The sequence below is a fragment of the Lotus japonicus genome, chromosome 1 (genome assembly GCF_012489685.1).
Source record: "Lotus japonicus ecotype B-129 chromosome 1, LjGifu_v1.2".
In the NCBI taxonomy this organism is placed as follows: domain Eukaryota; kingdom Viridiplantae; phylum Streptophyta; class Magnoliopsida; order Fabales; family Fabaceae; genus Lotus; species Lotus japonicus.
In genome coordinates this window covers 116,389,484-116,506,741 of record NC_080041.1, presented here as the reverse complement: position 1 = coordinate 116,506,741, position 117,258 = coordinate 116,389,484, and the positions used below count along the sequence as shown (strand labels likewise).

General features: G+C 35.1%; 12 protein-coding genes and 2 pseudogenes across 13 annotated transcripts; 10 read left to right on the top strand and 4 right to left on the bottom strand.

Moving 5' to 3' along the window:
- Nucleotides 1-813: 813 nt before the first annotated feature.
- Nucleotides 814-2,463, bottom strand: LOC130729643 (F-box protein CPR1-like). Its single transcript, XM_057581453.1, has one exon. The coding sequence runs from the start codon at nucleotides 2,336-2,338 to the stop codon at nucleotides 1,064-1,066; it is 1,275 nt and encodes a 424-aa protein (XP_057437436.1). The 5' UTR covers nucleotides 2,339-2,463; the 3' UTR covers nucleotides 814-1,063.
- Nucleotides 2,464-14,617: 12,154 nt separating this feature from the next.
- Nucleotides 14,618-16,209, top strand: LOC130729639 (F-box/kelch-repeat protein At3g23880-like). Its single transcript, XM_057581449.1, has one exon. The coding sequence runs from the start codon at nucleotides 14,663-14,665 to the stop codon at nucleotides 16,019-16,021; it is 1,359 nt and encodes a 452-aa protein (XP_057437432.1). The 5' UTR covers nucleotides 14,618-14,662; the 3' UTR covers nucleotides 16,022-16,209.
- Nucleotides 16,210-23,046: 6,837 nt separating this feature from the next.
- LOC130720988 (uncharacterized) lies at nucleotides 23,047-24,994 on the top strand. The gene is made up of 5 exons (XM_057571715.1): nucleotides 23,047-23,177; nucleotides 23,752-23,940; nucleotides 23,983-24,373; nucleotides 24,479-24,574; nucleotides 24,632-24,994. Exons 1-5 carry the CDS (start codon nucleotides 23,047-23,049, stop codon nucleotides 24,992-24,994), a joined length of 1,170 nt encoding a protein of 389 aa, XP_057427698.1.
- Nucleotides 24,995-25,723: 729 nt separating this feature from the next.
- LOC130729645 (putative F-box protein At3g16210) lies at nucleotides 25,724-28,921 on the top strand. 2 transcript variants are annotated; one of them, XM_057581455.1, is made up of 3 exons: nucleotides 25,724-26,977; nucleotides 27,117-27,802; nucleotides 28,559-28,921. In XM_057581455.1, the coding sequence occupies exons 1-2, from the start codon at nucleotides 25,908-25,910 to the stop codon at nucleotides 27,118-27,120; spliced, it is 1,074 nt and encodes a 357-aa protein (XP_057437438.1). In that variant the 5' UTR covers nucleotides 25,724-25,907; the 3' UTR covers nucleotides 27,121-27,802; nucleotides 28,559-28,921. The 2 variants fall into 2 exon arrangements, with proteins under 2 accessions (XP_057437438.1, XP_057437437.1); XM_057581454.1 differs by having other exon boundaries at nucleotides 25,726-27,802.
- A 1,610-nt stretch (nucleotides 28,922-30,531) lies between these two features.
- On the top strand, nucleotides 30,532-31,886 carry LOC130729644 (putative F-box protein At3g24700; annotated as a pseudogene).
- A 10,351-nt stretch (nucleotides 31,887-42,237) lies between these two features.
- On the bottom strand, nucleotides 42,238-44,231 carry LOC130729638 (glycosyltransferase family 92 protein RCOM_0530710-like; annotated as a pseudogene).
- Nucleotides 44,232-55,067: 10,836 nt separating this feature from the next.
- On the top strand, nucleotides 55,068-56,808 carry LOC130729637 (myb-related protein 315-like). Its single transcript, XM_057581448.1, has 3 exons — nucleotides 55,068-55,449; nucleotides 55,549-55,678; nucleotides 56,016-56,808. Exons 1-3 carry the CDS (start codon nucleotides 55,317-55,319, stop codon nucleotides 56,581-56,583), a joined length of 831 nt encoding a protein of 276 aa, XP_057437431.1. The 5' UTR covers nucleotides 55,068-55,316; the 3' UTR covers nucleotides 56,584-56,808.
- An 8,517-nt stretch (nucleotides 56,809-65,325) lies between these two features.
- Nucleotides 65,326-67,560, top strand: LOC130729636 (succinate dehydrogenase [ubiquinone] iron-sulfur subunit 2, mitochondrial-like). Its single transcript, XM_057581447.1, has 2 exons — nucleotides 65,326-66,023; nucleotides 67,149-67,560. Exons 1-2 carry the CDS (start codon nucleotides 65,347-65,349, stop codon nucleotides 67,318-67,320), a joined length of 849 nt encoding a protein of 282 aa, XP_057437430.1. The 5' UTR covers nucleotides 65,326-65,346; the 3' UTR covers nucleotides 67,321-67,560.
- A 2,299-nt stretch (nucleotides 67,561-69,859) lies between these two features.
- On the bottom strand, nucleotides 69,860-73,947 carry LOC130729635 (uncharacterized). The gene is made up of 4 exons (XM_057581446.1): nucleotides 73,449-73,947; nucleotides 71,587-71,761; nucleotides 70,627-70,904; nucleotides 69,860-70,458 (listed from the first exon to the last, which is right to left on the bottom strand). The coding sequence occupies exons 1-4, from the start codon at nucleotides 73,854-73,856 to the stop codon at nucleotides 70,351-70,353; spliced, it is 969 nt and encodes a 322-aa protein (XP_057437429.1). The 5' UTR covers nucleotides 73,857-73,947; the 3' UTR covers nucleotides 69,860-70,350.
- Nucleotides 73,948-81,780: 7,833 nt separating this feature from the next.
- On the bottom strand, nucleotides 81,781-83,241 carry LOC130720982 (uncharacterized). The gene has a single exon (XM_057571702.1). The coding sequence runs from the start codon at nucleotides 83,239-83,241 to the stop codon at nucleotides 81,781-81,783; it is 1,461 nt and encodes a 486-aa protein (XP_057427685.1).
- A 5,493-nt stretch (nucleotides 83,242-88,734) lies between these two features.
- LOC130732499 (cystinosin homolog) lies at nucleotides 88,735-91,329 on the top strand. The gene is made up of 8 exons (XM_057584535.1): nucleotides 88,735-88,999; nucleotides 89,100-89,232; nucleotides 89,733-89,822; nucleotides 89,918-90,042; nucleotides 90,142-90,184; nucleotides 90,475-90,592; nucleotides 90,688-90,737; nucleotides 90,928-91,329. The coding sequence occupies exons 1-8, from the start codon at nucleotides 88,878-88,880 to the stop codon at nucleotides 91,060-91,062; spliced, it is 816 nt and encodes a 271-aa protein (XP_057440518.1). The 5' UTR covers nucleotides 88,735-88,877; the 3' UTR covers nucleotides 91,063-91,329.
- Nucleotides 91,330-96,774: 5,445 nt separating this feature from the next.
- LOC130732498 (cystinosin homolog) lies at nucleotides 96,775-99,369 on the top strand. Its single transcript, XM_057584533.1, has 8 exons — nucleotides 96,775-97,007; nucleotides 97,135-97,267; nucleotides 97,706-97,795; nucleotides 97,895-98,019; nucleotides 98,121-98,163; nucleotides 98,629-98,746; nucleotides 98,842-98,891; nucleotides 99,127-99,369. The coding sequence occupies exons 1-8, from the start codon at nucleotides 96,886-96,888 to the stop codon at nucleotides 99,259-99,261; spliced, it is 816 nt and encodes a 271-aa protein (XP_057440516.1). The 5' UTR covers nucleotides 96,775-96,885; the 3' UTR covers nucleotides 99,262-99,369.
- A 3,219-nt stretch (nucleotides 99,370-102,588) lies between these two features.
- Nucleotides 102,589-105,202, top strand: LOC130732497 (cystinosin homolog). Its single transcript, XM_057584532.1, has 8 exons — nucleotides 102,589-102,820; nucleotides 102,948-103,080; nucleotides 103,523-103,612; nucleotides 103,712-103,836; nucleotides 103,935-103,977; nucleotides 104,451-104,568; nucleotides 104,661-104,710; nucleotides 104,897-105,202. Exons 1-8 carry the CDS (start codon nucleotides 102,699-102,701, stop codon nucleotides 105,029-105,031), a joined length of 816 nt encoding a protein of 271 aa, XP_057440515.1. The 5' UTR covers nucleotides 102,589-102,698; the 3' UTR covers nucleotides 105,032-105,202.
- Nucleotides 105,203-108,673: 3,471 nt separating this feature from the next.
- On the top strand, nucleotides 108,674-112,072 carry LOC130729634 (cystinosin homolog). Its single transcript, XM_057581445.1, has 8 exons — nucleotides 108,674-108,939; nucleotides 109,015-109,147; nucleotides 109,543-109,632; nucleotides 109,731-109,855; nucleotides 110,510-110,552; nucleotides 111,027-111,144; nucleotides 111,236-111,285; nucleotides 111,622-112,072. Exons 1-8 carry the CDS (start codon nucleotides 108,821-108,823, stop codon nucleotides 111,775-111,777), a joined length of 834 nt encoding a protein of 277 aa, XP_057437428.1. The 5' UTR covers nucleotides 108,674-108,820; the 3' UTR covers nucleotides 111,778-112,072.
- The last annotated feature ends 5,186 nt before the right edge of the window (nucleotides 112,073-117,258 follow it).

The following is a 117,258-nucleotide window of genomic DNA, read 5'->3' as shown; positions in this document are numbered from 1 at the left end:
CAAATGGTCACACAGAGAAAAATATATCAGGTATCAACTGATCATTTTAATAAAATAAAAAATTCACCAATAATATAAGCCCACGGTTTGATTGGTCATCACTAAGCGGAAACGAAAGGTAACAGCTTGGTCTCATGTGACATAGTTTGATTGGTCGTCATTTATTTGATTGGTTATCACTTGTATACATTAACCTGTATTGGGTTGAAGTACCCCTTGTACTTCACTTCAATATATTCATCTTGCTTATAAAAAAAAGAACTTGTATACATTAACCGTGCATATCTTAGTCTAATACACGCTTAAAAATGACGGACCAAAATAGTCCTCCTCGTCAATTGATATAGTACATAATTGATTCCAAGAAGTAATAAACTAGAGTCAACTATTCTGATGTACTCTTTACGTTTCTAATTAACTGTCCACTTAGAGATAATTTTTTTGTTTCATAATCCCTCCGTTCCTTATTATAAGTCACATTTTTAAAAAAATTGTTCCTAAATATAAGTCACTTTCTAATATCTATGAACCATTAAATATTTTTTTACAAATTCACCATCATATTTAATATGAAAGAGATGATGAACTTTTACAATATTAACTTGATGAGAGAAAATCATAAGAAAGTAAATAAGGGTAATTTAGGAAAGTTAATCATTTTCTTTACAAATTTATTATTAGTAACTACTTTTATTAATCTAAGAGAATTAGTTATTTGTGACTTATATATAGGAACATAGGGAGTAATTATTGTCCACTTATAATTCAAATGAAGCATTAATCGGTGTTTTTCTATATAATGCCCCTATAATTAAAATAAATGATGAGAGATAATAATACATTTTAAAAAGTTAACAAAATTTATTGCATTCTTAATATGTGTGCGTCTTCACTATGTGTACAATTATATTGAAACGAAGGGAGTATGAAAACCTATTAGTAGAGCTAGCTAGATGTTCACTACACAAACATTGTTACCTTGTGTAGAGCTAGCTCCATTAATATTTAGATGTTCCCTATTCAAACATAATTATCTCACTACTTGTGGTAAAAAATAAACCTATTAAGTATTAACCAATGCATCATAACATATTTTCAAGAATGTCTTCATCTTCTGTGACAAACTAACCATGAACTTCCTTCTCTGATTTGGCAAAGCCAAAGTGTCTAAAACCGAGGTACACGAAACAAACTGGCTGCTAAACTCATTTCCCCTGTGCAATGAAATGAGGCTTTCCATATATCTCGTGGCTCTTAACCCCTCACACCTTCCATAAACCCGAAGATCTTTTATTTGTTGCAAGCTAGGAATTAGTCCTTCATTGTCATCGTTCCAAACAAAATGGTGGCTACCATAAAACCCCACAACCTTGTAAATCACTTCCTTGTGTCGAACCGAGTATTGCTTCATCCAAGAACCTTCATCCCCATGATCTTTCATCACCCACACGTCGTAGTGTTTCACATCTCTTATTACAGGGTGGACAATGACACCAATGGTACTAGATTCATTAAAGGGTGCCAGAGTTTTGAAAGCTTCCTCTGAAGAAGCACAAACTCTGGGTACTTTGATTTTTCTGAAGACTTCAGTGACCATGTCAAATGCTAGAACGACATTCTCTTTTACACCATAGTCATCAATAAAACCCCACCAGTGACAACAATTGTTCACATAAGTATAGACCCTAGAAGAACCCCAAATTTCGAAGGGAAGTGGGAGAGCACTATTAGCATCAAGTTTTTTCCAAGAGTTGGAATTGAGGCTGTATAACTCAGCTGTCCAATACCCAATTTGTCTTTCATCTGTTTTCTGTAACCAGATGTCCTTGATCATAACAACTTTATAGTCATTGGTTTTGGGGTCAAACCCAAACCCGCCATATTCTGTGATAGAGTAAGTGTTTTGTGAAGCAATGGCCAAATGGGATTGAGGCAGAGCCTTAAACTGTCTCAGAGAAGGGTTCATCATGACATTTGGATTGCCTTCTAAGAAGTATATGCCATTGCAAGGACCCATGATTTCTGTCCAGTATTTGTACTCAGAATTATATTCAGAGGGGGGTTTTAGAAGTTCAGAGGCATACTTTTTGGGATGATTGACATTAGAAGAAAGCAAAGAAATGCAAGTTTTGAGGCTTGAAAGAAAGGGTCTTCTAATGACAAAAAGATTCTCATGATGGCGAATGAGATCGTTGTAGAAAGCATAATAATTGGTAATAAAATACGGATTGGTTATGAGATCGAACCAGGATTTGCAAATGGACTTGCATTTCATCAAGTCTTTAGCTGGCAACCTTGAGAGGATGTTTGATACCAATTCAAGTGGCAACTGCTCCATGCTTGCGATCTCTCTTTCGGGTTTTTGGACTCTGAACAATGTCAATTTGGAACCGTGAATTTTCTGCGTCTTTCTAGGAATGATTAAAAATAAAAGAAAGGAAAGAGATTAATAGAAAATCATGGTGAAATGTAGATATTGGTTGTTGTATTGGTTGGCCTTTGTTGATGTGGTAGTTGTGTATCGAGTGGTATATAAAAGTCCACCAAGCGGTAGTACATCAGAAGCAAGAATAGAAATTCGTTTCTATTAGTAACCCAAATGTGTACTAGTGTTCAACTGTATGTGTTTTATTAATTGCGCATATTAGTACTAAAAAATGTGATATAAGTTTTTTATTTAAAGAAAATATGTGATATAAGTTGAGTTGTTGCTATAGATTGGGCTAAAATTTGAAATGATTTAGCTTCAATATTAAGATGACGATCACTAATGTATGATATTATATTATTATGTAATATGGGGCATGAGTTGTAAATAACATGAAACATTAGTATATCTTGTATTGTGAAATAGATAAAATTGAAAAAACTAATTAACCGCAATGATCTTAATGCCAATAAGAATAGATTGCTCACAATGAGTTTCAAGCATTAACATGAAAATGCAAACCTTTGACAACTACACTGCATGCTCTTTGAGACTATTGTGAAAAATATGTTATTGTTGTTATACATTTAGAGATTAAGATAAGTTTCTCAAATTTTATCCTTTTCTGATTACCGTTTTACGTGGTCAAATAAACGGAGCATCCCTGATTCCATTGAAGAACGCCTTGATTATGCCCTCATTAATGCAGGGTGGAGAGCCTTATGGCCGGTGGTGGAGGTGTCTCACCTCCCCAGATTGAGCTCAGATCATAACCCCATTTTAGTGTCGTGTGGACAGTGCAGAACTGATGTTGGTAGCAGACAGACTCGTATGTTCAGGTTCGAAGAGGTTTGGCTACAGGATGGAGATGAGTGTGCAGTGATAGTGACCGAGGTATGGTCTGGAGAGCATGGAGATCTCAACAGAAAGATTGCTACTGTGGGTGAGGCTCTTCAATCGTGGGGAAGAGAGAAATATGGCGCAATCCCTAAAAAGGTGTCTGACATGAAATCACGCCTACAGAATCTTCAACAGAGTGCTCAGACAGAAGCAGTTGTGGCAGACATGAGATTAACAGAAGCAAAATTGGAGACTCTTTTAAAATAGGAGGAGATCTTATGGAGCCAGAGGTCGAGGGCGACTTGGTTGCGACATGGAGACAGAAATACAAAATTTTTTCACCAGAAAGCAACCCAACGCAGGAAGAGGAATCAGATAGAGGAACTTGTGGATGATGATGGAAGAAAATGGTCAGACAAGTATAACATTGCTAGAGTGTTGACAGGCCACTTCTCTGACCTTTTCAGCACGTCTAATCCCACGGAGATTGAGACAGCCACAAGCCTAGTGGCGAACCGTCTCACTGAGGGCGATTTGGTCATTTTGAACTCCCCCTTTTCAAGGGAGGAGGTTGAGGAAGCTATTTTCCATATGCATCCTACGAAAGCTCCTGGCCTTGATGGCCTACCGGCGCTTTTCTTTCAGAAGTTTTGGCACATAGTTGGAGACAAGGTCTCTAATTTTTGCCTGGAGGTTTTGCATAAAAGAATTTCACCAGGTTCAGTCAATAAAACTCTTCTTGTTTTGATTCCAAAGATTAAAAAATCTGTTCATGCAACTCATTTTAGGCCTATTAGTTTATGCAACGTTCTCTTTAAGATTATTACAAAAACAATTGTAAATAGGCTTAAGCAAGTTTTACCTGATATTATTATTGGCCCTCAAAGTGTCTTTGTTCCGGGTCGCTTAATTACTGATAATGCACTTGGGGCATATGAATGTTTTCACTTGAAAAAAAAAATGTCTGGCCGTAATGGCATCATGGCTTTAAAGCTGGATATGTTGAAGGCATACGATAGGGTCGAATGGCCGTTCCTACAGAGTGTCCTTCAGCAGATGGGTTTTCCCACTGCATGGACTTCTCTTATTGTGGACTGTGTTACATCTGTTCAATTTCAGGTGATGCTGAATGGTAACCCACAGGTCCCTTTTGATCCGGGAAGAGGGTTGAGACAAGGGGATCCCTCTCCCCATATTTATTTATCCTTTGTGGAGAAGTTTTCTCAGCATTGATTCAAAAAGAGATAGAAGCTTCATCTCTTCATGGCATTAAAATTGCCCGTTTACCATCTGCTCCGATGATTTCTCACCTTCTTTTTGCAGATGATAGTGTGGTGTTTGCTAAGGCGACATCTGATGAAGCACACACCATTAGGAGGGTCCTTGCTTCCTATGAGCGAGTGTCTGGCCAGGTCATTAATTTTGACAAATCTATGCTATCCTGTAGCCGCAATGTGCCTAGTCGCCGTTTTGATGAGCTTAAAATGCTTTTGGGGTGTGAAGGCAGTGGATAGTTATGACAAATATTTGGGAATTCCTACCATCATTGGTAAGTCCAAAACCCAAATATTTAATTTTGTCAAAGAACGAGTTTGGAAGAAACTCAAAGGTTGGAAGGAGCGATCCCTCTCACGGGCGGGAAGAGAGGTCCTTATTAAAGCGGTAGCTCAGGCTATCCCATCTTATATTATGTCATGTTTTCTCTTACCTAATGGTTTATGTACAGATATCGAGAGAATGATTAGTAGATTTTATTGGAGTGGGGATACCTCCAGGCGAGGAATCCACTGGCTCAAGTGGGATTCTTTGTGCCGATCCAAGCAAGATGGTGGCATTGGTTTCAGAGATTTTAAGGCTTTCAACACAGCTCTAGTAGCAAAGACCTGGTGGCGTATTCAGAAATACCCGAAGTCTCTTTTGGGCCAAGTTTTTAAGGCCGTGTACTTTCCTCATTCCTCTCTTAGTGCTGCAAAGAAGCATGCACGCCCAAGCTACGCTTGGACTAGCATCTTCCGCACAGCTTGGGTTTTTAATGAGGGAGCTCGATGGAGTGTAGGGAATGGTACAAAGATTGATATTTGGAAGGACAATTGGCTTCCAAATGGACATCCTTTGATTTACCGTGAGGACCTTGCCCAACAGGGAAGGCTAACGTATGTTTCTGATTTATTGAAAAATGATATGCAGGTTTGGGACAAAGATTTGATTGAGCTAGTGTTTTGGCCACCAACAGCTAAGGAGATTTTGGATATCCTTCTCCCATGGAGACCCTTATCTGATGCTCTCTATTGGCCTTTGACAACGGATGGGGACTACACGACAAAGACGGGCTATGGTTTTATTCGTCAAAGACATATCCATGGTGTTGTCTCCTGCTCTACGAGTTCGCCTAACAGGGGTCAGAACCAGCGCCCAGGTTTCTGGAAATCAGTGTGGAAGGCTCATGCCTTACCTCGGGTGAAGGATGTTGTATGGCGAGCTGTCGTGGGAATCCTACCGGTGAGACATGGCTTGCGTAAACGAGGCATTATGGTTGAAGATGAGTGTCCGTTTTGTCATGTGTTGTTGAATGCCCAATAGTAGCCCGCTGGTGGTTTGCTTGTCCATTGAGCGTTCGCTTCCAAAATGGTGAGGATATAACCCAATACATACAGCAGATTTTGGCCAGCCAAGATGATGAGGTAATTGCGGCTTGTTTTACATTTATTTATGTCATTTGGGAGCAGAGGAACAAGGTAGTGCATACCAACATTCAGGTACCCGTGGAGGTAGCCGTGAAGAGGATGCTGGTGTTGTTGTGCGAAGACAGCCATGGGCTCGTTGGTACCGCTCCACCTACCACAACCATGGAACCTACGCGATGGAGGCGTCCTACAGCACATGTCATCAAGCTGAATTTTGATGCTTCTTGGGCAGCAGTGGCAGGCGCAGGCTTTGGCATGATTTCAAGGAACTCGAATGGAGAGGTTATGGCTGCAGCAGTTCAGGGTCCTCTTGGTGCCCCTTCTCCTCTAGTGGTTGAAGCTATGGCTTTCCGGTGGTGCATTTCTTTAGCTAAAGACCTTGGTTTCTTCCGCGTGAATTTGGAAACAGATTGTTTGCAGTTGTTTGATACTTGGCATAAGAGGAAACAGGGTGCTTCTTATTTATTTTCAATTTTGAATGACTGTAGAGACATGGTCTCCTATTTTAATTATTTTGATTTGTCTTTCGTTCGCTGTTCAGGCAACTCTGTAGCTGATTTTTTGGCCAAGAATTCCTCAAAATTCTCCAACGCAGTTTGGATTGAGGAAGTTCCGCCAGTTTTGGATGCTTTGGTCTCTTCGGATGTATTAGCCTCCTTGGCTCCTTGATTTTAATATATTATCCATTTTCAAAAAAAAAAATAATACAAAGCACTACCACAAAAATGGCTTTGGGCAGCGGCTATGGGGTAGCGGTTCACTGTTTACCGCTGCCCAAGTCTTATAGCAAAAAAAAAAATGGAAAGAAGCTATCTTGTAGCATTAAAAAAACAGAAAAAATCAATTTTATAATGAAACCGCTACTCAAATAAAATTTCTCGGTGCTAGGTAGCGGTTACTGGAACCGCTACCCAAATTGAACCCTTTTCCCCCAAATTTATCAAAACCCTACTTGCGAAATCCTTTTCCCTTTCCTTCTCTCGTGAACGCAATAACCCTTGCTCGATGTCGTAACCGTCTTCGCATCTGAACCACAAGCCTTGGCTGCCTTCCACCAGTGCTCGACACAAGCTCGGCAGGGGCACAAGCTCTACAGGTGACATCTCCCTTCTTTCATCTTACCTTCTTTTTTTTACTGCTGCTTCTGTTACTCACGCGTCTCCCTACTTTCGCGATCCTGATCTCAACCCTTCCTCGTTGCCATCACCGTCTCTGCATCTTAGAGAGTCGTAGTTCCGCGCCGCATCTCAAGGAGCCCTAGTTCTGCGCTGTCTCTCTCTCTTCACCGAGCCTTGGTTCCGTTCTGCTGCTTCGTCACTGGCTCACAACACATCTCGCCGCTCTTCAATTCTCTTCTGCACCTTGATTCCCCATAGCCAAATCAGCTTCACCAATAATAGGTATCATTTTCATTTTGTTGTTTGGGCTTTTGAATTGAATTCGGTGAAGCTCAATTTCTGCATCATGATAAATCGAAATCAAAAATTTGATTGCATTTCTTATGCTGATATGCTACCTCTTGCTGCTAGAAATTTTGTTCTTATGGTTTGTTTATGTGACTAGGACCTACGTATCTCCAATTCATTGACTTGGGTCCTCACTATATTGATTTTTAAGGATTTCTTCTGGTTGTGTATTATTAGAAGATTGGCTTGATTTAATCTTGAACATAACAGCTAAACAGAGAAAGGAAGTGGAAATCCATTTATTCCTTTATTATGTTTTTCTGGAATGTGTATTCGTACTCTAAATGTGCATTATCTTTCCCTGAAAAATTAGCAAACCATTTATTTGTCTAAATGAATTTTTATGTTGGTTCAGCTAGTTGAATACTCATGTCTTTATGTATGCATATTTGTGTTATTTTATGGTCTTTTGCTCTAGATACTCCAGGAGGTGCTCTGGTTGTGTGCTTCAAGATGTGCCAAGTGTGTATTCAAGGTTAATCCACTCATGTTTCTAATCATGTACTGTTATGTGTTTAAACTTATACAAAGTTGGTGTTTCTCCTAAATCTCTGGTGTGAAAGTTGTTGGATGTTTTTCCTTTTGTTTATCCTTGTAGGTAACATGGGTTGAGCATGGAAAAGTAGAAGAGAAACCTGACCATCAGATATTCTGTAAGAATGGCAGTTGGAGCACAACGCTGGTTATGAGTTTTGCAGAGACTGTGTGAAAGGGTCGCTAGCCTCATGGTCATGGCCAGAAACATATCAGATCCTAGAGGTTCTCAAAATCTTATCTACCTTTTGTCAAATTTATGATAATTGTATATTAAGTTATAAATTTTCCCAACTTAGTAAAAAATGGTGCATGAACTGAGCTATAACAAAATTAGGGAAACTAGTTCAGTTATAGAATAATAGAATAGACTAAAAAAACAGATATAATAACTTTGATTTTACTTATTTTCTCTGCTTTGTAGTGATACCTTCTTCAGAAGCAAGGAAAAACTAGATGAAACTAGCTCAAGGTATGACAGAAACATTTAGCCTTAACATGAACACCTTTGGTGGCCAATCTTGGACTGCCATATCAGATTTCCCTGAAGACACAGTTAGAATCACATCTAGGAAAACCACAGCCTGGGCAGCCTAATGGCTAATGGGGTGATTCTCAGTGCAGTTTCAAGTTTCAACCATCTGACTTCCTTATCCTCACACCAAGGTCTTTGATCTTCTAAGGAATGAATGTCAAAGATCTAAGGTACCACAAACAATTCATAATAGCATGTGTAGTTTTCACGAGTTTTCTATTTTGCTTTAGCTTTCTATTGTTATTTACTAAGTGAATTATTGTTTTATCACATTAGTGAATTATTTACTGGATGGTGTCTGATTGGTTTGGTAGCATGTGTGCGAAGATGCAAGATTAGCCATGAAAGTTTATTCAGTGAATTGTTGTTTTATCACATTAGTAAATTATTTACTGAATGGTGTATGATTGATTTGGTTGCAGGAAAAGGGATTAATTATCTCCATGAAGCCTCTTATTGTGCCTTGGGATCTCAAATCCCCAAACATGTTGGTATAACTAGTATTTTTCTTTGATTTTTTGTTAGCCCTCTATATTCTGAACTAGTTTAAAGCTTTTAGTTATCAATATGTTTCTAGTTAGTGATAATTTCATACCTTTTCATAGAGTTTTAGTATAGTAAGTTGGTACTTGAGTGTGTCCTAGGTCCTAGTATATTTATTGGGTTTAGCAATGAAACATCATGTATATCTTTTGATTTAATCTTCTCTTGTCTATGAGTTTTTGGAGGCCAGGGAATTTGGATTTAGTATGAGTTTTATATGTGTGTTGATGTTTCTATCTAATCTAAAAATATTTGTTTCATATGGTTGAATATAGTTTGGCTACAAAATAAAGGTGCGAATTGGCAAAATATTGCCACAAATACTTGTGGGGGTGACAAACCGCCACTATTCTACAAAAAATATTTAAAAATAAAAACGTGTTAGGTAGCGGTTCTGAACCGCTACCCAAGGTTTAACGCAAAAAAAAAAAAAGGTTCTGCACCGCTGAGTTATGCACCACTCATTTAACCGCTGCCTAACTTGTTATAGAACCGCTACCTAAAGGCATTTTTGTGGTAGTTAAGCCACGTTATTCTTTTTTTTTGTGTGTAATTAATTTTTCACTTGTTAGCGTCGGCAAATGCTAATTTCAGTTTTAGACTCGATCTATTCGACCAACGCTAAATTAGCATTGTTAGCCTTAGCCTGTGTTTTCGACGAGTTGTGTCGGCCTAGAATTGACCAAATCAACTACATTTTAGCCGATTTGACGGGTTAGCTTCCAACCTTTTAACGTCCTTCTCAAAGTTGACGTTAAACTGGATGTAACATCGATTTTTAACCTTGTAGAGTCGGTTATATATAGTCCAGACTATTTAGTATTTTTTTTAGTTTTCATTCTTACAAAAAGAAGGTATACACACATTATTTATCTATAATTCTTTATTAGTTTGATAATACATGCTATATTGTATATTACTTAAGTGGATAAAGTTTTGTTAACCCTCTAAATAAAGTGAAAAATGAAGTGAAGAGAATATATAAGAAGAAAAGAAGGAAAAGTAAAAAAATGTGAGATGAATAGAAAATGATGTGTAATTGAAGTGAAAGTGATAATGGAATTAATTAATAACTCTACTTAAGCCATGTGCTGGTCCTAGATTGTGGTCCATTAGTTAGTTTATATTAATAATCTTTGTGTTTCATTATTAGTTTAGATTAATGATCTCCACATGCAGTTTGGACTATATGGAGTTTTAAAATGAACCTGACCCGAATAGTATACATGTTATAAGTACCATTCTTTGTGTGCTATAGTTGATCGAATATATGAGATTTGTTGTATCATGTATGGCTTTCTTTTTATTTTATTATTTTAAGTAAAGTGGTTTCTAGGAGGCTTCGAATGAGACGGAATGGCAGATGGAGATTTGTTGTATGGCTTTCGTTATTTCTCTGATATTCTGATCGTTCCGGTACTGAACGTGAGAAATAGTTGACTTTCCCGGATAAGGATAATCAACAAAACAAATTAAGTGGTCATTGCTATTTTTTTGATACCCGATAGTGGTCATTGCTTTGTCTGAACTCTTTCGAGTTACGCAGATCTAATCCCGTACTTCCCCAGCACACACACCTCAGAACTGGATCACACCAAGCAATTGTCAATCGATCATACTTAAGCAAACATAAACCATTAATCTCTATCGGTTGTACCCCTTATCCGACTACGTATATCCACCTCAAAATAATTGGTTTTGCATTCGACTACGTATAAACTGATTGCTTCCATTAATTAACTGACTATCCATGTCCACCGAAACTGATTGCATCCATCTCAGGCCCACGACCTCCTTGTAGCCACCTACCTTGATTGAGCACACCATTTGGCGTGTCTCTCAAGTGCCCGAAGGATAGCTTATGTCCCCGAAGAATAACTCATGTTCTCAAAGGATAGCTCAAGTGCTAAAGAGCTAGGGACACATCAAATGGTGTGTGCTCAATCAAGGTGAGATGAATGATGAAGGGTTTAGAGATCGAAGTGATATATTTGAGTATTTCTCTTCTAGAAGGATTTTGATTCTTAGGAATTTGGATCGTATCAAATCCTGCATTATATGAACATACGCAACATGCCGTATCCAGGAAAGTGCCTAATTATTCAAATATTGTCACCTCGTCATATAACAATATTAAACTTATTTATTTTTAAAAAATTAAGGGTATATATGGTATGAAAAATATGCTTTTATATGACATTAAATAAAAAGTTTTACACCATCATTCAATCACAACCTTCAATTTTTCTATTTTAGATATTATTAAATTCAAATTTAATTGTGAGATAACAAAATGGAGGGATGTAATCGAATGATGGTGTAAAACTTATTTACACCGTCGGTGCATAGAAATTAATTTCTACATTTAATAATGAATAGTCAAAATTAAAAGTTAAAACAATTCCATAGTCACATAGCCACTTTTAATTAAACAATTAATGATTAGATCTAACGGTACAATTATCATGTTTTCAAAAATTGTATTTAAAAACTGTTTTTTAAGAAAAATTGTTTTAAGAGATTAATTTATATGCACTGACGGTGTAAATAAGTTTTACACCATCAATCAATCACATATATCCCTTCATTTTGTTAGCTCACAATTAATTTTAAATTTAATAATATCTAAAATAGAAAATGGAAGGTTGTGATTGAATGATTGTGTAAAACTTTTTACACTGTCGGTGCATAGAAATTAATCTCTTGTTTTAATTAGATGTTTTCCAATCTTAAAAAAATTGTAATATGAAAACAAAAAACTAAAACAAAAAACATTTTTTACCTGTTCTGATGTTTTAGTTTTAAAACTGAAATTAACAACTGTTTTCGAAAACGAACAAATTTTTTAAAACAGAAAATATTTTTTGAGAATTGTAATCAACTAAGCCCTAACAAACTAAAAATGAGTCCCACAAGAAGAGGTCAGGTTCTCCAACTCAATATAAAAAATACTACCTCCGTTCCTATTTATAAGAACCAAACTAACATTTCACACCCCTTAAGAAAGTGGTTGATAGTATTAAATTTATTCAAATTTATCTCAACTTTCCAAAACTAACCCAACTTATTTTTTTTAATTTCTATTTATCATTAATGAGTTGCATAGTGGAAAGAAAGAGAAACCTCTATTAAATGAGGGTATTGTTGGCAAAAAATAATTAATGCATCTTGAAATTTGAATTGGTTCTTATAAAAAGAATCAAACTACACCCTTCATTTGATTCTTATAAATAGGAACGGAGGGAGTATCAAACACACAAATCTCAAGAGGACGAGAACAGACACACACGCGATCTCACAAGTCAATATGCTGCCATATTGCACCAATTACTTCATCATTACTACATGAAAATACGTAAAATCACATTTGCATTGACTCTCACAAAAAAAAAACAACATACACAACAAACGAAAATACACAACATGCTATTTCGGTTAGGTTCATATAAAAACGAATAATTATATCGTTACATCTCATTTTTAAAGTGTGGAAAGATGGAAGAAGAGAGAAATATAAAGAAATTAGAGAGAAAATTAAGATGTGATAAGTGATTTGATTAATAAAAAAGAGAGAAATAGATAAATAAAGGGTAAATGTTCACTTTGGTCCTTGAAAGTGTCAACCGACTTCACATTCGTCCTCGAATGAATTTTATTCAGCTCGCGGTCCCCCAAAGTGGCAAACGTCCGTCACTTTAGTCCTTGACGTTAAAAAACACTAACAGACGTTAACATATTCCTTTTTTTTATTTTTTTTTACCTGGAAATCATTAATTTAAATTTAAAAAAACAAATTAACTAAAAAATTGAATCCTATTCTCCTTCTCATCTTCTTCAGCTTACTTCTTTTTTCTTTCATCTTCTTCTTCAATCCATCAATCACCAACTTCACCATATCAACACGTTAAAAAAAACACCTTCATCCTATCATCTTCATCAGGTCATTATCCTCTCCCATCATCTTCACTTAAATTCAGAACCCTTATCCTCAACCATTCATCTTCATCCTCAACTCTGTTTATGTTCCCTCCCACTCACCTGTTTATGTCTCTGCATCTGTATTTCTCTCTCACCATCTAAACCCCCCAAAACCCATGCTTCTGCCACCACCAAAGTTCACACCTTTCATACAAAATCAACAATTGCAGGTGGGTTTATCTTCAAAATCACACAGGCACAACGTACAAGCACATTCCTACACCTTTCTCTCTTTCGCTCTCGATCTGGGACCAGTTGTTCTGGGTTTATGTTTGAATATGAGTTTCACCTTCAAACCCATATGAAACCTTGAAACTCAGATCTCAAAACCAGATCTACACCGTAACCCATTTTGGTTGAGGTTGAGAGGAGGAGGGTTTTGAGGTTGAGAGGACGAGTGAGCAGAGGGTGGAGCGCGTTTCTGGGGGAAAGGTGGGGCCAGACTCCAGAGGAAAAAGTCATGGTGGCGTGTGCGGTGGTGGCGGAGGACGATTGCGGTCAGTCGCTGCTCACACTCTTCTCTTCAAGATTGTTATTTCCGGGATATTGGGGGATGAGTGGAGATGGGGTGAAGGAAACAGTGAAGAAAAGGATTTTGAATCTGGGATCTGGTTGGGAAGAAGATGAATTTTAGTGGAAGAAGGAAAGAGTGGAACCTAATTTTTGATTGTGGTTTTGAAGAAGTTTGAAACTGCTAATTATGCTTTTCCCAGGTCTTATGGTGTTGGTGTCAAGCTTGGTGCATTCTTTTTCCGTTTTGCCGAGAGGTTTTGAGGTGCAAATTGATCACTTGGTATTTAGGGGTTTTTGTTCTCTTGGTTTGCTGAAGAATTCTTGCACGTTGTGGTTTAAGTGGAGGTACAAGATTAGTAACTTACATTGTTGCTCCTCTTGTTCTTTTCATGGCTTAAAAGCTGAGTATTATTGCCCATGAAGCATAGTATTGTTGACTATTTCTGGGTTGAAAGAGGTATGGGGTGATTGGAGGTGGGGGAGGAGAAGAAATGGTGAAGAAGGTTATTTTGAATCTTAATTGCACTTTTATGTTTTAATTAATTAGATTTTTAGTTCTGTTGTTATTCTAGTTTAATTAAATGATTTTTCAGTTTTAAAAAAAGGAATTTGTTAACGTCTGTTAGTGTTTTTTAACGTCAAGGACTAAAGTGACGGACGTTTGCCACTTTGGGGGACCACGAGCAGAATAAAATTCATTCAGGGACGAATGTGAAGTCGGTTGACACTTTCAAGGACTAAAGTGACCATTTACCCGATAAATAAAATAGAGATGAAAACCGGAAAGGGGTGTATCCGTGTATGTATGTATATCATAACCCTATAAAAAGTGCAAACTGCACGTGAAGATTACCACTACAGACAAACAGAGACCACCATGTAGGACCATCACATGGCACGTCCTCACTTCGTAGGAGAAAAAATAATCAGAAGAACACGTTTATTAAGAAAAAAGCGTGAAGTGTGCTACTTTGCTCCTGGTTGATAAAGTTGGACTTCTCACTCACTGCATTATATTGATCCTTATTTTAATATTTATATCAGACATAGCAACCTTTATATATAACCGTCACATATTCAAATGCAATACCACATCAACAAATCCAAAGCCAACCAAAATAACAAACATTATTACATTACCATGATTTTCTATTGCTTTCTTTCCTTTCTTTTATTTTTGGCCATCCCAAGCAAGATGCAGAAAATTCAGGCTTTCAAATTGACATTGTTCAGAGTTCCAAGACCAAAAAAAGAGATTGCAAGCATGGAGCAGTTGCCAAGTGAATTGGTATCAAACATCCTCTCACGGTTGCCAGCTAAAGATTTGGTGAAATGCAAATCTGTTTGCAAATCCTGGTTCAATCTCATATCTGATCCTTATTTTGCTACCAATTACTATGCTTTCTACAACAATCTCAAGCACCAACAAGAGCCTCTGTTTGTCATAAGAAGACCCTTTCTTTCAAGCCTCAAAACTTGCATTTCATTGCTTTCTTCTAGTGTCAATCATCCCCATGTTTCCTCTGAACTTCTAAACCCTCCCTCTGAATACAATTCTGACCGCCAATACTGGACAGAAATCATGGGCCCTTGCAATGGCATATACTATTTAAAAGGCAGCCCAAATGTCCTGATGAACCCTTCTTTGAGACAGCTCAAGGCTTTGCCTGCATCGAACTTGAGTACTTCTTCTCCACAGAAAACTTATTCTCTCACAAATTATGCTGGGTTTGGGTTTGACCCCAAAACCAATGACTACAAAGTTGTTGTGATCAAGGACCTCTGGTTTGAGAAAGCAGAACGACAAAATGGGCATTGGACAGCAGAGTTATACAGCCTCAATTCCAACTCTTGGAGAAACCTTGATGCAGCTCTCCCACTTCCCTTTGAAATTTGGGGTTCTTCTCAAGTGTGTACTTATGTGAACAATTGTTGTCACTGGTGGGGTTTTGTTGATGAGTGTGGCGAAAAACAGGATGTTGTTCTTGCATTTGACATGGTCACCGAAGTCTTCAGAAAAATTAAAGTACCTAGAATTCGTGATTCTTCAGGGGAAGCTTCCGCAACTCTGACACCCTTTAACACAACTAGCACACTTGGTGTCATTGTCCACCCTGTAAGAGGAGATGTGAAAGGCTTTGACGTGTGGGTAATGAAAGATCATTGTGACGAAGGTTCTTGGATGAAACAATACTCTGTTGGACATAGAGAAGTGATTTACAAGTTGGTGGGGTTTTATGGAAGCCACCATTTCGGTTCAATTGAAGACAATGAAGGATTAGTACACAACTCGAAACAAATAAAGGATCTTCAGGTTTATGGAATGTGTGAATCATTAAGAGCTACAAGATACATGGAAAGCCTTGTTTCACTGCACAGAGGAAATGAGTTTAGTGGGCAGTTTGTTTCGTGTTCCTCGGTTCCAGACCTTCTACCAAATCAGCCAAGGAATTATTTAGTTAGTTTGTCACAGAAGATGAAGACATTCCTCAAAATGTAATGATGCATTGGTTATATGTTTTGTTTCCACATGTATCTTCTAAGTGGAAAATGTCTATATATCTTGGTTGCTACCTTTTCCAACAATTTTTCTCCATAAGAATAGAGACTTTGTTCAACGAAACTAGGCTAGCTTGTACCATTTCAACCAATCAACCACTAATGGTTATTTTTTGTAGTTGACTATCACTATTTTTGTTGTTCTTCAAAAGGTTTTTTTGTGGAACATTTTTAAATGTAGTTTTTAAAAAAAAAAATCATACATTCTTTCATATGTACTCTTTGTCATTTTCTTTCACTAGTAACCATTGCATTAATGGTAGGTGGTAATTAAAATCTTGGAAATGAAAACACACAATTAATGTAAGGGGTATATATGAAAAAATACAATACTTTTTCCTAGATTATTGTAAAAAGGTTTTATATTTAGGAACATTAAAAATGTAAAACTATGTCTTATAATTAGGAACGGATGGCGCTCGGCGTGAGCGTCCTAAAAAGGATCCCCCTGCTTGCCGGAGGAACTGTGCTCGGCCCTCGGCGTGTGAGGAGGGTCGGGGTGATCTTGAGGTAGCTCTCTCTTCTTCTCCCTTGTCGTTGTCGGGTGCGGATCATGGTAGTGGTGGGCGTTACTTCACGCGGTCGAAAAAGACGTGGCTTGTTGGAAAAGTCTTGGGGTTAGAGTTTGAGGGAAGCGATTTTGAAGCTATTCGAGGGTTGGAGAAGGTTTATGAAGAACACTTCAAAACTTGATTTTTTGTTTGTGTCTCTCGGGTGTTGTTGGTTAGTCCTAGGGTGTCCTTGCTTTTGTCTTGGATGGGGGTTTTTCGGCTTTTTGGGGTTTTTGTTTGCTTGTCGGGGTGCCTCGCTTTTTATTGGGCTTTTCCTTGCTCCATAAGGGTTTGTCCTTATGGGTGTTTTTTGTGGATAATAATATACAATCCTTTATTTTTCAAAAAAAAAAATAATTAGGAACGGATGGAGTATAAGATCTTTTGGTTGCTTTTCTATGTTCTCTTTGATGCATTTAGATGGTAGAGAAGAAGGGTCTTCTAACTCTTGAGGGCTCATTGAACTCTTTAAGATTGGAGGCACCACGGTCAAGTTTGGCTTTGTCATCTGAAAACACTCAAAAGATATTTTGCTTGCCAAGCCTGCCCTGGTCAACTGCTCAATCTTCTGTTTTGATGGGTGAAAGTGTTAATTTGCTCATAGGAAAATGTAAGCAAATATATTCTGCTCCTGCTTCAGCTGTAATTGATGAATCTCTTTAAAAGATTATAAACTACCAGAGTCAAAGTACAGAAAAGTTGCTAACAAGTTATTGGATCTTCAACTTTCTACTGATGAGTACATTTAGTACTCAAGAAGATGAAGGCAGTGGCGAAACTAGAAATTTTAAGAAGTCTAGGCAAATTTTATGGTTAAGACCCTAAACTTTGCATTTCCTTATAAATTTGCCTTTTCTCTAATTTTTTTTGGGCCAAAAAACCTACCTAGTCCAAAGAAATTTGTATTTTTTTTTAGTTTGAGCCAGGGCATTGGACCTACCAAGCCCTGTGGTAGGTCTGCCACTGGATGAAGGTGGAAGAGGAAGAAGATGATGGTGGAAGAAGAGGGACTGAAATATAATTTCAGAAATTTATAGGGATTAAAATTGATGAAAAAAAGTTCGCGTGGTCATCCTCAGCTGACTAGGTTCGCTACTAGACTATTGGCCGGTCAAAATTGAGCAAAATGACTTAATTTGATTAATTTTTTTAAGGATTACATTTGAAAGAAAAATTGTTCAGGAACCTAATTTGATTCCCTTTACAATTTCAGGGACCAAAAATCTATTTAGGACTTAGGATATGTTTGGCATGCCTAGCTGATAAGTTAGATGAAAACTGAAAAGCTAGCTGAAAGCTTATAAACTAGCTTAAAGTTGATAGGCTAGTTGAAAACTGAAAGCTGATAGTTGAAAAGCTACCTCATTAAAAAAAAGTGTTTGGCAAACTTAGATGTTGAACAAGCTGAAATTGTGAAATAACATAAAAGGGCACACTTGTGTAATTCTTTTTACATTTAACATTACTTTATTTACCCATCAATATATATATATATATATATATATATATATATATGTGATATTAAAATAATTAACACTATAAATATTTTAATTTACTTCAAATTATTTATCTTCTAAAAAATATATTATTAATTTTTAATTTATTTTCGTTTTTTATTTTTATTAATTTAAATAGAATCCCATAATTTAATAAAGTGAGCTTATATTTTTCTAAATTAACAAAATATTTTTTCAAATTTTATATTAAGAATTGAATAGTGATTATTTTAAAATAAAAATAATTATATTTGAGTGTTTTTGTAAATATAAAAAGGGTAATGATAATTTTTTATTAAAATGAGAAAGATAAAAAAAAAGAATAAGTTCAATAAGCTTTAAACTTTAAGCTATATGCTACCTGAGGTAGCTTATTAAGCTTCTAAACATTATTCAATCTTACATAAATTAAGAGAAATTCAACAAATTTGAAAAAGAAAATTTCCTAAAACAATGATAACAAATTGATATAAATTGACACAATTGCAAAATCGTTGATCTCAATCTTTACTATTATAGAAACTTCATAAATATTTTCATTATGAATATTAAGTTTCCTAATATCATGGCATCTCATTTATAAATAAAGAAAAATTTAAATTCGATTTGATTAACCATTATTGTCTATTGATGAGACAACTAACAAGTCAAACGATAGTGAAAATTGCTTGAGAACGGTAGTTATATGTGAGATCAATACCAATATTATTTTCTTATTCATAATCTTTTAAGCAATTACCTAATTTCTTGTTTTAGAAATTTCGAAATTTCATAAGTCAAATAATTGCTTACAACAATCATATTCAGTTGCTGAACATGTATAACTTAGTAACATGTATTTATAATCAAAATCGAAGATATTTTAAAAAATTTATACTATAATTTATTTTCAAAACAAAAAAGAGGCGGCTCCTCTTGGTGGCACCCTCCCAATCTTTAGGTGGTTTGACTTTACTTTTTCTCATACTAATTAGTAACCTGATGATATTTCTATGCATATTTTTTACATAATAACAAATATTTCAAAATGTTATTTTATGTCATAAATATTTTAAAATTTTGAAAATGATGATAACTAATTGATATAGATTGATACGATTAGAAAATCATTGATTTCAATCTTTATTATTATATAAACTTTGTAAATTTGGACTCAATTTGGTAACTACAATTATTAAGCTTCCTAACATTATTCAATCTTACTTTAATTAAGATAAATTCTAGATTCAACAAATTTGAAAATGATGATTTCCTAAAACGATGACAACAAATTGATATTAATTGACACAATTGCAAAATCAGTTATCTAAATCTTTACTATTATAGAAACTTCATAAATTTTTTCATTACGATTATTAAGTTTCCTAACATTGTTCAATCTTATTTATAAATTAAGACAAATTCAAATTTGATTTGTTTAACCATTATTTCATATTGATGAGTCAAGTACACAAGTTAAACGATAGTGGATATTGTTGGCGAACGGCAATTATAAGTCAGATATTCAAAATTGAACAGTCTGAGATCAATACCAAAAATTAAGGGACCCTGTTTGCACAAAAGTGATAATAAACCTTGTTATTTTTTTAAAATTTCCTTAATTTGTGATTAATAATTAAAAGTAAATAATATTGATCTTAATTTTAATATATAATAAATTAGAAAATTTTACAATTAGATATAAATATTAAAAATTATTATTAGCTAATTTTTTTTGGTTAAGAGGAAAGAAAAGAAACAAACAAACTACATTACTGCATCATGCAATAAATGGGATCAAGCTCGAAGGCGGTTGATTCCAGACATGACACGGACCACCATCTCTCACTGCTTGGCGAGCAAGCATATCTACAAATGTATTGCGTTCTCGTGGTAAATTCACCATGGACACATGTCAGTCCCATCTCATCATCCTCCTCACCCGCATGATTAACTCCCTTGCCCAGAACTGGTCCACGCTTGTTTCAGATTGCAGCTCAGCAACCGCGTGGGCACAATCAGTGTAGCAGATGATCTTTCAATGCCCCAGGTCCCATCCGTGTTGTAAGCCGAATTTTATTGCTTGAATCTTCGCCATAAACATTGTGCCTGCACCATAGCTCTGTGCTGTCCCTAACACCTCGACGCGTTTTTGATGAAGACTCCAAATGTTACTATTCATGTTGTCATTTTAAGTATTTTTATTATTTAAGAAATTCCAAGTGGTAATCAACAATTACAAATTAAATAGTATTAAAATTTAATTTTAAATATCCTAAAATAATTTTTTAATAATTAATATCATGAACAATACAACGAAGGTATGTTTTTTATTCAGTTTTTAAATTTTTATTTAATGCATTTAATATAAAGATTAAATGATCTTTGTCCCGAATGATAACTCAAGCGGTAAGAGTTTGATACATATTGATTGAGTGTGGGAGATCCAAGTTTAATCCTTGAGGGATGCAATTTATTTTAATTGCTTAATGTATTTTACACAAAAGTTAAGTGTCTCTAAATACAGATAGTTCAAGTGGTAAGAAACTAAGAACTGAGTGACATATTAGTTGAGGAGAGGAACATCAAGAAATCAATCCTTAGGTGTGAAATTTATGTTTCCAATTTACAATTACAAAAATTAAGTAAGTCGTAGTGAATATGCTAATATTGTGCCCAAGTTGTGAACCATTTATTATTTCATAACAGTAACTTGCTCTTAGACCATGAGCAATGGATGTTGAGGATTGATGTTGAGGAGTGTTGGGGATTGTTGAGGGCATCCAATGGTTGTTGAGGTTTGTTGAGAGGAGAGAGGGATGGCCGGTTTGTTGAGAATTCTCAACATTGTTGAGAGGAGAGAGGGACGCCACGTGGCGCCAGTAGCGGACCTTTGTGTGGACTGTAGGGAGCTGTAGCTCCTCCAAGTATTTTTCTTTTCAAAATAACATATACATATCTTAATTAATATTATATACCTTTGAGTTGTACGTGGCTTTATGTAATTACTAGTAATACAGCAGGTATCATTGTACTATAACTTTAGCCACTAATTATATGCATGTATTTACACTTTACAGAATTTCATTTTGTGTTGGAATTGATGTTCACAATGCTAAATCATATCTATGCAATTGTTAAGGCAGTATCAATGCATTATGTGAAGATTGAAATTGAAAATTGTAACTTGGTCAACGTGAATTATGTTTCTATGTGATGAGAATAGCTAGTGACCTAGTGTTAATTGAATGTGGTGATTTTAAGCTTTTCTTCCATATTTAAATATTCTATAATGAAGTTAAAATTGGAATTTAATTTTTACTTTTGGTTAACATGGTTTGTTTCTGTGTAATAAGACTTCTAATAAGATGATGAAATGAGTTGACACTTGAGAATTCAAATAAGATGACATGACAGTAACAAGTGCAATGTGTCTTAATTATACTTTAGCTCCCTCAAAAATTTGGTTGAAGTTCCGCCACTGCGTGGCGCCCTCTGAGAGGCCCAGCTAGGCGCGTGTGCAACACGCACCGACAAGGGGCGTGGAACCGGCTAGGAGGAGAGAGAAAACGCAGCTGGAGAGAGGGAGGTGACACGTGTCCTGATCTGATTGGTTCGCCAGATTTCTTTTACCCTTATCTTTTGAACTCAATTATTTCATCAAAAAAATATTTTCTAGAAAAAACAATTATACCAAAATTCATGATTTTTTTTTCTCTATAAATAGAGACTTGGTTCGTTTGATTTGGACACAGAAAAAAAAAACCAAGTTTTTCACCATCTTATTATCTCTCTCACCATCTTATTTATCTATCTATTAGCATTTATTTTGAAATGGATCCCAACAATCACCATTTCAACACTCAGAATTCTTCAAACAACCCATTTTACAACCAAAATCCCAACAACTATGGAGATCCAAATCAAATTTCTTACCAACGTCCTCAAAATCCTACCAATTATCAAGTCCCACATCAATTCTCCAACCAACGTCCTCAAAATCCAAACTATTATCAAGTCCCACATCAATTCTCCAACCAACGTCCTCAAAATCCAAACTATTATCCAGATCCAAATCAATATTCGAACCAACCTCCTCAAAACATACAAAATTTTAACCAGTCATCATTTGTTCCAAACTTTCATTCATCTTATGGATCTGTGAGATATTCATCTCAAACACCCCAGTCTAGTGGTTATATGCCAGTGGTTCATGAAAATTTTTCGAGTGTTGATGTACCGGAATTTCCGGAATTTTCAACACAAGTCAATCTTGGTGGCGGGTCAGCTGATAATGAAGTCAATGAAGTCACTCCTAAGAGCAAAAAAGCCCCTTCACCCGCATGAAACACTGCACAAAATCTAGTGCTAATTAGTGGGTGGATTAATTGTGGAACAAGCAGTGTTGTCGGAAGAAACCAGAAAGGAGAAACATTTTGGAGAGACATTGCTGAGTATTGTAATGAGCATTGCTCATTCGATCCTCTGCGCGATTGTGTTGCCTGCCGAAACCGTTGGAATTATATGAACACAAGACTGGGTAAATGGATTGGCGCTTATGATAGCGCTAAGCGTGAGCAACAAAGCGGTTGGTCGGAGGATGATGTTATCGCAAGAGCGCAGGAATTATTCGCAAGTGGGAAGATTGGTCAATTTACTTTGATGGAAAAATGGCGCGCTCTCCGTGATCAACCACGTTTTCGTAGTCAGGTAGGAGAAAATACTGGCTCGAGAAGTAGTGGATCTAAGAGATCACACGACAGTGATGCAAGTGGCTCAAACTCTATAGGATCAATTCCTCGTCCAATGGGTAGGGAGACAACTAAAAAAAGAGTAAAAAGAAAATTAAAGAAGATGCCTACGAGGAGGTGGACAAAGAGTGAGATTCTTACATCCAATTCAAGGAGAAAGAGCTTGAACGATTGGACAAGATAGCATCGATGCAAGCAGAGGCTAACAAATTGATTAAAGAGAAAACTAATGCGATGAAAGAGAAGACTAATGCTAAGAAAATTAGTATGTATCTAAGGCTAACTTCGGAAGAGCATCTCAATGACCGTAAGAAAGAGCTGTTAGAGCAGTTGTCCAAAGAACTATTTGGAAATTAATTTCAAACGAGTCTTTGTCTGTATTCGGTCAAACTTGTCAGTGGTGTGAAGTCTGTAGTGTTTGCTTTAATGTTTGCTTTAATAATTTTCAAGTGGTGACAAGTATGTAATGTTTGCTTTAATGTATGGGTAACTGTGTTTGAATATGTACCACTCAATTCGAATATTGTCCTTTTCCGATAATTAACTCTGGTTGATAACTTATTTCAAATCCGCCAGTGGCGTCAAGTCTGTAGTGTTTGCTTTAATAATTTGCCAGCGGTGTCAAGTCAGTAGTGTTTGCCTTTAATAATTTTCGGATAACTGTGTTTGAATATGTACCACTCAATTCGAATCTTGTCCTTTTCCGATATTTAACTCTAGTTGATAAATTATTTCAAATCCGGCACTCAATCACCATTCAATGTACTTATATATATGGACTCATAGATCCATTGATGTACCAATATCCCAAATCTCGTTCAATCTACTTCAAATTTCACAAAAAATGGATTCATCTGATTGTCATTTTGATCTTGCAGCATACATTCAAAATAGTCAAATTGAAGAAGCTTATGTACTCAACCGATTTAGAGAGCGTCGAAGAAAAATTCGAGAAGATATTGCACCTCGTAGTAGAAAATATCTCGGTAGGGATCATGCAGCGGCAAACCAAAGGCTAATTGACGACTACTTTGCCAATGAGCCTACATATGACGATGCAATGTTTCGTCGACGGTACCGGGTGCAAAAACATCTTTTCCTTCGAATCGTTGATGACCTTTCAAGTAGTGATAACCACTTCACCCAACGCGTTGATGCAGCCAATAAACAAGGTATATCACCCTTAGCAAAATGTACCACAGCAATGCGAATGTTAGCATATGGTGTGGCAGTAGATGCGGTCGATGAGTACATCAAAATTGGAGGTACTACATCATTGGAGTGTTTACGTAGATTCTGTAAAGGAATCATACGATTGTATGAGCAACAGTACCTGAGAGCACCAACCCAAGAAGACCTGCAAAGAATACTACATGCTAGTGACATACAGGGGTTCCCAGGCATGATCGGGAGTATTGACTGCATGCACTGGGAGTGGAAAAATTGTCCTAAAGCATGGGAAGGTCAATTTACTAGAGGGGATAAGAGAACCACAACAGTTATTCTTGAAGCAGTTGCATCTCATGATCTATGGATCTGACATGCCTTTTTTGGATGTCCTGGAACGTTGAACGACATAAACGTTCTAGATCGATCACCAGTGTTTGATGACGTGGAACAGGGAAAGGCTCCAGCTGTGAATTTTTTTGTGAATCAACATCCCTATAATATGGCATACTATCTAGCCGATGGTATCTATCCTTCTTATCCAACTTTCGTCAAAACGATTAGACTTCCTCAAAGTGAACCCGATAAGTTATTTGCAAAAGTTCAGGAGGGATGTCGGAAGGACATCGAACGTGCATTTGGAGTTCTTCAAGCTCGTTTTAAAATCATCCGTGAACCAGCTCGCTTGTGGGACATAGATGATTTGAGTATCATTATGAGGTCATGCATCATATTACATAATATGATTGTTGAGGATGAACGAGATTCATATGCTCAACGTTGGACCGATTTTGAGCAATCTGGGGAAGGTGGATCTAGTACACAGCAACCATACTCGACCGAGGTGTTACCCGCTTTTGCAAATCATGTGCGTGCTAGATCCGAGTTGCGTGATTCAAATGTCCATCACGAACTGCAAGCAGATCTAGTGAAGCACATCTGGGCAAAGTTTGGAATGTCTCAGGATTGAAGATGATTTGTATCGTACTAATTACGTTATTTGTGTGTTGTGTGCTTAGTTTGTTGTCTTGCATTTTAAGTTATTGTGTGCTTAGTTTGTTGTCTTGCATTTTATTTTAAGAAAATAAAATAAATTCTTGTATGTTTAGTTTGTTGTCTTGCATTTTAAGTTAAGAAAAAAAAATTATAGTTTATATTTAAAAAAAAAATAAATTGTTAAGTGTTTATTGTTTTAATTTAATTTAAATCGATAATTGTAATTTTATGTAATCATAAAAACAAAAATATAAAATTAAATAAAAATGTGAAATATAAAAGTGGTGGGGTAGGGTGAGTGGTGAGTGGTGGGGTAGGGTGTTGAGAGTTAAGTAAAACCATTAGAGTGGGTAATTGTTGAGAGAGTGTTGAATTGAAGAGAGAAGATAATATGGAGTGTTGGAAAAAGATAAAATGGGATAGGGAAGGGATAAACAAAATGGTTTCCAACAAACCATTGCTCATGGTCTTATCGTTATGGTTATTGTGCATAGGATTACACGCACATGATAAACTAAACCTGGTCTTTTGCAAGGGATAAAAACTAACACAGATTATTTATTTGAAGACGGTTCAGGAACAGTACACGTGATTGGCCATTGGAATCTTATCTAGTTTCTGACGAATGTTGACAATTCCAACAATGGGTCGATCATTATTGTTATTTATTACTCACAATCACAAGCAATGATGATAAGTCTCACAGCCAAAATTGACCGCTAAATGGTCAGAATCAGGCTTCGTAAAAATCCAACCATACCAATAAATATTGAAGTGTTTGTCATCATCTTGCACTATATTTTATCATTCAATCAACACCACGCTGAAGATATCAAACAAAACTCACTCTTACAAATTTCAACTCTCAGGAAACAGAGGAAACAGAGATGGTGATGATGATGAACATGGAGGAGCATTTGCCACGAGAATTGGTTTCCAACATCCTCTTGAGGTTGTCTGCCGAGGATTTGATGAAATCCAAGTGCGTTTGCAAATACTGGTTCAATCTCATAACTGATCCTCATTTCATTACAAATTACTATGTTGTTTACAACAACAATCTCATGCAGTTTCAGAGCCAAGAGGAGAAACTCTTCATCATTAGAAGACCCTTTCTTTCTGGGCTTAAAACTTACATTTCTGTTCTCTCTTGGAATATCAATGATCCCAAAGGAATTGTTTCCTCTGAAATTTTGAACCCTCCTTATGAATATGATTCTGACTACAAATACTGGACTGAAATCATGGGTCCTTGCAATGGCATATACTTCCTAGAAGGCAATCCAAATGTCATGATGAACCCTTCTTTGAGACAGTTCATAGTTTTGCCTCAATCCCCTTCATGTGGTTCTTTCACTGATTATGCTGGGTTTGGGTTTGACCCCAAAACTAATGACTACAAAGTTGTTGTCATCAAGGACCAAATTGGGATTTGGACAGCTGAGTTATACAGCTTCAATTCCAACTCTTGGAGGAAACTTGATGCTGCTCTCCCACTTCCAATTCAAATCTGGGGTTCATCTCGAGTTTACACTTTTGTCAATAATTGTTATCACTGGTTTGGCTTTGTTGATGCTTCCAATAGAACAGGAGATGTAGTTGTGGCATTTGACATGGTTAAGGAATCATTCAGGAAGATAAAAGTGCCAAAGATACGTTATTCTTCACAAGAAGATTTTGCAACTCTGGTTCCCTTTAACGAATCTGCTACTGTTGGTGTTATTGTGTACCCTGTCAGAGGAACCACAGAGAAAGGCTTTGATGTGTGGGTGATGAAAGATTACTTGGATGAAGGGTCTTGGACTAAGCAATACACAGTTGGACACAATGAAGTGATGTACAAGCTTGTGGGGTTTTATGGAAGCAATCGGTTTCTATGGAAGGACAGTGATGAAAGATTGGCGTTGTACAACCCTGATTCTGAAGTAAAAACAAAGGATCTTCAGGTTTATGGAAGGTATGATTCAATTAGAGCTGCTAGATACATGGAAAGCCTTGTTTCACTTCAAAGGGGAAAAGAAAGAGGTCACCAATTTTTTTCATGTAGTTTGGTTCCTGACCCTCTACTAAGTCAGGGTGAATGATTTTCTTTTCAGGTAGCTGCTAGATTACTTGAATTATACAGTCTGAATACCAATTCTTATTCTGATTATACTGTTCGTCTCCCACTTCCCTTTCAATGTTGGGATTTAATCTCTAAAGTGTACACTTTTGTCAATGACTGTTGTCATTGGTTTGGGTATGATATTGGACCCAAAAGAACAGAGGAAGATGCGGTTCTCACCTTTGACATGGTTCATGAGTACTTTAGAAAGATAAAAGTACCTAAAATACGACATTCAGAAAAGGAGTTGGCAACTCTGGTTCCCTTTCACGACAGGGCTACAATTTGTATCATTGTGTACCCTGCTAAAGGACTGGACAAAAGCTTTGTTGTGTGGGAGATGGAACGTTACTGTCTTGATGAAGGGGCTTGGATTAAGAAATACACTGTTGGACAAGTCCAAGTCATTCACCAGCTTGTGGGGTTTTATGGGGGAAACCGATTTCTTTGGACTGGAAGGTGCCGAAAGTTTGGGCCAGTAAGATTGGTGTTTTTCAAGTCAGATGACAGTAACACCGCAACTCAAAGAAGGGATCTTCAGGTTTATGGAGAGTCTGATTCAATAGATGCTGCTACATACATGGAAAGCATCATTTCTCTTCGAAGGGGAAACGAAATTGATGGCCAGTGCTTTTCATGCAGATTGGTTCCTGAGTCCTGATCATCTACTAAATCAGAGTGAGTAATTTTATTTTCTAGCATCTTATGATTTGCTAGTATGTTAATTAGCAAATCAATACTTGAAATTTTAGAAAGTTCACTGTGATTGATCCATCTAACAAAAGCTGCTGCTATAATCTGCTAGTATGTTAATTTGCTTGAATGTTGATTGACAAATCAAAACTTGAAACTCTAGAAAGTTGACTGAATGTGCATCAATGCCTTCCACGCTTTCACAATACTTGATGATTTCTGCTTGCTTTTGGGTTTTAGGAAGTGTTCCAACATAAGGATGGTCTATATAAATTATCAAGCCTTGACTTTCTGATGCTCATTGTCATTGTGCCTGTGAATTCACTATACCTTTATGCAATCCTGCAAGCTCAGTTTGTATCCAGTATCTATACTTGATCGGAAACGCAATTTATACTTCAATACTGATCTTTCTGATGCTCTTAGTCATTGTGCCTGTGAATTCACTATACTCTTTAGCTTTATGCAATCCTACAAGCTCAGTTTGTATCCAGTATCTATACTTGTCCAATTTTTTCTTCATAAGCCACAAAGTGAAACATGAAAACATGAATTTTTATTTGACATGATTTTCATTTTAGTTTCATTAGTTTTTGAAAATGATAAACATAAAAGTGGAGATATTTTGGATTTGAAACAGTGTCATTACTTATTGTTAATATGTTTGTAATAATGTAATGTATTTTCTGTGACACTAGGTGGGTGCCATAACCCTGATTTCTTATTTGAATTTTATTTCAGAAATTTAAGGATCCCTTTGATGCATGGATGGAGTTAGACATTAACAAGATTACTGGAGCAGATATCTCTAATAAGATCAGTGATTCAGCTATCAAGCCATAGTTGATTTTAGCTATTTAGCATGAGTTTTTTGGGGCCTGACTTGACTTTTAGTTGGATAAATTTTCTTTGAGCTAACTACAGATTTGTGAGAGTCATTCCAGGATTAGTTTACTGTCTCAAATGAACTATTTGGTTTATCTGATCGATCAAAGACTTGTTTCAGTTTCATCAATGTATGATGTTCATTAACATCAAATGCCAAGACATTTAACTACATTGTTTTCATGTTTACTAGTAGTCAATTCGTCAAAGTTTTGTTGCTGTTATTATGTTATCTATTGGCTAATCAGTTGTTGTGGTAAGATATATATCCTCATTGATGCATATTAATGGCTTTTTATTTTTTTATTAATTGATTTCTATTTTCCTAACTCCTAAGCGTTTGAGAAGTCAGTACAGTTATTGAGATTGAAAGTATTGAGGTTTTGACTTGTACTTATTTGATTGTGTCTCATATAAACAAATCTTGGCGTGAGATCATGAGCAGTCTCTGTTTTGTGAATAAAGACTATTGAAGTGACCAAGGTCGTAAAAATTAACTTATATTGTCATGTTCAACATCTTACCCACAAAAACCCAGAAAAGAGCATGTCAAGCATAATAGTCTGGAAGACATGATCGACTGCTTCAACACGGGTGCCACTCTGTGGCATTGCAATTTGCAAAAACATCAACAACACATGACTCGATTCAGTTAAAAATTGGAACTGTTTCAATTAGATTTGAAGTTGAAGTTGAACCAACAACCAATAGGAACAAGGAAACACCAAGAATTGTTACAGGAATCTACTTTAATTTCCACACTTTTATGAATTTCAAATTTATGAATTATTGAAATCACGCTCGGCTGAGGTTCTTTAGGTGACGGTGCTAATTGGGCTCAGATGAGGGATTGGAAATTTTTCATAATTTGTTCTTTAATTCAAAAATATTTATTTTCTGGGTTTTTTTTTGGGTAAGATTATGAAGTTTTTTTTTTTGAACTCAGATTATAAAGTTGATGATGAAGATGTTTGAAAGGGGTGAATACGATGAATGTTCCTCCGTTTTTGCTTTTTTAATTTTTCTTTTCTAGAAATCTTTACTTTGATGTTTAAGTATTCTGATTGCACATTCGCGTTAACTAGATGATTAAAAGTGCAATTAAACCTTAAAGAATTTCATGTGCTAAATTTTAATTTTTAATAAATGAAAGGATGTGTTCATAAATAATATTAAGTATATTTTCATAAATAAACTTATATTTTAAAACAATATTAGAAAAATATTAATTATGACTCATCTTACACAAGGGCCTTTATTTTTTTTTAATAAACATTAGCCTTTATTATTGAAGCCAACTCATTAAGATACCACACCTTAAATTAACTTAAGGCACAACAACAAGCACCATTATAAATACGCAACATATTGACGAAATTATACTCAATGACCACCTCTTAGTTCTATATTTTTTTACCAATAAATATTAGGTAAACATTCCATTTGGGTGTAACTTTTTATTTTTCTCGTTAAAAAATATATTTTTGTTAAAAGTTAGTGTTTAGGGTCACGTACATGGTGGCTCTGGTTTGACATCTATTAAGAGATATTTGCTAAGATATAGATTTGTTAGGATTGGTAGGATCATGTTTTAATTATATTATCATAGGTTAAAATAAGATAAGATTTTATTATTTTGGTTTTATTGCTTTAGAGTTAGTAGTAATCTATATTGTTATGACTTTTCAAAAAAAAATCTGTATTGTTATGATAAGATAAGATTTCACTGTTTTAGAGTTAGTAGTTGACTAAAATCAATATAAAATCTACTCTATAAATACTGGATTTTACCACAACAGCAAAACCTAACAATGGGAGAAGTAATCACAATGGAGTGTTTGCCACGAGATTTGGTATCTAGTGTCCTTTTAAGGTTGCCAGCGAGAGAGTTGTTGAAGTGCAAGTTGGTTTGCAAGTCCTGGTTTGATCTCATAACTGATCCTCACTTTGTCACCAATTACCATGTTCACTACAACAATCTCATTCACTCTCAAGAGGAGCATCGCTTGGTCATTCGCACACCTAATGATTCTTGGTTGGAAACTAACATTTCTGTGCTTTCTTGGAATGTCAATGATCTCAAAAAAATCCTTTCGTCCACCCTTTTAAACCTTCCTCGTGAAATCAATACTATGAACGACTACTGGTCCGAGATCATGGGTCCTTGCAATGACATATACTTCTTACAAAGCAGTCCATATGTCATGATGAATCCTTCTTTGAAACAATTCAAAGTTTTGCCTGAATCTCATTTCACTGCTTCTTTGCCTGATGATGCTTATTACTATCTTACTAATTGTGCTGGGTTTGGATTTGACCCCAAAACTAATGACTACAAAGTTGTTGTCATCAAGGACCTCTGGTTAATGGAAACAGATGATAGACAAATTCGGTCTCGGACAGCTGAGTTATACAGCCTCAATTCCAATTCTTGGAGAAAACTTGATGCTGATCTCCAACTTCCTGTTAGGAACTGGGATTCAACTCCAGTTTATACTTTTGTGAATAATTGTTATGGTTTGCCTTTGTTGATGACTTTGTTTATGAGTATGATGATGACTCGGATGATGAGTATGATGAGTATGGGTGTCGTGTAAAAGAGGATGCAGTTCTAGCATTTGACATGGTTGATGAATCATTCAGAAAGATAAAAGTGCAAAAATTACGTCGTTCTTCACAAGAAGAGTTTGCAGCTCTGCTTCCCTTCAACGAATCTGCTAGCATTGGTGTCATTGTTTACCGAGTAAATGGTAAATTCTTTGACGTGTGGGTGTTGAAAGATTATTGGAATGAAGAGTCTTGGGTTAAGCAATACAGTGTTGTCCGTTCCATTCAGAAGCTCGTGGGGTTTGATGGGCACAATCAGTATCTTTGGGTGGATAGGAGTGGAAGGTGGGTGTGGTATGAATCTGAATCTGGAAAAACAAGTTATCTTCAGGTTTCTAGAAATGATTGTTTGCTAAGAGCTGCTAGATACATGGAAAGCCTTGTTTCACTCCAAAGGGGAAAAGAAATTAGTCACCAATGTTTTTGATGTAGCAAGGGTGAGGGGTTTTATTTTCTTTCTATGTATCAAATTAGTGAACTTGTATTTATGAGGGATTATAGTCAGTGACGGAACTAGAAATTTTAGGAAGCCTAGGCAAATTTTATGATTAAGTCCCTAAACTTTGCATTTCCTTATAAATTTGTCTTTTCTCTAATTTTTTTTTGGGCTAAAAAACCTTCCTAGTCCAAAGAAATTTGTATTTTTTTTACTTTGAGCCAGGGCATTGGACCTACCAAGCCCTGTGGTAGGTCCGCCACTGATTATAGTCTTGTTAAGTGGCTATAATCTGATTGCTCCATCAAATAAAAACTGCTATTATAATTTTCATTTTTTAAAGGGTTAACGGTCATATTAGTCTCTGTGTTTGTAAAAGTGTTTGATTTTGGTCCCTTAGCCAAAACATGACGATTAGTGGCGGTTTTTTGTACAGTTAATGACGGTTTATAATACAGTTACTGCGGTTTTTTGACTGAGGGATTAAAATCAAACGTTTTTACAAATACAAGGACTAATATGACCCTGAACCCTTTTTTAAATATGAAAACTTGAAACTTTAGAAAGCTGAATTGTGCAATGCCTTCCACACTCCCCACAGTTGAAATGGGAATACTTGACGATTTCTGCTAGCAGTTGTCTTTACTTTATTTTGGATGAATTGATTCCTAGTATCGAGTTTGGAGACAATATGTTTAGATAACTCAGATCTCTAGATTCTAAATTGCTGCAAACATAACTCAATTGATGAGTGTGTTAAGTTATTGTGTAGTGTGTCAAGTAGGTCTATAATGGTCTTTTTAATTGATTCCAAATTGAACGGATTGTTTCCCTTGAAACAGGCAAAGGGGAAAAGAAATTTAGTCACCAGTGTTTTACTTGTAGTTTGGTTCCTGACCCTCGACTAAGCAAAGGGTGAGTATGGAAAGCCCTTTCCTTAGTTCTCTTGGTATACTTTGGTGGAGCTGTTGTTAGAATTTTCATGTTTTAAATATCAAAGGTTGAAACTTTACAAAGTTGAATGTGCAATGCCTTTAACACTATGAATTTTCCAACTTAAGGATAGTCTATCAAGCCTTGACTTTATTTTTCTTTTGGATGAATTGATTCCTAGTATTGAGTTTGGAGACAACATGTCTAAATTGTTGCAAACGTAACTCAATTGATGAGTGTTTTAAGTTATTGTTCAATGTCAAGTAGGTTATGCTTGGATTTCTAATTGACTCAATATCCTATGTAAAAACGAAACCCGCCAAAACTAATATTTTGTTAATGGATCGGTTTTGCTTTTACTTCCCATGTTCAAAATCGATCCCATCCAAACTAAACCGAAAGTATTTATTTATTTAAATTTTGACATACATAATTACCCATGTAACCATACTTATAATGTTTTATACCATGTATACCCAAACCTTTACAGTAATGTGTTTAACATTTTCCAAATTAGGAGACATATCTCTTCTTTTCATTTAGCGAAAGTGAAACCCTCGTTGTTCTGCTTCTTTGCCTCTTACTCAAAATAATATGTTTGTAACATTGGTTGATAATCAACTTAGATAGAGTTAATTAGATATTGTTCATGAAATGCAGTAGTGTTACAAATTACAATCATAATAATCATCATATCAATGCATACTTAATTCATTTTTTACAATATTGATGTTGGTGTTTAGCATGATATCTTGTCTCTGTAAGTGCTTCTTGTTTTATAATTTTATTTTCTATTTTGTTATTTATTTTAAAATTTTTAGTTTCTTTGAAAAAAGGAAATCCAATCCAATTCAAATTGATAAAAATTGTATCGGTTTTGAAAAAAAAAACGATTGGATGATTAAATTATAAAACCGAAACGATCGGATCGAATGAACTTTTCCTTTTAAACTAAACCACGAACACCCCTGTCATAAAACATGAAATAAATCATTTTACACAACAATATAAAAGGAGTGAATAGAGGATAATGTAACAAATAATAAACTTATAATATTGCGATCGTATAGTGGTGGTGGGGAATTTTAGAATAAAAAATGGCAATAAAACTCTGAAAATAATAAATCAAAATAAGATAAACACAATGCCACGATGAACGGGTGAAAGAGAATGTTATAGATTAAATAATGTGAAAAATGTCTTAAAAGAGAAAATGAATTCTAACCAATGCGCAGGTATAGCAAAATTAATTATTTTTGCATTAAGATAAAAAATATTACCTTGCACAGGATTGATAAATTGTTTTTCTCTATAGTTGTTTCAAATGAAATAAAAATTGAAGGTGAAAGTTCCTTAACATGAAATCGAATAAAGAATTGAGAAACAAAAAACTAAAAGGAAGGAAAGAGAGAAGTATGGAAAATATGGAAGAAGGTTGAAAATACTTATCAAAGTAACTAACGCTAAAGCCCTCGTGCTATTAATTTTGATTTATTAATCCTTCACTTTTTCCTAAAATGAAATATTCATTATTGGTCAATGAAAAATTAATCAGAAATTAAACATATCAACAAAATTATTAGTATTAAATGTTCTAATGATTCATTAATTAAATTATATCAATTTAATTTCGAAAATGTGGAATATTATAGTTTGAAAATTCAATTCTTTAATTAATCTTGTCTATTGTAATTAAATTTTTACGTTATTTATTACAAATTATTTCATTATTCCAATAAATTAATAATTCTTAAGCATCAATGTTTTCAAAATTTGAATTTCAAAAATATAATTAATTATACTCATTAATTTTAGGAATTAATTAGAGCTATTAATTTCAATTATAACAAATAAAAATTGCAGTATCTAAAATAGGAAGTATTGAGTAAATACTTAATTTATTCATTTGATCATCAAACTAATTTTACAACTAATATAGTATTAATTAGATTTTAAAAAATTGCAGTACTATAATAAAGGAAATTCGGATTTCAAAAGAAATAATTTATCTTTTAAAATCCTTTTAACCATAATATTACAGAAAAACAAATAAATGAATTTTAGAAAAATTAAAATTAAAAGATCCAATATTTATTTTTATTTGAAATAATTATGAATATTTATTATTAGTATTTAGTATATTATTATTTAAAATAAAAGGATTCCAATAATTTTTATAAATCGTATTATTTAAATTTATAATATATTTTTTAATATTTGGTATATCTTAAAAAGGAATTTAACGGAAAATAAAAAATTAATTATTTTTTAATCGGAATTGATTATTTTCAAAAAATTTAAATCTAACAGGGAATTTTTAATAATGGATGAAATGAAATAGATTTATAGATGTTCATGTAGTATCATCTTTTTGAAAATTTGGAGGGGCCGACAATAATTTTATTTTGAATTTATATCCACCACTACGACCGCCATCACTATCGCCACTGCCACCATCGCTGCTGCCGTCATTGATAACGTCACTGCCACCACCGTCATCATCGGAACCGCCATTGTCGCCACCACCAACCTACAACTCTACCACCACCACAATACTTTCCACCAACACCATCCACCACCATGACCATTGCCTCCACCACTCTCCACCGCAATCGTCATCGCACCACCACCACCACTACCAACTGCCACCTCTACCACCACCGCCACTACCACATCCTCCATCACCACTATAGTTGCTGACACCACCACCCATCACCTTATATCATGTTTTTTTATACTATCTATTATTAGAGTTTAATGGATATGCACTGACAGTGTAAAATTGTTTTACACAGTCATCCAACCAAAGCATGTCACATAGGAGAGATAATTACATTTGACTTTAATTTTAATTAAAAGAATAAGATATTTTCTGATTTGACGGAATTCAATTGGATGTCTGTGTAAAATTATTTTACACTGTCAGTGTATATCCATTAAACTCCTATTATTATCCAATATTTCACGAAGCATAAGATTATATCATTTTAAACGATATGATAAGTTACACGTGATATAACCAAACATTGTATAATATTAAATTTTTATCAGGCCTAGTACTATCAGATCTTATACTATCAAACATTATATATTACACTACCTTAAAAAAATTTATATTACACAACATACTAATCGGGACCAAGTGGTTAGAATGATTAATATAATTGTTGCCCCATATTTATTCCAATTCTCCCCGTAAAATTTGAATTTTCTCAACAAAATTACATAAATAAAAGATAATAATGATGATGAAATTTTAAAAACGTACCATGCTACAAACTTTTCACAATTTTTTCACTTTTTTTTTTGAAAATAATTATTTCACATTAAATGAAGTCAATTTTAGAAACTTTGAGAATGCCAACAATAAGTCATTCAATTCAATATTCATAAATTTCATTTTCAATGAAATTCAAATTTGAAATTAGATCTTAAAAAAGGCTTAAACAATATTAGCTGTTAGTTACTACATAAAAATTGTATGGCTTAAAAAGTTAAAATAACAAAGATAAATAGATAATGATAATTATTTTTATACATCGGAAAGATAAAAATTGATGTCACTACAAATTGATTTATGACATCCCCACTTCATCGGGTTTGGATCCTCTCATGTGTAAAAAAACTTGAGAGTGTCAAGTTTCATCATCTCACCATTAATTTTATTTTATTTTATTTTTCATTTATTACCTACACAAAAGTTAATGGTGAGATGATGAAACTTGACACTCTCAAGTTTTTTTACACATGAGAGGATCCAAACCCCCACTTCATCTCATATGTCTCATAACTCTTAACAGTACTTAAGCTATTAAGCTATTATTCGGGGACAAAGACAATGATACCTGGATACACAAAATAATGTGATTAATTATTAAAAAAAAAACATAAACTTGTGGAATCAAAGCATGCACTGAATCCTTGCCCGGTTGCCCCCTTGTCGTCGCTCGTCGGTCACTCGGTTGCAAGTTTTTTGTATTGCATCATTTCCTTCTTAGTTGTCAAATTTGAAATTTGTCAAAAATAAATAAATAAACATACATGTAATTGAAAGATACAGGAATTTGATTACTTACTCTATAATGTTATAGACATTTTTTGGGCTCCAACACAACTGCAAGTATGCATTTCAAAAAAAAAAAACACAACTGCAAGTATAATTAAATAATTAAGAAATACATGAAACATAAAGTAAAGAAAAATGAACAAAAGGATAAGAGACAAACATAATAGTCGAAGGAATTTAGAGATCACATGTGGGGAATGAGATAGCTAAAACCGTGTGAATCAATCTTCAAAAGAAATTTGCACCAGAGAATGAAGTTTGGAGAATGTTAGTCAAATTTGAAGAAAGAGATTTCAGAACATAAATTAAAAAATGAAGAATAGAAGAACCCGAAGAAAAAGCAAGTCTTATTGCAAGCGGAACAAAGAAATCACAAAGGAGAATGAAGCTGCAAAAGAGTCAAAGGAATTTGAAAAGAAAAGGGTTGGAATGCATGAAACAAAAAAGTAGGAATTACGGATCTCATATTGAGACAAATCAGAGTAAAGAAAATAAATTGGAAATCTACTAAAAAACGGTTGATATGAATTTTTATGTAAATAAACCTTAGTATCCATGATGATCATGTCTATGAAGTCCGGTTGGTCAGGATTCTTTATGTTCGGGACTCTCCATAGTCGTAGCTGACAACTATCTTCTAGGTTTTATTGTTCGCTTTCTCTCTAGTCACTCATATGACACGGTGAATGAAAAAAATGAGGTTTTGAATTGAAGAAACACGCTACTGGTGGATATGTTTATAATAAACCGTGTAATGGTTTTGCAAAAGCTAGAAATCTATCTATATTAAACGTATTTGAATTCACATGATTGATGGCTAATTTTACTTAAATTAGAAAACGGAAAATTGAAAACCGTTTAATTGCTTTTAAAAAATTGAAAAATTTTAGGGCTCGAAATATTTGTATTAAAACGTTTAACATATAAATTTCCCATTAATTTAGCCCTCTGAATTCATGAGTATGCATTCAGTTTTAGCAGTAATTTCACATTACCTGCTCTGTAAAGATGATTTTTTACTTTAAAAATGGGTAATTTATTAGCATATCAGAAGTAGGAGTCTGCATTTATTAAAAATTTTAAAAAATAATTGTTAGTTTTAAATATTTCCTTGACTTTAGGTAGTGGTTGAAGAGGCTTAATAATGTGCGTTTAAAATAAGATTTTTTTTTTTTTGAAATATGAATGCCTTCTATGAGTTCTATCTTATATTTGTACAAGCGTTTTTACCCCGTGCGTTGTACGGTGAATATTGATCTCATTATTTATGCACGTAATAATGAATCGACGATCGCAAAAAATGAGTATTCAACCAAGCAAAATAACAATGAGTATCACACAACTTGCAAAATTTGAAAAAACTTCATATATTTAATCATAAATATTTTGTGAAAAACATTTTTAAGATTATGAAAAACATACTTAAATTAGATGAAAAATTGTTACCAAGAGTTGCAAAAGTGGTAAGAGCTATGAGACATAAGGGTCGAAGGGTAATAAAGAGTTAGCAAAAATTATTAGTGTTTACATGAATTATTTTTTATATAAAATGTTTTTCCCCGTGGAAGTTTTTATAGGATGTATGTATACATATACATGTATTAATTAGTTCAAGTACATAGTTCGTAGAGTATAGTACATACAACCGTATTTCTAAAAAACGTTTTATACAAACATATAATCAGCTTTATTTTTTAATTTTCCACACACACAAATTATGTTTAATTATTTTGAATTTTTCGAAAATTAATGATTTTTTAATTAGGGAAATAAAACTTACTTGGATTAATTATTTTAGAATCATTAATCACCTTAATTATTGCTTTAAAATTAGAAATCATTAATTATAAATAAAGTTAATAACGTAATTTGGGCTCATAATTAATTGCATGACTATTTGAATTTTTGGCCTAGTATTGATGTGTAATAAAATAATTTTAATTCAATTAAATTAAATTTATGTTAAATAAGGAAAACAACTTTTTCTGTTTTTTAAATAGTAATTAGTATTAAATGTTATATTATGATTTTTTTAAATATGTCAACGAATTAAATGTTTAAAATTTTCAATGATACATAATTAAATTAAGTGATGGTAATCAACGGTTATAATTAAACTGTTTAGAATTAATCAATGAAATTTGAAAAAGAATTTTCTTAAACAAATTGTCATTGCATTAAAATGTAAAAAATTCTTTCAAATGTGATTTAAAAAAAAACGGATATACTATTTATTTTAAAAATTAATTGCATCATATATTTTATAAAAGAATCTGGCCATGATTCCATCATTTATTCATTCAAAATTAAAAAGTCAAGCATATTGAATGGCCCGCATGGAATTGTGGAAATTTGATTGAAAAAACGTGGGATTTTCAAATATGATTGAAAAAACGTCAAGCAGCAAAACGTGGAATCACGGGTGAAAAAGTCAAGCATTTATAATTCAGATATCTGATTGTCAAAACAATAATAACGCTATTGTTGCATTTAATACTAATTTTCCAAGTCTGAATGTTTTTTGTGTTTCTTGTGCAAATATGTCCCTTTTAATTGTTTTATGGTTGTGGGCTTTTGGTGGGCTGTGCATGAATTGTATTTGTGAGAGTCCATTTAATAGGTGCTAATTTATTAGGTGACAAATTAGAGGAAAATTGATTTGTATAATTAAAAACAATTAAATAGGTGTATTAATGTGTGTATTTAATGTGCGAAAGTCTCTCTGGCTGTGACACTTGTCAGCCAGAGAGATGAGTGTGAGGAAAGTCATTCTTAGAGTGTCATGTGTTATAATGTTGTGGATAACGATTTTCTTTTATAAAGTATATAGATGTCAACATTTCAAAAAGAAACAACATCTAAATTAATATTAAAAAAAAAATCTAAATTTCAATTTCCTTTTTCATCAATATATATTTTTTTAAAACGTAATTCAGATTATGTTCAAATCTTCATTTCGTAATATTGTTAAATGTAAAATTTCAAATTTAATTTTTTATTTTGCATTATTTTCGCACTATTTTGTATAATCTTGATAAAGGGATGAAGTAATATTTTTTTTTTTGAGAAAGGATGAAGTAATAATGAGGGTTTAAAATAGGAAAAAATTTGAAATATGAATGTCTTTTTAACATATTTTTATTCCAATATTTAAAAATAAAATGTGAATTTCAAACTATTTTTTCATTAATATATGATTTTTAAAATAAATAAAAAAACACAATTCAATTATTATTTTAAAATCTGTATCGTTGTAATATTGGGAAAAAAATCTGGCCAACGGTATTATTATGTTCAAATATTTATTTTCGTAATATTTAATTTAGTAAGTGGTGACATTATTTTTCACAATATTTTCAGTTATGATTTGAAATTATGGTTACATATAAAACTGAAAATTAAAATTTTAATTAAATAATACCATATTAAATAAGGTGAGTAATGGGTTTATGTTGTGACAAAAAAGTAGGATGTTTTTTTTCTCTTGGAGGGAAAATGGATGATTTTGGGGGTGTCATATGTCATAGGTTTTCTAGAAGAAAACCTTCTTTTCATATATATATATAGATATAGATATTGTAAATATTAAAAAAAAATTGTAAATATTCACGAGAAGGTGTTCATTTATATTGTCCCGTTGTTTCTTAATAAGCCACAAACTGAAACAAGAAAAGAATTTTTGGAGGGTTCTATAAATGGAGAACATCTTGAAATAATTGGAGTTGTCCACAAATTCGCAGTCGACATATCTATGGAGAAAGTCCACCCCATAGTATTGAGTTTTAATTTATTCATACTCATACTTTTTTACCTCCCATTTTCATTCACATTCTCTTCTTATCTACATCTTTTTTTTCTATCACATTATATCTTTAATTTCTCTCTATTTTCATCATTTCTTTTCTTGAGTGTAAGTGAATGTCAAACGTAAACTTATTGCATAGTATTTGCCGCATCCATTCATCATAACTATGAGGAATCGTAGAAAGAATATATATAAGCTAATCGTATAAACTCCTCTCTTTGGTAGTAAAATGAAAATTCCTATATCTCATTTCTTTATTTCACAATATAAATTAAATATGTAAACCATACATAAAAAATACTAACGGGTGGTTGGTTCAAGTGGTACATACTTTATTCCCCTTAAGTAAGGTATCGAGTTCGAGTCTCTTGTGGATGAAAAAAAAACCTACGTACTGGTGGTGTTAACCCCACCATGATGTGAATATTCACTGCTCGAATATGATTGATTGCGAAGGAGAACACTAGACTTACGCCAAAAAAAACCATACAAGAAAATGTAGCAAAAAAATTATTATTGCATACATGGTTGTGAAAATTCTGACACTTTCACTATAGGTGAAATACACACACATATATATTGATGGAGTAATGACATTCAAGGAAATTTATTCAAATATATTTTCTTTGTTCAATTACTAAAATAATACACTAATTAACATTTTGGTTTAGTAGTTTTAGTAGTATATTATATGGCATCAACCGTTTTGAGTTACATTCCTTATGTTTTTAAAGGCTTTAAAAACATCTTTATTAGGCTTTGATTTGAAAATAGCTTGTGGGAGTGTAAGAGTGGGATCACGGCTGTTATAAGAAAGGGATAAGAAGCCATTTGGCAAGTATGGATGGAAAATGATAATATAGTATAAGTTAAACTTTCTATCTTGGGAATTCTGAGCATTGTTGTAGAGACTCCAACATGTGTAGGTTCTGAGTGGACAGTACCTTGCATGTGACTGTGTTAACCTTGGGGAGCAAACCCGGCAATAGATTGCACCGGAGTTCTACCGGAATTTTTGCTTTCAAGGCAGTGGTTCGTCCACGGCGCAGTCTTCCTTCCTAATATTTCCAACATATATATAGGGGAATGCTAACTTACTCTTACTTGATTCTGTGAAGGAGTAAGTTAGCACCCAACACCTTTTTAGTAAATTGTGTATCGGGACTTGGGAGTGCTTAATTTGTATGGTCTTATTTATAGGCTTTAGGGTGTTTAGGTTTTTATTGTTGTCGTTAGATGTTTGGAGATATAAGTGAAAAGTTTATATATGATGTAGAACTTTGGCCCAAGTATAGGCCCAAAGGTGGATTGGACCTTAGGTAAGGTTAAAACACAGTATACATTTTGCACTCATAGAATTAGAGATTCAACCAATATCTACATTTTGACAAAAAAACAAAGAGAGAGGATGTGGGAGGGTGCAAAGAGGATGAGAGTGAGTAAAGAGAGAGGTATAAAAACATGCTATGTACCCAAGCTTCGCTTTTGTATTTAAAAATTAATATCAAGAGCTAGGGAACATAAGTGTTGGTTGGGATGAAGGGTGAAGGGTCAAGAATTCAAACCCTAAGGAGAAACTAACTTACAAATATTACTAACGACTAACATTTGTCTAAAAAAAAACTGATAAGCACCCACCTTCATACTAAACACACACTCTATATAATTCTAACAATATTTAGTGGAATTACATTGATTTTTTTTTTTCATGAAACAATGTCATCAACTTACATTTATGTACAAGATAGAAATAAATAATAAAAAGAACAACTAGGTCATCTCTACACTATTGTACATTACCCTCGGATGAGCCAAATCAAAAGAGGATGAACAAAAACTCAAAGACAGAGAAAAACATTAGGTTAGAAATTGATCACATCAAACGATAGTTTTTTTCCTTTTCGCCTCCGCTTTCTTTTATGATGAAGCTCGAATTCTGGTTGCCACGGGAAAAGGTGGGTGCGCCGGTCCAAAAAGTTCCTCGCTGCCCAATTCCTCAACCCCATGTCCCTAACTTCACAAAATCGGCTCGACCAATCTTCTGGTTTGACTGCTCTGGTCCCTAGACCGGGAACCCTATCCTTGGACCCCACATTTTGCTCTTCTTGCCAATCTGCCACATAAGTTGCTACCCTCCTATAGAACTTCTCCTTGAACACTTCCCAAACTTGATATTTGTAATGGTTAATCACCATTACACCTTTCTCTACATCAACGGCCACAAACGGTGCACTACATTGATTAAGGTTTGATTCAACGCCTCGGGGCGGACAATACTCTTGTGCCTCTCACGTGCTGCTAACCGACATGTGTACCCTACCATCACCCCTTCCTGCGGCACTTCCTTGAGACCCGAAGGCCCAAAACTGTAGCACGGTGTCCTAATCTCAGCCACATTGCTCCCGGGCCTTGCATAGTGCTTGATCACTCGGTGCAAACCCCCATTTACCTTCACATGGAAAAACTCGTCCACATCAATAAACCCAACCCACTCACACGAAGCTCGAGCGCGTAAGGCGCAATGAGCAAACCCAGCTTCTTGGGTCTTAACCCAAGCCCACAGGTGCCAAGTGATGTTGTAGCCAACACCTTGTAGGGACGTGATCACGTTTTCTATCTCATCGTCGCTGTTGTTGTCGTAGATGAACCAACGCTGGACTCCGATTTTGGCGTGATACATTACCCACTCTGTCATGAACCGGGCCTGGTTACGGAGCATGGTGCACACACATATTTCATGGGCCTTCTTAGGTGGGTTATGCAGCGAACGAAACCCAAGTCTTGCTATGGAGGGAAATATTCCTTTGCCTCTTACTTGAACAGATACCTTGACAGGATGGGCTTTTGTATGGGCTAGTGTTTTGGTTTGGTCGCTTAAAATACTTAAAGGTGTCTTACACCTTACAATCTCTTGTGCAACAGTAACTACATCAGATTTTAGCAAGAACTTTGGGTTCTTGAAATCCCAACCGTACACGCACTGGAACCTGGAAGGATCAGCGAGTCTCTCAGGACGGAGGTTGAGCCCCTTCACGAACACGATGGTGGTGTTGTCGTGATCAAAGAGGGCTTCGTAGGCAAGTGGATCCCACTTGTGGGTCGTTGAGTTTTGAAGTGGACCGTTGGATTTTATGATGAGGGATGTAGTGTGGCCATGTGGAGGGAGCGGGCACCGCAAGATTTGTTCGTGGAGCCGAGCCAGGTGGATTTGAATTGGCGTTTGAGTTAGCCGAGGCTCATAGCGGGACGAGTCAGCCGAGAGGTAAACACAATGAATGTCACCTTTGGTATAAAAGCGAAAGGATGGAGGGTATTTGAGGAAAATCAGAACCTGATCCGGGAGAATAACGGTCTCCCGGATTGTAATATTTTCCGGAGAGTAGCCGGATTTTGCTTGCATTGCCGGTGTTCGCCATGTCAATGCCGCATTTGGATGAAAGGAGTCTGTGAGGTAGAAGGGGCGGAGGGAGGAGAAGGTGAGGGAAGTGAAGAGGATGGAGGAGAAAACAACCACAAGGGTGAACCAGAAGAAGGAGCTCCATGAAATGACGGCGTTGTGTTTATTCCTACGATGTTCTTTCATGGGAGAGGCCCAAAAGTGGAAGAGAATGGTGTTGTTCTTCGGGTTGCTTCATGTCATGCATGCGGTTTTGGGTGAGAACGTGGGATCGATGTGATTTTCTTTGTTTTGGAAGAGGGAAATGGAAAAGAATGGAAGGGAAAGAGAAGAGAGAGATCCAGAGATTGAGTGGAAGAGATAGAGAGCGAGCGAGAGAGCATGTCGAAATTCTGAACCATACATGTTGATATCGGCTTGCACGCGGTCCTCATTCAAATCCCGTCTATTTAAATTCTGAACCTTTCTGCATGCGTCCACTTACCCAATTATGCCACTTCACTGTGTTCCAAAAGTAATAATTGAATGTCAAACAAAGGAAACAGACAAGTTTTCAATATGACGTGCTTCATTTACACTCCCATAATTAATGAATAAGTGAAGTTTTAATATAGAATTAATCTTCATTTACACTCCTATTACACTCACATTAAGTGAGCGATAGAAACATAAGAGAATTAAATGAGAGATTATGATAAATATTGATGTGATAGGAAAGGTGAGGGATGTCAGAGGTGGGTGAAGGACGAAAGAGTGGCATGGTGAGTGAAAGAGTAGGGCGTAGAATAAAAAAAGAAAGAGAGAATGAGGTTTATAAGGTAGATGAGGCGAAGAAACACATTAACTTTAATTTTGCGCCCAAGAAATGGATTATACCTTGTTGAATTTAGCCTTGACTCTGACCAAAGCTAAATTGGCTGGTGAATGTAGTGTGAGCCTATAGCCATCACTAATTGATGGTGGATGGACGCTAAGTTGGCTGGTGACTTTTGCTTCCATCTGAACCGACGCTAATTGATCAAAAGCTAATGTTAAGTGACACCCCGACGCTAAATTGCATTTTGGTGGGCTTTGAATCAACTTAGTGTTAAGCTGACACTAACGAAATAAAATTAGCATCGGCAACAAGGCTTGTGCTAATTTTTTGGACTCTATTTCGAATGTTTCTTCGTGTTCTAGTGGCTAGCCCACCCTCCTTTCTGTCTCTACAAACAACAACTGCGACCCAAGCAATTTATTTTTTCCTCTCTTCCTCCATATAAAGGGTTAGTGGTCAAATTAGTCCATAAGTTTGTAAACGAGTTTGATTTTAATTAGTCCCTATGGGGAAAAATGACATATAGTGGCAGTCATTTTTACAATTAATGATGATTTTTTACCGCCACTAAACGTCATTTCCCCTCAAAGAGACTAAAATCAAACTCTCTTACAAACTTGGACTAATTTGATCATAAACCCCATATAAATCGTCTTTGAAGAGTATGCATATTAGAGTAGCAATCATCAGCAAAGGTGGCTTATAAAAAGACAAGAAAATAGAGGCCGGTAAAAGAGAGGTTGATTTTTTCCAATAGTGACTATTTACTCTCCACACTATTCAAAACAGTCTCCCACATGACCACCCTTCTTGGATTCGCACCATAGGAATACCCAACTAGACAAAAGGTAACATCTTAATTAAGCAATGAAGTATTACTGCAAACCTGCCTAGCATCTTAGTCTTCACCCCCACACTCCCTATATAAATTACTGTTATGGAAATTAATCTTGAGTTTTGATGCCAACTTAAAGTTCCTCAGTACTCTCTTAATTACCAGCATATTGTGTAGTATCGACTTACCCATATATAAACCAATGTATCATCTAAAAACTGTAAATGGGATACATATATAACGCCACCGCTCCTTCAACTTAGAAAATAATTTTTGCAACTTCCTCATGCATCATCTCACTCAGGCTTGCGCAACCAAATGATAGAGAAAATGAGTCATTTGATAGCCTTATCTCAATCCTCTACATATTTTAAATTCTTCTGTTAGACTTTCATTTACTAACACATATATTGTTGCGGTTTCCAAGCATATCCAGATCCATTGCACCCACATCTCATCAAAGCTCATTCTTTTCATCATATGAATTCCCAATTCAATGAGTCATAATTTTTTTCAAAATCAACCTTAAATATGGAAAAAGCTTTTAGCTTCTCTTATCTTCATCAACCACTTTATTCACCACAACTACACCATCCAGCAAGTTCCTTCCCCACAAAAGCTAACTGATTTGGTGAAATTAGTTTATGCATCACCTTTTTCAACCTTTCTGCGCTTACACTTTAAGAACAATTTTATATAAACAATCAATGAATGAAATTTAATTGTCTATAGTCAATGAAGGATTGTTTTTTAAAAAAATTGTGGCTCGATCAATCATTTGTAAAGATATAAACTTGTGCCAATGTATGATAATATATTAGATTCTAAAATAAATGACAAAGTCTTAGTGCTAGATTTTGACACACAATTTCTATTGTCTCTTCATTAATAAAGAGGTTGCATATGCACATGATTTTTTTGATAAAACACTGGAATTGGGATATCCTCCATGTCATTTGTCGATCTTGAAATTAAAAGTCATTTCTAACGACTATACTCAATGTAAACAACTACTGAATTTCATATCACTAGTTCTAAAAAAACATTAACAGCTCTAGAAACTCAATAAATCAGAGCTCTTCCAAATTGCAGCATTCTGATCACACTATATGAATTTATGACAGTTCTACTTAACGACAACATGTTGAAGCGAGTGACAATTATCATTATTTAATCTCCTTCTTTAGCATCATAAGGACAATAAACATGCAACAACAAAATTCTCAGATTTTCAATGACCAAAAGGCATGACTTAATATTCTCGGAACCACCGCTAATGAGCCGTGAGCGAACTGTAAATTGGCCAATAATGATATTAATAGGGTCAGTTGTGACCAACACTAATTGATGATAAGTCGACACTAGCCGATGCAATAGTTAATTAGTAGACCTTAAACTCAGTCGACACAATAGTTAAGTGAGCCAGCATATTAAATTGACACTTGGAGTCATCTTTGCGTCGGCTAGCATTGACTTGGACGACGTTAAAATGAAAAACACAGGCACTAATTTTTTACGCTAAAATAACATTCTCTTGTAGTGTGTCATTATAGACACTTGAAAGTTGAAACCAATGTTTCTTTGCATTGCTCTTAATTACAACTGCAAAAAAATACTTTTAGTTGTAGGGAGTTATACAATCAATTGGACCATTAGTAAATTCTATCTTTGATCTTTTCAGAAATGATCAGTAGATATAAAATTTTGGCTGACCACAATTTGACATGCATGTAGTTTTACAGCGGTTTTTAACAATCACTAGTAATACTTACAGCAATTATAAAAATTGTCACTAAAATGTATGATTATTGAATGTTACGTAAAAATTGTATGTTTATATATAATTACACTAATTTTTATACATAATACAATGACACTAATCACACGTTTCATGTTAAACTAAAATGAAGCCAATATTAATCATAATTTAAAACTAGTTATTCACTTAAATCACATTATTTATTTTCTAATTTTTTAAAACAATTTAAATTTCTTCACTGAGACAATTCTATATAAATGAGATGTTTGCACATTATTAAATCCTTATTAAATTTAGTTTTAGAATATTTCACAAATTATAATTCTAAGATTTTTATTTTTAATTTAATTTTTATACTTTAATTACCAAAGTACTAAATTCATGGTATACTTGCTAGGTACTCCTGATGTCATGATTCCAACTCATTCCAAACATTGACCCCAATTGTCTGTTCATTTGAAGACCAGCGTACCCGGGAGAGATCACAAGGAATATTCCAGTGCATGAACCAAACCATTCTTGTGCTATTGGTACTTATCAAGTCAAATATAAAATGTGGAAGATATATATTCCAAATCTTGTGTAACATTATTTACGAGCAAAGGACAAGTTTTCAGTTTAATTTGTTGTTTCCCTTTATTGTGAATTCTGTCGTTTCGATATACGAAATAGGCACGATATATACTTCAGCCATTTAAGATGAAAGAACTTTACAAAGTCATGCAATAAGTATGATCAACCTTAGTTGCATTATTATTGCCATTAGTTCAAAGCCTCATGTTACTACTCCCTCTCTGTTCCTGATCTTTTAATGTTTTAACTTTTGTCCTAAATTCTAAAATTTTTGTTGTTTTACAAACCCAATGCATTTTTTCTCAAATTTTCCCATGTATACCCTCATTTAATATTATATCTCTCACCTACCACCTCTTATTTTCACCAATCAAAATCATAACAAGTTTCTTAACCAATAACTATCATTCTTTATCTTCACTCTAACTTAACATTAAATAGGGGTGTTTATGTCAACAAAAATATTAATGATTGCACTCTTAAACAATGTGCATAACCTTAAACAACAAAAGATCAGGAGAGGAGGGAGTAATAGAAATGCACAAAGCTCAGGAGTTAGACAAACGGTTAAAAATGTGTATAGTCATTGTGTTCACTTAAGAAATTGCCATCTCTTAATTAAATCATGTAATGCAAAGCAAAAGTACATAACTAAGAAAACTTCGCTGTCAAGAAAACTAAGAAAAGCTAGTTAAGCCGGTTTCTTGAATTTAGTTGACATTAATTAGATGAATAAAGGTTGATCAGTCAAGTTGTATAGTTATTAGTAAAATTTAAATTAAATAGTTGCTGTTGCTCTTTAGATACAGCTCTTTAAGAACTGTTCTTTATTTTTCTACTATTAATTGATGTGGACTACTATAGGAGTATAACAAGTTCTTGCTAACAGACCCTTTTAATATTATACAGCATTCATTTTTTTTATATCATCTGATCACACGGTATTTTCTGCTTAACCATATATAAGAGCTAATTAATCTCGTGTACCAATCAATATAATATCTGAATATATCTATAATTAATTACGAACAACATACTTTCACAGCCTTTGCAGTTATACTTCTCTGCAACCCCTATAAACGTGCAAGGATTTGAAAATCAAAAAGTGAAATGTTATTAGTGATATGGTGTGAACTGTGAAAGGCCGCATATAAGATTGAAACATGTGTGAAATCGGTTAGAACGTAACTATTAGTTTCTAATAGTTAGTTTTGTGGGCGGAAACGTTAGCGCCGACCTCTGGCTAAGCTAAATTATAACCTTCTCTTTTTCGAATTTTCCTCATTTCACTCTTTCACCTTCCTCCGCCCATGCATCTCCCTAGTCCGTGCCCTCTCTCTTGACCGTCGCCCATTTTCTGTGTTGTGCCTCTCCTTCCCATTACCCTCCTCCACCGCCCATTGTTCCGCATTGTCTTCTAACGCTCCTAAGGGAATTAAATTTAACACCTTCATCACTCAATTTCTCATCATACACAAACTTTATAAACCCCAAAATATCCTTCATTCAAAATTACCACGTTCCCCTCCACTCTAATTCTCGACCTTCTCTCTCACTGTCACTCTCATTCTCACTCTATTCATCTTCATCGTCAATCTTCCTCTTCTTTATTATCAATCTTTAGTAAGCTTCCACTATTTCCCCTTCATATTTTGTGTTTCTTCCTCTTTCCCATTTCCTTTCCCCTTTTTTTCTCGGCGAAGCTTCTGCCATTAGAGAGGAGCTTCATTGTTCTGACTTTTAAACCCCAGTTAGGTTAGTTACATTATGGGATCTGTCTCAATCCCGAAAGCTTTATGTTAAACTGTTAAGATAATTGTTCCGGGATTTAGGACCAGGAACCACTTTGATCCTTATGTTTACATTTGTTTTGGGATTTAGATTCTGATAGTCTTAGATTTTTAATTTTGGTTCCAAGATTTAGAACTCGAAACCGGTTGGAACTTAGTTTTTAATTTTGATTATGGGATCAAGAATCCGGAACCCAACCCTTTGATCCTTAGTTTTTATTTGGTTTTGAGATTTAAAATCTGGAACACTAATTCTTAGTTTTTTTAATTTTGGTTCTAGAATTTAGAACCCGGAACTCTAATCATTAATTTTTGTAATTGTTGTTATGGGAGTTAGAATCTGGAATCAATTAGTACTTTTTTTGTTGTAATTTTAAACAATAATTGCAGGAGTTAGATGGCTTGGACTCGAGGACCATTCACCAGAGGTAGTGGACGAGATAACGACGGTCGCATATCTGGTAGTCATGGAATAGGACATTGTGTGCCACCTACCGCTTCTGAGCGAAAATGGTGACAGACTACCTAGTTAGGCGAAGGGCATGCTGAGCCCTTAGCTCCATCTCCACAACATGTGGAGTAGCAGCCCGTAGCTTTAATTGAAGAATGAGGGAATTCAGCTAATTCCAAACTTAAGGCTTAAAGAAGACTTTATAATCTAATTTTTGTATCACATGCATGTGTTCTAGACCTAGACTGACTAAGAACAAAGACCTTTATAGGAAACCCTAGCAGAGCATAAAAATAGGAGAGAATGTAAGAATAAAGTTGTTATGTCATAAATGAGTCAAAAGATCTCCAGTACAATAACTGACCTACCTTTATAGTGGGAGTGGTCCAAAATCCTAAGCTATTTGGGTCATTGGGCCTCATAATCTACGACCCGATTCCCATTACAGAGGTATAATCAATCCAAAGTTTACTATCAGCTTGGACGATCATATCCCTTCCTAGATAAGATTGTCCCACCTGAGTAGCTTGTCTAGCTTTGTCGCCTGGACACTAAGCTCGCCCATATGCGATCATCTTTTGGGGTAGCTTTAGTGCCTTTATCTGGGTGGGTCTTATATACTTAGGGTTCGCTCAGTCCACAAAAAAACAAAACATTATTATTGAAGTATGAGAGATAAGATGTCTTTATGTTCTTGAATATTTCATTCGTCTCTTGACAGCGTTCCTCGCCCCTTGTATTATATTTGGGTGTGTCTCTATCTAATACTCCCTCCGTTCCTGATCTTTTGTTGTTTAAGGTTATGTACATTGTTTAAGAGTGCAATTATTGATATATTTGTTGACATAAACACTCCTATTTAATGTTGAAAAAAAGTGAAGAGAGAGACTAATAGTTATTAGTTAAGAAACTTGCTATGATTTTGATTGGTGAAGATAAGAGGTGGTATGTGAGAGATGTAGTATTAAATGAGGGTATACATGGAATAAATTGAGAAAAAATGCATTGGGTGTGTAAAACAACAAAAATTTTGGAATTTAGGCCAAAAGTTAAAACAACAAAAGATCAGGAACGGAGGGAGTATATCATACCACAAGTTCTAGAGATTTCTAAGTTCCTAGGATCTATTCTACAAAATATTGAAGGAATTAACAAAGATGTTACACAAAGAATTCAAGCTGGGTGGTTGATATAAGTGCCAAATTTACCCAATTTTCCATAGTAATTTAGGCACTTATCATAAGAAATTTCTATCAAATTGACTTTCCTTTTATAAATGTATAGTTTTTAGTTGTACTATGTTGAATTTAGTTAGAATATTCTTTATAAGGGGTTGTCTAAATGACACATGATCAAGTTTGGGTTATAAATAACCCACCATCCAATCACATTGGAGATAAATGAGTTGAAAATAAATTAATAAATAAAATATAAAAATTCCAACTCACTTATCTCCAATGTGATTGGATGGTGGGTTATTTAACCCAAACTTTATCATGGGTCATTGGCACAAACTCACTTATTTAACCCCTCTTTATAAGTGTTTTAACTTTGAGTTTCTAATGTAGGAAAAGACTTAGAGCCAAACCAAACCAAGAAAAAAATGTTTTGAAGAGAAGAATTTTCTTAGCCATGGCATCTCTCGTTTAGTGAAGGAAGCAAGCCTTCCCTTCAAGGAAAAGCAAATTTGCTAAGCGAATATGAGGCTGTTTAAAAACATATAAGGTTTTTTCTAAGCAAATCCTAATTTCGCTAAGTGGAAATCTTCTACCTAGTGTCACTTAAATAGCGAAAGTTCACCTCTTTTAGGGCAGCAAGTAGAGGAAAAGATGGAAAACTAGTGGGAAACACTTAGGGAACTTGAGCACAAGGATACTTGATTATCCAAAGAGTTGGACATGGTTCTAGGACGACACAGATCTTTAGTTTCATCTTAGATCTCTCTTGCAAGCTTTGTAAGCAATTCATGACTACTTTTTGTCTAAGCTTTTCTTGTTGGAATTGGATGTAATCCTTGACTATACAGTATTCTTCTTGATTTCTATATGAAAATGTTGTTTCTCTCTTGCAAGCTTTGTAAGCAATTCGTGACTATTTAGTTTGCACACCTAGAATATATGACTTGATTCAGCGTAAGAGCGGAAGCTACCGCGTGTAGAGCCTGACCAAGGATTAACCATTTAATAAACATAATTTCTATGAATTTAATTAGGCTTTGTTAGTCACTTTAAAACCTAAGCTTAACGATAACTTAGCTTTACTATGCATGTGAGGAATCAACGTTTAGGAAAGTGAGGTATAGATATTCACTCATGTGAGGAATCAATGAAGTGGGGTAGAAGTGGTGTAGAGTGATCATGAATAGGAATGAATGTGCATATAGAATCATATGATGCTAAGTAGTTAAACAATGAACTCCAACATCTTGGAATCCAATCTTAGTAAAATCGTTTTGTTTTATGTTACCAATGCATTTGGTTACTAGACGATCATCAATCTTTTGGTAACCCACATTGCTTGAGTAATATAATTAGAGAACGACATTCATGTAAATAAAAAAAAAGTTGGTTAGTGAACAAATTAAAATAAAATGAAACCAAAAAAGATCAACGGTGATTAAAACGTTCGTAACTTTCATTTGGAAATAGAAACAACAGACGTGCATAGTTATAAACGACTCAATATGATTTGAATTTGTCTTGAACCTCATTGTTTATATAAAAAACTGCAATTGCCGTAATTTCTGACCATAATATTGGCACTAGGTGGCTACTGTTGGTTAACCTCACTTTTCACACAAATACCTTTTCGGCCATGCATGCTAAAGTTCAATGAGAAAAGTCAGCATGTAAATTACTTCATGGCTTTTCAAAGAACATAAATGCTCCACCTGCACAAGGTGGCATCACGTCTTTCTCGACCATTAATTGGATCCAAAACAGTTTTAAATCTCTGGCTCTGAGGGAATAATAACTAAACTACCAGATTGATAAGTGATAACACATATGATAACACAACAGATTTTTTTTTTTTTACCAAAAAAAAAACACAATAGATTTTTGTTCAGGAAGCACATCATAAAAATGTTCAACCCACAAGATCTGATACATTTAATAGATTAACTGAGCTTTTTAAGTATCTAGTTTAGGATTCAATCCCTAGAGGGTGTTGTGGGAAAGAATTTATTGGGAGAGACCAACACACCCATGTCATCTTCAAGCCTTAAGTGGATTAGTATCATGATAGTTGGCTTAGGGATACCTTCGAGAAAAAAAAGATGTCACTTGAAAGTGGAGACGTCAATTTGACTCATGGCCTTAGGGCCTACCCATTTTTCTTGGTTAACTCGTCACAGACTTGTCCGACTTGGCGTCGACCCTCCCGACCCGGCGCTAACCTGCCCGACTCGACGCCTACCTACCCGATGTTGACTCGCTTGACCCAATGCTGACTGGAATGACCCACCTTACTCGACACCGAAATGCCTTGAACCCTGAAATCAGCCCTAAATCCTAAATCTGACTCGCCCATTTTACCTGCTTAACTCGACGCCTACCTGCTTGACCTATTGCTGACTAGATCGACTTTAAATTGACCCGCTCAACCGGACGTCAACCCGCTTGACGCGACACTGACTCTCCTGTTCATGTTGTGTTTGGCGCTAAGGGTTTAGGTCAGCTAGACTCGTTAGAGCGAGTTCAGGTTTAAGTGTTTAGAGATTAGAGTTTAAGTTCAAGATAAGGGTCATGTTTGTGTCACCGACTAGTTCAAATACACCTGACCCATTCAGGTGGACCCGACACGTTCATATCGACTCAACTCGGTCGGTTATTTTTTACAGCTTCATGTCAAGTTTAGGGTTCAAGGCCGAGTTTAGGTCACTTGACTTTTTCAGGCTGACACATATCGAGTTTTGAGTCAGGATTTAGGGTTGGGTTTAGGTCACCCAACTTTTTCAGGTCAGCCTGAAATCTTCTAATCGGCCCAACCTATTTTAGGTTGCCAAAGCTAATTCAGGCTGGCTCGAATCGTTTAGGTTGAGTTTTAGGGTTTAGAGGTTATAGGTTAGGGTCGAAAGACTAAGAGAGAGAGAGAGAGAGAGAGAATGTTTTAGAAATTTATAGGGGTCATGGGTTGGCCCTAGCTCATAAGGCTTTTGGGTGCTTTTATTATGTGGGGCTTTCTTGGCCCTGGGGTCTTTTCGACCCTAATCCACGTTGTCTTGTGAAGCAACAATACAATGAAATCTATATTGCTTGTCTAATCAATCGTGAAAGTGGTTAATGATTTGCTAGCCTGTCAATTACGTGACATTAAGGTCTTAAGCTCGAACAAGTTAGCTTGACCATGCCTCAAAGAACTTAGCATCTTTGTTGAAGTTCACCACTTGGTCGTCTTAACCGGTCAACTTGACGAACATTGATTATGTAGTCATTGATCGTGTAGCCGGTTGGTTAGAAGAATGAATGTATGCTTGGATCTTAATTGAAGTCCTGCACTTAGACGACACCTGTCAACTTGATCGAAATTAATCGTGTAGTCATTTGGACCGGCAAGAGTGATGGTGGGCTGACTAAAGCATATAAGTTTGCAAATTATCTCAAATGAGTCCACGGGTGGAATTTCTGGACACTTAGGCATAATGGGCAAGGTATCTATGTAAAGATGAAATGGGGGTTACCTGCTACGACAAAACTGGCCAGCGTTTTAGGGCCCCAGGGAATCCCATCAAACTCAAATTTTTTATGGGAAGTTACTTGGATTGGTACAATTAAGTATTAACAAGAGAAGATTTTGGTACCAGCAATAATAAAATTTGTCAACGGGGCTTCTCACGTTTTTGGGTTCTTTCCCCTGTTGAAACTTTAATGGTTTAGTGGACTCATTCAATTGTCTCAACCAGGGTGTTGAGTAGTGACCACCATTTTATAATGACAACCCTTCCATGCTTTTTCTACCTTTCAATTCAAAGTGCTTTCCGACCAATCATTCATCTCCCCCCTCTAAGGACACCCTGCTTTTATTTAAATCTCTCAATGAACTGGCAGCATCTTTGCTTCACTCTTAAGCTCCTTTTAAAGTGCCCTCCTTTTAATCTTTTTGCACTTGTTAATTAACTTTCAAGGCCTTGCTAGCGATCCAAAAATGGGAAGAAAGCCTTGTTGTGATAAGATTGGTTTGAAGAGAGGTCCATGGACTATGGAGGAAGATCACAAGCTTGTGAATTTTATACTCAACAATGGCATCCATTGCTGGAGAATGGTTCCCAAACTTGCAGGTAAATTCTAGAAGTTGTATTTACTATTTTCATTCTTTTTAGATTGTGAGTTTGCTTTGAAGTGGTATCTGAATTGTTGCATTTTGCATGGTGGTGAAGGTCTTTTAAGGTGTGGAAAGAGCTGCAGATTGAGATGGATTAATTATCTGAGGCCAGACCTCAAGAGAGGTGACTTTACAGAAATGGAAGAGGATCAAATTATACAACTACATTCATGTCTTGGTAACAGGTACAACTTGAGTTTCTGAATTGTCATTTGTCAAGAAATAATATCATAGGTGTTGAGAAAATTGAGTGAGTTTGAAGTCCCACATTTGATAAAAGTGAAAGTGTTGAAGAGTATATAAGAGATAAGACCCACAAATTCAATTCCTTAAAGTTTGGATAAATATATGATGTTTGTCTCTTTTTTCTTTCTTAGTCCAATGTGGTATGTGGACAGTATTTTTTTTATAAGATGCATGTTATTCCTTATTGGGTTTTCAAATTCGGGTTTGTACCCTTGATGGTTTTCTTATTGGATGCACAATGTATATGTTTTCTAACAAGATGATGCACATTTTCAGGTGGTCTAAGATTGCTGCACATTTTCCTGGGAGGACAGACAATGAAATCAAGAACCATTGGAACACAAGAATCAAGAAGAGGCTAAAGCTTCTTGGCGTGGACCCTCTGACCCACAAGCCAATCGAGCTGAAGAAACAGACTGATGAGGACAAAAACAAGACCAACTTAATCATACAGCCAGATATTTCCAAAGGGTCTGAACAAAATGTGGAGACTAAATTATTATTGGATGGTTATGGCAGCAAAGAAATGACAAAAACAGATGAGAAAAGAGAAGAAAACAAGGTGACATGGGATGATACCTCAGAACTTATGAACAATTTTGAAATGCTATGCTCACAATTGGACTTGGGATCATGGATAAGCCATGAAACCAACACTAGTGCTAATTCTTTCAGCAGTTCCTCTGCTTCTTTGGATGAAACTAGCCACCTTTCTATGAGTGAATCCACTTGCCTTCAGGAAAATTCCTTGCAACAATGGGTTGATAACATAGATTCCAATCTCTCATGGGATGGCTTCAATCCTTTTGACCAAGATTTTTTCTTCCTGGGAAATAGGGAATAAGCATAACCAGTAACCATCCCTTAAGAACTTCCCCAACTTTTACAGTCTCTAAAGCAATTAAATGTTACAAAATATCAATGTAGAGAATAGAACACTTTTATCATTGCGTTTTATTGTCTTTGGCTGCTTTTTAAGCTGAATGTGATGATGATTCCATATTGAGTGCAAATTGTGTTTTTATAATAGCCTATTACTTCAAGAAATTTCTTGGATTCAGCTCCTCAACTACAAAACCCCTCAGTCCCACAACATGTGGGGCTGAAGGTTACAGAATCCATAAGATAATCATGTTTAATTGTCTGCTATGTAACTATGGGTTTTATCAAAGTAGTCACATTTTTTTTCAAGTAATCATGTATAAACAAACTCCTTAAGGTAAAAACTTCTTCGTTTTTCTCTTACGTCCATAAGATAATCATGTTTAATTGTCTGTGTTGGTCTGAGTGAAAGAGGCTTCACTCTCTTAAGCATTTGGTCGTGAGTTGATCCCATGATTCATGTGTATGAAAAAACATGGTTGGGAAAAGTCTCCTCACTTTGATGCGTGACATAACTCGAAAGATTAGTCCTTACCTATTGGGTGATAGACACTTAGGAAAACTGAAAAAAAAAACTCCTTAAATGATTAAACATGTTAAGACAAATTGATTAGGGACCGATTTTATGTCTCCAAATGGTATTTCATGTCTTGTCTCAACCGATAAAATTATGAAATGTGAATATGTGAATATAACATTATAACTACACGTAGCTAATTTTTGATTGACATGATATAATTTTACTGATAAAACGGATAATGAGAACTCATTGAAAATAGAGGTTTTCCATCCATCGATTACTAATACAAGTTTTAGGCGTACATTGCATTGGTGACCTTGCTTTAGAAATCATTTCTTTAATCGACATTTGGATTTTAAATGATTGTGAAAGAGTCATGTTAAATACATAAAATTGTTGATGAGGGAACCACCGCACTTTTCCTTTGCGTACATGAACCTGGGCTGTATATGATCAAGTTTAAGCGAAGATACATGCATGGAACATGAGATCCACGAAACCACGACGGAATAGTGCCTTCACATACTGATTTTCAGAGTACCGATCCCATGGTTGCATAACTATGCATGAAAAAACTCTTCTCTTATAAATTAATAAGGTCAAACGGTTGGGGATAAAATTGTAGGAGACAAGTACTCGTATTGGAGACAAGATCAATGGAGAATAGCATCTCCAATTCTCTCAAGGAATTTTATTTTAGGCTAGGCTTTTCCTACTGCCCCCTCTAGCAACTCTCCTGGATCTTTCCAGACTTTTAAGCCCGCTCACAACCAAACCCAACAAGTAGTATTAGAGTTCACTTACCCAAAGGTGTATGATCTCGAAAAAATAAAGATCTAAATGAAAAAAAGGGATTAGTGAGAAGAAAAAAAAAAATCAGCTATTGGTGTCTCAAACTCAGGTTCACGTATAGAAAGAGCACAAGTCCACACAAGGAGATTAGATTTTCTACTCCTACTACTAGATTTCACACCCCTCATTTACGGATTTTTAAGTTCTGAATTATTTCAGAATTTTATATTCCGAAATTAATTCGGGATTTACATACCCGACAGTGCAAAATACAATTAACACAGTGGGAAAATACTTCAGATTTTTAAGTTCCGAAATATTTCGGAAATTAAGTTTCCGAAAGTATTTTAAATGGGGTGGCATTTTTAATGAGTGCGGTGTCAAATCCAATCCCTCCACGACAACGGTCTCTGAAGTTCCACTTGATTATATGTCTGGTAAAGTAAATTTAACTTAACTACTCCGGTCGGACTCAAAAGAGAGTCATAAAATTATAGGAAACAAATTACACCCTACTCACAGAGAGAAGATCAATGGTTTATTAATTAGAGAGTAGCATCCCAATTGTCTTAAGAAATTTTGGGCTACACTTTTCCTCCAGCACATTTGGCCACTCTCTTGGACCATCCCCACACATTTGGGCCTACTTGACAACCAAACTCAATAGTTGGGAATTATGAGATGAAATCTCACACATACAGAAGCATAAAAAAAACTAAATAAACATGTTACAAATTTAAGTTTGAACTAAATTGTAATTTACGATTTCAATAAAATATTTTGTTTTTTTTTTAACAAAAATATTTTGTTTTTTTTTTTTTCGTTACTTCGGAAAATTACAAGCAGAGAAGGGGGGGCTAAGGGATGCCTAACGCATCTCTCAGAAGAATCGAATCAAGATTACCCGGGGGTGATTCAAAAAAATTTCTACCAGGAACCAAGCAAGAGCCTCCATGATTGGCAAGAAAGTCCGTTGCTCCATTGCACTCTTGAGGAGACCGCTGAAGGTGAATATCCCAGCCACGGTTAATCATGTTCTTAATATCACCTAGCAGGGGCAGAAACTGAATAGCTTGCCCATCGTCGAGGGAACTGAGGAGCTCTGCGCAGTCGATTTTTGTTAATTAACTAGAACTTTTTACAAGAATAAAATCGCAAGTCTTAATGAAATTTAAGGAGAGAAACGCTTTAATAAAATCGCAAGTCTTAATTAAAGCGTTTCCTAAAATCCCTATGCTAAAGTGGTTTGAATACAATTCATCAAAAAAAAATTCCACTGCTAAAATTTTCTTTATCGTGCGCTAGGGTTTTAGGTGATTGGAAGTCGAGGTGAATCAATAGATGATGGGTTTTTCGTCGGAGCTTGTACATTGATGATTTTGCTGATAAGGAAAGAAGAAGAGAACGAAGAAGAGAATTCACTGGTTCGTTCCTGTTGGATTGAAGGTGTCAAAAGCATGGTTCGTTGCGACATGTTAACCTGATCTATATTTCAAATCAGGTACCTGTTCTTTTGGTTTCCTTTTCAGATTGTTCGAATTGATCAATGGTTTTGATATATTGGAAATTTGAGTGTATTTCAAAAGTTCATACATATTTTACATGTGTTTATCGTCCAGTTTAAATGCCACCATTCAGCCTAGATGGAGAAGTATGGAACCGTCACAACCCTGTAGGTGTGGGGTCGAGAAGTATGGAACCGTCACAACCCTATATCACCATCAGGAATTGCATGCACTAGATGCAGAAATGAAGAAGAAAATATGAAGTACTAGAGAACTTGTACCAAGCCAAGGATGAGAAAGCAAGAGGTTGAGAGATGAAAAAGCAAACTTGCACGCCTTGATCAAGCATTGATGGGGTGGAAGGAGTGAGTAAGTTACTCCTTGATGGTGGCGATGGTGGTCTGCCGCGACATCGGGGTCGCCGTGGGCAAGGCGAGCTTGTGAGGAGGAAAAATAATTGCCTTGTCGGTTTGATGGTAGTAGGTGAAGTGAGCGTTTTCTCGGAGGTGGAGAGGAGGAAGAAATAAGGAGAAAATGACGGTGGTGGAACTTGGAAGGGTGATGAGAATGAGATGAGGAAAGTAGAAGAAAGTGATGAGTGGGTGTAATGGTAACATTTCAAATTAATTAGACAGAAAGAGGGACATTGAGATTCGAGAACCATTTCTTTTGATCTTTTCCAAATAAATAAATTATTGATAATAACAATGAGTGGCATTATGACAATTGACAAGACTATACGTATTGGGAAGTGCACAAGAGAAAACCTATTCTAATAGGGTAGTAGTCCACATAATGCACAAAGTAGCACAGAGTAGGCTGCATAACAATTTTTATTTAAATATTCGGTCGGTTCGGGTACCGATGGTTTTTTTTACCACACCCGAAACCGACCGCTTGCATCCGTCCAAAGCCGCTGAAGAATTTCGAAAAAACCCGCCCGTTTTCTCTTTTTTGGCAGCGGGTTCTTCGGGTATGGGTCGAAACGGGTTGCGTGCTCAGCCCTAGTCGTGGAAGTGCATGCGCAGTAATGAAGCTCCAGTACGAGGATTCTCTAGAATAGCAGCATGCACGATGACCCTAATGGTGATCAATGCTCGAGGGCACACCGTCTCGTAGTAAGTGGGAGATAACTGTGCGAAAGATGTAGCAGCAAAAAGGAGGAATGTGAAGACCAAGTATCCACGATGGTAGTAGCTGGCCATTGATCTATAGCCTAAAGTACCTGCATTGCATTATATGCAAAAATTATGAACCATCGAAATCTACAACAAAATAGTGGTTTTGAAGAAAAAACTAAGGACCTCAGAGTATACATCAAAGGTGAACATATATACCTCAAAGCTTTAAGCTTTAACGCTAAATGTAGCTGCAGCACCCTTCCCTTCTTCGACCAAGCTTTAACGCAAGCCCCATTGCCCTCCCCTTCCTTTCTTTTCTCTGGAATGCGTAGTAAGATCTAAGATGAAAAGGAAGTTTTTTTTTTAAATTCGTTTTTGTTGGGTGAAGTTGAAGGGAATTCAAAGTGAAATTGATGGCATGGCTCTAATCTTCTCTGTCAATCCATTATTGACTCCATTCAATGCTCAAATTCCTTTTTTTTTGTTGCACTATTATGAGAATTTGCAGGATGTTATTTGGAGGATATATAGTTGAGGTCTAACACGAAAATATTCTCTTCAGTGCAACCTACAAAGTTCAAGAATGTGGCACATTGTTTCTATCTTCAAAATCATTCGAGTGCATTAATTGCATGATCGAGAATGCCACCAACCATTTTTTTAACTCTCTTTAATTTTAGAGGACTGATTATGTATGTATGTATATATATATATATATGACGATGATACGGCTTGCTCCAATGGAGTCTCTTCTATCGAGACCCACCTCCCATGTGGGCCCACTTAGCTGCACATAATTATCATTAAACTTGTGTGTGCTGCGTACGTTCGTGCAGCGTGTGTCTGACTTACGTGCATTCTCGTGTCTGTGAAGATTCATTTATTTGAGACATTTAAAGTATAGAATTATAAATAAAACAGATGAATGATATGATTTCTAGTACCCTAGTATATATATAAAAGAATCACTTATCATAAACTCCATGGATCATAGCCCAACCATCCTGCAATAAGGATGAAGTAAGTGTTAGAATTTGATTAGAATAAATTGAAAATATAATGAGTAAGGTAAAATATATTATGTAACTTAAATTAATAGTACCTATTCGGTTAGCTTTTTTTGCAATCACCACACATATCTCATTCACTGCCTGTGAGGGGCTTGATTTGTCATTCTAATCATAGAGTGGGCGAAGTTCCTATAGAAGTCCATTAAATTGAGGCTGTACTGAGCCACAAGTGAATTCGTAGAACCTCCACTGAATAGCTCCTGATCCAAATGTAGAAGCCATCTCCCCTGCCGCAAACTTGAGTAGTAGCTTGTGTCAAATGTCCCAAAGGATGGCTCCAAATGAAGGAGGTTGGAGTAACCTCCACCTATCGAGCAACCTCACCTCACAAACTCAGCAAAGTGGGGATCAATGTCTGTGTCATTGTAGGCGTGGTTCCTAAACGTGGTACGACGAGCAAAGCCAATGGTGTGGGCACATGAAAGCACCGCCATGTCTTTCTCATCTAGCCCTTGTCTCCTGAAGCTTTGGATAAGTGTAGGGAGATAAAAAAACTGGTGATGGAATATCTAAATTTGTCATAATACGGCTTGCTCCGGTGGAGTCTCTTCTACCCAAATCCACCTCTCATGTCGGCCCACCCAACTGTACATAATTATCATTAAGCTTGTGGGGGCATACACATATAAATTTGTAGTATTAAAAAATAATATATTACTTTTAAATTTTTAATATGTATGGTAATTATTGTCCACAAATATTTATACTTTAATATCACTTTATAGTTTTTTTCTCAAATATTTTTTTCTTTAAAGATTAATAAGCTTTTAATCCCCGTCAATTTGAAACATTTGATTTTATTCCCTACAAAATTTTCTTTATTTTAAATGTTGAAAAAACAAACAAAATTGTGTGGTTTTTGTTCCTCATAAAGTATTAGAGATGGACAAAAATCACAAGAATGTTATGGGGACTAAAACCGAATATTTTTTTCAATAGAGACTAAAAAGTAATTGTAAATATTATATGATGAAAAATCATTTAATCATTTCCTTTATTTCTTGTATAAGTAAATAAACTTTAGTAATTATCTTTTCGATATAAAAAAAATTGTATTAATGAATACAAATAAATAAATAATAAGTACTTACTCAGATACCCACCTAAAAATTGAAGGGTTCCATAATTTTTTCTTATTATCTTATTATAATTTGTAATCTAATTTTAAATATTCTAAATAATACACCGACTGGTTTTTTTTTTTATCATACTCTCTTTTTACTAGAATACTGAGGCAACACCTTAAAATATAACGATAACTTTTGTATTGGAAATTACGACTGGAAATGGTGTTGGATTTTATGCTTAAATGATTTCTTAAAAAAAGAAAAAGAATAGAAATCAGTGCGAAAAGATGAGTTACCAACCAAAATGAAAATATGAAGGGAATGAAATAAGAAATTGATATCACTACATATAGTAAAATAAAACTTTAGTATTGGGGCCATACTTATACTAGGTTGTTATTCGTATCCTAAATCCAAATTAAATTACATCAATACTTATATTTTATATATTTTATAATAATATTAATTAATAAATATAAAAATATTAATTTTAGTAATGTACTAATTTTATTATTTATCAATTAATAGGTTTTATTACGTAAACTATTTAGTTACTCATAAATTTAATTAAAAAATGAAATAATTTATAAATGGTGAAAATATTAAACTTACTCATAAAATTATTATCACGTGGACTACTACTTAGTTAACATTATTTCCATTATTTATATTATAATAATAATAAAGAAAATAATTATTCGCTAACTTTAAAATTCATTACTTACCGCAACTACTGAATCTCGTGTTGCAATAGCTAGAACGTCAACGCAGGAAACCACCGGTCCCCCACATGCTTGGTCCACCGCCCTCTTGATTGCGTCCACGACCTCAAACCATCTTACAAGTTCAGGTTTGGAAGAGCATTTTTCTCACTGTTGATTTTAGGTGTGGGGTGAAGAAGTATCCAACCGTCACAACCCTGTATCACCATAACAAAAATGACTATCAGACTGATCACTTAAATGATAATGTTCAAAGTTTGTAAAATTTTGGGCCAATTTATTTCTTCAAGCTATGAATTTTTTTTTAGAGGAATCGATGTTATGTTTAGTGGTGTTTGGATTCCTAGAATATATGTAGTGTTTTAAGTTTTTACTTTTTTTTGGGAATCTTAAGAATCCATAGTAGATACTTGTTATGTTTTATGTTAAGGGGGAGGGGAAGATCAAAGAGTATATAATAGAATTTTAAGTACCATGAGAAAATAAAGTTCACTCTTCTGCGCGCCTCTGTGTGCGACGTATGTTCGTGCAGCGTGCATGCGGCGTATGTGCATTCTCGTGTCTGTGAAGATTCATTTATTTGAGACATTTAAAGTAAATAGAATTATAAATAAAACAGTTGGGTGAAATGATTTCTAGTATGGTAGTGTATAGAATTATATATATTAGAACATAAAGTCTCATTTATTTAAATATAGATTTCTTATACATTTCCAGTCATTACTTTCATAGATCTATTGATGTTGCTTTCTCGAACTACCCATGTTCTAAGGAAAGGCTATAACAAAGTAAGACTTCTCATGGTTATTTTGTTTGATTCTCTCTCCAAGGAAGTCGATATTTTGGTTTCTATTTACAATCACAATTGGTTCATTTTCACTCAAGGGATGATTCCGAACCCTCTCTCCATGTGCCCGTCTTAGACTTCTCTTTAGGGTCGATCCAAATGGTCACTTCGAATCTAGTTCTACTCATCTCTATATTGGCTATTTGTTACACGATTGGATCATACGGTGGAACCCCAAATGCTTCCGCCATTTTTCCCATCTACCTAGCTAACATTTCATCGTTAGTGTTGATTGTTTGGACAAGGGGTTTGATCATTGTGCCAATATGTTGGGTTAGCATGTGAATCGTTTCATGGTTACTCTCATCCATCTCATCCATCTACTGTCTTGGAGAAATTGAGTGTCGTGATCATGATCGTACTTGAAGGCATGGTAAACACGCGCCACCGTGCTCATCCCCAAAAAGTCAAATTCAGTCACCGAATTTCCAATACTATCCCCACTCAATATCCATAATTCCCCACGCAACCATCACTAATAAATTCAAGGCTTAATTGCAACTTTGGTCCCCGACGTTTACCAATGCCACGATTTTGGTCCCCCACCTAATTTAATTACATGGATGGTCCCCGACGTTGCAGGCCGTGTGCAACGTTAGTCCTACCGTTTATTTCTTAATGGAGGAGGTTTACGTGGACGTCCAGTTAGAGAGAGAAAGGAGGTATGAGGAGAGAGGGAAGCACGAGAGTATCACGTGACCCTTATCTGAACCCATTGTACCCAAACCCCTGACCTCCCTAGAACGAAGAAGGTAACACGATTTAGATCCCTAGGGTTTCAGATTTGGGTATAATGAGTTCATATAAGGTTCACGTGAGTTCACGTGATACTCACGTGCTTCCCTCTCTCCTCAGATCTCCTTTTTCTCTCCAACTAGACGTCCACGTAAGCCTCCTCCATTAAGAAATAAACGGTAGGACTAACGTTGTACACGACCTACAACGTCGGGGACCATCCATGTATTTAAATTAGGTGGGGGACCAAAATCGTGGCATTGGTAAACGTCGGGGACCAAAGTTGTAATTAAGCCTAAATTCAATTCTCCCAAACAAACGAACACTCATTTCTCTCTCAACAACAATGGCGACGTTGATGCTGAAGAAAGCGTTGTCTAAGGTTCCTCCCTCACCGGCATCATCACCGCCGTGGAGGCTCGCTCTCCTCCGTGCCCACGCGTCGGAGACCCAAGCCCAGATGGTGGAACCCAAAGCCCGAGAAACAACCCGGATGAAGAAGTTCCAAATCTACCGATGGAACCCTGAGAATCCGACGAAGCCGGAGCTGAAGGAATACACCATCAACCTCAAGGATTGCGGCCCTATGGTCCTCGACGCTCTCATCAAGATCAAGAATGAGGTCGATCAGACCCTCACCTTCCGCCGTTCCTGCAGGGAAGGCATCTGTGGCTCATGCGCGATGAACATCGACGGTTGCAACGGGCTTGCTTGCCTGACGGAGATTCCGTCGGAGGCGAAGGAGACGACGGTGACGCCGCTGCCTCATATGTTTGTGATTAAGGATTTGGTGGTGGATATGACGAATTTCTATCAGCAGTATAAGAGTATTGAGCCGTGGTTGAAGAGGAAGAGTCCGCCGCCTGTTCCAGGGAAGGAGATTCTGCAGAGCAAGAAGGATCGGGAAAAGTTGGATGGGATGTATGAGTGTATTCTGTGCGCTTGTTGCAGTACTTCTTGCCCTAGTTATTGGTGGAACCCTGAATCTTATCTTGGTCCTGCTGCTTTGCTCCACGCTAATAGGTATCAATGTTTTCTTCTGTCTCTCTGATTTGGTGCTTTTCCTGTTTTCATCAATTTTATACTAGTGCAACATGTAATGGTGTTTATTGCATTCCATGTGTTTGTTGTATTGTTTAGCTGAGTTAAATTGCATTTGAAGATTGGGTGGAGAAAGGGTTATACTTATAGGTTGTGTCTGCCATGCTATGGATAATTGTTTGTTGATTTTCTCACATGATATTTTGGGGATGAGATGAGAATTTTTGTTGTTATTTATGTACATTGTTTGCTGGAAAGCTGTGTGTGTGCTGTGTTTAGGTTTGAACAATTAACTTGCACAGAGACCGTTTTTAATGTGGAGGAATTTGAGTTGCTGTTCTTGGTGCTGAAGTTTGTTTCTTTAGCCATTTATAAGATGAATCAAAATCTTGTGTCCCAAGGCTTTGTATCATTTCTTGGTCGCACCATTGAAATTTTACAATTTATTTTTTAAAAGTAATAGGTGAGACAAATGCAAACCTAAATGAGTACTTTTTAATTGACTTGAAAGTATTTTATTGGTGAGATTGAAAAGTTAGACATGGAAATAGATAGAGGATTTTCATCCTTATAAGGTGGCTCTTTTTCGCTCTCTAATTGTTTTTGTGTCAGGAAATGAGGGAGGCTGATGAAATAGGAATTTCAGTACCTTTTCCTTACTTTAAGGAATAACAGGATCTTCTCACTGGAGTTTAGCTCGTGTATTGTTCTTTCCTTTGATGAATTTTCTGCCAATGTCTTTTTGCCCCGAACTTTTTATTTTTAATGCTGTATGAATCTCAATAGGGTATTAATACACATTCATTTTAAGTGCCTTGTCTTGGTCGATTGGCACCATTGCTAATGTTCACTTAATTCTGTTAGTGCCTTTCATTGAATTTGCTCATTAATTGTTAGTAGAACATGTTGAGATACTTCTCCTTGAAATCCATGGCACATAGTCTGCTGCAGCTTGAATTTCAATTAATTCTTTCTTAACACCCTCAAAAAAAATTCTACAACACTAAACAAAGAAAGGAAAAACAGGTAGAATCTATTGGTAATTACCTGTTGGGTAATGTGGTTTCTTGTTCGAAGCTGAGATGTTGTCTATGATTGTATTTGCAGGTGGATAAGCGACAGTCGTGATGAGTACACAAAGGAGAGGCTGGAGGCCATTAACGATGAATTCAAGCTCTATCGCTGCCACAGCATATTGAACTGTGCCGATGCCTGCCCTAAGTTGTTGAACCCTGGGAAGCAAATCCAACAGATCAAGTCAGCTCAGCCAAAAGCTTGAAAATCTGCTGTGAGAAATGATGGTGTTTTCTTGTGAATTTTGGTTTTTCTTCAGAGGTGGGGATAATTTTGCTATATCTATCCATTTATATAATATACTAAATCTGAAGTGTGAATTACAATAGCTTCTCAACTATTAATCATAATTTTTCTTTCCCAAGATGAGCAAATTTGCTGTCAGTTTAAATATTCCATTCTGTTCTTTTCAAACTTCAAATATAGTAGTATTCTTTTAGTTTCACAGTGCCTTTTAGTTTCTCTCCTAACTCCTCTATAGCTATGCTTCTCTAATTCATTCCAATTGCTGATCTTACTAGGTTTTTACCCCCTCCCCACCCTCAGAAATACACAAAATTAATTTCTGTTACTACATGTACTGATGAAATATTTTGTTAACTTTTTATTCGGCCTCCAAATATTTCGCAGATTAATTATACTAGTTGAACTGAAAATGGTGAAACATAAATTGATTGATTAATTATTAGGATGATATCGTATTATACTAGTTATGAACTATATTAACTAGTAATTCTTTCAAATTGTGATTGTCTAAAAGAACGAAGTTCTATTTAAATTTTTTCTCGTGTAAAACATTTGTAGTATCTGTTTATTCCAAAAAAAAAAATAGCAATATATCCTCCTAAGTGAAAAGAATCCTGGATTACCCACTCCCTAATTAGCGATACCATTCCTTCCCAATCGTGTTAAATTCCAAGGCTTGTTGATCATCATTTGCTTGTTGGAATCGGAACCTATGTTTTCTGGTTATCAAATATCCGTGAGGGCGGCTTTTTTCATAATCTGCCATCATTATTTGTCAAATATGGCGGTTTTTTAGCACTCCGCCACGGTCCACCATCTGCCATTAACAACATTAGTTGGTAGAGACCTGCTCCGGGGTCGAGCCTTACTAAATGGGGCTGCCAATACCGCCGCTGCCTAGCCTAAGTTTCATTTCCTATATTTTTTTTTATTATGGTATGGTTAAAGGAATTGTTTTAACGTAGCAATGTATCATTAAATGACAGCATAAATGATGTAAAGGAACATCCTATATACCAACTCCCATGTTTATTATTTGCACAAGTGCAACGCTTCCTAGAGATATGACTAAATTAGTCTTTATATTATCCTCACATTTAAACTGGTTTTTGGAGTAAAGTTAAACCTAACCCAAGTTTAAAAGATTTATGATCCCAACACAGATCTAGCTGGTCTTGTAGATTAATCCAGCAATTTTAATTGTTCATGGATAATAATAGAAACTGTTAGGAGTATGGTAGTTGAGTACATGTTTGCTCATCCATTGCTGCTATCTATTGAAATCCTAACTTAATTACTTCAAAAAAGAGCCTTGGCCAAGATAAAAGAGCCCGCTTCATGTAATTGGTATGAGGGATCTTCAATTTAGATTAGAGTTATAAAATAACCAATATCAGAAGGTGCGCATTCACAGCTCACACAACTTTAGAATGACCATTACATCTAATTACGGCATACTTAAACTTATGAACATGTGGAAGAGACTTAAGGATTTACATATCAGATCAATATAATTTAAGCTCTCTTACTTCTCAGGAGCTTGAAGATTTGAGAACCTTATATAACACTGATGATAAAGCTTCTCATACCATCTAGCTAATCTTAATACCAAAAACAGATATCACCATCATTAGGATCATGAAGTTGTTTGCAGTAGCTTGGTTTGTGGTTTTCATGATTTCATTTGAACATGGGAGTAATGTGCAAGGTAGCACTCGCCCTTCAATTCTCAGGATTTCTCAGGGGGTCCAGTCATCTCAAATTCAATATGTGACTGTTACAGGTAATGCAGTGAAAATAATACAAGGTTGGCCATTTATGTAGCTTGTAAACCACATTCTTTCATGTTTTTCTGTTTGGAAACTGTTAATAACAGTTTAACCTGTCATTAAGATGAAAATTGCATTATCCAAAAAGCCTTACAAGGTAGACTAATGATGTTTCTACAGGATGCAACAATGACTGCGACACTGCATGTTGTGACTGTGACATCAGGAAACAGCCGCCACTTTGTGTTCTATGCTGTCAAGAAGATCCTTAAGAGGCACAACTATAGTTCGCAATGAGTAACAGGAAACCCCATTGTAACATGCTAAAGTTAGTTGAGGAAATTTTATTTTTCATTACATATTCAATTCATTTAAAACTTGCAAATTGAAGTTGTTGCCTTTTGTATTAATCGTAAGGCCATAATTGGCTATTAATTGACACTAGTATAAACAGACATTAAGACATACTTCAAAACAAAAAGTAGATGGAACTTTTATAGTGGATTAGAGTGAAAGTCTATTCGCTTTGCACTTAACCGAATCAAACACACAGCAATCGTTAACCGGAGATCAAACACAACAATCGTTAATCTTGTTAAGGTAATTTGCTCATAGTCAAGGGAGATGTAGCTAATGAACATTTAGTAGCATTATCTTCTTACATATCAGGTCCTTGTGCGGACAGACACATAGTGCAAACAAACACCGTGTTTGCTCTGTTTCAGTGTATAAGTATCATTACTGTATCATAAGAACATACATAGAATCATAAAAACAGGGCAATTTATATTCGAGTTGTATGACAAATTTCCAATTATAATATCAAAATTCAATATCACAATCATGATCAAATATTTCAAGTCAGGTCCCAGATGCCTTTCTTCACCCACCATCCATGCATTTCATCATCATCTTCCTACCAAAACCCGACAACTTATTTCCTAGTATAATTTGAGAAAACGCTTCTACAATAAATTTTACCTGTTATTTCAGGAAAAACCAGGCACTAGTGAAGGCTTGTTTACACTGCTTCAACTCATCGACAAGACTCTTCTCAAGCATAAAACACATTCTACAAAACTATGCATACCCAAGAATACTTGAATACTGCAGTGTGAAAGCTCTGGATATTACATCAACCACATGATTTCCGGGCGCACTCTAGTCTGAAAGCTAGTAGTACTTGGGATGATAACTTAAACAAGACAAGATCTTCAAAACTATGTACTTCTTGTTAGACCAAGAAATACAATTGGTGATGAAATCTGTACCCTAAGATCGGCGATATCCAGATCATGGCCACCTTCAACGAGGCCCCACCTGTCCACCTGAAAAAGCCAAAGAAGGTAGTCTTTATTTCTCTGATCATGTTTAGATCCATGTCCAGTGCTCTCAATATTTTAGCTCAAGCTTATAAAGGCGGGACAAGAAAGAAAAAAGCCAATGATCATGAATCATGATACAGATAATAATGTGATAGATGTAAATGTAAGTACCTGCAAATCTTCTTCAAGCCTAATAAGCTCAATTGCTTCCTCAATTTGCAATTTCCCACGCACCATTGCAATAGCAATAGTTAACGAGTGTGCTGATGCTGCAATAGCATCAATTGCTGCCAATTCGCAGTCATCTGTTTTCTTCAGAACATTCTCTACAGCCATTACGAGACCATCTTCCTGCTTTCCACCAAAAAAGCTGGAGTATACAACAGGCTTAAAGCCGAATTCTGACTCTAGCCAGCGTAGCAAAGGATCATATTTCTCCACTTGGCAATCTGCAAAGATAGAGCTTTCCTATTAAAATCTATACCCTTCCCTAAATCATGAGATATTTCTTGCCCCAAATAGCTCTGGTCAATAAAAAAATTGCCAGAAAAAAATCAACCTCGATGCTTGAAGGAACATCAAGATCTTCACGGTAAAAAATTTAACAGATAATATAGACCTAAACCTTGACACCAGTAAAAAAACCACTCAAACTCCTACATTATACTTGTCCTATAGAGAAATATCATTCGTGCAATGCAACTACAAGTCCACAGTAGGTAGATCATTCACATTAACTATAGTTTATGGTGAAATTAACCATAGAGAGCTCATTGCTATTTATCTTCCCTATATTGAATAACTGAAATATGGCAGGAGTTATAAAATTTAAATAATTGCCAGAGACAAACCCACACCCTAAAAACCATCTAAGATCACTTTTCTAAATGCGCTGTTTAGCAGTGACATGCAGTAAGATGTCATTCTATTAGCCAGTCTAAACTTGGTCTTCTAATTAAGTAGATTAAAAGAGCTTTAAGAAAATGCTTTACATGAGAAATTTTAACATGATGACTCTAACCTTCCAAGTTCCATACACTCAGTAGCATGTATTTTAATCAAGCAACCATAACTTGTATTAATCAAGATTTGACATATGTAAATACATCAAGCAATTAACTAATTACATACCATAGACATGGCTTGTCAGATCATTGTCATCCGGAGCACGACAAAATACTAAATCTTGATTAAATTTCTTCATCAATTGGTCAATAATTTTGGTCCTTGTGAGTGGAACTCTTTCCAAGGCAGTGCAAGCAAGTCTCATTAGAGGCATTGTGAAGGGTCTAATGCCATCTATTTGCTACAATAAATCAAACTTCATTATGGTACAACTGGCATCAAAGAAGAAGAAAAAGAACTGATTCTATTCAAGAAAAATTAATACAGCTACTGAGAGTTTCGAGAATGTCAGCTTCTCCTAGAATCCCATAACTATCACTCCCCTATTCTCTCCCCTGGATACCTCACAACGAGTCCCCCCCCCCCTTCCTTTTTGTACTCTACTAAGTTATAACCATTTACATTTTAGGTTAGTTAGCTACTATTACAACAACAACTTCTTTCAACCCATAACTATCACTCCCCTATTCCTATCGCATTACACAGTCCACTTTACATCATACCCCTAAGCATCCATAACAATGTTAACAGAATCTGTAGCTTCAAATGGAGACCATTTCAATATTCTGAATGAGGATTTGAGGGTAAATTATATTGAAGGGGAAGCATATATGAGCTATCACCCCCACACATTTGAGTTATTATAATCCAGTTTGTAGGAAAAATTTAGATTATGAAACTTAATTCATAGCTTTTGTGAAAGCTTAAGGAAACAATCATCTTTCTTTTGTAAGATGATGAGAGGCAGCAGGCCTTCAGTTCAGAATTGCGCAGAATTATAAAAAAAAAACTGCCATGATTCAGTGAAGTGAAATAGTGGAGTGCAAATTTACGAACGGTGGTTGTTGTTTAGCAACTAGTTAGGCCTGCTAATCATAGTACAAATAACAATACAGATAACAATGATCAATCAACACTTACAACCTCTAGAACAATCCTTTTCCCTTGTTACTAGTGTACAGACAGATCGGTCAGAAAAATGTCAAACTCCTAAGAGGGTTTCTCCAATTTAGACAAGTTTACCCCTCAAACAAATATGGCAACCAAAGACTTTTTAGTTTACAGTGTCTATTACCCACAAGTTGTAATTCCATGGGAGTGAATTTTCTCATGTTAAATTTTCGCATGACTATTTTTGTACATCTATCTCTGGAAAAACATATATTGTCCTATGAAACCTTGTGAGTGTCCATGAAATTGAAAAGAGAAAGTAGACCCAAAACTTCACATAATCATATCATACGAAAATCTCACACGAGAGAATCCATTCATGTCCTTTCATTAACAATTTGGATCCATAGTCCATGTCACCAGGGAAAAAGACTTAAAATCAACTAGAGGAACGCTATTGAGTAGCAAGACTCTCTTGATTATGGGCTATGTTTTTCAAAAGCTAATTTAACAACTTTGATTCTTAGATACTGAAAGTGTGCCTCCACCCCTTCTCCTCTTCATTTTTCTCTATATCACTATCTTCCTGTAACATTAGATCACCTATGACATCTTTCACTTCTCTCTATTCTCTTCCTAACACTCCTTCGCCGTCGATAAATATTTTTCCATTAGCTGCCTCGTAAATAAAGTGATGACGACGACCAATCATAAAGAATGAGTTCAATAGTATGTAATGTGAACTACTTGCTAGCATCCCTAAAACAGCTAAAGTAGTATAAGGGTCCATGAAATTTGCTATCAAGTTTTTCAATTTCTTAACATGATAAATAACATGTTCATCCCATAACATAGCAATATACAGTGATCACCTTTCTTAACTCTAATCATAACAACCAATGAGCAAAAACACTAGAAATCCATTAAAACAAGAAAATCACAGAGCAATAACACAAGCAGAACTGACCAAACCATACCTGATATTCCCATTCAGCAGCAATGGCCTTAGCAAGAGGAAGAGTGGGAAGCTTGAGTGGCCTCTTGGAAGGAGTCTTGAGGGTTCTGTAATCGAGCATCACCGTCCACCCATTGCCGTCATCAGCTCCTCTCGTCGTAACCTCCTTGTAGAACCGCTTCCCCACAATCGACCCAGTCATGAACGACATCGGCATCGTCACCGACGACGACTTCCACTTCGCCGCCGGACCCTTCACGTATATATTATCTCCCTCCGACGACGAGAACGTGAACGACGACGATGACTGCGTTGTTTCCTCGGCGGCGGCCTCGGAGGCGAAGCGCCGACCGATTCGGTGGACGGCGAGTGAGGACAGGAGATTAAGGTTCGTTGCTTTTAAGGATTTTCTGATTATTGAGTGAGCCATGTCTCTGCTTATGAAATGGTTTAGAAAGGTTTTAGCTTTCTGAGATTCAGAAGGAAGAGGATGATGAGAAAAAGAGAGAGAAATGGTGTTAGTGAGGCAATTTTAGAGGCCCACTAAATAAGATTCTTGGGCTTTTTTTTATTTATTTCTCTGCTTGTTATTAGTGTTTGTGGGCCTTTTTTTTATATACATCCGGTATCCGGTCACCCTTTGGGTGTCGCCAAATTCGGGATTTTGTCACAGTTAAGGCTCATCATCCCCCTAGAGTGTATTGTGTGGGAATTGAACTCGAAAGCTCTTCTCACATACTCAACCTGCGTTGCCAACTAAGCTACCTCTCTTGGGTTATGGGTTTTTTCTTATAAAAAATGGTTGTGTCAATCAAATTTGAATGTGGTTGACAAAAATAATCAAAAAATTTAATCCCAAATTTTTCTTGTTGTTTTCCGAAAAAAAAAATGAACTTAACTCTAACGTTATGTTTGGTAGAGAAGATAGTAGAGAAGAGAAGATATGAGTATAGAGAAAGAAGTGAGAAATATAATAGATTTATAGGTTGTTTTGTATGATAGAAAAGAGAGACTGAGGTGGAGGAAAGAAAAAAAAAAGTTATTTTTTATTAAAAATATCAAATTTACATGTTTTGTGGTCGTCTGTCTAAAGTTCTTGCCGACTTAACCCTCGGAAATGAAGAAATAACAAAAACAACAACAACAAAAATTGGCACATACCTCTTCAGTTACGGTTCATTTTCTCCCCAAATTGAAAAGACTTGATAAAGGTATGAGGTCATCCATTAAATCTATTCTTTCCTCTTGTTTCCAACAACCAAACGCACATACTTCCCTTCCCCCTAACTCTCTCTTTCCCATCTCTTTCTACCAAAATCTCCCTTGGGTGGATGGGGCTTACATATCCATTGGAACTTGCTCTCGAACAATGGTCTGCCTGTGGAGTGCATCGCAACCGCGGTTCAGAGCAGTGTGCCAGTGTTGATTTACTTGATTTAGGATTATAAATAGGTTGTGCACTGTATTGTTGCTTTTGTGCTACTCCCTCGGTTCCATATTGCAAGTCATGTTTTTTCAAAAAAAAAAATTTGCCCTAAAATATAAGTCACTCTCCAATGTCTATGCAGCATTAATTACTCTTTTCCATGTTTACCTTCATATTTAATATGAAAGAGAGTGTAATTTAAAAAAAATTAAGTTAGGGAGTAAAATGCATGGGTAATCTAGGAAAGTCAAATTAGGTGTGCGAATGAGCAAGAGATGCTCCTCTTGAGAGTGCATGAAATTGTTGTAGTCAACATAGTAATTGGTACTCCCTCCGGTCCTATTTATAAGCAACAAAAAAAAAATTCACACAGTTTAAGAAATGTAGTTAAATTAGATAAAATGCATTAAATTTGTCTTAAATTAAAATGAACTTCCAAAATTACCCTTTGTTATTAGTGTTGGAAAGTGGAAAAGAGAGAGAATAATTAATGAGACACATTTTACAAGTTAGAATTAATAAGGGTATCATTGGAAAAAATTAATTAATATAGCTCAAACTTTCATTTGGTTCTTATAAAAAGGACCAAGATTTTTCTTCTCTTTCATGCTTATAAATAGGACCGGAGGGAGTATTTGGTAATGAAATGAGGAGCAGTTATGAGATCAAACCAGGACTTACAAACCAACTTGCATTTCAACAACTCTCTCGCTGGCAACCTTGAAAGAACACTGGATACCAATTCTCATGGTAAACGCTCCATGATGATGATTCCAATTTCCCTTTGCCATGATTTTCGAATTTTGAATAATGCTAGTTTCGAACAGAGAATTTTGTTGATGTAATAGGGGAGCATGATTGGTTTTTACCTTTGCTGTCGTGTAATCTATGCAACAAAAGGTTCATAGACCACAAGAAATCACTAGTTTAAGAGTGAAAGGCACCACAGATGCAGAGTTTTCAAATAAATGGGAGGGGAAGATGTTCAACAACATTGAAACTCAGATCAACAAGATTCTTTATCATGTGGTGTTTCTGAGATCGTGCACAATTGCAAGAACTTGTCGCCACTTTAACTTTCTTATAACTCGGGTACATAATATTGAAGGTGGAGCTTTTCGTAAGGCTTAATAGCACTTTTGGTCCCCACGAATGCAAAATGTGCAAATGGGGTCCCTAAACTTTAAAAATAGCATTTTTCCTCCCCGACGTTATCTTCCGTTAACAGTTTTGGTCCCCAGACAGTTTTCCGTCAAAAAACTAACGTTTTTAAGGAGAAATATGTAATTAAACAAAAAAATAAATTAAGAAAAATAAAAAGAAAAACCAGAAAATTCATCATCTCCATCTTCTTCCATCATCTTCACTATTTTCTCAATCATTAAACCCAAAACCCAGAAAATTAAAAACCTAAAAACCAAAATCATCTTATCCTCTTTTTCATCTCACAAACATCTTTATCTACTTGATCTTCATCTTCACTCAAAAAGAAAAATGGATACAGATCTATAACCCACCCCTAACCTTCATCTTCACCCTTGCACCCAGTTTTGGTCCTGCCATTGAACAACCAGATCTGAACCAAGATCTCTTCCCTCATCCTCCCCCAACACACATCCAACCAAAGCCCAAACGGAAATCGCCTCCCTCAACCTCCTCCAACCCAGATCGAACATTGATCTGGACACATAGGACACAGACAAATTCCTCTTTTTCATCTCCTTTCTGAGTTTTCAATGGAAGGGATGAAGTGTGGTTTGATATCCTCTTGTCGTCCTCACAGGCACGATCTTTGCAATTTGGATGGAATAAAGAAACATAAATCGAGAGAGAAAGCAAAAGTTTTTGGATTTATCTTCTGGGTATATATATATTTGTAATTTGTCCTTAGCAATATAATCTAGCTGGGTTTATGTCGAGAAGCAAAAGTTTAGTATCTAAAAGATTTTATCTTTTTAAATATTCTTAGGTTTTTTGGGCCATTATCTTCTTCTGGGTCTATATTTTCTTCTATATTTGGGTTTTATTGGTTTCCTTTGGGGCATTTAATTTCTGGATTCTCATTTGTTTTTACGGGCATTATTTTTTTGGTTTTGGAGAATTTTGAATTTCTGTAAAAAAAAATTGAAAAATATGAAGAACTCCTTGATTTTTTCTGGAAAACCCAGAAACCGTTACTTTTTGAACGGAAAAAGGACGGGGGACCAAAACTGTTGACAGAAGATAACGTCGGGGAGACAGAATGCTATTTTTAAAGTTTAGGGACCCAATTTGCACATTTTGCATTTGTGGGGGACCAAAAGTGCTATTAAGCCTTTTCGTAAAGTGTTCAAGTTTATTAATATGGTTTGCAAAATATTTTAAACACAATTCAACCCCTTTTATTGTCTTTTTTGAATTTCATTTTCCTGCTACTTATTTTAAATTTATAATATTTCAAATTTGCATGCTTTTATAAGTAAATCTTAAGGAAGTTTTCAAAGTGAAATCCACAGAAAAACAAATGTCACTCGTGTGTCACTTGTGTAGTCGTGTGTCGTGAATGTCAAGGTCCATATCGCGCAACACTAATTAACTAATAAGCTATTTTGATAATTTTCAAATTAGGTGTTTATGAATCATTCAGTCACCATGATCAACATGAGAGGAAGATACATATCATATAGGGAGTTGGAAGAAAGTAGTTTGTGAAAGTAATAATCATAGAAAAATGCGATTAAATATATAAGAATTTCAATTTCTTAGTAAAATGGATAAAGTACTACATTTATTCAGATAACATGGCTCGTAGTGCTAATTAGTTTTTATTTTATTTTTCTTTGGCTAGCAAACCAATAATGGCTTAAAACATCACCATGATTGTCTCTTCTCCCAGAATGGTCTATCTTTTCCCCCGTAAAAATAGGCTCCATCTGATTTAATTTTTCGCCAGCATTGCAACTCACATATATCGTCATGGTAGTTATAAATATCGAATCTCTTTTGCACATTGTTCCATGAAATTTTGCACCAAAATAGAGTAGTTCCCAAAAAGTTATCTCTGAATTTCCATTCTGTGTCTTGTCCAGGTTTAAGATAATGTTCGTCAAGATCATCATCCCCTGACTTACAATGAACAAAGAGCGTAGTACCTACCAAATCATTTTCAACACGTACAAGGTTCCACTGCCAGATTGAGTGACTGTCTTCACCATGCCATGCACAGGTATTGTCAACATGTATGATGCAATGATCACCAACACAGAAAATAATGTACCTTCAACATATTTTGCTGAGATACTAAAAAACTTGCCTCGGATAATTTTCCCCACCCTATAGAAATTCTCTATCTGTCTACCTATATATAACTAAAATCTCATTGACCTTTACATTGAGGAAAATATCAAGTAGTTATTAAAATAATTTATATTACTAATTAGAAAAATTAGAAAACCTATTGCTTATAAAATATCTCGATTTCTTGTTAAAGAAAATCTCGATTTCTAATGCATATAAAAGTAAAAATTATAAAATATAAAATTTGTTTGACCTTTGCATTATTGACATGATTAATTAGTCATTAATAATATTTATATTATTAATTATATTAACTATTAATTTTAAATATCTGAATTTCTCATATAGAAAATTCAAATATTATCAAATTGTTAAATATTCATTATTTGTAACATTTTGTTATATAAGTTAAAAGAATAAAACTAAAAATTGTTTCTTTTTTCATATTTATATATAAAAAATCTAATAACTATTAAAGTTAGTTAATATATAAGTAAAACTTTCTTGACCTTCATATTAACTACAATATTTTGTTTCCAAAATATAATATTTTTTTAATTTATAAAGAAATTATATAATTAGTTATTTAAATATTAATTTCAAAATATATAAATTTCATTAACAACACTATTAATTTGTTACTAATAAATTATTATATTACTAAATATAAAATATCTAAATTTCTCATATAGAAAATTCAATTATTAAAAGTTTAAATTATTTGATTGTTAACAATTAATTCTATATTGAGAAAAGAATTCAAAAAAATAAAATAAAACTAAGTAATTTTTAATTTATTTATTACAGATATATTAAGTATTAAAGTTACGTACATTTCAAAAAAAATATTAAAGTTACGTAATATATATTTTAAGTAAAATTACTATAATATTGACATTAATAAAAGTGTTGATTAGTTATTTATTATATTTTATATTTTTAACTTTATTATCTATTAACCTTAAAATATCTCAAGTTTTCTCATATAAAAGTAAAATGTTAAATATGTAAAAGTTACTTGACATTAATATTTTGTCTATTCTTCAATTTATATTTCGGTTTTCTATGAAAAACGTCCCTTGAGTTTTACATTAATTACAAAATTTATTAGTTATTAATGACTTGTATATTATTAATGATATTAAAAAAAATCAAATAAAAGCCACATCAGCATCAGACGTTAGGTTTCTAACGACTGATTGACGAAGGGTCATTCACTACATTTTTTGGAAATAAGGAGTGTAAAAAACTTAGACAAAAAAAGAGTAGGGGCATAATTTACACAAACTTGAAACATCATGGATCAAAAATGCTTTTTAGCCTTTATTGTTTCATAATGTTGGGGCTTTAGCATCTCTCACTGCCCCAAAGTTGTAGTGTTTTCCACTTTTTTGGAGCATTGCACCACCATGTTACAAAAGAAATACAATAAAAGCATGATAGACTCTTATTATATTTGTGTTTAAGTGAACTAAATAATCTATATATATATATGTAAAGGAGACTTGAACTTTTTTGCATTGATTACCTTACATTTGTATTAAATACATTAGATAATAAAATAAAAAAACTAAAAAAATAACTACATCTACTTTATTATTCATTATATTAATTAATAATTGTTAAACTTTTCAATTTCCTAATTTAAAATAAAAAAATTCAATTTCCCATATTTTAAAATAATTTTTAATATTTATTAAGTTTTAACTATTAATTATAACTTGAGAACAAATTTTGAATAATAATAATAATAATTTAAATTGACTACTCTTACATCAATAAAAATATATAGTAAAATAAATTTTACATTTATAACTAATTGTAAAAAATTTCAAATTCTTATATATTACGATTAAAATTATTATTTTAATTTTAATTATTAATCATAAGTTGGTGAATTTTAAAAATTAACCAATAAAACTTATTACTACATTTTAAATATAAAAAAAATTAAGTACAAAAGTTAGATATCATCTTAATAAATTATATATATATATATATATATAAATATTGGACTTGAGATCTACATTATTGGCACGATTCATTAAATTTTTATTTTCATTTCAATTAATTATTGACATAAGGTTGAAAAAATGGAAAGATACAAAAATAGCACAAATTAATATCTTTTAAATAAAATAAACATGTTAAATATTGAAATTAGTTAATGGTTGAATTCTTTTTGTAAGTATATATTTTGAAAATTACTCTTAAAATATGAAATGATTATGCATGTTGTTTAAATTAACTATAATGAAGTTTTGTATTATTTAAAAAAATAATTTTAAATTTCCTTGTGATTTTTCTTAATAATGATAGTAATAAATTATTGATGAATATTTTATGTTATTAATTTTATTGTTAACTATTAATTTTTAATTTTCATTTTCTTATAGAAAAGAATAATTTATTACATAGTACTTAAAAATAGTTAGAATATTAACTATCAATCATAAATTCAGAGGAAAAAATTAAGAAATATATTATATGTAGACAATATTAATAATTTAAATTAAATAATAGTAAAGATAAAATTTATTAATGAACAATCTAGAAAAATAGTTTCAAAATTAAATAAATGTCTCTATAAGATATTTACTATTAAATATATTGTATGTGTGTATTATTTGAAAAATAATTTCAAATATATTTTTTTGATCTATTATATAGTAGTAAAAATATTTTCTAAAGTTTTCTTATGTTATTAATGATATTTTCCTTTTCAAAAATTTTTATTAAATTTCAGTAATATCCTTTATTTACGTAAAGGAACTCCATTACAAGTAATTTAATGCATCAAATGAACTCTAATACTATATATTTAAATGTCTAAACACAATAATATTTTCTATTATATCTATACTGAAGAAATATTTGAGTATTTAGTATTTATATAATTAAAAACTATAGTAATTTTCATATAATATTAAAAAATGTTGTAAATAAACCCGTGCAACGCACGGGTATAATATCTAGTGACAAGGTATGATATAAACTATGAGAAATGAATGAAATTTCACTTCATACATAACTTTTTAAAATTTAATTTTTCTAATCTAATATTAAAAAAAAAGTATTTATTCTATTAAAATTATTTTTTTACCTTTTTAATAAATGAGTCTATGTTTTAAAATTAAATTTATTCATTAATATATTTAAATTTAAAATTATATAGGTAATCAATAATTTTTCACCTTTTAACTTAGTCTTTGGCAAGTGATAAATAATAAAATTTAATTGAATTTAAAATATTATTAAGATTATTTAAATTTATAAATTATTTAAATTTTTATATATTTAAATTATAGAAAATTATATAAGTTGAGAAATAATTTTAAGTAAGTAATTTGAGGTGATAATACAAAATTATTCCAAATTTACTATTAATAAACGAATATCTAAAAGTGAATAGTCTATTTATTGTTACTCAATAACTATTATTTTATTATTATTATTATAAAAAACCGGTAAAAATAATGAATGCTAACTAGGTAGTAGCAATTGATAGGATAAAGTTTATTTATTTTTATACGAGTAAACCTAATATTTTGATAAATTAGTCCCATTTTTAATCAAATATATGAGTAACTAAGTAGTAAACATCAACGGGTGGTTTTTTTTTTTGAAATGGAAATAATATTAAGAGAAAAGATCAGCTGGGCACAAGGGCCCTTACATCATCCAAAATCAACTGCATAGCGGCCTGGGGAACTTCATCGATCCAAACCGAATCACCAAAGTCCCCCGCTCGCTTAGCCATGAAATCAGCAACCTTATTACCAGTTCTACGGACAAAAGAGAGAGAACAAAAGTCAAAAAACTGGACCAAATCCTTACAATCAGATAAAATAGCAAACAAATAAGATGAACCCAAATCCTTCATACGCCAAGCATCATAGAGTAGCTTGCAGTCGGTTTCAAAATTGACAGTCCTGAACCCGAGCTCCATTGATAACACCATCGCCCACCGGAACGCTGCTGCCTCGGCTAAAAGAGGAGAGAGCGCATCGACACCTGGCCTAGTTGCAGCTGCCATAACCTCCCCCGCTCCATTCCTTGCCACCATCCCGCAGCTAGCACCTCTGGTATCAGCCCAAGCTGCATCGAAATTGACTTTGATGGTATCCTCATTAGGCCTGGTCCACACATCACTAACAGCTCCATTACGCAGAGGAACATGCGCCACACCAGTCGTAGACGCAAGGCCAGCAGCACGAGACAAGACCACCTCGGTTGAAGGCTGCACCCCATCATAAATTAACTTGTTTCTTGCCTCCCAAATGATATAACAAAGTTGACAAAACACAGCAACAACAGACATCTCAGCTTGCGAGAACAAGGCAGCCACAAACTCATGAAATTCAACCTCACTGTCCAAACGCAGGCCCAGGGAAGAAGCAAACCACCACCTCCGCACCACCGGACAGAACAAAAGAGCATGGCCAATCGTTTCTTGAGCACTGTCACACCACTGACACATATCATCCACGTCCATGCCTCGCCGGCGCAACGCTGAACGAACAGGGAGAATCTTGACACACCCTCTCCAAATGAGCTCACGGCATCTGGGAATAGTTGGGGCCTTCCACAACACTTTCCAAACTTTGGGAGTGACATTGTGTGAAAAAGATGACGAAGCTGCCGCTAAAATAGCCTTCGACCTCGCCACGGCATAACCAGATTTTGTAGTGTACTCGCCATTAACAGTGTGAGGCCAAAACCGAACATCACACCCACCAACTAGAGGAAGAGGGATCTTCACAATGCTAGCCGCTGTTGGTGGCCAATACAAAAAGTTCACCAACTCATTATTCCACTGCTGGCTTCCCGGAAGAAGGAGGTCAGACACGCGCACCACCCCACATTCAGCTGCCACATCCTCCCGGTAAATAGATAGACATCCGCTTGGGAGCCACCTCTCATCAGCTATCATGATACTCTGCCCATTGCCAACTCGCCACATAGTTTCCTCTTCAAACAGCCATTTCGACCGCCACAAACTGCTCCAAGCATAACTTGGCCTCCAACTCTTCTTTGCAACCCACAACAAACCCTTTGGGAAGTAGACAGCTTTGTAAACTTTTGTAAGAAGCAACTCTGGGTTCCTGTACATCATCCACCAATTCTTACCAACAAGAGCTACATTAAAAGCCTTAAAATCTCATAAGCCAAGGCCCCCATCCATTTTAGACCTGCACAAAGAATCCCACCTCACCCAATGAAGACCACGCTTCTCAGCGCTTCCGCTCCAGAAGAACTTGCTGATCATACTTTCAATCTCCCGGCATAATCCATCCGGCATAATGAAACAAGACATAACGTATGAGGGGATCGCCTGCACCACAGACTTGATGAGAACTTCCCTCCCTGCACGAGATAAGGACCGCTCCTTCCAACCTTTAAGCTTCTTCCAGACACGTTCCTTAACAAATTGGAAAATTCTAGTCTTAGACTTCCCAATGATTGTAGGGAGACCAAGATATTTCTCATAGCTTTCCACAGCCTTTACATTCAACAACTGTTTCAGTTCATTAAATCTATTGCCATCCACATTTCGGCTACATGAAAGCATGGATTTCTCCAAATTGACAACTTGTCCAGACACCTGCTTATAGGAGAGAAGTATATTTTTGATACACTCAGCTTCCCTAGGCTCGGCCTTAGCAAAAATGATGCTGTCATCTGCAAACAAAAGATGTGAGATAACAGGTGCAGAACGCGCAATTTTTATGCCACTAAGAGATGAAGAGATAATCTCTTTTTCAATTAAAGCAGAAAGAGCTTCACCACATAAAATAAATAAATAGGGGGAGAGTGGATCGCCCTGTCTCAATCCCCTGCCCGGATCAAAAGGTACCTGCGGGTTTCCATTCAACATAATTTGAAAATTAACAGTAGACACGCACCCCATGATAAGATGGATCCATGACTGAAGAAATCCCATCTTATCTAAGATACTTTCCAAAAACGGCCATTCAATTCTATCGTAAGCTTTAGACATATCAAGCTTGAGAGCCATCGCGCTATTACGGCCGCAAATCTTGCTTTTCATATAATGAAAGCATTCGAACGCTATGAGTGCATTATCCGTGATCAAACGCCCAGGGACAAATGCGCTCTGAGCCCCACTGATAATATCAGGTAAAATCAACTTGAGCCTATTAGCTATTGTTTTAGTAATAATTTTAAACAAAACGTTACACAAGCTAATAGGCCTAAACTGAGTAGCATGTACAGGTTGTTTAATCTTAGGTATTAAAACCATAAGAGTTTGATTTATAATACCTGGGGATGCTTGTCCATGCAAAATTTGCAAACAGAAGTCTACCACATCATCGCCAATAATATTCCAAAACTTCTGGTAGAAAAGCGCCGACAAACCGTCTGGCCCAGGGGCCTTCGTTGGATGCATCTGAAACAACGCTTCCTCCACATCCTCCCTAGAGAAAGGATCCATTAACATCGTCAGATGACCTGAGGTGAGCCTATTTGCCACCAAATCCGTAACCCTCCCTACATTATTTGGGTTGATGGAAGTAAACAGGTCCGCAAAGTAAGAATTCAACACCCGAGCAATATCCACGTCCTCCACCCAACTCGTTCCCGCATCATCAACCAGTTTTTCAATCATATTTCTCTTCCTCCGTTGGGTTGCCTTCTGGTGAAAAAACCTTGTGTTCTTATCCCCATGTTGGAGTCAATTCGCTCTCGACCGCTGGCGCCAAAGAATCTCTTCTTGTCTCAAGAGGTCATCCAAACTCTCCTCAGCCTGTCTCGTCTGATCAAGCACCAATTCAGATTGAACCTCCCGTTGTAAACGTTGTAAGATCACATGTGCCTCAGAAATTTTTTTCGGTATATCTCCATATTTTCCTCTCCCCCACCTATCAAGAGCCACCCCTACTCCCTCAATTTTTCCCACAATATTTTCCCCTGATCTCTGCCAACCCGCGGCCACAATGGAAGCACAATCCTCCATGTTTTGAAGCCAAAGCTCTTCGAACCTGAACCTGTGTTCTCTTCTAGTTTCATGTCTTTTCTGAACGTTACACTCCACCCTGATTGGATTATGATCTGATTTAAAGCGCCGAAGGTGAGTTACATGAGTCACCGGCCACAACACATGCCAAGCATCCACCAAAGCATAGTCTAATCTCTCTTTTATGGTATGAGGGGCTCCTCGCTTATTCGACCAGGTGAAACGATAACCAGAGAAGCCAACCTCGTGCAAACCACAATCAAGGCAAGTTTGGGTTACTTCCTGCATGTGAATAAGGTTCACAGGATCCCCTCCGTCCCTTGGTTTTAACCGCGCTATTAAAGCCCAAGTGTCCCTTTTCCTTCCCTCCTCAGGGAAACCATACACCGCCAGGACCTGCATACGATCCTGCGAAGTGAAAGAATTAATCCAAAACAAAATATGATTTAACGAAAAATTGATTACCTCAACATCAATATCCTCATTCCAAACCAAACAAAGACCCCCCGCTCTGGACCGCCCCTGTCCCAGACAATCCACAAGGAACAGGTTTGGCAGAATCAGAGAACGACGTCTAGCGAACAACTCCTGAGATTTTTTACGTGTTTCCGAGAGAAACACCACGTCGGGAACTTCTGAACGGATTAGCCGCTGCGCGGCTAGAACTGCCCCCGGGTTCCCAAGCCCTCGGCAGTTCCAAGCTACAATCCTCATTGAGGTGGGCGGAGCTGCGCCGCATGCTCCGCCAATCCCAATCCATCATTCTGATTTTGCTTCTTAAGAGGTGGTGAAATACCCGTAGGACTTAGAACAGGTGTAGAAGAAACTGTACCAGCACCTGTTCTCTTCCTTGATCCAATTATTTTTTCCTGTGGGTCATAGACATCCCCTGTACGTTGGTTTCCAATCTGCACCCCAGTGTTAGAGTTTTGCACATTAAAAGAAAAGGAATAGTCCTCATTTGGAGTCCGTGTGTTGCCTCTACCATCAAACAAGTGATGCCCCCTTCCTCATTTTGCTCATCCTCATCATAAAGTAAATCATCATCATCAAACTCATCATCATCCATTCCCTCCATTGTTCCAGCAACTTGTTTTCCTTTCCCACTCAAACTAGGCGTCCCAAATTTATCCTTCAAAGGACCAGGCGCTGTTTCATTTGAAAGGTCATTTATTTTCGATTGGTATTGCCCTTCTTGCACCCTGGCATTGGCCTCATCCTTAGACAATTCATCCTTGGCAAATTCAGTATCCTCCATGCCCTTACTCCTTCCACCAACATCGTTCTCTTCCATGCCCCTACTGGATGAGCCACCATGAGATTTGGAGCCCCAGAACTCAGCGTTATTGTCCTTTGACGGTCCTGTAAAGTCACGCCTATATCGACCACCATCCCCATACTCGTCATCTGCTCGAAGCCATGCGCCATAAAGCATGGCCCCATTAACATGCTCACCCATAACCGCACAATCCCGGACTACGTGATCCATCATCCCACACTTGTAGCAAAAGTTAAACAACTTCTCATATCTGAACCGAACCTGGAAGGAGGCACCATCCTCAGCCTTCATCGCTTGTCCCCGCCTCAAGGGTTTTGTGTCATCGACCCAGACACGGATACGCAGATATTCCTTGAAGCGATGAATTTCTGCCCTATCCCACGTTATGAGACCAGCAAAGGTACTGCCCAACGAACGAACCACAGCTGCAGTTCTCAAGCTAACTCGCAAGTTGTAAATTCGAACCCAGAATGGTACCCTCACCAAAGGCACTTGAGATGGAATGGAGTTCACATCAAATTTTGCCATGACGACCAAAAATCTATTCACGTACCACGGCCCTCCTTGCACAGCAAAGTTGCGTTCCCTTGTGTTGACGAATCTGAAAAGAAAGAGGTTGGTAGACACCTCCCGTATTTCCACGTAGTTTTGAGATCCCCATAGACGTCCCAGCACACTTCGGAAGACGCGTGTGATGAGGGCTGGTTCAGAAATCAGCCTCCCCACCGCCCAAACGTCCGCCGCTAGCATCGGATCCACCGCCACCGATCCAACGTTGAGGACCTCCGCCTCAGAGCCAGACAACACCCATTGGTCCTTGTTATTTCCTGCCATCACCGCTACCAGCTTGGAAAAAGAGCACGATGGAATAGCGTCCAAGGAAACTACACTGCCTGAAGCTCACTTTGAAAGAGAAAAATCACTTCCTGTTGTAACCACGTTGCTATTACAGCCCAAAAGATTGTCAGAAGAACATGCACGTTGCTAAAGACAACCAAGTCAACCGGCGGCTAGACCTAGAAGTTTGAAAAAATCCCAAACCCTAGGGGAGTCTCTCTCTCTACTTTCTCTCTCATCTCATCTAACTAGTCACTATCAACGGGTGGTTGGTTCAAGTGGTACATGTTTGATTCCCCTTAAACAAAGTCTTGGGTTCGAGTATTCTGCATGAAAAAAAATCTCGCTGGGAGAGTTAGCCCCACCATAATTTGGATGTTCCCGACTCAAACATGATTGCATCTGAATAAGAACATTTGTCTTAAAAAAAAAACTAGTAGTAACCTTGTTAAAAAAAAAGGAGTAACCACTAATTTTCAAAAAAATGTAGTAACTACTAGCAATTGGTAAATAATAAAATTAATATATTCTTTGAAATTAACATATTTACATTTGTAAACTAATATGTTATTCCAGTAAAAAATGTATTATTAATTATAAAAATTTAAATATTGTAATAATTTTAATTTGAGATGAAGTTGAAAAATAAATAATCGTGTTGGGTTCTAACCCCCACGAGAATTAATTTTACATATAATACACCTGAAAATTAACATATGATATATGATAAGAGATAAAATTAATTTATTAATCTTATGTTTCTGAAAGAGGGGACATCAATCTTACACCAAAAAACAAACCAACAATATGATTATATTATTTTAATTCATATTTTTTTAGAATTTAATGGATATACATTGGTTTTACACTGACATCCAATTGAATTCCGCTAAATAAGTAAATATGTTTTTATTTTAATTAAAATTAAAAATAAATGTAATTCTTTCTCCTAAGTGGTAAACATTGATTAGAAGTCCGTGTAAAACTATTTTACACTCACAGTACATATCCATTAAACTTATTTTTTTATTCTAACCATCTAACGAATCCTAAAATTAAAACAATAAGTAGTTGATCTTTTTCCTTCTTTGGTTCAACTGCGTATAGTACATGACACATATAGAGAACGAGAAATTGGGTAAATTCACAATAGGATTTTTATCTCCATCCTTTAATGCATATTGACTTTATTACTTTGGAAAGCACCGATCTTTAATGAGCACAACCTAATTATAGATCATAATAAATGCTCCTCCTTTTTTAGGAGTAACACATGAATAGTAAACTCAAACATGCTCCTTTGGTCACAAATCCTGTCTCCATACACTCCCAGATTCATAATCCTAGAATAAATTTTTTTCTTTAAATTTAACTCCGATACACATTTGAGTCAACGTGACACAAAACTAGATTGATGTGTTGGAATGTGTTACAACCTGGTAACTAATCTAATCAGACACTCCATTTTCTTTTGAACAGAGGCTATATATATTGGTATTGGTAATAGAGGTTCAAGAATCACATTTACGTGTGGGACAAAACTGTGACACTAGAAGAAAATATTGGGGGTCCACAACTCAATATACATTGAATTTGTTGGTTAATTTCTTCTTCTTGACTGTGACTGTGAGGAAAAAAATCTGAGAAAGAAGCTATGTCATCATCTTGGAATTCAGAACCACTCCATGTTTCCTATGAAGCTCTGGGCTGGTTTGCTTTTGTTTGCTGGTCCATCAGTTTCTACCCACAAGTCATCTTAAACTTTCGAAGGAAAAGGTACCAACCCAAAAAGCAATATTTTATATTATCATCATGTGATTCTCTCTACAAATTAATTAATTTCTAAATGATCTTGCTTTTTGTTTTTTGGTTATAGTGTGGTGGGGCTGAACTTTGATTTCATAGTGCTGAATCTGACCAAGCACACAGCCTATCTCATATACAATGCATCTTTGTACTTCAGCCCTGCCATTCAGAAACAGTACAGAGAGAAATATGGAGAGAAACAGGTTTGTTACGTTCTTGTTATTAGTACTGCTTTCCTATTAGAAGCTAAATTGATGACTCAATTTCCTCTCTGTTTTAGATTAAAAATTGCTGATAATGTTAATGGTCCATGTTGAACAAGGCACAATTTAGTATTAATGATATCAATTGATTTTTAAAAAATTCGCTTCTTTTTACCCCTCATTGAATCACCATGTGATGTGATATATCTGCATTTCAGAAGATTTTAGTGGGTTTTTTTTTGGCTTAATAGTGAATTTCCACGTTAAAACTCCAAAACATGTTGAAGTAGATTTTGGGTGCAGAGTTGATTTTGGATTTTAGTTAATTTGAAGAGGTTACTCATTGTACGAGTGGAAGCAAAACTAAACATGCATGTTGAGAAGTCCCGCATCAATTAGAGATGTAGCCAAAATAGTTGTTATAAAGGATAGACCAACACTCTATTCCAATAGTTAAATGTTAGCAGAGTCTAACTTTAATTCTATATTGATTATTTCAGATGATACCTGTGGCGGCTAATGATGTTGCTTTCTCAATCCATGCCGTTCTTTTGACAGCAATTTCCCTGTTCCAGATTGCAATCTATGATGTTAGTGTTGTATTCCTTTTCATTGAGTTTTAAAATTTTCTTTGGAGGAATTTATGATACTCATCATGACAATGGTTATATTTTCGACCGTGCAGCGTGGAAGTCAGAAAATCTCAAAAATCGCTTATGGGATCCTCCTTGTTGCGTGGTCGGTCGCTGCAGTGTGTTTCTTTATAGCCTTGCACAACCATCATTGGCTCTGGCTGCTCTCAATCTTCACGTATGTTGTCTGTTTTCATTTGTTAGTTAACTTTCCTGTTATGTATGATGGTATTTTAGAATTTCTTTCTGACTTGTGTTGAAACTAATCAACTTGCAGTGCAATCCAAATCTCTATGACGGTTATCAAATATATTCCCCAGGTTAGGATCAATTCAAATTTGTATAAATTCCTTATAATTTCTGTATCCCCTATGTTTTTATTAATGCCTGTAATTCAGTTTGATTTCTGAGATATTATTTAACTGTTTTGTGAATTTTGAGATGCTTGTGCATAATCTGAATGGACTATTTTCCGAAGAATCAAAAAAATAATCTGAATGGACTTGAGGATTGTTTTCTATGTTTTCCTGGTCATAAAGTGAATGAAATTTCTTTTCCCTAAAGTTATGTTACTCATCTATCTTAACTCGTGTTGTTGAAAATATTATAGGCAGTGATGAACTTCATGAGAAAAAGCACAGATGGATGGAGCATTGGCAACATTCTACTAGACTTTTCAGGAGGATTAGGAAACTATTTACAAATGGCAATGCTATCAATAGATCAAGGTGTGTCACTATGATATACATTACTGAGCAATCTCCTTGTCTGAGATTAAAGTTTGAACTGACATAATTTTGAAATTTTCATCTTTGATTTTCAGGTTCTTGGGTGAACTTCTCTGGAAATATTGGAAAACTACTCATATCCCTGGTATATATCATACTTTTTCACTGTCAATCAACCCTCACCTTCTTTAAAATTGTATTCTGATTCCACAATTTTTCATTCCTTTTGTAAGAGAAAATGATTTTTTCTATAAAAATGCTACAAGCCTACAACTCAAGTTTATGAAATGCTTAAGCTCATATAACATTGCTAATATGCTAATTAACCATTGCAGATATCTGTATTCTTTGACATCCTCTTCATGATCCAACACTATCTACTATATCCTGCTTCAAAACGCAAATCAGAGACATCTCCTGACCTAGATAATCCCAAGTCTTCCAATAGGCAATTGTCTGATAATGTCTAGGATGTAACTTGTTTTACAATACTTCAAGGAATGAACTATTTCTAGCTATTTGCAATTTTTCCTATTGGGAGAAAATTAGATAGATATATATCCAACCCTTAAGTTGTAAATGCTATCATAGTCCAATTACATTGAAGCAGCATCAAAGTCTTTAGTGTCCATTTGTTCTGTAAAATTTGATCCTCTATAGCCAATTTCTCTTTATCTCTTCTCCATCAGATATTTGAGCTATTAATTATATATCCGAGCTTTTTTTTGACGACTAGATATAAAATGAATGACTCTCTTACACTCTTTTTAACATATTCATTTCATTTTTTTAAACTTATGTGAGTTTCATTAAATTTTGAGTCTATTTTTTATCCAATAAATTACATCGATCTATTTTTCTAACGGAATTACAGATCATCTTACTCCTAATTTCATGATATAGCAAACATTTTTTTTCACATGTATCTTTCATGGGAGGCAATCAATATGAGACGTTGCTTAAGAAAAATTAAATATGTACTCCCTCCGTTCCTAAATAACTGACATTATTTCTAGCTAAATTTTGTTTTTAATTATCTGCCACTTTACAAAGTTCAAGAGAGCATTAATTATACTTTACCAATTGTACCCTTCATCTATTTATTGGTGGTAGAAAAGTTGAAAAGTAAGAATTAATATGAGAGATGAAGGGTATAGTAGGAAGTTAGATTGTAATTTTAATAAAACAAGAACATTAATTGTTATTTCTTAATACTTGTGCAACAACCTTAAAGTGTCAGTTATTTAGGAACAAAGGAGTATCATTTTAATCAACCATCTGTTAGTATAATATTCTAAGTAGGTGTAGTTTTAAACTGAAAAGACCAAGATTAATTTGTTGTCAAAACATAAATTTAAATAATATTTAATTAAAAATACATATTATTTGATATTACCATTGATATTGAAGAAGGATAGATCTTTCCCCGTAGGATAGCTCAAGTGTGGTAGGAGATGAGGGACATATAGATTGGGTGGGAAGGAATCCAGGAATCAATTCCTAGTGGATGCAATTTATATTTTAAATGTACAAAAAAAAATATATTGAAGAAGATGGATCTGTTGACCGGTTTATTTGAAAGCAAAAACGGTAGATTTTTACTGCGTGCAAAATATGGTGATGACGTTTCTAGGAGGCATACTTCCAATTGGTGGAAGGATCTCAATTTTGTGTGCTTTGGCAGTAGGGAGGGTAAATGGTATGAAGAGGGTGTTCGTCGTAAGGTAGGGGATGGAGGTGATGTTAATTTCTGGTATGATAAATGGCTTGGGGATGTTTCTTTGTGCTGTTTGTTTAGGCCATTATACCAAGCTTCTGCCCAGCAGAATCAAAAAGTCAAGGATATGGGTGTTTGGAATGTAGCAGGGTGGTCATGGAATTTTAGTTGGAATTCCCCTTTGGGTTTGGAACAGGAACAAATGCTAGTAGATCTGCAACAGCTGATACGTCATTTTGCTCCCAAACCAGGTTGATATATTGACTCTTGGAAGTGGGCACCGGACCAGTTTGGAGTTTACTCAGTAAAGTCTGCTTATATGTTTCTACTTAGAAATGTTTGTGTCCAAGGGATAATATTTTCAGATTATTGTGGTCTCTCAAAGCACCGTCGAATGCGATAGCATTAGCTTGGAAGGTGTTGATTAATAGGGTCCAAACTAAGGTGAACTTGAACCAAAAGGGGTATTGATTTAAGTAGTGCATGTCCTTTATGCTCAACATCTGATGAGAGTACCGATCACCTTTTCTTCTCTTGTCCAATGGTGTGGAAGGTTTGGTCGAGGATCTCTGCATGGTTTGGCGTTTATTCTGTCCTCCCAACAGATAGTTATGGCCACTTTCTACAACATTTGGGAGTCATGGGATCTTTAAAGCATAGAACAGGGGGCTGGGTCGTGTGGCTTGCTGCTATAGTATGTATCTGGCAAGGGAGAAATTCTGCAGTATTTAGAAATATGCAATTTGATGTTTGTGCAGTTTTTGATTTGGTTCAGTTTAAAGCTTGGAGTTGGCTTAAGGCTAAGGTTCGCAGCTTTGACTACTCCCCGTTTGAATGGATCTCAAATCCTCAAGAGTGTCTCAAGGGAATGTGATGGGGCTTTTTTATCCAAGGTTGTGCTGATACAGTAGTCTTTCTGATTTATTTGTTGGTTGTTGGGTGTTTTACAGGGAGCCAGCCAGGCAATCAATTTTCATCTTTATTGGGTGGTAGCATCTTATGTCTCGTGTCTGTAGTTATTTTGGGGTACTAGCTTTCTATATTTTTGTGCTGTTAGTATAGTATGATGAGACTTAGTTATCCATTTGCAGTTCTATTCTGTTTAGTGAATAGTCTCTCTTCTTTTCTTAGCTTTTTTCTCCTCCTCTTTGTATTTTGGGTTGGGCACCCCTTATGCTCCCTTAATATATTCTTTGGCTTATAAAAAAAAATATAAAACCTTAGAGTGCCGGTCAAAAACATGTTGAAATGGCTATTATTTACAGTACAAAGCCATGATACTATATGTACTATTGCTACAAGATATCTAGGAGTACCATGATCATTAGATATTACAACATAGGCTTAATTGCACATTTGCTCCCTCATCTTTCACAATTGTGCGAAGTCACTCCCTCATGTTTAAAATGAGCAGATTCTCTCCCTCATGTTTCAATTTGTGCAGCCGTTAGCTTCCCATCCAATTTCTAACGGAGTTGCTATTTTCACCTCTTCCTTTTACTAACCACACCCCTCAATCAGAAATAAAAATAAAGAAAAAAATAAAAGAAATAAGTTAAAAACAGAAAACAATATTTTTATAAAAGAAGAAAAAAACTAAATTCATCTTCATCTCCTCCCCATGATCTTCATCTTCTTCATGGTAAAAAAACCCAGAAAAATAAAACTTTAAAATAAAACCCCACTCTTCCATCAAAATCTAACAAGTCACAATCCCAAATTCCGACAAGTCATCACATTGCTCAGATTTTCATCTTCATCCATGAAGCAAGGAGAGTAACAAGATTTTCGGTTTTGCTGGCTGAAGAAGATGAAATTTGGGGTGGGTAGATGGTGGTGGTGTGTGGGTTTGTAGGTTGCGAGGTGGGTTGGGATGGGTTTCGGTTTTGCTGGCTGAAGAAGATGAGATTTGGGGTGGGTTGGTGGTGGTGGTGCGTGGGTTTTCTTTTCCCCTTTCTACTGGATTTTGGTGGTGCGTGGATTGGTTTCTGTTTTGATTGTATGTTATATCTTTTGTTTTTTTTAAAAGTGGGTTTAAATTGCTTTTATCAAGATTTATTGGGTTTATGATTTGAGGATTTTTGGATGGTGTTGTTTGCTACTTTTTATGAAGATGAGAAGATGATAGAAGAATGATGAAGATTTTAAAGATAGAGAAAGAAGATGAATAAATCTGGAAAAAAAAAATTGAGGTATGCATTTTTTGGATTGAAGAACTTTGGATTTCTGGATTTTTTTTAAAAAAGATGAAGATGATGATGATGGAAGAAGATGAAGTTGTGTATGAATATTTATGGATTTTCAGAAATAGTTAGTTTTTGAAGATAGAAATTTATAATTTAGTGTAGGTGGTGCAGATAGTATAAAGGGAGGGTGAAAATAGCAACTGTCGTTAGTAATTGGATAAAAAACTAACGGAGAGATCAAATTTTCACAAATTAAAACATGAGGGAGAGAATCTGCTCATTTTAAACATAGGGGAGGGACTTCGCACAATGGTAAAAGATGAGGGAGCAAATGTGTAATTAAGCCTACAACATATTATCATAGTTATAAAACTCGGACCGAACCGGCCGGTTCGACCGGTTGAACCGGGAACCGGACCCCTTACCGGTTCGAGTCATCAATAAGATCGGACAAGCAATCAAACCGGTATAAACCGGTTTGGACCGGCCGGTTCAGGGGGTAAACCGGCCGAGTCGGCCGGTTTTTTGATGGACCGGTCAGTCTTTTTATTTATTTATTTATTTCTGATTTTGCCTTTTTTTGTCAAAACTGTTTTTAATGGTCAAACTGTAATTAATTTACATTCAATGTTAATTCTTTGGTCAAATGATATTCAATTGAGAATTATTTAAAAAAATTGTCATAGCTAGGACTTGAACACAGGACCTAGAGGGAGGAAAGCTAATCTAAATTTCCACTACACCACTTTGCTTCTTGTTAGGAAGAATGCATATTATTTTATATATATGATATACTATGGTTATATTTTAAATTATTATAATTTTTTAATATAAACCGAGTCAAGCAATCGAACCAATGACCCAGTGGTTGAACCATTGACTCATTGACCCAGTGCCTCGACCGAGTCGATCACCGGTATAACACTGCATATTATGATAAGAAGTTTCAAAAGTTAAAAGACATATATTTGTATCTCAAGAGAATGTATCCTCATGATCCCCCTCAGCAATTGTTTCCGGCCACTTCCTCCATATGGCTGAACTCCCAGAAATGGGTGGGTCTCTGGTCCTCGTGGTAATACTCCCTAGGTGTCCCAAGCTTCACTCCATATACTTCATCGCGTGGCTCACCCCCATGAGTTGTAATTCCATGGACCATTAATACTTATAGTTGACCGTAAATACTACCTTAAAGTGACATTTTTTTTTTTCATTTTACAACTATTTTATCTAAATTATTTGTTAATAAATTTTTTTGAAAGAAATAAATAAATTTATTTTAGGCAAAAGTTCAATATTTTACCTAAAAAGTGAATGTTAACTGGGTAGTAGGGGTAGTAATAACTGTTAAGAAAAAAAGTATTTATTTTTTATGATTTAGTCCTTTCTTATTAAATTTATGAGTAACTAAATAAATTTATGATTTGATCCACTTGAGGTATCTTTCGGAGACATAAATATATTATACAATGATTAGTATTTTTACATTTATCAATTATTATATTATAAAAATCTAAATATTGAAATAATTTTAATTTGGGATGAAGTTAAAAAAGATTAGAAAATTATTATCTTATCTTATTAGGTTCTAACCACATCTCTCCATGATGATTAATTTTACATATAATAGATATAATATATGATAAGATAAGATATAAGATTACATTACTATATCATACTAGCACAACAAATAATTTTATTTTTTTGTGTGCACAACAAATAAAGATATGATTATATTATCTTACCATATCTTTTTATCCTGCAAAAACAAATCCTAAAATTAAAATAATAAGTAGTTGTTCTTCTCCCTTTTTCGGTTGAACTGTGTAAATGACACATAACATCTCTAGCAGGTTGAGGAGTGTGGCATAGAGACCGGGACATTGGCTAAATTCACAATAGGGTTTGTATCTCCGTCCGTGAATGCGAATTGACTTTACTTTGGAAATTAAACACCGATCTTTAATGAGCACAGCCTAATTATAGATCATACAAATGTTCCGATCGATTTTAGGAGTTACACATGAATAGTAAACTCAAACATGCTCCTTGGTCACAAATCCTGTCTCCATACACTCTCAGATTCATAATCCTAGAATAAACGGGTTTCTTTAAATTTAACGCCGATCCACGTTTGAGTCAACATGACACAAAATTAGATTGATGTGTTGGAATGTGTTACAACCTGGTAACTAATCACACTCCATTTTCTTTTGAACAGAGGCTATATATATTGGTATTGGTAATAGAGGTTCAAGAATCACATTTACGTGTGGGACAAAACTTCGACACTAGAAGAAAATATTGGGGGTCCACAACTCAATATACATTGAATTTGTTGGTTAATTTCTTCTACTTGAAAGTGAGGGAAAAAATCTGAGAAAGAAGCTATGTCATCATCTTGGAATTCAGAACCACTCCATGTTTCCTATGAAGCTCTGGGATGGTTTGCTTTTGTTTGCTGGTCCATCAGTTTCTACCCACAAGTCATCTTGAACTTTCGAAGGAAAAGGTACCAGCCCAAAAAGCAATATTTTATATTATCATCATGTGATTTTCTCTACAAATTAATTAATCTTATAAATTATCTTGCTTTTCTTTTAGGCTTTCTTTTTATTTGGTTTTCTTTTGTGTTATAGTGTGGTGGGGCTGAACTTTGATTTCATAGTGCTGAATCTGACCAAGCACACAGCCTATCTCATATACAATGCATCTTTGTACTTCAGCTCTACCATTCAGAAACAGTATAGAGAAAAATACGGAGAGAAAGAGGTTTGTTCTTGTTATTAGTACTGATATGTCTGTTTTCCTTTTGGAAGCTAAATTGATGACTCAATTTCCTCTCTGTTTTAGATTAAAAATTGCTGATAATGTTAATGGACAATGTTGAACAAGGCACAATTTAGTATTAATGATATCAATTTAGTTACTCTTTGTATGAGTGGAAGCAAAAGTGCAAAACTAAACATTCATGTCGAGAAGTCTCATATTGACTAGAGATATGATACGGCCAAAATAGTTCTTATAAAGGATGTATTAACCCTCCATCTCAATCAAGTTTTGGGGTAGCGTTAGGCCTAACCCAAATTGTAATAGTGAGTCTAGCTTCTAAACGTTCAGAATTGATTCGGAACCTCTAATTGTCGATCTAAACACTGGTAGTTAAATGTTAGCAGAGATCTAACTTCTTTTCTTTATTGATTATTTCAGATGATACCTGTGGCAGCAAATGATGTTGCTTTCTCAATCCATGCTGTTCTTTTGACAGCAATTTCCTTGTTCCAGATTGCAATCTATGATGTTAGTGCTGTGTTCCTTTTCATTGAGTTTTTATACAATGTTCTTTGGATTAATGTATGATATTCATCATGAAAGTGGATATATTTTCGGATTGTGCAGCGTGGAAGTCAGAAAATCTCTAAAGTTGCTTATGGGATCCTCCTTGTTGCGTGGTCGACCGCTGCAGTGTGTTTCTTTATAGCCTTGCACAACCATCATTGGCTCTGGCTGCTCTCAATCTTCACGTATGTTGTGTGTTTTCATTTGTTACAAGTTAACTTCCTGTTGTGTATGATGGTATTTTAGAATTTCTTTCTGACTTGTGTTGAAACTAATCAACTTGCAGTGCTATCCAAATCTCTATGACGGTTATCAAATATATTCCACAGGTTAGGATCAATTCAAATTTGTATAAATTCCTTTTTAATTTCTGTATCCCTATGTTTCTATTGATGCCTGTAATGTTCAATTTGATTGCTGAGATTTTTATTAACTGTTTGAACTAAGTAGCCTATAAAAATGTGCTAGTGCTATCATCAATGAACCTTTCTTTGAAATGCATGTGCATAATCTGAAGAAGAGCTACTTACTGACTTTTCTTTGATGTAGTGCTTGTTTTGATACACGATGGGAAACCATAGTGAAACCAAAATCACGAAGGACATAAGCAACTTCACTTAGCTTTCGCGGCTGTCCACCATGATTTTGGTCTCATCGTGGTTCTCACCTTGTATTCAGACATGCACATAACAATAGAGGATTGTTTTATGTTTCCTTGGTCAAAAGTGGACAAAATTTCTTTTCCCTAAAGTTATGTTACTCATCCATCTTAACACATTGTGTTGTGAATGTAGGCAGTGATGAACTTCATGAGAAAAAGCACAGATGGATGGAGCATTGGCAACATTCTACTAGACTTTTCAGGAGGGTTAGGAAACTATTTACAAATGGCAGTGCAATCAATAGATCAAGGTCTGTCACTGTCATAGACATTACTAGGCAATCTTCTTGTCTGAGTTTAAAGATTGAACTGACATAATTTTGAAATTTTCATCTTTGATTTTCAGGTTCTTGGGTGAACTTCTATGGAAACATTGGAAAACTACTCATATCCCTGGTACGAATCATACTTCAATTTTTCTATATCAATCAGTACTCACCTTCTTTTAAGTTTTTATTCTGATCCACTATTTTTCCTTCCTTTTATTAGAGAATAAAATGAATTTCTTGGATAAAAATGCTACATGCCTAGTTGCCTACAATTCAAGTTTATAAACAGGGTCTTGGATTGAAAATCAAATGTTTAAGCTCATATAACATTGCTAACTGATGGAATAAATCAACCATTGCAGGTATCTGTATTCTTTGACATCCTCTTCATGATCCAACACTATCTGCTATATCCTGCTTCAAAACGCAAATCAAAGACATCTCCTGACCTTGATAATCCCAAGTCTTCAAATAGGCAACTGTCTGATAATGTTTAGGATGTAACTTTTTTTTAATACTTCAAGGAATGAAATTTTCTAGCTATTTGCAAATTATCCTATTGGGAGAAAAATAGATAGAATATATATATATCTTATTAATTAATCTGTGAAGTAGGCATATCCCGATTAGCTTTTCTCCAGTTATTAGATGAACAGATTAAAGGTTTCCCATGAGAAGAACATTTAAGTCATTTAAAATGTAAACTTGTTACTCCAATTTTAAACCAGTTTTAAGCAATAAGGCTGTCACGCGATCACGCCCATTGCCTGTGACTACCATGAACGACAGCTTTTGAAGATTAATTTGGGGAATGAATGTCTTGGTTTTGTGTTTATTGGATATTAGTGCTTATTGGTTCTATGTTCACGCTTGAAGATTCAATACTATTAGCCTTTGCCCTTTGGTGAAACTTGCAGAAATCATATCCAATGTCACATAGAGGATTAAGAAATGGGGCGCTAAAAGAAAATGGCTAGAGTCATTAACAAGGGAAGAAGGTCACGTGACTCACTAATCTGAACATATTACATCCTAGATTAAATGAGATCAATGGTGGAAAATTAGTGTAAGAGTGTAAGATTTATAAGAGTGTAAATTTAGCCCTGCTCTTGAAACTTATGTCAGTTTCATTAAATTGTCAGTCCTTTTTTATCCAGTAAATTACATGGATCTTACTCCTAATTTCATGAGAGCAAAATATATATTTTCACAGCACATTTATCTTTCACGGGAGCCAATCGGTATGAATCATTACTTAAGAAAAATCAAATATGGATCGTTTTAATCAACCACGTGTTAGTATAATATTCTAAGTAGTTTTGAACTGAAAAGACCAAGATTAATTTGTTTTCAAAACATAAATCTAAATAATATTTAATTTTCAAAAAAATATTAAATTAAAAATAGGGTTAATCTTCAAATTAGTCATTGTATTTGTGTCGCCGTCTAAAGTAGATCTCTCGTCGGAAAAGTTATTGAAAATGATCGCACTTGTTATAAATTGTTTGGGGCAAGTCATCGTCGGAATCCGGAGCTCCGACGAGAGATGATTTGGCTAGCCGACATGGAATGAAAAAAATTAAAATATTTTACATGTCAGTTTTATTAATGTAATTAACAAAATTAAACCCTAATTAACTAACTAACCCTAATCTAATTAACAAAATAAGTTTCCCCCCAAATTGTCTCCAAAATCCCCCTAGAATTAACTCAAATTCCAAATCAGAACACCCTCAAATTTGAACCCTAATCGTTTTCCATCTTCAATCATCTTTCCTGAACCTCCATCGACATCATCTTCACCCCCAATTTTCATCATCTCATTAATTATTATCTTATTGGGGTCTAACCCGCCTCTCTTTGAGGATTAATTTTACATATAATGTACATAATGTAGGATAAGAGATAAAGTTATACGCTACAAGCACAACAAATAAGATATTATTATTCTGTTATCTTACTTTATCTTTTTATTCTATGCATCAAAGAACCCAAAATTAAAACAATAAGTAGTTGTTATTTTCCCTTTATGGGTTCAACTGTATATATGACACATACCATCTCTAGCAGGTAGAGGAGTGTGGTATATAGAGAACAAGAAATTTTCATTTTAAAACTATTTTATCTAAATTATTTATTAATGAATTTATTTTATTGTTAATTTTAGTTCTTAATATTTGTCATTAAAGTCAATTTTTAAGTTTATAATTTTTTTTATTTAATGTTTGGTAGTTTTTTTTACGGTCTAATTAATGTAGGTAGTTAAATAGTTTTTTTTCTCGTTACAATACAATTTTTCCATGTTTTTAATTTTATTATTTAATATATTTATTACAAACCAATTTTTTTTCTTAATGTATTTTGATAGAAAGGTAAAGAATTGTTATTACTTAATGTATTTAATTCAAAAATTCAAGATTTTACATATATATATTTTGATGATACGTAAAATTTAAAGTTAACTGGGGCAGCAGTAGTAATTGATAAGAAAAAAGTTATTCCTTTTGAGTTAAAAAAATATTCATTTTTTATGAATTAGTCGTTTTTTATTAAATTTATGAATAAATAAATAATTTTAACTTAGTAGCATTAATATATTATAATAATTAGTATTTTTATATTTATAAATTAGTATATTATTAATTATAAAAATCTATATATTGGAATAATTTTAATTTGGGATGAAGTTAAAAAGGGAATAGAAAATTGCTATTTTATCTTATTAGATTCTAACCACGCCTCTCCATGATGATTTTTTTTTGACGGAAAATTATCGGAAGAATATCCAAGAGGATACATGATTGAATACATGGAGGAACACATTGAAACCAAGACTCATCTCCATGATCCAGAGAATATTTTGCAGCACATCAGCTGATTTATTTGCTTGTCTAAAAACATGCACAAAGGAAACAAAACTAAAACTAGAAACTAATAACTTTTTAAAATTCAGCTGCTACAAGCCCCAATTACGTGTTACTGGACTTTGCCATTGGTTTGCTCTTTGATGACCAATTTACTATCTGATTCAACCATTACCTTGCTAAAACCATGTTGCATTGCCAACCGTAGTCCTTCCAATACTCCCATAAGCTCGGCAACAACCACTCCATGATGATTAATTTTACATATAATGGATATAATATGATAATATCTTTTTTTTAAAAAAAAAAATAAGAGATAAGATTACATTATTATATCTACTAGCACAATAAAATAAAATAAAAATATGTGTGCACAACAAATAAAGATATGATTGTGTTATCTTACCATATCTTTATATCCCCATAAAACAAATCCTAAAATTAAAACAATAAGTAGTTGGTTCTTTTCCCTTTTTCGGTTGAACTGTGTACGTATAACATCTCTAGCAGGTTGAGGAGTGTGGTATAGAGAACGAGAAATTAGGTAAATTCACAATAGGGTTTGTACTTTGTATCTCCGTCCGTGAATGCATATTGAATGCATATTCAACAATAGGTTTGTACTTTGGAAATTAAACACCGTTCTTTAATGAGCACAGCCTAATTATAGATCATACAAATGTTCCGATTTTAGGAGTAACACATGAATAGTAAACTCAAACATGCTCCTTGGTCACAAATCCTGTCTCCATACACTCTCAGATTCATAATCCTAGAAAAAATGGTTTTCTTTAAATTTAACGCCGATCCACGTTTGAATCAACGTGACACAAAATTAGATTGCTGTGTTGGAATGTGTTACAACCTGGTAACTAATCACACTCCATTTTCTTTTGAACAGAGGCTATATATATTGGTATTGGTAATAGAGGTTCAAGAATCACATTTACGTGTGGGACACAACTGTGACACTAAAAGAGAATATTGGGGGTCCACAACTCAATATACATTGAATTTGTTGGTTAATTTCTTCTCCTTGAAAGTGAGGGAAAAAATCTGAGAAAGAAGCTATGTCATCATCTTGGAATTCAGAACCACTCCATGTTTCCTATGAAGCTCTGGGCTGGTTTGCTTTTGTTTGCTGGTCCATCAGTTTCTACCCACAAGTCATCTTGAACTTTCGAAGGAAAAGGTACCAACTCAAAAAGCAATATTTTATATTATCATCATGTGATTTTCTCTACAAATTAATTAATCTTATAAATTATCTTGCTTTTCTTTTAGGCTTTCTTTTTATTTGGTTTTCTTTTGTGTTATAGTGTGGTGGGGCTGAACTTTGATTTCATACTGCTGAATCTGACCAAGCACACAGCCTATCTCATATACAATGCATCTTTGTACTTCAGCTCTACCATTCAGAAACAGTATAGAGAAAAATACGGAGAGAAAGAGGTTTGTTCTTGTTATTAGTACTGATATGTCTGTTTTCCTTTTGGAAGCTAAATTGATGACTCAATTTCCTCTCTGTTTTAGATTAAAAATTGCTGATAATGTTAATGGACAATGTTGAACAAGCTAGGCACAATTTAGTATTAATGATATCAATTTAGTTACTCTTTGTATGAGTGGAAGCAAAAGTGCAAAACTAAACATTCATGTCGAGAAGTCTCATATTGACTAGGGATATGGTACGGCCAAAATAGTTCTTATAAAAGATGTATTGACCCTCCATCTCAATCAAGTTTTGGGGTAGCGTTAGGCCAAACCCAAATTGTAATAGTGAGTCTAGCTTCTAAACGTTCAGAATTGATTCGGAACCTCTAGGTGTCGATCTAAACACTGGTAGTTAAATGTTAGCAGAGATCTAACTTCTTTTCTTTATTGATTATTTCAGATGATACCTGTGGCAGCAAATGATGTTGCTTTCTCAATCCATGCTGTTCTTTTGACAGCAATTTCCTTGTTCCAGATTGCAATCTATGATGTTAGTGCTGTGTTCCTTTTCATTGAGTTTTTATACAATGTTCTTTGGATTAATGTATGATATTCATCATGAAAGTGGTTATATTTTCGGATTGTGCAGCGTGGAAGTCAGAAAATCTCTAAAATCGCTTATGGGATCCTCCTTGTTGCGTGGTCGATCGCTGCAGTGTGTTTCTTTATAGCCTTGCACAACCACCATTGGCTCTGGCTGCTCTCAATCTTCACGTATGTTGTCTGTTTTCATTTGTTAGTTAACTTCCTGTTGTGTATGATGGTATTTTAGAATTTCTTTCTGACTTGTGTTGAAACTAATCAACTTGCAGTGCTATCCAAATCTCTATGACGGTTATCAAATATATTCCACAGGTTAGGATCAATTCAAATTTGTATAAATTCCTTTTTAATTTCTGTATCCCTATGTTTCTATTGATGCATCTAATATTCAATTTAATTGCTGAGATTTTTATGAACTGTTTGAACTAGGTAGCCTATAAGAATGTGCTACTGTAAACATCAAAGAATCATATTTTGAAATGCTTGTGCATAATCTGAAGAAGAACTACTAACTGATTTTGCTTTGACGTAGTGTGTGTTTAGATACACGGTGAAAAATCACAATGAAGTTAAAATCATGTTGAACAGAACATAGAAGTAACTTCTCTTAGCTTTTGCGACTGTCCACCATGATTTTGGCCTCAATGTTGTTTTCACCGTGTATCCAGCACTTAATAATTGAGGATTTTTTTGTGTTTCCTTGGTCAAAAAGTGAATGAAATTTCTTTTCCCTAAAGTTATGTTACTCATCCATCTTAACACATTGTGTTGGGAAAATATTATAGGCAGTGATGAACTTCATGAGAAAAAGCACAGATGGATGGAGCATTGGAAACATTCTACTAGACTTTTCAGGAGGGTTAGGAAACTATTTACAAATGGCAATGCAATCAATAGATCAAGGTCTGTCACTGTCATATACATTAGTAAGCAATCTTCTGAGTTTAAAGTTTGAACTGATGACATGATTTTGAAATTCTATCTTTGATTTTCAGGCTCTTGGATGAACTTCTACGGAAACATTGGAAAACTACTCATATCCCTGGTATAGATAATACTTTTTCTCTGTTAATCTCCACTCACCTTCTTCAAAATTGTATTCAGAGCCCACAATTTTTCATTCCTTTTGTTAGAGAAAATGAATTTTTTGTATAAAAATACAACAAGCCTACAATTCAAGTTTATCAAATGTTTAAGCTCATATAGCTAATTTGCTAATTAACCATTGCAGGTATCTGTATTTTTTGACATCCTCTTCATGATCCAACACTATCTGCTATATCCTGCTTCAAAACGCAAATCAGAGACATCTCCTGACCTAGATAATCCCAAGTCTTCCAATAGACAATTGTCTGATAATGTCTAGGTTGTAACTTGTTTTACAATATTTCAAGGAATGAACTATTTCTAGCTATTTGCAATTTTTCCTATTGGGAGAAAATTAGATAGAATATATATCCAACCCTTAAGTTGTAAATGCTATTATAGTCCATTTACATTGAAGCAGCATCAAAGTCTTTAAAATATATTTTTTTAGTACGTATATTCTCCACGTAAGACAATTCAATATGAGACATTATTTAAGAAAAATTAAATACGTAAAATTTCAATTAACCACCTATTATAATATTCTAACCAAAGACATAGAAGGTGCTATCCTCTTCTTGTTTTAAACTGAATTTGAGCGATTTACATTTGTTGTAGTCTGGGTCCTGCTACTGTCTCTAACTTACTAACAGCTCCATCCTGTGATTGTCATCTCATAGAATATGCCATGCCTGGGTCTGGGGATCGGACGAGGTATATAATCAAATTGTATATAAAAAAAATTAATGACCTAATTGAATTTAACTCTATAAATCAGGAATTTGGAACATATTTAACCCTAAATTCCGTTCAAAAAATTTATGAAAAATTATCATAGTACTTCGGCATGTACCAAAAAAAATCACAATATTTCCTTTAAAAAGATTACTACCATACTATATTTGAATGGAGGATACAAATTTCAGAGTATTAAATCTGCTCACGGGTCAAGGAGCAATGGATCAGGATGAGCCTGTCAGACTCGCAAACAACTTAAACTTTATGACATTAGCTTTTTTCTGACAGGTTGGATCCGGCCGGAATACCGTCCAGATTAGTTGGATCTTTAGTTATTTAGGTATGTTTGATTTGACATTGGTTAAGTATATTAATGGAGAAAATGAAATTATAACTCGTCACATTAAATTTAATGTGAGTTAGAGTAAGAGAACTTAAAATTTTAGCTTAATATGAATTCATGTTAAGTTTCCTGAAAATTCAAAACACACACTATATCCAATCATACACGATAATGTGTGTGACACCATCGTTGAAATTTGTGAAACACGACACTGCCCTAGTATATTAACAAGTTCATTGGGTAATGCTTATTTTTATATAGAAAAAGTTTTGAATAAGTTAATACTTATAAATATAACTTAAATTTTAAATAAATAGATAAATTCGATATAAGTATGTAGAATATAATTATTTTGTATTTGAGTTTATTCTGCCACTCATCAATCGCGCCAATGACTCGGGGCATATCTTGGTCGAATCACATAATTAATTGTCTTTTAAACTAACGAGACATGATGAGTTTAAGATGGCTTATTTTGTCATGTATTATGAATTGCTGAGACATGAAATGCTTCAGCCGACTTATTTTGTAATCCCCTCTAAACCCCTGAGATATAAAAGAGCATATATAACTTGCCTCATGAACATCATGACAAACGAGACTCAAAACTGACTCATCATGTTTCGACCGAGGGATGGAACCAAGACATTCGAGTAGTACCCGAGACACTAATATCCCCTGCAGAGGAGTGACACTCGATGGTAAGAAGTCCATTTAATTACCACAAGACCTTAGCAAAATTAAGCAAAGGAAACTGGAGCAACAGATGAAGAGGCACTGCTGCCGCCTTTAGCACCATTGACCTAAGGCGCCGACGATGACCGAGCTTTACACCCGAGGATGGGCTGGTAGCTAGCCAACTTAAATCCTTACCCTCTCCATCTTTCGGAACTTGTGGAGCACGAATAAGATCGAAGGCCGCATAACAACAAAGGGTGTCGCTCGTAATTACGAGGTGGCATCGACTCATCCTGATACCCTCAGTCCCCACATTTAGGCAGAGCGATGATGACAGCGATGATGACACGCCCACTACACCCTTAGAAGGTGCCCCGAAGAGACGCTCCTCATTGTGCAATCATCTAGACCCCTAAAAAGATTGAAGGGATCACATCAAAAGACCTTGCAATATGGAGGCAAAGCGAGACGCTGATGTTACCTTAGCCTCCTCAACCTTGTACTATTCAAAGAGACCAGGAGAAAGATTGAAATGTATGTTTTTCTAGTTCTCAGGTTCTTAACATTTGTCTTCATTTCTCTTGCTAACTTGAGCGTCAGAGTGTCCTCACAGGTACCATCGATAAGACAATTTTCAGCCCTGACCTCATCGCGAAGAGTTACAGCGCCAAAGTCCAACATATCGAGCATTCAACGCTCATGACTTCAACACTATTCTAAGTGATTAGTTAGATTTAGTCTGATTAAAGTTAAAAATAAAACCAAATGTGAGAATGAGAAAGAAATAAGATAAGAATTATAATTCGAATGTGAAAAATAAAAATAGTTAAAAATTATAAGTTTTACTTAAAAAAAAGTACTAGAGTAGAAAAATATTCAAAGAACAACGGAAGAAAAGAAACTTCACGCCTTTTCTTCCATGCCTGCAACAACGGAAGGCAGTCAGTCTTGAACACCACTGAGCAGAAGCCAAGCTAGATTGCCAATTCCATCGCCCACCTAAGGCAAAGTGCCTCAGCCACCACGATTGACATGACAGCACCCTCATGGGGAAATTATAACATAATTAAGATTAAGTTGCTACATATTAAAATATAATGTTTTTTAGCTATCTAAAAAATAATTGTTTTTTTTAGATATTTTATGAAAATCATAAGATGATTTCTGTTTGGTTATATACAAATTAAAATTATCTTTTTATTCAGTCATTAATCATAATATATTTCTTGATATGCTAATAAATATATATTTTCTTCATAATCGATTGATAAAAAAAACATAATCATTTTTCAAAAAACTGAAGAAAAAAAAAAACACCTTATAAATTTTCCAAAATGAATCTTTTTTTTTTTTAAAGAAACCAACGCTAGGTACATTTACCAAAAAATAGTAAACAGTGCGTTATGCCATAGCCATAATTAACAGTTATGTAAAAAATAAGGGCTCAACTAGACATGAAGCACCAGTGGTAGAATAGTACCCTGCCACAGTACAGACCCGGGTTCGATTCCCGGCTGGTGCAGTTGTGTGGAGCTATGATGATTTAATTGTGATGGTGGTCCATCACCAACTGATCCATTGGATGAAACACAAGTGTCTGAGCTCATTTTTTTTCTTCTTTTTTATTTGATCCTTCAAATAGGAAAGTTTTCCCATAAATTAGGAATATCAATATTTTGCATTAATATTTATTTTTTCCACCATTTCTCAATTCACAGCCAGAATTGATTTATCTAATCTAATTTCATATTCATAGGAGTGAGGATTAGAAGCTTCACAGGATTGAAGTGGAAAATTCAACCGTTTGATATATTAATCGATTATTTAAAGTACTATAAAATTCAAAATCCTTAAAGACGCAAATTTATTTATTCCGAAACATGTAATTAATTATTTTTGAAAGTGAAATATGTAAATAATAAATAAGGAAAATTACTTGTGAGTTGTGAAAGCAAGTGATGCATTTGTGATAATATATTTTGTTGGTGATAATAATAAAAAAATTGAATTTTTTTAAAGATACATTAATTCCTTTCATTTTCATTTTCGTAGACAAAAGAAGAAATAATTTTTCTATTGTGTATGTTTATTTTTTGCACATTATGAAATATTAATTAGGAAAATGGCCACTTGAAACCAGAAGATCCATTTCCGGGGCAAAACACACGCAACCTTTTCAAAACTGAATTATCATAGTATTTAATTCTAAACAGTTCGAGGATTTTCACAATTTTTTGGAGTTGGTTACTTTCGTCAGCATTCATTCAAATCCCAACACACTTCTGTGAAAATCGTTCAGAGAAGACAAACATGGCGTCTTGGAATTCAAATCCACTCCATGTAACCTACGAACTTCTGGGTTGGTTCGCTTTCATTTCATGGTCCATCAGTTTCTACCCTCAAGTCATCTTGAATTTTCGCAGGAAAAGGTTCCTTCCTTCTTCTTCTTCTCTCTTTTCTCCTCCACTTTGCAGTTGTTGATTCTTGTTAATTCTCTTTTTTAGTGTGGTTGGGCTCAACTTCGATTTCGTGCTGTTGAATCTCACTAAGCATAGTTCCTATCTCATATTCAACGCTTCACTCTACTTCAGCTCTGCTATTCAGAAGCAATACTTTGACAAATATGGTTACCAAGAGGTCAGGTTTGGTTCCTTCTATTTTTGTTATGCTATGCTATTCCATCATGCTAAAAAGGTAATTATAGTTTGGTATAAGAATTCTTGCAATTTAACCAAACCCCATTTGGTCTAAGTGGCATGGGGTGTGTTTAAATCTCAAAAAGGGTGTTTTTTTGGATTAAAAATTCCAACTTGACTTTAATTAGTTGGTTGAGAGTTGAGACCATTTGGAATTTTGGATAACTAGAAAAGAGTTTTTGCAATTTATATGGGGTTACTATTTTGGTCTCATCTTTAATAATTGGAATTATTGGAATAATAGGACTTATTTTCAGCATGTTGCAGGAATAGAAAGGTCTTTCATGCTGAAGATTTGATTAACAATCATATTGTTATGATTTTGTCTTGTTTCAGATGATACCTGTGGCAGCAAATGATGTTGCTTTCTCAATCCATGCTGTTCTGCTGACGGCGATTACATTATTCCAGATTGTAATCTATGAAGTAAGAATGATGCTTCTTCTCGTTGAGAATGTTGTTCTCTTTTGTTCCATGGACTGAGTTCTTGAATTTGATGAACTTGTTAACTCTTTTCATTGTAGCGTGGAAGTCAGAAAGTGTCCAAAATTTCTATTGGAATTGTCTTTGTTGCTTGGCTGACTGCTGCAATCTGTTTCTTTATTGCTTTGTCTGATCATTCCTGGCTTTGGCTTCTCTCCATATTCAAGTATGTTGTCTCTGCTTGTGTGGTTAATTGCATTATTTTCATGCTTTCTGACCTTCAACTTAATCAACTCCCTAGAATTTATGCATATATGTACTTTTAGTTTTGTCTCCGATGGAATTTTTTTCTCAATGCTCTCTTGAGACCATCCTGATTCATCTCTAACTGGCATGCTAATTTGCACAACAAGAGTTAAGTAATTTCTCAGTTTTCACTAATTTAGGAGATGATGAGCACATTCTTGACAATTGTTTTCTGTTAGCTCTGCATATAGCTAGTCATCACTTAGTTATGTGCTACATAAGAAATTGATTCTTTGACAGTTGACAGAAAGTGTTTCAGTTTTACTTTGAGAGCCCTACCTAGTTATTGATCTTATCTAGGGAAGCTACAGACACACTACCTAACACCTTAACATTTTAATATTTACTATTTTGTGACCTAGCTCTCAGGTGGACAATTGCATTCTTTTGTTTTCTGCTTCCTACCACTATGGACTCCTTGCTTATAGTATTACCTCAGTACAAAGCTTACAATCTTCTTCTGTATATTGAACTACATCAGACTCATCCTTGTTGTTGTTCTACAGTCTAATGTTCTGCTGTATAATGGGAGATTTTGTTCTAATTTTTTGTTTCAATTGATCATTTGTTGCAGCTCAATTCAAGTAGCTATGACTATTGTAAAGTACATTCCCCAGGTTAGAATTTTCTTTCAAATTTATTATGTTTTCTTTTCCTATGTAGATGATTATTGAAATACCACTTTTTAAGACATAAAATACAATAACTGATGCAGCCTAATTTATTGATTGTGCTCTTTAGTACCAATGAATGTGTGTCTGTGTTCCTTTCTGTAGTCCCTATATTACTTCCACTTAATACATTCAATTCTTGCCAGAGAACGAACAACTTATTGAACATAGAAATGTAAAATGAGTAAATGGTTGAATGTACTAAACCTGTAATAATAAACTCTTCAAACATAATAGATGGTTAAGAAGTATTTGATCTTTATGTCCAAATGGTGAAGTGGGTCTTAATTGTTGTTCTCCCAGAGTAAAATTTTAAAATAAATTAAAGAGAATTGTAGTAATTATTTGGAAATTTTGAGGAGACCAGGTTTATTTGACAGCTTCTGGCTGTCCATTTAAACACTTGTGTTGTTAATGTAGGTAATCATGAACTTCCTAAGAAAGAGTACTGATGGCTTCAGCATTGGTAACATTCTACTTGATTTTTCTGGAGGCATAGCAAATTATGGACAGATGGTTGTACAATCAGTAGATCAAGGTTTGGCATCCACTTATCTCTGCTATGGATAGGTCCCATTTGCACTTGATTCTATATTTTCACCAACATATTTTCAATCCCATTTTTCCAGATTCATGGGTCAACTTCTACGGCAATATAGGAAAAGTGTTGCTATCTCTGGTAAGGAAAAGTCTCCTGAGGAGTATTTTGCTTCATTCTTACGTTATAACTGTTTCATGATCCCTTTAATTTCCATGTAGTTCTAATTCTGGGTTTATTTTTCGTATGAGTCTAAACTTAGATTATGCTACTCTATTTTGGTTGAGAAAATAAATTTTTTGATGTAAGAGCTTTGACTTAGTACTCAAACAGATTTGTAGATGCTTGTATTGAGGTTTGAATTTAACAGAGGTTGAATGATTCTTGAGCATGGTAGATTACATTTGTTTACAAATTCAGTCAGTCAAAGCTTTAGTAAGTAGTGACATCTTTTTTTGACGAAATACATAACTGCAGGTATCTGTATTCTTCGACATTATTTTCATCATTCAACATTATGTTCTGTATCCTGCTAAAAGATCCTCCAAATTGGTCACCACTACCGATGATGAAGATCAAATCAGAGAGCACCTTGTTAGACCTTCTGATGTGTCGCCACCAGAGAATGTGTAAGAATTGATTTGATTCATAATGCACATTATACCGAGCACACAAAGATCAAATCAGAAACCATCTTGTCTTCCCTTCTGATCAGTCACTACTACAGAATTTAAAAGACATGATTTGGTTCATAATGTACATATTAAAGTTCCCATTGATTGATATTAATGTGAAAAGTAAACTAGGGTGCTTCTTTTGTCTCACACCAAGAGCACCATCTAGCTTGGAGCTTCAATAAACTTTGTTGTATAAGTTATAAGAATTACAGCCTCTCTCATTCTTTATGCTAATTTGTATTATAAATTTCTATCTGATAGCATTTTATTGTCTAGCTACTTGTTCTCTATTCGGTGACTGTGGCAAAAGATCTATTAAAACAGAGATATCTGGTGACGCTTTATTCTCCATTGGTGATATGTGGCTCATCACGGGCGACCTTTCGATTTAAATTTGATTTTTTGTTTCCAATATTGCCTTCATATATTTTAAGCTTAAGCTACTTCCAATCTTTCTTTCACCCCTATTTGCCTATTTTCCTATGATGTTAGACAATGTTGGACTTTGGGCTTGGCGTCCCATTGTTTCAAGATAGGCACTATGTGCAAGATAGGCACTTTATGCATGATGATGCTTGGTGGAAGAGGGAAATTTCAGAGCCTTTACCACTATCTCACGTTTATGTATGCTTGTCAAGTGATGTAGCCCAGTTGCTGATTTTTAGTGTATTTTAATGTAACGTGAGCTGAAATTTTAGTCTTCCTTTTTGTGTGGAAAGTTGGGTATCTTAGTAATGCAAATAACACAGAGAAATGAACCCAAATCTTGCTTTGATTTAGGTTGATCTACCAATTGTGGTCACTGTTTTTTCATTATTTTTAGGGCTCTGGCTCCTTTCGAGTTAGATGGTATGAATTAACAAAGATGTATGAGCTGATGTAGTCAATTTCTGATTTTAAGTGTTTTTTAATGGAAACTATGCTGCCTTTTTATTCATTTTGTTTGTGGTATGCTGGGTATCTTAGTAATGCAAATAGCAAAAAGAGAAATGAACTCAAATCTTACTTTGGTTAAGGTTGATCTTCCAATTGTGTCATTGATTTTTCAATAATTTTAGTCTTTGTTACTTTTCTGGCTACTTTTGAGTTACATGGTATGCATTAACAAAGATGTATGAGCTGACTAGCTATATGCTTATGAAATTTTGACTAAAGTGGATTTTTGAATTTAAAAACATTGTTTACTCTAAGGATATATAACATGTCCTTTACCTATGTGGACGTACTCCCTCTCCTTGGAAGTTCAGAAAAATCAGAGGAATAGGTCTCAAGAAAGAAGTTCCCATTAGTGGCACTATGATAATTAATAGCAGGAAAATACCACTGGCATAAGGGCTACTAGAATCAAAACAACACTAGTTCAGGCAATTGTTGACCGGTATATAGATAATGTATTGAATGTACTTCAGAGGAGTGTGAAGAGCTTAACCTCAGATTTTTCTATGTTTTTTCCAAATGGACTTGAGTTTAACCATCATATTCATTACTTGGATAGTTAATTACGTGATTCTTGTCCTTGTCAATATGACTCGGAAGCTTAGTGATTAAAATGGATTTCCATGATATAACTAGTAGATGTTGTGTTGTTGCTCTAGATACTGATTATGATATATAAACTTCAATGTTGAGCATGGAAAACATCCATATCAATTATTATCTTGTGAATATTTTAATTTGGCTTAGCAAATATTGTTGATGAGGTTGTTGATTTCTCTCATGGTAAGATTGCTCTCATGCAAGCAGCTGTGGAACCATTTCAACAAAAATACAAACCTTGATGGCTCAAAGTAGGAAACCAGTGAACATGAGAGCTATACTGAATGTTTGAAACAGTCATGCTAATTCTTGCTAGCAATGAGGCTCTTGATTTGTATATGTAAAGAAGATTGAATTATTGCTCAAAATATATATTTTTCAATAAAATTTTATTTTTGTTGTCTTAATTATAGAAGTCTTATATCATAATTATTTATTGATTAATACTCTACTCCAATAGCCTGAAGTTATAACAAAAAGCTTAGAGATAATCATGTACCATTAAAGTAAATATAAAAAGTAAAACACAACAACACTAAAACCAGTAAATAAATCAGAATCTTGACACAGTACATGAGTTCTGCTGATAAAAAAACAGTACATGAGTTCTAATATCAAATAAATGACATGCATATCAAATAATTGACAAGCTAATTATTGTAAGGTCATTCTCAAAAACGGTACATGAGTTCTAATATCAAATAAATGATAAGCATATCAAATAATTGACAAGCTAATTATTGTAAGGTCATTCTCAAGGTTCTGCTTTGGAAACATGTTGAAGCTTGTTATCCCTTGTTAAAATTTGATACTCCAACCATTTCAAAACAACTTGTTTGAGTTTGAAAATACCAAAATAAAAACTAAATTGGCAAATTGATTGAACTAAAATACAAAAATTAAGCTAACACATGGTATATTCATATTCTAATCTTTGCTATATCAAAATTTGGAGGGGTAGAACTAGGACCCTGGGTTGCACTTGTTGTGAGAGTCGTTTCTTTTTAGATCTTTGTTCCACACAAATTTTAAGGTGACCTTTCACATGAGATACACCATCTTTCTTTTTTATTCCCTTAGCTTGAAATGCATTTTGTTATTCAATGGAATCCGAATCAACTAAGTTGCTTGTAGAAACTCCGTGATTGGGTGTGGAACAACTTTTATTCAATATCTTATCAACATCAACACCCACCTCAAATAATGTTCTCCCAAAAATTGTTGAGGCATCTTCATATTCAGCAGCTTTAGTAGCTATTGCAACAACATTTCTGCATAAATCATTCAATCGATTTGATACAACTAACTTGGGATCTTCTTTGATTATGTATCCTTTATTGTGTAACACACAACCTGCTCGAGCATGCTTAGTCCACCTCTTGAGGATATATTTTGTAGGAATTACAATTTGGTTCCACTGATTTAGCACCTTGAGGGCATGGCTGCATAGAATTCCAATGAACCCAAATTTTTGACAGGTACAAGTAATTGATTCATCTTCTGAATTATAAGAAACTTTGTGCTCCTTGATGCTTCCAATCATATGCACCTTGTACTCAAACAATGAAGATTGCTGATGACATTCGTTTATCAAAAGATGACAAGACTTCTCATATTCCTCCTTAACTTGATAGAACATTTTTGGTGTGTAGACATCTCGTGCGGTTATTAGCAAAAGTATATTTATATCCAAAGATGAGCAGTTAGAAATCTACTTTGAATCACCTTCCTAGCAAAAATGGTTTGGTCCAAAACACAGTTCTATAGTTCAGACAGTTCTGTAGTTCAGGTTGTGACTATTTTAGCAAAGATACACAAGGGTTTCTGCAGCAGATTTCTAGCTTATAGAACGGTCAAATGCCTAAACAAAGAACATGCTGATTGTTACGACCAAGAATTAGAGAGGGAGAAAGAGGAAGAATATCAGAGAGAATAGGGGGATAGAGAAGTGTTTCATTATCACAACTATCAACAACATAACTATTCTACAAGGCCTAAGCCTATTTATATAGGCACCCCTAATATATCGTAACATATCCCTCCCCTTAAAATTTTCCTTGTCCTCAAGGAAACTCGAAAAATCCAATCAACAAAATGAACAACTAAACTAAATGATACAAGACTAAAAAAAAAATTGACACGGGCTCCAAAACAAGGAAGAGAAAGCAAAAGTAGCAACAATTTCCCTTGTAGCCTAATAGCCTTCTAAATCTAAACCCATAAAGACATGCATCTCTAGGCCTTTGTTTTTGTGTTTCCTGCAAGAGCCACCAGCAGCAGCAAGGCCCAACTCCTTTGAGCAGTTTGGGCTTGGCCCATTCCAATGGGAAAAAGGTTGTCCAACGTTTTCCCTCTCACTTGTTCCATGTCCCTATGCGAAGTCCTCTTCCAACGCTTGCACGACTTGCACCATGCCGCAATATCAAGTTGCCCCCACCACGGAATCAGACCCACCGCCACATCTGGTGGCTTCGCCGGTGGCCTCCTCGCCATCACCATCTTGCAAGAGCCGCCGGTCAAGAAGCTTGGAACTCCACCGTGGACAAACACGTTTGGCGGCTTCGCTGGTGGCCGTGTGGCCAAGACTGGCGGAATGTCTCCGGTCAAGACGCATGGAACAAGGATCGCCGTAGCAAGGAGCGAATCTGGTGGTTTCCGCGGCGGTCTTCTCACACCGTCGGATTCAGAATCCTCAACACGAGACCAAACGATGCCGAAGGACATGGAATCGCCGTCGTAATTGCCCAGAACGCCGCTGTGAAGCTCTGAATTCCCAATCTGTGACTCAATTGCGAACCCTAATTTTCCAATTTGGGAATGCACGAACTTGTGAATTTGGGGAAGAAAGAATCTTGATTCACGAGTTTGAAGCAGAACATCGTCAATTTGAGGAAGAACGGTGTCAGTTGGGGAAAGACTGCAGTCAAGAACCGTTGCCGGAATGATTTCGGGAAGTTCGCCGTCGATAACCATCGCCGGCTCGTCCTCCTCCTTCACCATCATCGCACATTCCGCCTCTGAGAGCGCCTCTGCGTCACGTTCTGCCTCCGCCGCGAGTCGCTCCGCCGCCGCTGCCGCTTTGGCTTCGTACCGCTCGTACGCCGCCATGTACTGCTCGTATTCGGCCATGTGCCGCTCATACGCCGCTGCCGCTTCTTCTCGCAGGCGAACTTCTTCACGTCGGCGAGCTGCTTCATGGGAACGCTTCAGGGATTCATCAAGCCTGTCGAGGGCTTTCCACCAATCTGCATCCATTTTTTCTTTTTTGATTTTCTGGTTCAGGTGCACCGGATCGGTGCTCTGATACCAATGTTACGACCAAGAATCAGAGAGGGAGAAAGAGGAAGAATATCAGAGAGAATAGGGGGATAGAGAAGTGTTTCATTATCACAACTATCAACAACATAACTATTCTACAAGGCCTAAGCCTATTTATATAGGCACCCCTAATATATCGTAACACTGATTTTGGCCCTCATAAAATAACATTTGACCTCGGTCACTTGTGGTTCATCTAATCATGAAAGATTAGTCAAACTAGGGAAACCAATTCCCAAACTGTTAAATGCAAACATAATAACACTGTAAGCAAATTTCTTCTACCTAGAGTTTTCAGCATGTAGAAAACCTAAACCAGGATCTTTAAAATTAATATGACTCTCACTAATTTAAAAGGGAGATGACTAACCTGGATTCATGCTAGAATCCATGAATAACTCCTTATATTTTCTAAACCTTTTTCTCTTCTAACCTGGATTCATGCTAGAATCCATGAAGAACTCCTTATGTTTTTTGAACCTTTTTCTCTTCTCTTTGCCTTCCACTTACAATTCTTGTCTATAACCACCCACTCAGCTTTTAATTTTCTGAAAAAAGAGGAGTGAGAATTCAAAATTTAATT

Excerpts from the sequence above, each read along its gene's own strand:
- LOC130729643 (XM_057581453.1), bottom strand. The coding sequence starts at position 2,338 with ATGGAGCAGTTGCCACTTGAATTGGTATCAAACATCCTCTCAAGGTTG.
- LOC130729639 (XM_057581449.1), top strand. The coding sequence starts at position 14,663 with ATGATTTTCTATTGCTTTCTTTCCTTTCTTTTATTTTTGGCCATCCCA.
- LOC130720988 (XM_057571715.1), top strand. The coding sequence starts at position 23,047 with ATGCAAGCAGAGGCTAACAAATTGATTAAAGAGAAAACTAATGCGATG. Across the intron at positions 23,178-23,751 it reads AATGACCGTAAGAAAGAGCT|TCAAATTGAAGAAGCTTATG; the intron begins GTTAGAGCAGTT and ends CATTCAAAATAG. Across the intron at positions 24,374-24,478 it reads CAGTTATTCTTGAAGCAGTT|GGAAAGGCTCCAGCTGTGAA; the intron begins GCATCTCATGAT and ends GACGTGGAACAG.
- LOC130729645 (XM_057581454.1), top strand. The coding sequence starts at position 25,908 with ATGGTGATGATGATGAACATGGAGGAGCATTTGCCACGAGAATTGGTT.
- LOC130729637 (XM_057581448.1), top strand. The coding sequence starts at position 55,317 with ATGGGAAGAAAGCCTTGTTGTGATAAGATTGGTTTGAAGAGAGGTCCA. Across the intron at positions 55,450-55,548 it reads AATGGTTCCCAAACTTGCAG|GTCTTTTAAGGTGTGGAAAG; the intron begins GTAAATTCTAGA and ends ATGGTGGTGAAG. Across the intron at positions 55,679-56,015 it reads CATTCATGTCTTGGTAACAG|GTGGTCTAAGATTGCTGCAC; the intron begins GTACAACTTGAG and ends GCACATTTTCAG.
- LOC130729636 (XM_057581447.1), top strand. The coding sequence starts at position 65,347 with ATGGCGACGTTGATGCTGAAGAAAGCGTTGTCTAAGGTTCCTCCCTCA. Across the intron at positions 66,024-67,148 it reads GCTTTGCTCCACGCTAATAG|GTGGATAAGCGACAGTCGTG; the intron begins GTATCAATGTTT and ends TTGTATTTGCAG.
- LOC130729635 (XM_057581446.1), bottom strand. The coding sequence starts at position 73,856 with ATGGCTCACTCAATAATCAGAAAATCCTTAAAAGCAACGAACCTTAAT. Across the intron at positions 71,762-73,448 it reads CTGCTGAATGGGAATATCAG|CAAATAGATGGCATTAGACC; the intron begins GTATGGTTTGGT and ends GATTTATTGTAG. Across the intron at positions 70,905-71,586 it reads TCTGACAAGCCATGTCTATG|ATTGCCAAGTGGAGAAATAT; the intron begins GTATGTAATTAG and ends CTATCTTTGCAG.
- LOC130720982 (XM_057571702.1), bottom strand. The coding sequence starts at position 83,241 with ATGTACAGGAACCCAGAGTTGCTTCTTACAAAAGTTTACAAAGCTGTC.
- LOC130732499 (XM_057584535.1), top strand. The coding sequence starts at position 88,878 with ATGTCATCATCTTGGAATTCAGAACCACTCCATGTTTCCTATGAAGCT. Across the intron at positions 90,185-90,474 it reads TTATCAAATATATTCCCCAG|GCAGTGATGAACTTCATGAG; the intron begins GTTAGGATCAAT and ends AAAATATTATAG. Across the intron at positions 90,593-90,687 it reads AATGCTATCAATAGATCAAG|GTTCTTGGGTGAACTTCTCT; the intron begins GTGTGTCACTAT and ends TTTGATTTTCAG.
- LOC130732498 (XM_057584533.1), top strand. The coding sequence starts at position 96,886 with ATGTCATCATCTTGGAATTCAGAACCACTCCATGTTTCCTATGAAGCT. Across the intron at positions 97,008-97,134 it reads TTGAACTTTCGAAGGAAAAG|TGTGGTGGGGCTGAACTTTG; the intron begins GTACCAGCCCAA and ends TTTGTGTTATAG. Across the intron at positions 98,164-98,628 it reads TTATCAAATATATTCCACAG|GCAGTGATGAACTTCATGAG; the intron begins GTTAGGATCAAT and ends TTGTGAATGTAG.
- LOC130732497 (XM_057584532.1), top strand. The coding sequence starts at position 102,699 with ATGTCATCATCTTGGAATTCAGAACCACTCCATGTTTCCTATGAAGCT. Across the intron at positions 103,081-103,522 it reads AAAAATACGGAGAGAAAGAG|ATGATACCTGTGGCAGCAAA; the intron begins GTTTGTTCTTGT and ends TGATTATTTCAG. Across the intron at positions 103,837-103,934 it reads TGGCTGCTCTCAATCTTCAC|TGCTATCCAAATCTCTATGA; the intron begins GTATGTTGTCTG and ends ATCAACTTGCAG.
- LOC130729634 (XM_057581445.1), top strand. The coding sequence starts at position 108,821 with ATGGCGTCTTGGAATTCAAATCCACTCCATGTAACCTACGAACTTCTG. Across the intron at positions 109,148-109,542 it reads ACAAATATGGTTACCAAGAG|ATGATACCTGTGGCAGCAAA; the intron begins GTCAGGTTTGGT and ends GTCTTGTTTCAG. Across the intron at positions 109,633-109,730 it reads TCCAGATTGTAATCTATGAA|CGTGGAAGTCAGAAAGTGTC; the intron begins GTAAGAATGATG and ends TTTTCATTGTAG.